This window comes from Cryptomeria japonica, chromosome 7 (assembly GCF_030272615.1).
Source record: "Cryptomeria japonica chromosome 7, Sugi_1.0, whole genome shotgun sequence".
In the NCBI taxonomy this organism is placed as follows: Eukaryota; Viridiplantae; Streptophyta; class Pinopsida; order Cupressales; family Cupressaceae; genus Cryptomeria; species Cryptomeria japonica.
The window spans coordinates 331,817,537-331,961,715 of record NC_081411.1 but is presented as its reverse complement, the minus strand read 5'-3'; the positions used below and the strand labels follow the sequence as shown (position 1 = coordinate 331,961,715).

Sequence of the window (144,179 nt, the reverse complement as noted above, 5' to 3'; positions counted from 1 at the left end):
ACGCCAACAAAATTTTAAACCAAAACGAACATACACTCCCTTAGGGGAACCCATCAAAATAGTGTTACATTAGTTGGTTTCTCAAAATTTGGTTACCTTACCCAAAACATCAAATTATGAACCTCAAGTCAAACCTTCATGGTGGAGGGATACTGAACATTGAGATTTCCATCAAGGGAAAGGGCATAAGACAAGCAACTGTCACAGATTGAAAGATCTTATTCAGGATCTTATTGATCAAGGCGAAATTGAAATCGAAGGACATGACCCAAAGACAACAAACAATGATCATCTCATGTTTAAAAATCCACTTCCATCACAAGATCAAAGGGGTCCTTCCACTTCAAGGAGAAACACAGATACCACTGATTATATGCAAGTCACGTATAATTACATTGTGAATCACCTATATGATGCCAGTGAATAGATTGCAACTATTACCATCAAAAATCCCAGCTCCACTTGCAATGTTGTTACACGTCATGGCAAGATCACTATAAAAGCAGCTCCACAAGGCACCCCATCCATCCCAAAGTAGTATAACCTTGTGGAACAATTAGAACAAAACACCCACACAGATATCTATCTTAGAGCTATTGTGCCTATCTCCATCCCATAAAACAATCTTGGATCAAGCTCTCCAAGAGGTGCCAGTCCCTCCAAACCTGAATACAGATCAATTCGAAGCTATGGTTGGAAATCTAAGGTCATCACTTTGTCTCACTTTCTCTGAAAGTGACAACTCATCCTTCCAGCAACCTCATAACGCCTCACTCCACATTGAAGGGTTTATCAACCAGCATAGGATCAAGCGAGTCTTGATCGATAATGGAGCAGGCCTGAATATTTGTATGCTGCAATTAGTCACAGCTTTGGGATATGCAATTGAATCAGTGGATCCCTACAAGAAGATCACAATCAAAGCCTATGATGATGCAGAGCATTCATCCAAAGGAGCTATTGTGCTACCAATCCGAGTGGGCCCTGTGGTGAAACACATCATCTGTCAAGTTCTGGACCTTCCTCTTCCATACAATTTGTTGTTAGGAAGACCGTGGACACATGCCATGCAAGTCGTTCCATCCACCTACCATCAGTGTATCAAGTTCCTGCATAATGGTGTAGCAATTACAATCCTGGGCGATGCCAATCCCTTTGCATACTGTCACAATATCAATCATAAACCAGATATTACCGTTCCCAACAATAGAGAATCCATCTCATCCACATCATATGTAAATCCAGCCTCTCTTTCTAGCTCAAACACCACTATACCCAAGCAAGAGAAGCTCAAAATGAAAATAGCAGAGGAAGGTCCTAGGGAGTACAATTTGAGCCAACTCTTTTGTGTTGGACAAATCCCTACTTCTCATAGAACTCATGGAAAATCTCAATGGTTACTTCAAATGCCACTGGTCAAACCAGCATGTACTTTGACACCATTCATCCTTGGACAGAGTCAAGATGAAGAGATAAGAGATGAAGACTTATCAGAATGGATCTATAGAGATCCCATCACCACTGACATTCTGCAAGCTAAGCTTCCCACAGATCAGTATGGAAAAGGCCTTCTCATTATGCAAAGAATGGGTTATGATGGTCAAAGTGCTTTGGGACCTTGCAAGCAAGGAAGACATGAACCGCTGCAGCCGGAATTAAAGTCCAAAGATAACATAGGCTTAGGATTTCAAAAGGATATTCTTCCTAAGCTTAGATTCAAAGGAAAACCCAGCAAAACTCTATATCAGCCTAAAACTCTAAAGAGGTCACCTTTGATTATATCAGGAGCACCGAGCACAATAGCAACTACCCCATTGAGGCTAAAAATCTTAGCAAAACCATCTACAACACCCATCATCCCACCAATCAAACTAGTAACCCCATCAATAGCAGCAATAACATCAATAGCACCATTAGCAGCAGCAACTGTATCATAACCCACAGCAGTATCTACAACACCGGCAATTCCAGCAGAAGCAGCAAAGTCAACACTACCGATACTCCCCATATCAAATTCAATGATCCCCATAATCCTTCCTGCAGCACTAGTCATTTCATCTATGATGGTACATCAAGCGATCACACCTGCAGTGTTTAACTCAAAGGATATCCTCGTATGGTACAGTAATCGGCTACTGGAAAGTGACTCAGAGACTGACTCACATGAATGGGAATTTGATTCCATGTAGCTTAATACTTCAGATGAGGAAGACACATCACCACCTCCACCCTGCAAAGACATCCCTGTTTACGAAGAAGCACAGATAAAGACCTCTTGGGTTCCTAAACTGGAAACTTCTTCCACAAACCCTACGTCACATCCTATGCTTGATTTTGATAGGGAGAGTACCATCAACGACCTTCACCATAACGTCTTAACCCTCACTGACACATCTAAAAAACTTAACCTAATCGATGAGGTAATGCCCATTATCCATCCTGAACTCATCGAATGGAACCAACCTAATCCCCCATGTCTTGACCATTTCTAAAATGATGAGGCGATCATTGACTTTTTGGAACTATAGGATAACATACCAAGTGAGGATCACAAAGTTGGATTTAGCATAGAACTTAATAGCGCAGCATACTTCGAGGTGGATGCCAAACCTTTCAGCTACAAAAATATAACAATAAAACATGGATCTTCTAGTGAAAACCACATTGTGGCACCGTTTGATCCCACAAAAGTAAAAAAAAAGAGCGTATCCAATGGTGAAAACCTCTCTGAGGCACCTGAGGATGAAAGGTTTGACATTCTCCCCTCTAGTACATAGTAGGAACGATCAACAATTCTCATTGAAGAGACAAAATAATACAATGTGGGGACTCCTGAAACTCTTCACCACATACATCCGGCATCTCTTTTAACTCCAGAGGAACAGCCTAAGTTTGTAGAATTCTTCCAAAAGCGCCAGATCAACTTTGCATGGTCATATGTCGACATGCCTGGTCTTGATCCAGATTTAGTCATGCATCACCTCACCATTGCAGAAGGAGCCAAACCTGTCAAGGAGAAGCTTCGCAAGATGCATCCTCAAATTGCAGTACTAGTCAAAGCAAAACTTAAGAAACTCCTAGATGTTGGTTTTATTAGACCAATTCATTATGCAGATTGGATATCCAATATTGTGTCTGTCAGCAAACCAAATGGGGGCATCAGTATCTGTACTGACGTCAGAGATTTGAACAAAGCATGTCCTAAAGATGACTTCCCCCTACCAAACATCGACATAATAGTGGACCTAACAGCTAGGCATGCCATGTTTTCACTCATGGATGGCTTTTTAGGGTACAATCAGATAAAGATCACACCAGAGGATCAACATAAGATGGCCTTCACATTTTCATGGGGAACATACTGCTGGAATGTAATGTCTTTTGGTCTAAATAATGCAGGAGCGACCTATCAATGAGAAATGACCACCATCATCCATGACATGATGCATACTATAATGTAAGATTATGTTGATGACTTACTGGAAAAATCACTCACAAGAGAAGGTCATTTAGACATATTAGAGAAAATCTTTGATAGACTAGAATAATATCATGTTTGACTCAACCCAAAGAAATGTGTCTTTGGAGTAACCTTTGGGAAGCTTCTAGGATACATTGTCTCAAACAAAGGCATTGAGGTCGATCCTGCAAAGGTCAAAGAAATCATGGACATGCCACCTCCAAAGAACATCAGTCAGCTAAGGACATTACAAGGGCGACTTCAATCCATCCTAAGATTCATTGCACAACTAGGAGATAAGTGTCACCCCTTTACACACCTTCTACACAAGAACATTAGCTTTCAATGGGATACCAAATGCCAGCAAGCATTCCAGATGCTTAAAGATTATCTCATGAATACACCATTGTTGATCCCACCAGATCCAAGTAAGCCTCTACTACTCTATATATCAGCAACAAGTACAACATTGGGTGTACTATTGGCACAACACAATGCAGACGGAAAAGAGTGTGTTGTTTACTACATCTCTCGCACACTGGTTGGCTATGAACTCAATTACACCCCTATTGAGCAAGCTTGCCTAGCAGTAATCTTGGCAGCCATTAAACTGAGGTACTATCTGTTAACACATAAAGTACAGCTAATTGCAAAAATTGATCCACTCAAATACTTACTCAGCAAAGCAGCATTGACAGGCCGCTTGGCCAAATGGGTGATGATTCTCAGTGAATTTGACATTGAGTATGTGGACCATAAGGCTATTAAGGGTCAATTTATTGCAGATCAATTGGTCGGTTCTCCCCACATAGGCGATCATCCTCTCATTTCCAATTTTCTAGATGAAGAGATATTCATGATCACAGCAGGACAACCATGGAAACTATACTTTGATGGTTCATACACTAGGCATGGCTCGGGGGCATGCATTCTATTTATCACACCTCAAAGTGACAACATCCCGAAGTCTTACAAGCTCACATTTCCATGTACAAACAACATAGCCGAATATGAGGCCTTGATCACAGGACTCAGGCTAGCCATACAATAGAAGTTACAAGAACTACAAGTATATGGTGACTCCCAACTGGTCATTCGATAAGCAACAGATCAATATCAGACCAAGGATGACAATTTCATGTCGTACAAACAAATGGTGGACAAATTAAAAACATCATTCACTACTATCACCTTTAAGCGGATAACCAAAGATCAAAATCGAGCTGCTGGCACTATGGCTACCATTGCATCTCTCCTAGATCTTCCACAAAATTCAACATGCTATGAGTTCTTGGTAGAACATATTTGGATTCCCACTTATGATATCCCCAAATCCGAGATGATATGTCACCTTGTCGGTTCTGAATCCCCATGGTATGGTGAGTTCTACACCTACCTCCACAATCACACGCTTCCTCCTAACCAATTGAATAACCAACGTAAAACCTTTATTCACCAAACCGCTCGATATACCATTATTGTCGAAACCCTATTTCGACGTAGTCTTGATGGTACTCTCCTTCGATGTCTGGAATGAGATGAGATAACAAAGGCCTTGGAAGAGGTACATGAAGGAATTTGTGGAACTCATGCAAGCACTCTGTCACTAGCCAAGAAACTCATGCGCACTAGATACTATTGGTCGTCCATGGAAAAAGACTTGTACTATTTTGTTAGAAAATGCAAGAAATGTCAAGTTTATGGAGACCTAATATATGCACCAGCACAAGAATTGCAACCAATCACAACACCATGGCCTTTTTTTTAGTGGGGCCTTGACCTTGTGGGTAAAATCCATCCATCTTCATCCAACAACCACAAATTCATTATTACCGCCACCAAATACTTCACAAAGTGGATTGAAGGTGTTCCACTTACCCAAGTCACCGGCAAGCAGATTGGCTCATTTATCCTTAATTACATCATCTATCGGTATGGTGTACCCATGTCCATCATCACAGATAGCGGTCTTCCCTTCAAGAATCAAGATGTCCGTGAGCTCTGTGAGAAATTTCACATCCAACACCGCTTTTTCACTCCCTATTACCCACAAGGCAATGGTCAGGTCGAAGCATCAAACAAAAACATATTAAGAATCCTCAAGAAGACATTCAATGATGTCGGTCGTGATTGGCATGTTCAATTGAATCCAACACTATGGGTGTATCGAACTAGCATTCAAACCCCTACAGGCGCAACTCCCTACTCACTAGTCTATGGCGCAAAAGCCATCCTTCCTATTGAGGTTGAGATACCATCTCTACGTGTTTCCTTGCATAATCTTATAGATGATGAAGCATATAGAGTATCACATCTTCAGGACTTAGAGCTACTTGATGAGAAACGACAAGCTGCATACAATCACCTCAAGGCCTATCAACAGCGTATGAGTAGAAGCTATAATCATCGAGTTAGACCTCGCACATTCGAGGTAGGTGATCTTGTTCTTTGAGAGAATCCTCATAACCAACCAAACCAAGAACATCAGCAAAAGTTTGAATCAAACTGGCTACGTCCATATGTTATCACTGTTGTATTTGGGTCCGGGGCATATCAGTTGGCTACTTCAGAAGGAGAACCGCTAGCAGATCCAATCAATAGCATGCACCTCAAAAGGTTTTATACATAAAGCTGCACAGAGCATTAGGCCCCCCTACATACCGGCAAGAACACCAAAAACATTCAGATAAATGTCCTGAAGAAAATACAAAAACATCAAAGTAGTAAAGAAAAATCATGCATCCAAATGTTGAACAACCACTCCGGTGGCACCTTGGGTAAGTGTGATGGTGAAAACCTGGCAAATAGGCGCCACTCATAAAGGCTATGGCTCCATTTTCTTTCAGACTTGTTGCGATCACATTCATTTCATCCATTCATCCATATGTCCAAACCATGGCTTGTTATTGATCTGCAATCAAGGATAGTCCTTTATGTGTCTCACATCCCATTTTTTCATAGTCATGTCTAAACTGGGGGCAATGCCCTTAATCTAGTTGATCGAAGTGGATTCTACATTATTTTGTGATTCATTGAGTTCTTCATTCAAAACTATCTCACAAAATCCAAAAACATTGAAAACTATCTCGCAAAATCCAAAAACATTGAAAACTATCTCACAAAATCCAAAAACATTGAAAAACTATCTCACAAAATCCAAAAAATATTTTGAAAACATCAAAATCAATCAAAAACATGGCAACACCTTGTGCATACATTTTTCAAAGCAGATACCAAGCAAACATTGTGAAATACTCAAACGATGACCACTTATCACATCAACCCAACAATCAGCATCGACACACCAACTGTCTTAACAAGGATGCATCCTTCCTTACCAAAACAAAGACAAGATGACTTTTTCTTTGACAAGAAAATTGTGTTTAAGCTATCAAATACTTGATTGATTTGTAGGTTATTCATTCACTTATATATATCAGGTTCCTATGCTACTCCGGGATATCCGCAGGTGATTAGAGTAGCCGGAATTGTTCCTACAACATTGTTTGTATGTCTTCTGCGAATTATTCCAATTAAGTACTAGGGCATGTCCTAATGGTGTCTACGTGGGAAGTTCACTAAGTTACATGATCATATGCAAAATACAGTCATAGATCACTACGGCTTCCTGACTACAGTGTATACCTTGACCATACGAGCATGAACCATTATCGAGGGTCCATATTCTTTATTCTTTATATATGTTGTTTGCTTACAGGTACAATGCTCCATCTTTGGTTCCTACTACCTCCTCCAAACTCGATAATGGTTTATCTCTTACTACGATATGAACTTGTCTCGGGATATGATCGGCAAAAGATCAAGGAGGACGTTCCAAGTTATGCATGAAAGGAGATAATCCTTGTCTGTTCTGCAAGCAATACTCAGGTCAACTTGATCCATTATATCAAGTTGCTTGTATTAACTTGCTATATCAAAATCCATGTAAGGAATACTCAGGTCATCTTGAATCATTATGTCAAGTTGCTTGTATTTTCTTACAACATTTTTAAAGCTCAATGATGAAAATAAAGCACTATGGATCGTCATTCCATCTCATCTGTTTATATTGCATTCCGTTGCATATCGCCCATCCATTTACTCACTCATTATGCATAGTTTTGTATGCAAGTGTGAATAAAGTTAATATGAGCAGTTATGTGAAAATTGAGTTGGTCTTGGATACAATCATGACAGAGTAATCTGATACATCATCAGTGCATCATGCAAAGTCTACACAACCTTGCATTCATCTATCATGGTCATATCTTCATCATTACATTTAGTTGCATTTGCATCGAGTGCATTTCATATCATTTAGTTGCATTTAACTACATATAGTTCACTATCATTTATTGGCATTAGTCTCATTATATCATTTCATCATTGCATAATCATGACATTTTAGGTTCATTTATATATTGCCCTTGTTTGCATTAATTACCATTATTAGCCATTACTATGCATTCATTTAGTGTCAGTTACCGATCATCATTTATCATCATTTAAACTTGTCTACCATACATTTGTTTAGATTTACATAGTTACATACATTTATTTATCCATCCATTAGTTAAGTGCATTCATTTATCCATTTAGTCTATTCTTATACTCTTTCATTTCCTTTCATTTAGGATTCATTACAATACATTAAGGTGCAGTTAATTGTTACCCATAAGTTGCATTATCATTTCACTTCATCATATTTTTCGCCATTTAGAATCATAATAAAACCATTTTGTTTCCACATAGGTTCATAGATTACCCATACTGCATTCATTTAGAAATCATCATTTAAACATTTGTACTTTACATTTGTTTATTCATATTCCACTCATCTAACAAACCTCTAGATGCATTTACATATATAAATCATTTATTTAGCACATTATATCATAACATCATTACATATCATTATCTCATTATCTTATCAAAACAAAATCCAAAGTACCATCATCATTTCATTATGCATACATAACCATCATGGCATTACATACATAAGACATTACATCATCCACATCATGAACACATATATCAACCTGCATCCACATTTTAGCATCCCATTCATAAACAAAAATGCATATAGACATCATGTAAGAATAAATCATCATACAACATGCATATAGGAATCATCTCATAAAAACACATACATATAGCAAGTACAAGTATCCATCTAAGCATAAATCATAAAATCATCATCCTGCATAAAATCCATACATATCAACATGCATATCATCACAAAATATGGGATCTCCTCATATATATTACATCATATCGCCAAAAATATACATGTATCAGAGTACAATGAAGTCCAAAAAAATTCGGCTACCAAGATCCATCCAAGATACAGTCCAAAATGACAATGTAAAAACATGCATACAAAATGCTCTCTCAGATGTCACACTGACCAGATGTTGCACCACCATCACCACCTGCTCCCCCACTAGTCCTTGCACCACCTGATCTATCTCTCCATGAAGGACCCACCACACCACCACTACTCTATATCCTCTGAGACCACTCTGATCTTGCCCACCGCATCTATGAATAGCTAAGTATGTTGACATTATAGTAAGAAAGATTGTTGATATTCAATAAGGATATTGAGAAGGTTGTTGAAGATTATTGATATAACTGAAGAAGGATGATAACTATCTTTATAACATTATTTTGTCATTGATGTAAATAAATTGATTATCTGATTCAGTATGATGTTGCCATATCTTGAGAAGATTGATTAGAAGAGAATTAAGATGTTGGTAAAAGACATAGACAGAATGTGATGAATAAAGGGAGGAATAAGCTATTAAATGGGCAACTATTACCGAGTTAGACAATGATGAGATCATGATGTTTAGATTGTTTTGATATCCTACATATGTTGTTGATTGTAATGTTAATACTATACTATGAAACCGAGCAAAGAACCTAGACGATAAACCCTAAGGAACCTAGTCGGTAAACCCTAAGGTTATCGATATCGGTTAATGAAGGCGAAATGTCTACCGAGTAAAGTTTAGTATTTACTGAGTTGCAACCGAGTTATGACAGTGCACATTGGATGGATAAAAGCATTATTTAATGAAGGACAATGATTAGCTTGAGATGTATAAATGATTGGTATGTCGTACATGAAGTTTGTTAAGGATCTATGGCAAAGGAAAATCGGCAGGAAGATCTACAATGCATATTGAACCGCAATAACCTTATGCAAGTTCCAAGATAGGAATGCAAGTCCCAAGGTAAGGTAAAATGTTTCAGATCGAAAGGATACATTGAACCTAGTCAAGTTTGAAGATCTGATGGCTAAGATTGATCATGGGAAATGTGATCAAGGAGATTTAGTGGTTAGCAATTGTTTATAAATAAGGAATTGTTAATAAACAATGGATGCGGGCAAGTGTATGCATAGGGATGCTACATAGTGATTACCAAGCACAGAAGCTTGAAGACCTGTTTGAATAACAAAGTAGAGAGCCCAGCAGAGGGACAAGATAAGTCCTATGACTAGATTGTTTTGAGCAAATAAGAATCTACTTTAGCATTTTAGATGTGAAGTTGCAGATAGATTTTTATTACGGTTATTTTGTAAGTGACAGAAAATCTCTTAACCGAGTGGACTTAACAGTCTTATATGTAAACCCTCTAGCAAGGTAACATTATAAATGAGTGTTTAAAATCCTTTGACAAGGTCACTTCTAACAAAGTGAAGATCCTAACAGATCTGATGGAAATCCCTTAACCGGGTCACATCTAGCAATGTGTTTGTAATCTTTAACAGGATTTGCTTTTAACCGAGCATACTCTAGAAGAGTATATTTCTTAGTGGGTCCGAAATCCCACAGTGGTTTTTCCCTATTTGGGTTTCCATGTTAAATATGGTGTTATGACTGTTAATATGATGATGTGTTCATAAGTTTGCATGTTTAGCAGTTTTTTGGTTAAGTTGTTGAAGTATAAGTTACTGAAGTTGAATCTGTTGATTTTATGGAAGTTTAAGTTTGTATGATTCACTCCCCCCCTCTCAGCTTGTTAGCTATTGGCATCTATACTTTACATTAAGTATCAGAACTAACAATTGGTATCAGAGCTTTGGACTCCGAAAGAAAAAGTTTAAAGGTACTTGAGGCAAAGATCCGAAGATGTATAAAAGGGATGCACCGAAGCTAAACAAGTCAAGTTTCTCCACATGGCAGAAAAGGATGAAGCTACATTTATCAGGAATTGGAGAATATGCAACATATTATCTGGAGAATGATTACATTGCACCGAGCACCAACCCTATGACCTTGGAAGAGATTACGGCAAAGCAAGAACATATTCAAGCTATGATTGAAATAACATCAGCATTGACCGACTCAGAGTTTAATGATCTAGAAGGTTGTAATGATGCAAAAGCAATGTGGAATAAACTCATATCTGTGTATGGAGGTGATGAACATGTTCAAAGAGCAAAAGTAGATAGTCTAAGAGGACAACTTGAATCCATGAGGATGAATGAAGGTGAGAACATAACCCAATACAGTACAAGACTAAAGGAGATTGTAAATCAAATTAAAGGAGCAAGTGGAACTATTGAAGAAAAGGATATAACAAGTAAGTTGTTGAGAACCCTTCTACCAGCTTATGTTATTCGAGTCTCTACAATCAATGAATTGAGGTTTGTACCTAACATGCCAGTTTCTTTGGATGCTACTATTGGTAAGCTACATGCATTTGAGTTAAGTAATTTTGATAATAGTGGGTCTCCGGTAAATAAAGTAGAATTTGCATTCAATTCTTTTCATTTTGGTGAATCTGATGATTACAATGATAGAATGAGTAAGTACTCTGAAGGGGATCACAGTGGAGCAAGTGAAAGATTTCGCACGAACATGGAAAAAGTGCACAAACTGTATGAGGAAATCAAGAAGCAAGAAGAATTTGAAGCATTATTAGCTAGAAGGTTACCGAGAGGAAAAGGTAAGTATAAAGGAAAGCTACCTTTAAAATGTTTCAATTGTGATAAAATAGGATATATGGCTTCTAACTGCCCTGACAAAGAATCTATTGAAAAGAAAGAATATCGAGATAACAGGCAGAAAGATAACCAATACAGAGGACACCGAGACTTCAGAAGGAGAGATAGAAAGACATGTCTAGTAGCTGATGAGGAATCCAACGATGACAAATATGATGAAACTGATACTAAGGAAGTTGTTTATGTGGCTATTAAAGATGGATCTGATGAAGAAAGGTATGAAGAAAAAGCCCTAATATCCCACATAAATAATAATGATTCTTGGATCATAGACAATGTATGCTCACATCATATGACAGGTGATAAACAAAAGTTTGTTAAATTAGAAGACTATGATGGAGGCTATGTAAGATTTGGTAATGATGCACCATGTCCGGTAAAAGGTAAAGGATCTATAACACTTCTTGACAATGCTAAATGTGATGATGTATATTGGGTTGAAGGTTTTAAATACAATTTGTTGAGTGTAGCACAACTAAACAATACAGGATACCGAATAGAATTTCAGAAAGGAATTGTCAAAGTTCATGACAAGCATGGAAAGTTAACTGCTACCGGGACACAAACAAAAGGTAATACATTTCATCTTGACTCAACTTGGAACAAGTGTCTTTATGCAAAGATAGATGATACATGGTTATGCCATAAAAGGTTTTGTCATGTAAATTTTGATAATCTAATCAAAATAAGTAAGAAGCACCGAGTAAGAGGTCTACCGAGTCTTGAAAAACCTGAGAATGCAATGTGTCGAGGATGTCAGATGGGTAAGATGACAAGATCAAGCTTTACAAGTAAGTCCTACACTTCTAAAGGAATTTTAGATCTAGTACACGATGATCTTTGTGGTCCTATGAAAGTTCAAAGTTATTATGGTGATAAATATTTCATATTATTTGTGGATGATTACTCAAGGATGATGTCAGTTGTGTTTTTAAAAGAAAAATCAGAAGCTTTTCAAATGTTCAAATGGTACAAGGCAAGAGTTGAAAATGAAACAAGAAGACAACTGAAATTTCTTAGATCTGATAAAGGAGGAGAATTCACTTCTGATGAATTTAACTTATACTGCAATGATCATGGTATAAAGAGGCAAATATCTGCACCGAGAAAACCTCAGCAAAATGGGATAGCCAAGAGAAGAAACAGATCAATTGTGGATTGTGCAAGAACCCTGATGATAAAAAAGAGGGTACCTCAAACATTTTGGAGAGAAGCAATCAGCACTGCAGTTTACACCCTGAACCGAGTTCAACTGAAGAAAGGAACTATGAAGACACCATATGAGATCTGGTATGACAAGGAACCTAATGTAAGTTACTTTAAAATCTTTGGAAGTAGATGCTATGTTCACAAAGATGACAAAAATGGAAAGTTTGATCAGAAAAGTGAAGAAGGAACACTTCTTGGTTATTCTTCTAGAAGTAAAGCATTTAAATGTCTGGTCAAATCATCTAACAAAATAGTGGAAAGTGCAAATGTGAAAATTGATGAATTTGCAGAAAGAAATGATGAAGGAAATTCCAAAGAACCAGAAGATTATGAAGAATTTGTTTATGTTCAACCGAGAAGTCCTACCGAGAAAGCTGCTGAAGAAAATGAAGATAATGTCCAAATACCGAGTGATGAAGAAGATCATAAAGAACCTACTAAGCCTATATTAGCCAAATATGTCAGAAGACATCATGCATCAAGTTAGATTATAGGAGATAAAGATGATCCAGCGATGACAAGAAACAAACTGAGACAGAACACATGTCCGATTTCTGAATTTGAACCGAGAATAGTAAAAGAGGCATTTAATAGTGAAGATTGGGTAAATGCTATGATAGAAGAAATTTATCAAATCAAGAAGAATGACACATGGACACTAATCCCAAGACCAAAGGACAAAAATGTAATCGGTACTAAGTGGATTTTCAGAAACAAGCTAACTGAAAAAGGTGAGGTAATTCCCAACAAAGAAAGACTAGTTTGCAAAGGTTATGCTCAAGAAGAAGGAATAGATTATGGTGAGACTTTTGCACCTGTGACTAGACTTGAGGGAGTAAGAACATTGTTGGCATATGTTGCTTTCAAAAATTTCAAGGTATATCAAATGGATGTTAAATCTACATTTTTTAATGGTATACTAGGAGAAGAAGTTTTCATTGAACAATCTGAATGATTTGTTGAAGACAGGAGTAAAGATCGGGTATGCAAACTAAAAAAAGCCTTATATGGTCTGAAACAAGCACCTAGAGCATGGTATGAAAGATTGCACTCTTATTTAATCAAGATTGGTTTTATAAGGACAAGTGAAAACAGCAATATGTACATGAAGAAAGATGAGGACAATGGAATATTGATCTCAGCCATATTTGTTGATGACATTATATTTTGTGGTAATGACTCCTTATGCAAGAACTTTGGAAATGAAATGTGTAAAGAATTTGAGATGTCACTAATCAGTGAGATAAAGTATTTTATAGGTTTACAGATATTGCAAATGAAAGATGAGATTTTCATTACTCAATCCAAGTACATAAAGGAAATCTTGAAGAAATTTGGAATGGAGGATTCTAAACTAGTAAGTACTCCTATGACTACTAACTGTAAATTATCAAAGAATGATAAATCTGCATCTGTTGATGAGACACTTTACCAATCTATGATTTGAAAATTGCAATATGTTGTGCATAGTAGACCGGATATAGCACATGCAGTAGGTATTGTAGCAAGATTCTCTGCAAATCCCAAGGAAACCCATATGACAGCAATCAAGAGAATTTTCAAATACCTGAGAGGCACTAAAGATTATGGCTTAGTATATGAAAAGAGGAATGATTTTGATTTAAAAGTTTATACTGATGCTGATTGGGTAGGCAACATAGATGACAGGAAAAGCACAAGTGGTGGAGCTTTCTTTTTGCGAGAAAGACTAGTAAGTTGGCTTAGCAAGAAACAAGGATGTATTTCTCAGTCTAAATCAGAAGCTGAATATGTTGTTGTAGCATTGAATTGTACCAATATAGCATGGATCAAACAACTGTTGGAAGGTATAAATAAGAAAGTTATTGAGCCAGTAACTATATTCTGTGATAATACTAGTGCCATTAACATTTCAAAGAATCCAGTGATGCACTCTAAGACAAAGCATATATCTATAAAGTATCACTATCTCAGAGAAGAAGTTCAAGAGAAGAAAGTTGTGTTGGAATATATCAGTTCAAAGGAGCAATTAGCAGGCATCTTCACAAAGCCACTGCCAAGGGACACTTTTGAGTATCTCAGAAGCAAGTTAGGGGTCCTACCCCTATCTTCTACTCACTGACCGAGTTCGGTGAAAGCATCAATTTGATGAATCTACAGAATATTATGTGTGGATTGATGTTGATTTACGCACTTTAGGAGGTCACCTAAAGTTGTGTAGGAAAAAGTGAATAGAGACAAGTTGATCTGACCGAGAATAAGATGTTACACAGCAAGGCAAATCACTTCACTGAGGAAGAAATCATGATTTAGTTCTTTTACTTTTTGGCATTGTTGTCAAAGGGGGAGAAGACAAAATGGTTGAAAGCCTAAATGGTTGACTGCATGGTAACGCCCTGAATGATGGAAATAACAGAAGACTAATGATAGGGGAGAAGATTGCAAAAATGGAGAAGATTAAATGCAAGTCAATAGCTCAGAAGCCTAATGAAAAATGGAGAAGACTTCACAAGACAACAGATCAAGGATAACAGGAGAAGTCTAATAGCAATCTGAATCCGAATCAATTTGAATATCTTGTTGTTATTACCATTTAATTGTTGGTTTTGCCATCAATGCCAAAGGGGGAGATTGTTGGCACTACAGTAAGAAAGATTGTTGATATTCAATAAGGATATTGAGAAGGTTGTTGAAGATTATTGATATAACTGAAAAAGGATGATAACTATCTTTATAACATTATTTTGTCATTGATGTCAAGAAATTGATTATCTAATTCAGTATAATGTTGCCATAGCTTGAGAAGATTGATTAGAAGAGAATTAAGATGTCGGTAAAAGACACAGAAAGAATGTGATGAATAAAGGGAGGAATAAGCTATTCATTGGGCAACTATTACCGAGTTAGACAATGATGAGATCATGATGTTTAGATTGTTTTGATATTCTACATATCTTGTTGATTGTAAGGTTAATACTATACTATGAAACTGAGCAAAGAACCTAGTTGGTAAACCCTAAGGAACCTAGTTGGTAAGCCCTACGGTTATCGATATCGATTAATGAAGGCGAAATGTCTACCAAGTAAAGTTTAGTATTTACCGAGTTGCAACCGAGTTATGACAGTGCGCATTGGATGGATAAAAGCATTATTTAATGAAGGACAATGATTAGCTGGAGATGTATAAATGATTGGTATGTCGTACATGAAGTTTGTTAAGGATCTATGGCAAAGGAAAATCGGCAGGAAGATCTACAGTGCAGATTGAACCACAATAACCTTATGCAAGTTCCAAGATAGGAATGCAAGTCCCGAGGTAAGGTAAAACATTTTCAGGTCGAAAGGATACATTGAACCTAGTCAATTTTGAAGATCTGATGGCTAAGATTGATCATGGGAAATGTGATCAAGGAGATTCAACGGTTAGCAATTGTTTATAAATAAGGAATTGTTAATAAACAATGGATGCGGGCAAGTGTATGCACAGGGATGCTACATAGTGATTACTGATCACGGAAGCTTGAAGACCTGTTTGAATAACAAAGTAGAGAGCCCAGCAGAGGGACAAGATAAGTCCTATGACTAGATTGTTTTGAGCAAATAAGAATCTGCTTTAGCATTTTAGATGTGAAGTTGCAGATAGATTTTTATTACTGTTATTTTGTAAGTGACAGAAAATCTCTTAACCAAGTGGACTTAACAGTCTTATATGTAAACCCTCTAGCAAGGTAACATTCTAAATGAGTGTTTGAAATCCTTTGACAAGGTCACTTCTAACAAAGTGAAGATCCTAATAGATCTGACGGAAATCCCTTAACCGGGTCACATCTAGCAATGTGTTTGTAATCTTTAACAGGATTTGCTTTTAACCGAGCATACTCTAGAAGAGTATATTTCTTAGTGGGTCTGAAATCTCATAGTGGTTTTACCCTATTTGGGTTTCCATGTTAAATCTGGTGTTATGAGTGTTATTATGATTATGTGTTCATAAGTTTGCATGTTTAGCAGTTTTTTGGTTAAATTGTTGAAGTATAAGTTACCAAGGTTGAATATATTGATATGGAAGTTTAAGTTTGTATGATTCACCCCCCCCTCTCATCTTGTTAACTATTGGCATTTGTACTTTACATTAAGTATCAGAACTAACTCTCCATGGAGGACCCATCACACCACCACTGCTCTGTATCCTCTGAGACCGCTCTGATCTCACCTACCACATCTGTGAATAGCTAAGTACTCACTAAGTAGTTGGCACTGCCTGCTCATATAACCCCTGCCAATAATCTATATCCTCATGTGCTTGTCACATCTCCCTCATAGCATCCCCAGTAGGACCTTGTGCTCCTACTCTTGCTCCCAACCATACTCTCTCCTGAAACACCGCAAATCTCTCCACAGCCTCATCCCTCTCCCACAGCACCACCGTCAGCTCTAACTCTCGTGCAAACAACTACACATCTCTAGCTACCATCTCTGCCTCCATATCCTCGAGTCGCATCTGCAAGAATAATATCATATGATCTCATAGATCTCTACCTGTAGCTCCCTCCCCCATATCCATAGGTGCCTCTCCAGTGGCTCCCTCTCCAGTCGCTCCCTCCCATGTATCCATAGGTGTCTGTCCCTCACCTGCATACCTGCCACCTAATCTCATGCCTCCCTGCATCAAAAGTCCCTGAGATAGCTACAATGGCTGACCACCTCTCCCTCTCCGTTGTAATCGCCCACCACCCCCACCTCCACCTCTGAATCCACCACCTCCTCCAAAAACCCCACCCCCTCCTCCTCCTCCATCCCCACCACCACCATCCCCTCTCCCTAGTCCACCTACTACTTCGTGACCTCCTCTCCTCCTCCATCTTCGTCCCCTATCCTCCTCAAAATCTGGAATCAACTTTATCAGATCTAATATCTGAGGAATCGGATGTGCTGCAATATACTATGTGTACTCATCTGACACTCCACCATCTACTACCCCTGGCCTCATCTGCCATGGTCTCGCCTATAAGGTGTGAAAATTTGCCAATGCCTGATCATAAGGTAGCACTGGCCCCCATAAGTACCTCTCTTGTACTACCCGTGCATACTCTCCCGAACCACTAGGCAATCCCTGCCTCGGCCCAAACTGTCTCAACACCCTGCCAGGAAACTGTCTCTCCACATTGTAGGTTATCCTACCAATGAGGTATTGTGTCATGAACACATATGAAAATGCCTCCACATCATCCTCCCATGGCTCACACTCAATATACGGCCTCCAGATCACTGTATCCAAGTCATCCAGTGCCCGACGTCACCACTCTAGTTTCCCCAGGTGGGGTTGACTCATCATACCACCATACATATATGCATATGGCTGGTCCACTACTTGAAATCTCAGACTAACTGGTCGGATAACCGGTAAGTGCTTCCAGGCCCAGCTATGTAGCAGTGTCATACCCACTCCCAGGGAACCCCTCCCTTGGTATGCTACCTCATGTAGATCCTGATATAAGTGTGATAGCATGCACGGTCCCCATGTAAACTAGGTCCCCTCTGTAATCATCTACTCGATCACCTAACCCCAACCAATGGCAAGTCCATGCGATCGTCGATCTGGACAAAGCAGTCCCCCAACAATCCCTGACAGCACTACTGGTAATGGCTCATACAAAGTGGCTATTTCCTCCCAGGCTATTGACCCATCATCAATGAAGACATCCTCCTCAAAAAAATATTTGCACTGCTAATGTCCCCCACACTCTATCATAGCTCACCAGCTCTCCTCGAATAGGAATGTGCAGGATGTGTCATACATCCTCCAGTGTCACTGTCATCTCCCCTTGCGCCAAGTGAAATGTACATGTCTCACTATGCCATTGCTCGGCCAATGTTGTGATCAACCCGTGATTTGTCTGAATCACAGGCATATGCATAACGTCATACAGGCCTATCGTTGCAATACAATCCACCTCGGCCTCTATCAAATGATCGCGCAGCACCTGTGTGGCGGGATGCCTCTCGTGCATCTGTAAGATGCGTAGATCCTCGTACACACATGCATCAACCATCATCATCAGTTTTTTTGTTTCAAACTTTCTTAAGTTTAAACCTAGACTATCAATAGATACTTTGATCAAGTATCTTTGGGTCTCAAAAGGTAAGCAATCATGGCACACCTAGACTTCAACAGGCATTTATCCTAATGACCTAAGTCTCATCAGGGCTGCTATGGTTCAAAAAAACTCTCACCTCACATCTTCATCCATCCATCATTGGCATCAGGAGATCCTTTTTAAACACACTTGGGCATCTATTTTCCTAATTAAAGCACTATTTTGCACACAACAGCGCTAATATGCTTGCAAAAGTGCTAAATCAACTATGCAATAGCGCTAAACCAACAATAGTGCTACATTGACTCTACAATAGTGCCACCTCACAACAACAGCGCTCAATCAACTACTCAATAGCGCTAAACAAACAAAAGTGCTAAAATAGCTATGCCATAGCACTAGACTGGACACAAGCGCTAAAACCACTATGCAATAGTGCTATAGCAACACAATAGCACTAATTTAGTTGACAACAGCCCCAAAACACAATTTTAGCATTGTTGTGTTAACTCAACTTGGACTAAGCAAAAAATATATTAAAAATGCATAAAATTCAAAAATTCAAATTCACATATTGTTGGTACATAGTCGTTTGGCCGTTGGAATCGTCGGACTCTCTCTAATCGGTGCTCTACTATGGGAACCGACATCCTGACTGCTCCTTGCTCTTCCCAAAGGTCACTCTCAGAGCTCCAATTTCACTATGGACGCGAATGCAAATGAGCTTGTTTTCACCCCTTCCTCCCCATATATACCCTTCGTCGTAACCCTATTTTTCCCCCGCTGACCGTCGTGGTCCCCGTGAATTTCTCGAGCCTCCCATTTCTTCATTTTATCTCTGATTTCTTCTATTTTTTGCCAGCATTTCTAAAATATTATCTTCTACCACCCTGCCAATTTCATGCTTTTTCGAGAGATGGGTCAAAAAAATTTTTGCCAGCATTGCTAAAATATTCTCTTCTACCACCCTGCCAATTTTCATTCTTTTTTGAGAGATCGCCCGATTTTTCAAAAAAAATTGACCCATCTCTCGAGGGGGCATACCACCCATTAAATTAATATTTCATGGGGCATTTCTTCACACCTATTTTTCTTTCTTTGAAACGATGCGATAAACCTCACCGTCTCAAAGAGGGGCAAATATAATCACATAATTCTGTCCATTTTATTTAAATGAATATTTGCTATTTAATTAATTAAAATCCGCTAGCCATCAATTAATTAAATTAACATTTAATTAATTCATCTTTAAACATTCTACTATTAATTAAATAAATTATTCAATTTATTTTAATTAATTCATTAAACCAAAATTCACAATCAATTCAATGAATAAATCCTATTTATTTCATTTAATCTTCTTTCCTCTTTTAAGTAAATTAAATAGAACATTTATTTAAATCATTAAATCCTCCCCCCCACCTCCCCCCTTGCATTTTCCTAAAAATGCAACTTGCACCTATTTGTTGAAATAAATGAAATTTATTTTAATAAAAATCATATTTTCCCTCACCCACCAAACCCACTTGCACTCCTAAACCCCCTTCTAGATTCTTCTAAACCTTTCCTAACTAGCCTAATCCATCTCTTAATTATTGTCACATTCCTAAGCAACTTGGAGTCACTTCTCAATGACTTCAAAGTCTTTGAAAAGCATTAAATGTTTTGTGTGTGTTCAACAAATTAACCTCTAAAAGTCTTCCAAACCACTTATGGCTCTTACATGACCATTTATGGTTAACCCCTAACTCAACCCTCATGTGACTTATGTGTCTCCTCAAACATTTATTGCTTTGACCATGGTTATCTCTTTTACCTTTGCACAAGAGTTTATACATTGGATAAAATCTTTATTCTTTGAATAAAGAATTGATTCACTCAACCCAACCTTGACCTTAACTCCTAAGTTAACTCTCAAGTCATGTCAAGCATTTAATGCTTATTCCCTCTCCTCTCAACCTATCTCATATTGACACTTGTCATCCTAGGATTGGGTTGAAAGCCCTCACATGGATTGAATACCATTCAATCTTGACCCTTCTTGAGATTATTCAATCTCAACCATCCATTGCTCCATTTTTCCTATAAATAGAACTCATTTCTTCATAATCCAGATCCTGAAAACTTGTATGCATCTAAGTTATAGAGAATTTTAGAGAGCATTTTAGCATAATCAATCATATTCACTCTTTTGGCTTAAAATCAACACTAGCTAATTAGATAATCTCTCATTTTTAGCTTTTGTTCACACTTGCATAACATTTTAGATTAATCATCTTTTTATCTTGAACCTCCATAAGGCATCCATAGTGCAAAAAGTTGTTGAGAGCTACACTAATTTGGAACTTGGAGAGGAGAGGAACAAGGGAGAAGGAGCTGAGAGCATGGTAGAAGGCATTTGGAAATGTCTTCTTGCATTTATCTTCATAGTTAAATGCTTTACTTTGTTTTTAGTGTCTCTCTTGGTATGCTTGCTTAGACTAGTTTTTAGTTGATTAACACTAACTCTTCTTTGTTTCTTGTGTTTTTGTGTGTTATACGACCACAGGTTTTAGTCTAACATTGTCCATTTAGCAAAGCATCACTTTTATTTCCATGGAATGAAGAATAAGATCCATAGGAATTATGTACATGTGCATCGGCTAGAGGATGTTTAGACAGATTGTAGAGATGATGAAGACATGAGGAAACTTGATTTCAGTCTCACACTTGAGCAGATTGAAAACTTGAATTTGGCCAAGATTCCAGACACATGGGAAGACACTACTGATGATCTTGTGGATCTCATTTACTACAATAGTAGTATTGCTAATACTCCTCTTCCTCCTATTCAGTGGTCATAGAAAGAAAGCAAATCCATTTCTGCGAGACTTGCCCCCATCATGGCAAATACCAATGCATGGCTGCTAAAGAAAGGCATAAGGATGAAGCAATTCCCTACAAGTTTTAGTGATAAGCAGGGAAAAGACCTACATACAAGTTTACTATCAAAGGGCCAAGGAAAGGAGAATCTTCGTCTCAAGCTGCACAAAACGATGTTTCTGGGGAGCCAGTGTCAAAGGAACCAAAAAAAGGACAGGAAGAGGGAGAAATACCATGGGAAGAAGAAATGCACGGTGCGGGGGAATCACTTCCACCGTTAGTTACTACCATTTCTACAAAAACACTGGTTCCTGCTTCAACTCAGGTAACCATTCATTCTATTGAGTTTGATTCAGATGAAGAAGATGAAGAACAGGATGATAAAGTCTTGGACGTTGTCGTGTCACAAGGAGAAGATGATGAAGAATTTGTGACTTTGTCAAGCCTTCCAAGTTTTGATGATGTACTTGCGTCTATGATTGAATCTTTAATCTTAGACTTCATAGAAGCAATGGCACAGATTTCTCAAGAGCAACAGGTAGTGACACTTCCTTCAGGCATTGTTATTGTAGAAGTTCCGCCACTTGTTTCAACCATTATTACTACAGAAGCTCCATCATTGGTTTCTACTACTGTGGAAAAAGAATCTTCTTCTCAAGTTCCTAATGTTGCCAATACAACTGCCCTTGTACCAGTATTCCAAGATGTTGAAACTACAAGCCAAGCCACAACACAAGTATCTGTGACTATTCAAATGGGTACCACAACTCCAACAAAAAAATCAAATCTTCCTCCATGGTTGGATATTGTGGCGCCTAAAAGAAAGAAACAGGTAATCTCACCAGGTCATTTTGATTTTGATCAATTAGGTCTTGTCAAGCAGAAAGTCACCAAGAAGCCCAAGACTATGTCTAAAATCTTGGTTGATCTAGTAAGAAAGAGGAAATATATTGAGGTCTTGGTGCCATCTTCAGACAAAGACAAGGACAACATTCAACCTACTGATTATGCTATGCAGACTGTAGAACTTGGTGTGGAAACACATGAGAGTGTTAAGCAAGACTCTCAAACTGCTTTCAATTCTCTCATGCATAGAGTAGATCAGGAAAGGGATGAGAAGATTGAATGGAAGCAGAAATGTGAACAGCTAACTAGCATTCTTCATAAAATTGTGCACTCATCACAGGAGGTTCAGCCAATAGTTTCTTTAGTTGACGCAGAAGCACTTAAAAAAGTAGAATGATTGGGTACAAGGGGCAATGTAATGGAGGAATTGATCGATCGCTTGAATTCAAAGGGGTCACATCTTATTGACTCTACAGTCAAGTTTTTGATAGACTTTGAGGATGCACAAGTAAGGTTCAGGATGTACAATCTTTATTATCCCAAGAAATAACAAAACTTGAGAAAGATTTAGGGCTCTGGGATAAAATGAGAGAATATAGAATAGACATCCTTGTTGATAACAATGTGATATTGTCTCGGGGTGAGTACATCCAAACCCAATCAATACTGGTACACAAGGATGAGCTAATCAAAATGTCGGTAAAAGATTTGAATCAGGATAAGAAAGCATGTGTTGATGTAATTACAAATATTTCATCAGGGATATTAGAATTACCTTGCTAGTTATTTGATACAGAACAAAAGGTTTTACTCAGCGAGACCATTAAACAGGAATTCCTCACCATGATCAACCAGTTGGTAGATGATCAATTTTCTTTGGCATCATTTGATAAGTTGATTGAAATTCAAGTCAACTTAGATGATCTTGCATCAGTTTTGAAGAAAGATAAAAGGGCTTATGTAGAAGTTGGGGTTTCCATCTCTCATGTTCATACCATTTCTAATGCAACTTCAAGGCTAGACAAATCTGAAATGCAAGCTACGCTGGTTAGATTCGAAGAATTCTAGAAAATCAATGAGGGGGGAAAATAAAGAATAAAGTGTCATTGACACTAAGTAGTTTTCATGTAGTTATATCTTTTCTCACTGTAAATTTTCTTGCAGTTGCATTTTTATTTTATGTGGTAGTTGTAGTCAAGCGGGACTCTACAATTGAATTAGTCAACTGTGCCCACATTTTTCTCCACTCCTTTCCTATAAAAGGAGGAACCTCATTTGTAAATATTTATCTTTTATATTCTTAGCAAAACTCTGTCGAATTATTGCCTCAAGTGAGACTTTGAGCTCTTTTGTTGTGAGAATTAATCAAGTAAATAAAGAAGACAAATCTCTTTGTTTCCAAACTTTGAGTTGGGCAAGAAATTGTGTATATGAGTGAATGTTCTTTCGTTTATTGCTTATATATGTTCTTTAATTCCTTGATGGGATTGGTGTTTGGTTTATCTTATTGAAGGAACACTCTAATTGTGATTGTAGCCTTTGAGCTATCCTTCACATTTGGAAAATCTTATTGCAATACGGTGAATAAACAAGAGGCTTTGTACTACAGTTGGTTACTTTAGTTAATGGAAGTTTCACTTATAGCTTGAAGACTTTGAGCTGTAAGTTATAATAGTTATTAGATTGGAAATTAGATTGTACTCACATAAGACTTTTTTCTTATGCTAACTTAGGGATATATTTTTAATCATTGTAAGCAAGTGTAGCTAGTTTGTTAGTTTGTAAGAAGTTTTATCAAGTGAAGGGATATATGTTAATTCTGAAAAAAGAGAATTATACACCTTGATCTTACCCCACTCCGCCCCCGCCCCCACCCCTGAATTTACTTTCAAGTTGTTGAAATACCAAAATTATTCTAGGGAACCTGCCCTTGATGAGAGGAGAGACTTTGTCTCAACGTAGCTATGTATGAAAAATATATTTTTTCATTGGCACGTTGGTGACAAAATATTCACCCAACATACCCTTGTATTTTCTTTTATAGAAACAAGCTCACACAAAACCACCAAGTGGTATTACATTAAAACATGTGACTAAAATTGTGACATTACAAAACCATTGACCCCACAATTAATATTGGGTACTAATTTTTCACTTTATTAATATTTCCCTGATATTAAATTAAATACATTTTCCCAATGTGAGACCCTACATTAAATACATTTCAAGAAATGTTACATGCAATACATAAATTGGCCCAAGACTATTAACTCCTAGTGATGCATGTATTTTAACATCCCCCTAGGTGCACCACACATATAATAATAAATTAAACATTATATACATTATGCAAGGTGTACAACACCTTATTTCTAACAAAAAATAAACCATTTTTTTCCTACACTAACTCATTTGACTGCAAAAATCCAATGAAAATTTCCGACGAAAGATGCATAATTAGATATTTCGTCAGATACCTGTGATATTTAATGTGAAATTTTTAATTTTTTAAAAATTTATGCCCGACATTCGTCGAAATTTCGTTGAATGTTCGTCGAAATTTGGATGAATGTTTTTTTAATGGATAAAAATGAGCTCGACGATTTATAAATGACTAATTTGATCATCAGATAAAATACACAACATAACTTTAGATTTATGCTTGGATAGCAGTTATATGTATGTATGTATGTATGTACACATATATATGTATATGTATATGTATACATATATATGTGTATATACATATATATACACATTATATATGTGTGTGTGTGTATTTATATATTTATTTATATTAATAAATATATATTTTTTATTTTTATATATATTTATATTTTTTAATATAAATAAATATATATTATATTTATATATATTTTTATATGTGTATATGTGTGTATATATAAATATATATATTTAATATAATATATATTTAAGTTACACCAAGTTATGGGTACCTAACATCATGGTCCCACACTATGATGCTAGTCATAATTAATTATTATAATTTCCATAAAAAACTTCTAACCACAATCCTAATGGGTTGTGCAAAGTATATCATCCATTAGATTATTTTAATCTCTACCATTAGATCTTAGGGCTTCAAAGAAAAACCCTAACATATATTAAGATGGAAAGTAACCCTATTCTCTCATTTGAACATTTTCTCAAGCTTTCTAACCCTATCCTCCTCCATTGAAGCTATTGTTGCAAGTTTCTCAAAAGTGCTTCATCAAACAAGCTATGGAATCAAAGCTCTAATTGTTTTCTTATATTGTTTGCAGATTTGGAGGTTGGGAAGGAGTCGCAGCCATATGCATTTGTGGGAGATCAAAATCTCCATTTTATTTGTTTTGGCTTTGCACCAATTTTATTTTGAGATTTTTTTCTTTCCCTCTTGTTTTCTCAAAACCCTAGATCTGATTTTTCTCTTATATTGTTTGCAGATATCTAGTTTGGGAAGGAGTGGCGGCCATATGCATTTTTTGGGAGATCAAAATCTTCATTTTATTTGTTTTTGGGTTCACACCAATTTTCTTTTGAGATTTTTTTTATTTCCATCTTGTTTTCTTAATAAAACCCTAGATCTATGTCATTTTTCTTTTATTTGCAGGTGCAGATTTGAAAAAAATGGTGATCATTTGATACATGGAAAATTAAAATCTCCATTTGATTATTTGCAGAGATTTTTATTTTGATATTTATCATTTTTTTTTAATTTTTTATTTGGTTTTGGGAGGGTGTGGGGAGGGCTCTACCCATGACCCCCCCTCCCCCCTCGTCCTCCCCCCATGGGCACAGTTGTGGGTTACCACGGTTGTGGAACCCATGACTGTGGGTCTCCATAGTCATGGAACCCATTGACTGTGGTTTCCCACAAAGCCGTGGGGTTTCCACGGTCGGTGGCATCCATAGCCACACACACACACACACACGTGTGTGTGTGTATATATATATATATATGTATATATATATATATATATGTATATATATATATATATATGTATATATATATATATACACATATGTATATGTATATACGTATATACATATATATGTGTGTGTGTGTAGTCACATAAATCTATCCACTTAATTAAATGAATATTTAGTATTTATTTGATTATTTAACCTTCAATAAATAATTAATTAAATTAATATTTAATTAATTCATCTTAACCCTCTTCGCCTATTAATTAAATAAATTATTCAATTTATTTGATTTAATTCACTTAACCAAATTCAGACCATTAATTAAATAAATAAATCATATTTGTTTAATTTAATCTTCTCTCACATTTAAATAAATTAATATTTATTTAAATCCCCCAAAATCCCATCTCTCACATTTAAATAAATTAACATTTGCATTTATTTAAATCACCTTTATCCTCCACCCACTTGCATTTTCCTACAAATGCAAGTTGCACAACTATTTTAAATAAATAAATTATTTATTTAAAATCCTATTTATCCTCACCCACTTGAAACCTTTAATGGTTTCCCTTAAAGTCTTCAAACTTAATGGCTTCCTTCTAGAGTCTTCTCAAGCCTTTAATGGTTTCCCTTAAAGTCTTCAAACTCAATGGCTTCCTTCTAGAGTCTTCTTAAACCTTTAATGGTTTCCCTTAAGAGTCTTCAAACTTAATGGCTTCCTTCTAGAGTCTTCTCAAGCCTTTAATGGTTTCCCTCAAAGTCTTCACGCATTTAATGCTTTATCTTCCTTTTTCTCATGTAAATAAATTAAGATTTATTTAAATAAAATCCAAAATTCACATTCACATTTAAATAAATTAATATTTATTTAAATATCTATCCAAATGTAAATTACACCATTTAATTGAAATAAATGATTTTATTTTAATTGAAAATCCCAAAAATCCTCCCACTTGCATTCTCCTACAAAATCCACTTGCATGCCTAAATCCCTTCTAGATTCTTCTAACTTCTAATTAGCCTAATCCTATCCTAATCATTGTCACGTTCCTAAATAAAAGGAAGTCGCTTCTCAAAAACCTCCAAAGTCTTCAATAACCATTAAAGGCTTTATGTCTTCAAATGGTTAACCTCTAAAGTCTTCCAAACCATTAAAGGCTCTTACATAACCAATTATGGTTAACTCACCTTTTACCTTTGGTTAGAGACTTTCCTCTAACTTAACCATCCTTTTGACTCATGGGTCTATTCAAAGCATTTATTTCTTTGACTAAGATAACCATTTAACCCTTGCACATTCATTTATCCCTTGGATAAAAGGAATATCCATTAACCTAACCCTACCCCAACCCCCTAGGGTAACCATCATGTCCCCTCAAGCATTCAATGCTCCTTATCTCTCCTCTCAAGCGTCCTCATGGTGACACTTGTCAACATGGGATTGGGTTGAAAGTCTCACATGGATTGAATATCTTTCAATCCTAACCCTTGTTAAGATTGTTCAATCTTAACCATTCATTTCCCCATTTCTTCTATAAATAGAACCCTTCTCCTCAAGCAAAGGAGGAAGCATTAGAGTATTGTTGTTATACTGGTATTAGCGCAGAGCTTTTTCATAGCATCACTATCTACACTTGCATAGCATTTGTTTATCACATCCAACCATCCTGAATCTCCATATGGCATCCATGGCTAGTGCTAAAAACTGAGAGCTACATTCATTTGGGACTTGGAAAGGGGAGAAACAAGGGAGAAGCATCAAAAGGCATCATGGAAGCATCTTAAGGAGGCTCTTCTCCTTTCTTTTATTTTGTTAAACTTCTTTCATGCTTTTTTTGAAATCTCTTTTGATATGTTTGGAATGGTTTTTAGTTCTTTGTTTTGGTTTTATGGTTGAAACTAACTTATTAGCATTGAACTTTGTTGTTGCCTTGTCCCCATTTCCATGACATCAATGTATATGTATGTATGTATGTACGTATGTATGTATGTATGTATAATAATGAAGGTTAATTTTGAAAAAGGTTTTATGGATGAATGGGATTTTTGTAAAGTTTTTTTTATAGTGTGTTTTGAACTCTAAATTTAATAATAGTGGACATTTTAGTAACAGTATTGCAATATTCAGAATTAAAACGAATTTAACCAACATTTCATATCTAGATGACATCCAAACTTATGAATAATAGTCACTATCTCTTAACTGTTTTGATACAAATGACTAAATATACTACTTATAGACATAAATCAATTGGTATTTAAATGACAATAAATGATTACAATGACTAAATAAATGACTACCATGACTAAGTAAATGACCAGTTAACAAGAATCAATGACTAAATTAACCACTAAATATATTAGTATACTACCAAATTGATGACTAAAATATATTAGTATACTAACAAATTGATGACTAAAATATATTAGTTTTCGTTGATTTTTTGACGAAAACCGGTTCGTCGCTTTTCCAATGAAATTTTTGCGACAAAATTTGTAAGGGTGTTTCATCGGTAATACGACAAAAGTTTGTTGATATTTCAACAAACATTCATTGGAAATTGGTGCCAAATACAGTTGTGCTAATTGACCTTTCACACCTCTTTAGCATACTCATTACACGCCAAGGTCATGGGGGCTTCATTGGCTAGGCAATATTATGTCACGTGCATTCATATTGGGGGGTTTAATATCTCAAAAATGAGGGTACAATATATTGCCTATCGATGAAAATAGGGGGTTTTTTAATTCAAGCTATGAAAAAAGGCAATATTTGGCGAAAATAAGGGAGCTTTTAATTCAACCTGTGTATTGGGAGAGGGTGACAAAAAAGGAGTTTAGGGCAATATTTTTTGAAAATAGGGCGATTCTTTAGTATGCCATGAACACGCATGCTATAACTAAGTGAAGACCCCGTGACCAAGGTGTGATTGCTAGTTATATGTATGACAAATAAAATTCAATCACTTTTTTTTACAGCAAACCCTAAATGGGATATGCTACACCCTCTAGTGTCCTAAACCTAGCACATTTGCATCTCTCACTTGTAATCCCTACATTAAATATTCTCCTACATTTTCTTAGGTATCCATTTTTACTATTATGTTGCTTGTTTGGCAGCCAACAAAAAAGGAAGTGCAATCAAGAAGAGGATGAACAAGATGCCTAGTGAATAAGGTACTCCATGATTAAGTTAAGAGCCTTGAGACTTTAATAAAATACCTAGGAAAAAATAATTCAGACATTGCAACTCCATCTCACTAGTATATAATATTTTATCTCTTATTATTACATATTTCTAATTTTTCTCCTCTTTTTGAATATTTGCTAAGTTTTTACATCTAGGGTGTTATCTAGGTCATGGGATTGGGTGAGGAGAGAGGTGGGGTGCACTACTTACCACACCAGGCACGACCTTAAGGGCAATGGACAATGTCAATCATGACCAACCACAACTACCCCAAGAAAGACTAAGGAGGTACGTTCCTACGTACACAAGATTATAGGTGAAATAGATTGCATGTCACTTCCAATGATATATTTATTTATTTATGGTTTTTTTATTTATTTAAAAAGAAGCAAAACAAGTGTGGTTTATTTATTTATGGTTTGTTACTACACCTACATATTGGTTCATTTTAGTGAATAGGTGATTTAAGGATTTTTTTAATAGAGGTTGTTATATCTAGTTGTCAAATGCTTTTCTCCTTATTTATATTGCTAGTCTTTTCAAATTATATGTCCTATGATAGTTCCATTGAATGGAATAGTAAATTACTCATATCTATGACTAGACTTAGGGGAAGCGTACCAATAGCCATTATAACTAACTTTGCACACCCATGGATCCTAAAATGGTACATTATATTTTGATGATATTTTTTGTTGTCTCCATATGCGACTTAGTTACTAATAGCTATTGATATGGGTTATGTGTAGCAATAATGCATATTGTGGGATCCATTATGTGTGCAAGGGTCAAAAAGTGGTCATTTCAAAGTGTCATTTGATACCTACTTAAAGATGCCCCAATAACCATGCACTACAACCACCTTAAAATGGCCAATACTCATACACAAATGACCTAGTAGTCATGCACTATGGCTGCCAATAAAGTTGCACAACTCCTTCAATTAAAGTCCAAAATTCTAAATACTAGGGGAAAGTGGACGGTTATTGGTACATGTGAAATTTATTAATGGGCTCATTTATCATTTTCTGGTTTCTTTAAAGTTAGTAATTGGGGGTTGGGTGAGCAAGGAGTGAAGGATAATTGGAACATGGGCGGTAATTAGTGTGGTTCCCCTGCCATTATTATAAATATTGATATTTTTTGTTATTTTGATTTTTTTTTTAATTTTCTTTAATGATACGCTAACTTGGGAATAAGATTTGCACATAAAAATAAATCATAAAATTTGAATGTTTATTTTTATATGTAATTCATGAACTATGGTGTACTTTATTACGAATATATCCTTTTATTATTTCTTCTTTTCTTTGTGTTACTATATTTCTAAAGAACGGTGTCACTAACCCATTGAAGTATATTTATCCTTTTAATATTTAATTAAGAAAATTTAACTATAAAACCCCTTTTCAAATAATAGCAGACACAAGCATGTACTTTGCTTATATGTACTTAAAGATGTTATAAAAGGAGGCAGAGAGTATTATACAAGAATTCATGATTCAATCGACTTACTAATTACAGCTAAGATTATATTATGTTTTCTATTAAAATAAGATTGTTTATTTATCCATTATCAAAACATTTCAATATTTACTAGTAACACAATATAACATTTGATAGCAATAGTAAGGTTAGTTTGTTGTGCTATGCATTTATATGTATAAATATTTTTAAGTTGTATACTCATAATAAAAAGAACATGCAGAGCTAGACATGTAGAAATGATAAATATTTTTTAATATATTTACAATTAATAGGAACACTATTAAAATTGTTTGTAGCTTTCAACATATTCTTTATTTTTATAAACTTGTCCATGGTATGCATATTTGTTTAACCGCAGGATGAGGAATTAATGCAACATCTACAACTGATTAAAAAAATATGTATACCATCATAGAGTCAAGAGTCTACCTCTTAAATCTTTCCATGGATTAGATTAGATTGATGAAGCTTTCTAAATATTTTCAAATCCTTTCACTAGTCCTTCTCCCAAGTTTCCCAAAGTAAACCAGCATACCTTTCAAAAAGAGATAGATCCCTCAAAGAGATGAAAACAAAAATAATTCCCCCAACAAGAAAAAAAACTCTAATGCCATAAGTTCAAAACTGCAAAGCATGAAGAATAACTAGCCAAGAATCCCCTCCATTTTCTCATGGGGGATCAATAGATACTCAAATTTTGAATCTCTTGAATGAAGGATTGACACATGTCACTTTCTCATTCAACCCACTAATCCATGTCCCCACAAGCTCTCACTACTTACCACTACAACTGTTAAATTAAATGCAGTAAATAATAATGTACATTACCATGCATACCAAACCTAGTAGTAAAATATATCTTTATTTGCACATGCAATTATTATAGGGAAGAAGACTAGAGATGGTTGGCCAAGGATTACAATTCACCTAACTATACCATACTACCTTGGTGGTACACAACATATTTAAAGGACCTGATAGTTATCAAGAGGTAAACAATCGTCAACCAACTGACACATCAACTACCCAAGAGTGACAACCCACTTAATACAAACAATTAATACATTGGCAGATAACAAATATTATCAAACAACGATAGGCATTTTATGTCAACTACAGATCATCCCCCCCCAAAGAAAAATTTGTCTTCCAGACAACAAGTAAACACCAAGTAATAGATCTAGAAAGACTGAGGACAAGAGTGTAGGCAATGACTTGTATTGGACAACCCCAACTTGAAATGTACCTACCAAATCGAATGGGGGTTTGGGGGCAACACCTCCAATGGGGTCAAGGGAAAGCGCCCCTCACGAGTTCTCAGGGTAGCGCTCAGGGTGCACTCCCTATCGTGATACAAGCCAGGGTTGAGGGACAATGCCCCCACCACCAACACCAAATTACAACCTTCAAAACCACACAAAACTCCATGGCACACATGATTTTCATGATTTTTTAAGACGCCAAAAACATTATTGATGAAGCCAAAAAATGGAGATTTCACTCCTACCACCTACTTTTTTTGTTCTTCCCGTATGACCTGGTACACATCACGTATAGAAGAGTGTTGTTGTTGTACCAAAAAGTCATGTTGTATCTTATTGTGTCATGCATGATGCAAGAGGATCTGTATGGAGATGAATGGCGTTCACATAATGTAGCAATGATGTTGTATAGGGTCTTTCAGCTAGCACAGAAAGTGTCGTAGGAAAAAATCAAAAGTTGACCCCATAGGAACAACCAAGGATAATCGTATGGACAAGTCATGAAATCTTCATATGATGGAAAGTCATCATATGATATAGACTGAAGCGCATAATCATTGTATGAGGTAATGCCCAAGCCGTACGAAGTGACATAAATGTTCCCCAAAGAGAACTTTTGATTGTCGTATGGGACACCAAGAAAGTCATATGGGATGAGTGGACATGTGATGTCGTACAGAATGAGAAATAAGATGTCATATGATGTGTACACTTGAATGTCGTACTCTACAAATAGAATGTCGTACATATGGGTAGATTGTTTACCATTCGATAAAAAGTCCCTGCAAGGTCTGTACGAGATGATGGTATCACGTACAGAAAATAGGGATGTCATACATGATGAATTTGATACGCAATAGTTATGTTGTAAGTGATAGATGCCAAGGGGATTCCAATGTGCCACAATGTTAGATTGTCGTACGGGTTCAGGAACAACTTGCCCAGCGTGAAAATGACCACCTTGCTGTATGGAATTCAATGGACGTAACCGTACGATTACATGCCACCACCGTACAAAGTGGCCAAAGATGTGTCGTATTGGAGGAACAGAATGTTGTTGTATGGTATGGAATGAAACAAGCTTCCATGGTGAAAAATAGTAGGGAGTTCGTACGGGTGCAAGTTGTCATACACAATGTCGTTGTACAGGGACAAAATGAGACTGTCGTGTGGGTGCAATCTAAAACTGTTGTACCAAGAAGTTGGGAGTATAAGCTTCTCCATAATTTCTTCTGACATTGATTTTCCTTCACAAGTACCTATACATTACACATTACATATTCTTCTCTTTGTACCATTAGATGTATCCCTCGTAACTTTATATGTTTTCATTCGTTGCTCTTCACCAAGAGTTGTAGCTTCAAGAAAATTACATGTTGGTGAAAATAGCTCGTAGTCCTCCATTTGCCAGTGGATTAGTCCGTTCAGGGAACTCATCTCATCTTCAGAGTAATCTTCCAGTTCGAGCACCCCTTCATCATTGGGTTTCATGCCTTTCCTCCCTTTGTCCATACCTAACTCTCCACCCTCATACTCTAAGTCATACGATGCATGTTCTTCACTCATTGACTAGTTCCTCAAGTTAATGGCGTGCTTCACTCTTGATCAAGAGTGTGTTTCACTTCCAATTATGATTTTCCTTGGAAATAATCAACCATCCCCTCCCAAGGAGTGCATCGTACGCCTTCTTCTACATCGAGATGACTACGAAGTCCATGAAAAATTGTTGTGTCCCAATCATTACTTTTTGTGCCATCAATGTTCACAACAGATCGATGTCGTGCTAGTTGGCACCTACTGGAAGGTCAATGACCAGAGTGTCCACTTCCCCAAACATTTCCAAGTGTCCTTTGGTAGCACATTAACTCCCAAACCCCGATCAACGATGGTTTTTTCCAACTTTTGTCACATTGTTTCCATCTTAACGATAGATGGCTTCCTCCCGATGCTCACCGTTAGCAACATCCAATCACTGGCCTCATTCCCTTCGCGTGGTGGTTTCCTTGTTAGTTCCTTCATTTTTGGCTTACATTGTTGCCGGATGACTATGTCGTCACTAACTGTGTTGGTAATTGCCATTCTCAATTGCGACATAGTTTAAAGAAAGTTTGCCACCTTGATGGGTATGGTTATCTGTAGCACCTGCCGAACTATGTTCTTCTCTACTCCCGCAATGACGTACTTCCAATTCCATTGGAATTTATTCGTTCCTTTGCCAACACTTGTTCTACTTTAGCTCTACCTTCTTGGAATTGTTCCTTCTTCGTACAAGAGTTTGAATACATCGCCTTCTTTGTCTGTACTCTCGTGATTGGCAAAATTGCATCCTCTTGTTCCTCCACATCCAACATATTAATACCCCTTTGCTTTGGGTAGTTGGTATCTTCATGGTCACTTGGTCCACACAATTTGCACAATAATTGTTTGTTGTCTTTCTTGTTCTGGCAGTCTCTCACAAAGTGTCCTCATTCGCTACATTATCAACACTGTATTATAGGATGTTCTCTAGAGTCGTGTTGTATTTGATTTCGCCCTCGTTGATTTCCATAACTATGTGGCGATACATTTTGTGGTTTCGATGGGCTAGACTCCTCCTGTGTGAAGAGTACATGTGTACTTCTAGTCTTCAAATTATATGGACACTCCTTGATTGAATGCCCCAACACTTGGCAAATCTCACAAAACATATTTCTAGGATAATTACCTTTTGTGTGCCCCTCGCTTTTGCATTTAGTACACCATAGTTCATTACTTTCTTTATTGGTTCCTTTCTCAACCTTCAATTCTTTCATCATTCTCAACATATCCCATCAAAGGGCTTGTACGGTTTTGGATTCTTCATCACTGCTACCTTCGATGCTCTCATCGTCGTCATTAATCTTCCTCTTCCCTCAGGGGGAGGTTTTATTTTCACTCTTGATGCCCATCACCTAATTGTAAGCATCAAAGTACGAGGATGGAGGCACTACTTTCATCTTCTTGTGCAATAAAGGGATCAATCCCTCAGTGAACCACCTCGTCTTCAACTCGTTGATTGGCTAGTTCTTCATCTTTTTTAACAACTCTTTGAGCCTACGGTTGTAAGCGTGTACACTCTCATTTTTACCCCACTTGGTATTATAGATGTTTGCGACAATCTCATTGTCATACCTCAGGAGTTTGAACTCTACTTTGAATGCCTTCTTTAGATCAATCCATCCCGCCTTGCACTTGGCATTGAGGTATTTGTACCAATCAATGAAAATTCCCTGAAGGGTTGCAGGAAATGCCTTCAGCTAGTAGTATTTGTCATTTAAGTCATTAGCCTCCCATATCATTATACATGTTTTGCAATGTCGTACGGTATACTCTAATCCACCCCCTGTAAATTTAGGGAGTTTTTGCTTCTCCGAGGTGTTCATCATTATTTTCACTCAGAAGGTACTAGAGGATTCTTCGGTTCAAGCTCCCTTATTCTCGGTTCCTCGGTGAGGGATAAGTTCCCACAAATTGGTTTCTCGCCTACTTACTCCCTTGTGTGTCGAACCTAGGGGACTATTTCGATCGCTATGTTCTGGTGCTTTCCTTGCACTCTCGATCATGCACGTGTCCTCTACACCTCCGCCTCTAGCATCCCCAACACTCTGGGTACTTAGAAGTGAGTCGGATCTGGGTGGACTATTATGACCACAAAGTTCTTGTGCTTTCCTTGCACTCTTGGCCATGCATGCATCCTCTACACTTCCACCTCTAGCATCCCAACACTCCAGGTACTTCTAGGTTCTAACTCATCCATGTGCTCCCTCTAGTCGACGGTTGATGGATCACCTAATCACTTGGTCTTGACCACCCTGTGGCCTCCTCTCCCTTTTATTGGGGTCTACAAGCATGAATCACTCAAGATTGACCTGAATTCCTTTTTAGGCAATGGTGCCAAAATGTTTACCGCTACGACTGATAAATTAAATGCAGGAAATAATAATGTACATGACAATGCATACCTGACACAATAGTAAAATATATCTTTATTTACACATGTAATAATTATAGGGAAGAAGACCAGAGATGGTCGACCAAGGATTACAATTCACCCGACTATACCATACTACCTTCCTTGGCGGTGTACACAACATATTTAAAGGACCCAACAGTTGCCAAGAGGTAAACAACCATCAACCAACCGACATGTCAACTACCCAAGAGTGACAACCCACTTAATACAAACAATTAATACATTGGTAGATAACAAATATTATCAAACATAATGATAGGCATTTTATGCCGACTACACTCACACGTGTGAGATTTTTGGGGTCCCCAAATTCTTTCAAGGGTGGCTCACACATGTGAGCCCCTTTTTTCTCTTCCCAAGTTCTTTAATGAACTTAGGAGAGTGGTGTTGGAGTGACAAGTCACTCTCCCAAGCCCTCAAACTTTGATTTTTTCCACTACCTAAAATGACTATTTTTTATGGTTATACATCCTAGGTCTCTAAAAAATAAGAAAATACATAAAATAAAGCTTTTCTAACCCCTCAAAAATATCCTAAAAGTGTTAATCTGAAAATTGTCAGGAACCGATAAATAAAACTTATTCAAACATTAAGACATCCACAAAATACTTTGACACACTAAGACTTCACATCAATAGTTCAATTAAACATTTAAAGACCTTAGTCACCATCATGGACTACGCTCATGACTTCAATAGGAATCACATGACTTGGGTTTTCATAGAGAATGCCCAATTTCCTTTGGTCATTAATTATACCTGCACACTTGATTCACCCATTATTGTGTTTAATGAAATAACCAAATTAACATAAATTAAAAATGATCACATCCATATAATTCTCACGACATTCATAATTATCTTTACTTCATATAACATTCAATCACATCTATATAATAAATGAAGATGATGGTTGATTATCAAGTTGCATAGATGATAATATTATCTTCAACTTAATCAAGTTATTAAGAGTAAATCAAGGTGCTCCTAAAATAATTACATCATATTCTAGTTGCTTTCTAAAACATGTATGTGTTTTGGAGCAGCTATGCATTTCATAAAATTTAAAATTTGAAACCCATGTCTTTGCCTTTATTTTAGGCTTGAAAACCTAACCCTTAGCTTTGAACCCACAAGTACAATGCTATGAAAGTAGCAAGAGAAAACTTGTCTTTGGCAATAAGGAGTGACACCATTTTGTTTTAGATTTTTTTAATAAAATTAAAACCCACTATAGAGGACATTTTCAAATGTATGATTTTTTATAATTGGATTTTTTTTTCTATTTTTTACTTAATTTCTAATGAAACTCATCCATAAACTTGAAATGTCAGATTTTCATATTTTTTAATAAATTTTAACTTTTTACATTGTTTGTGAAAAAAAATTATATGACATCAATCACACAATTCTTTACATAATAAAAAAAATTGAAAAAATGATTAGTTTAGGTCAAATTATGGTGTCCATACATGACGGGCTTTAAAATAGCAACTAAGGCCAATAAAAATTAATAAAAAAATATTTAGGAAAAAGTATTAAAAAATATCTTCATCAATCTCCAATACGTTATTGTCTTAGAATGTATAGTGTCACGGTTAAAACACTTCGTTGTTGAAGCGGCCACCAAGGTTCAAACCCTTGATAGGCCACTGAGCTTGCATGCCTTGTGCTTTCGTTGGACCCTTGAGCTCGCAGGTTTGATCAAGTGAAGCATGGGGATGAGGTACCCCGCATGTGGCCTCACCAGTTCATAGCTTTGGGTCAAAAGAATTTCATGTGGAGCCGGAGGGCATTTCGTGCAAGCATCACCAATCACGTTAAAAAGTTTACCAGGCATAGTTTGTTTTTGTTTTTTTTAAATCTCCAATATGTTACACATCTTTACCCAAAAGGATGTAGAAAAATGCCCTTATTTATGTCAAAATATGGTAATTGTACACATGCACGGTATGGTCCTAGAAAGTGATTTTTATACATGCCTATTAAAAAATAATTTATATCACCTATGTTTTTACCATTGCTACTCATAGAATCTTCCAATGTTTCTATGTTGAGTTCAACTTCAATTGAGTGAATATCTCATCATTCAGATCCATTCGTCCATGGGGACAATGGATCGGATAAAGATTCATTGTCCAAGTGTTTCAAATTTTTAGACCAATTGTGACAAAATCTAATCATTAGGAAAAAACACTTACATTTTTAATATGAATTTTTAATAAAGATTCATTGTCCAAGATCTCATCATTCATTTCTTGAGGCGCACTTTTGACTAATCTTTGATATAATTGAGTCGATTTCTTTTGTCACCCTCTCTCTATTGAGAAGTATACTCATAAAATCTTCCAATGTTTCTCGATTGAGTTCAACTTCAATTGAGTGAAGATCTCATCATTTTGATCCATTCATCCATGGGGACAGTGGATCAAATAAACATTCATTGTTTAAGTGTTTCAAATTTTTAGACCAATTGTACACTTACATTTTTTGCACTTTTTTGAGACCCGACTTCTTGCACCTACCCTTCTGATGGTGTATACTATGTTGAACGAATGTTGCATTGAGTTTTCTATGTTGGTTTATTGCATCCATGGTTTTGGGTATAAAAGGGTATTTCTAATAATCCCTTGGCTTTCTCCATTCCCTTATGGATGAACTCATTTCCTCATATTGGTGGTTACACCATGACTCTTGTTCTTAATATTTTAATTAAAATAAGAGAGATGGGAAATCATATTGGTATCCTATATGTTCTCAATATTGTTGGCCTTTTCTCTCCTCTTAATATCAGATACTCATTTCTCATAAGTCTCTAATTGGAGCAATATGTGTACCAATTTTTTATTCTCATTATTGATGATGATTCTTAGAGACTCTCTCCTTTGATAGGGATTTCTTGTTTGATCTTTAACTATTCAAACTCTGGCTTTAACCTTTCTATTTCCCAAAATTCTCCTTTATATTTTCCTCCAATATTGTGCCTCTATTCTATATTGTAACTAGACCACATTTAAGTAACTATAAAAAAATTCCCATCTAGAGAGGTTCTTACTTTTGGAGCATATAGACAAATCATTCTACCTTCTAATTCTCTATCAGCAGCTCCTCTAAATTTTACGTCGTTGCTTAAAATCTTTGATTTTTTCTCCCTTTTTCTGAAGTTTTTATGTCGTCTTACTTGCACTTTCTTGGGGTGCCTTGGGGACTCAAATTTACGAAGGAAATCATATTTGATATCTTACCGCTATTTATCATGTTGGGGAAATTTCTTTATATACAATCTTAGAGCTTCATCTCTGAGCGACCCTACAAAATCATAAATTTTAGTTTGATTGCTTTGAATTTCATCTCTCCACCATGTAGACTCGAAGACAAATATGTGTTTAAAAAAGTATTTGGTGTCTTTGCCACAAAGTGGCAATTTTGCTTCATTTTTGTCCATGTTGATAGTGATGGGTTCCTATCTTTGCCACAAAGTGGCAATTTTGCTTCATTTTTGTCCATGTTGATAGTGATGGGTTCCTCGACGCCTCGTATTTTTCACTTCCATTAGAGATTTCTCCTTTACTAATTGTTAGATTTTTTTTATTTTTTCCATTATATTCTTGAGTTTTTCTTCTTAGCTCTTGATAATTAAATCTCAAAAAAAATCCCTTTTTCAAAATCTCCTCACAATCACTCACAAACGCCCTTTACTTTTTCTTTGTTTTTCCATAATGACTAAATATATTTTATATAGTCACTCTCATTGTCTTAGTGGCACAGGAGATGACTTATGGTCTAGAGAAGTTCACCTCTTCAAGAGGAAGTTTTAGTTTAGGAGATAGTTTTCATTAGTTAACCTCTCAATAAAAAAATATCATTTTCTCCCATCTTTCTTGTTTTTTCAATTGTATATATGGCTAAACTATTGAACATGTTTTCTATTTTTACTTTCCCTTCAATTTTTTATCTCTTTTAATTCTAAATTTTTCATTTTTCTCTCTTTGTGTTTGCCCATACTTCTCACTAAATTTCTTACATACTTTGCACTAAGATTTCATTTTTTTCTTGAAAGGCATAATAAACCCTCAAACCCTTCAATATTGTCCACTCTAAACATTCAATAGATCAAATTCAAAATATGGTTAATGAGTCCAAAGTTTGAATAGTAGAGCACCTCTACTTCTACACATTGGCTAAGCACAACAATTCCCAAGCCTTCTTCCTAATGCCTTCTTAAATTAATTATAATCTTTTATCCAATCTAATAATCCAAATAAGTATTTTTCTACTCCATCAATATGAGTAGTTAGTTTCTCAAATATCACATTGTTAACTAACAACACAATATGGGTGGAATCTTAGTGCTTTTCATATTTATTTATTTTAATGTTTAGCCAAAACCCTATTACTGCACTCATTTATAATTAATGTCTTTGATGATTTGATGGGTTTTTACAATTCTTTTTAACCTTAATATTTTCAATAGTAGCCATCTTGGTGCACTCTAAATCCTCATCTTCTCTTGTACAAACACCATTGGTGCACTTTATTTCAGTTTTCCTAACCTTCTCCAGTTTTTGTGGTACTTGTACCTTTCTTGGACTTGTTTCATCTTCATTTTTCCAAATTTCATAGCCAATTCAATATCTTTCATAATCTCTATTAGTTTCATGTTATCTCCTTTTGCCTTGGGTTTCTTTAATTTCGTATTTGATTATCCCTTTATTCATTCTTAATGGCACATTCTTAGCCTACCTCTATTAGTCACATTTCTTTAGAGATCCCTTTAGAATTGTTAGTTAGAATAGTGATGATTCTTAACCGGTTTACCCCTTTGTAGTGTGAACAAGATACATTATTTAACTAGACATTAGTTAGGCCCTTTTCACACATGTTGACATGTTATGATTACTGAGAGGGCTAGGACTCTATCTATAAGTCTCTAGAAATCATGTGACCTTATACTATCTTATCACTTTATGTCTCATATCATAAGATTAAGACACTTGTCATTATCTTATGATATCCTATGTCTCCTTCTAGCTTATATACCCAAGGGGTTCCCTTTATAATCTAAATTAATTCATATTGTATATTTCCATTCATTTATAGGAATATAGTTTATTCTTGTCTTATTGATCTTCTGATTTTATTGTGCTTTCCATTAGGCCTCTAGATCTTGGGTGGTTATCTCCATAGCCAAATCTTACATAGTATCAAAGAACATTGGGTGCAATTGGTAAGTATTTTTTAGAGATCTTGAGTGTAGATCTTATTAGATCTTGAAAGGTTGAGTATCCTCTTCTCTTGCATCGAATAATGATCTAGAGAATTGAAAAAACTTGATAGAAATACCAAAATTTAGGGAGTCCTCTTTGTGGTTATATAGTACAAGTTTCAGAGCTTGTTGGTATACATCTTAGGAAAGATCTACAAAGGTTTGAAACTAAGAGGTGGTTGCCATATCCAAAAGGTAGTAGTAATTTTGGAACATTTTGGGTCAAATCCAAACCTACAAAAACCCTAAGATTAACTATCCATTCATCAAGATTGGACACTTCCACCAAGAGCCATAAAGAAAAATATTCCTCTCAATCATACAATTCACAAAGAATATTCATTGCCCATGCAATATATTTCACTAACGTTATGTTGCACAAGTACCAGGGAGAAGGTACAATTCAAAACAAAATTAATATTTTATTTTTTTTTCAGAATTAAATTATAGATAAACAATTTAATTACCGGTTGAGGATACAATGTTGCAGACCTACCCTTGCACCATATACATCAAGCAGTACCCATGTGTCCACAAGCTACCACATGGCAGTCCGAACGCGGCTAAACTAGGTCCAAAACGAGGTTATAAAACTTGTGTTATTGGCTTTTTTTGAAAATTTTCAAAAAATCAAAGCCGCAGCTATTTCTGCTGACCACAATCAACGAACTGTAATTTTTGACAAATTTTGTGTTATTGACTTTTCGTGTCATTTTGGAGCTAGTTTAGTCACGACTTGGCAATCCCAACAACATTGCAAACTTGCCACAAATTGGCAGTCAAATGTCACCGACAAAAGAATCTCGACATGAAATGTATATTATGTGATGCTGGAAACAGATCCCATATGAATATTTCAGACATCCACCAAACTTTTGTTAGCCAATTCCAGAATATTTGCTGCTAGGTCAATGCTGACGCCAAATGCCCTTTTAATTCCCCCCCTATTATGAAGTTTCATTTTTTAAAGGCAATTTTCAAACACTTATAGGTTGAGCCCACATTATTCATTTTTTGAGCATTTTTTTGTTATTTGAGGCAAAATTTTGTGTTCTCCGTAGTGGTGTAGATGGATTTTGATTTTGGTGTCTTGATTTTTTTGAAATTGTAGATTTTCATAGATTTTGTTAAGCAATTCTCATTTTGGGAATTTTGGGGGTTTTATTCTTGCTCCTAAGTTAACATTTTTTGGTGTCTTTTTTTTTAAAGTACATATTTTTCTTTTATTTTGTAATGGTGTGATTAAATTGATCTCATTCTATAAAAATTGTACTTTGAATTTGTGGCCAAATTTGGCAATCTGTATGTACCAAAATCAAAAACCATTTCATTGTTTTTTGCAAGTGACATTTGTAATCACGGTAATCATAAAGTATCAAGCTTCTATATTGTTGGGGGGAGCTTTGATTGAATAATTTGTGAGGATTTTTTTTGTGGTCATGGCTGCAATCCTCTTTATTTGTGTTTTTTCCTTCTTGTTTCATCATGGAGCAATCTTTGATTCCACTTCTAACACCTTACAACTACCCTAAATGGAAATCTGAACTGAACAAATTGCTAAGAGATAAATGGTTGAATAGGATAGTTCATGAGCTTGATGGTAAACCAAAATATGATGAAGCTAAAATGAACAAATGGTTGAATAGTTGTGAAGAAGCAATTTAGATATTTGTGGAGAAGCATTTATTGATAGAAATACAATTTATTCTTGTCATATTGATTTTCTCTTTTTATTGTGTTTTCCATTAGGCCTATAGATCTTGGGTGGCTATCTCCATAGTCAAATCTTACAAGAAATACCTCATTTCTAATCATCATCTCAAGTGCCTTAACTCCTTTCACAAGGCTATAATCTAGAATATTTTGATGCGAACTACAAAATCAAGTTCCCTCTTAACTCTAAAATTTTCTTGTTAGCTCTTGTACTATGACTAATTATTTATTTATTGATCTATCTTCCTTTACCACTTTACTAAGGTCCTTGCAACAAAACCATATATTGGCAAAAATGGGGTGTATCTACTAAAGATTTGAACCTGATTTTCTTGATAGTTGCATTTATACCACAAAATGAGCAATAAATTCAAGGCTTGTGCAGTGAATTACAAATTATTGCAACAAAATATAACATACCTCTTTCCTTGGGTTTATCATCCCATCTTTCTTGAAATGCATAATCTTCCTGTTTATGTTTTATTTGGTCGAATTCCCTCTACTTTTTAATGAGTTAGGCTTTGCAATTACTTTCAGCATTCAATTTAGTGTTAGTATTTACCATTTAAACTATTAGCAATAAACTATATTTCCATGTGCAACACCCCATAGGGACATTCTTGCATCGAAACTCTCTTATGTTTTGGCTTAGGTTTTCTTTATTTTGTCATTTCTTCCTCATTCTTCCATTGTCTTCTTGCTTTTTGTTGAGGTCGATGTCTTCTATGACCATAACTATCATACAAAGGGACGTTCTAACAATCCTAATTATGTATTTATTATTTTGACTCAAGAATGTGAAGAGACGGTCCATTAAAATGCAAACACTAGCCGAAAATACTAAAAGCTTTCCTATTGTTTATTATCCAACATCGTCAAATTCTCTATTAGAGTTTTCCACAACATTGTATAGATTAGGACATTAATAAAATTATTTTAACTGAGAGTTTCAAATAAATCTTCATTCACCCACATTTCACAACAACCCATCATATGTCCATGGGTGACCAACTTAACACTCATTGTACCCAAATGATTACTTGCGATGTCGTCAAATTCCCTATTAGAGTTTCCCACAGCCTTGTTTAAGTTAGGACATTAATAATATTATTTCAACTGATAATTTCGAATAAATCTTCATCCACCCATATTTCACAACAACCCATCTTATCTTTTATGTGGATGGACAACCAACTTAACGCTCATTGTACCCAAGTAATTACCAAAACTTATTAATTTTTATATTTTGAATTAAATCTATCATTCCCAACACCACCTGTCTTATCTGGACCTTCGTTTAAACTATCGTCCAACCACAAGCCACTGGTTCTAGTTCCAGTGACTAAATAGAGTACAAAGAAAATCCTTGAGGAATGAACTCATTTAATTTTGTGATATGATAACCCATCTCCCTTTCAGCCATTCCTTAAGAGTTACCATTCGTCCCAACAAATACCAAAACTTACAGATCGTTACATGTTTTTTAATAAAACCTGCCTTAAGTTCTAAATATTATTTCCATTTTCTGCAATTGATGCCGGTTGTTTGAAGGATTCCATCTATTATGAATGACGTATTTCTATCTTAAAATCTTTAGAACTTTTGGCGCGTCACATGATACCACTACAATGCATTTGTTTGTATTTCTGTATGCCACTATTACTTGTGCACTTCGATACAGGATTACTTCTTACAATAATATCGATTGTGACTTCAGAATCTCAGTGTGGCCATGTTTAAGTGTATGCGGCCAATATCAGCTAATCCCAACAGAAACCAGGATTACTTCTTACAATAATATTGATTGTGACTTCAGAATCTCAGTGTGGCTATATTTGAGTGTATTCGGCCAATATCAGCTAATCCCAACAGAAACCCGACTGAGTATCCAACAACTGCCAGTATTCATAATTATGAGTGAATCTAATGTGGCTTTAAGTGTCTAGTTCTACTAGATTTGTAAGAATTTGTGCTTGTACGATCTAACAAAGTAGAAATGGGTACATTACCAGAAATGGAATTTTCAGTTGCTTTATGTCCTCCTGTAATTTTGAAATCCTCTACAGTGGGGGCTGTGAATTTCTAATTTGAGATAAATTCTATTTCACAATTAAAACACACCACATATGACCATTTTACACAGGGCTCAGCATATGTTTTTAACAGCTACAACCAACTTTCAAGATCATGTTCTTGATCTTTTAACTCATGGAAAGAAAAGGAAAATAAATCAAGTTCTTCCAATGATAAGTTACAGCCTAAAGATACGCAATAACAGAGTTTATCCAAATTGTAGCTTTTTAATGTGGGTAATATCAATATCAGTTACTCATATATTTTCTTTAAAAACTACTTAATAGATCTCTTTTGCAATGAACCCCTCAAAATTTGGCACTAAACCAATTTCTCCTGAATATTTTGGTTGCAACAGGCTATAAATGTTTGATGAGTATCCACGTGAACAAAAACAACTGATGACTGACGAAAAAAAAAAGCCAAAGGTCATATAGAATTTATAACAGCGAAATTCATTACCTAATAATGATATTGTAATCAACAACTACAAAAGCAAGTGAGATGATAACATATAAATAAATTTTGATTTCACTCGAAGAACTTTTTGCGTGATAAATGCATTCCAAGTTGAATTTGGACCATTGTACAGTGGTAAATTAAACTCCGTGACGAAAGCATTTATTCAGAGCGAATATCTAATTGAAGAAAATATGCTTAACGTTTCTGTTAAATGTGTGAATTTCAAGTGCTTTCATGAGGAATAATTTATAGCTATTTTAGCAAGTGCGAAAAATTTTAATTAATAAATCTATATAAGAAAACCACTAACTTTCATCCAAAACATACCAACCCAGAAACTTACTTTCGTATTTTACGAAACCGAACCCACCCAGTGGCAAACGTTTCCAACAGATGCACAATATTCAGATGCTACAAGAGCCCAAATATCAATATAAGACATGAGAAAGGGAAAATAAAGACCAGCGAACTACACTTAAATCTTCAGGAGATATTGAAACAAAGATATTTCGTAGAAACTGAAATGGTTATAAAATACACATAGTTCAGAGTGAGTTCATTTTATACTGCAATTTCCCTTTATAACTTATCATTTTGAGATTTTATTGATTTGGCAAAGGAGGACACAAATAATCATGTTGACTCCGATGGTAACACTCCAAAACAAGCAGGAGACATACAAAAACAAGTTAATGCTTTTGAGTTTTTTCCAGCTACTCCGTAGCTAAAGGCCAGTTCCTCACCTGCAGAAATATCTCTTGACGCAAATAAGCACGGCCTGGGAAGAATTGACCCTGAAGACCGAACTAATGTAAGGAATAGATTACCACCATCACACGAGTGGTTAATAAACCGGGCTACATTACCAATTATTGTAGCATCAACATTTAGCCTCAGGCATGCTTGACCTGAAGGAAGGTGCTCTCTTATGACTAGCAAAGCACAAGAATATTTGTGCTTATTCATATTGGCTTCATCATAATGCCGTTGTCTTTTTTTAGCTTCTGTAGTTGTCAAAAACTCACCTGTGACAACAAAATTATTTTTAACTTAGCTTTCAAGTTTGTTTGAACGTGGCTCAGATAAAACTGAAAGTATGATGCATGAACATAATATTCAAAGGCACAAGTGGTAGTCCCATAAGGGAAAACAAAGATTCAGATCCTCGTAACAATTGTGTTATTATCCTCATTTATTCTTCTTTCCATGGTTACAGATTTCAAGTCTCCACAATAATTATTAATGCTGTTGGATGCCCCTCTATTGTACACTCACGACTTGAAGTCAACCAAGAGATGAGTTTATGAAACAAGCAAAAACAAAAATGAAGATTAGCATCAATCTCACAACTTGAAAGTACCCTGAGTTACAGCAAAGGGCAGCCAAGCATAAAGCCTTTAAAGTTCTTGATACTATGTCACATAAGCCTGTGTGTTACAGTATAACTCGTTGATAGGACAATGCCTCTGCACACTGACCTCGCCAAGGTCAGGAAACATAACTATAGCTTTAAAGTGCATTATGAAAATATAAAAAATTGAATAACGGCATTGTAATTAAAAACTTGTTAATGTACAGGGTAAATGCTAACCCTAATGATAAAAGTAGATCTGTGTAGAAAACATAGACACCGGTAACTCTTCAAAACAAGAAAAACCATTGTAAGTCATTTACATGTTCCTTATCTACCCTTCTCCAAAAAAGAGAATATACTAACTTTTTAAGTAGCAACTTATTTTAGGTAATCATATGAATGATAGTAATAAGTAACAACACAATGAAAAATCTACATCAACTGGTGAGCAAAGTACAAACAATGATCAAAGATGCACTCATCATTTCCACCCTGCATTGGAGGATAATATCATCCCACTTTCTGGAATGAGAGAGCTGCTACTTCAAAGAGAATTGCAAAACTCACTTGGCTTGTGAAGGTAAACCTCCTTCCTCAATAACATAGTAGTAGTAATACATGTCTATCTTCAGGTACAAGATTTGATCAAGAATATCTTCTAAAAATGGAGGCAAATCCTGTCAAACATGTTAAGACTCCCGTGTTTCAAATTATTGGCATTTCCAACTTCATGGAAACCAAGTGAAGCCAATTAACTGAGGCTAAGAGTATTTGGCACGACCACCTGCAGTATACTGTAAAAGCCCATGTGAAATTCTTTTGAGCTTGCGATACAGCTGACCTTGAACCTCTTTTGATTTAGATACAGCAAGACTTTTCTTAAAAGGTGACTGTATATTAACAATTAAAAATTATCAGATAAACATTCAAGTACAGTTGTACTGTTGAAAGTATGAAAATGTAATTTTTTTGCAGAGTCAAAAACAGCACAAGGGAGTTTATCTCAAGTGTTGTAACTTGTAACTTATTTTTTACATATTTGGGGTTTTTTTAACGAGTTATGTAATTTCAAAAAACACCACTTATCATCAGATTAACATTCAAACACAGTTGGACTGTTGAGAGCATGAAAAAGCAATTTTGTTGCAGACTCAAAAACAGCATGAGGGAGTTTATCTCAAGTGATATAACTTTAAATTATTTTCACATGTTTGGATTCTTATTAAAGAGTTGTGCAATTTCAAAGAACACCACCTCAATTCAAGTCCGTATACAAAACACATGACCTTAGCAAGTCACAGGACTAGGCATCAATGAAAAGTTCAGCCGCGACCAAATTCATCTTAGAAGTTTGACCACTGTCAAACTTGCCTCTGATGGAACAGCACAGAGGTGACAGGTTAAACTATTGTCAAACTTGTCATATACAAGACAAAGTGGCAGAGCTGAAGAATCCTCTGAAAAGAAATGGCCCTTCTTGCTGTCTCTTCACATGGATGACATTACTCTTCCTCTTGGTGATTTCATCTTCCCTTCATCTCCTATAAATACACACATTCGGGTATATTTTGGAGAGAAATGGAGAATAAGATATTTGAAAAGGTTGAGAGTGCTTAGACAAGCTCAAATTAGAGGTTTTCCTGATTGTAATTCTTTTGTGATCCTAGAGATTGTGATTGTAGTTCATCAATGATCAGAGATTTCCACAATCCATAATATAGAGAGAAAGTTATTTCTGGATTAAATTGTGTACAAGATTTTTGTATCAACGTTTCCAATCACACTCCGTGATCCATCATTAGGATGAAGAGAGCAGATCGTAGTTCATTGCAAAGGATTCTTGGGATAGCTGGATAATGTTTAGTTATATGCTAGGAAGGTGTTATACAGACACCCATGAAGGAGCATCCGAGCAAGCTTCTTCAACTAATTTTGATAGCAGATTCTTGCTTAAGTTTTCTTTCACATTGGATTTCACCAAAATAAATCATTTGTGCTGTAATATGTCTTCCTTGAGCATAATCAGTTTGAGAACAATTAGCCTATTTTCCAACTTTCCCATAGGCTGATTGGCGGGCAAGGGAGAACCCCAACTTTCTTGGTGTCCACAAGACTGATCGAGCAATGGTTTTGTTCATGGCAGTGAGTTCAAGTGGTCTTGGTAAGCCTCATGATGGTTTTAGAATGCAATTTAGTCCTTTTGGGAGCTCTCCAAACACCTCGGAGAAGTATGATATTTTTAGGCAAATGCCAAGCTGCTTCAGTTCATCATCCTAATTTCTCAAAAACATTATAGTATGGTAAGAATTTCATATTTATCTCACTTTGATTTTTTTACAACTTGGATGAATAATTATTTATGTTGTCTTAAGGAGAATAAAATAAAATTAAAAAACTAAGGTTATTTAATTAAAGTCTATATTACCGGGTTCGCCTATTTTGGTCCATGCACCTGAACCAGGTTCACCCGGCTTCGAGTTCACGTTCATGTGGGGTTTGCCTTGGGTACGCTCTGGGTATGTACCAAGGCACTTGGGTTTGCCAGGTACGAACCCAAGTACAAACCTAGGCGTACCCAAAGGTGCTGAGTGCCAAAACATAACAAAAACAGACATTTTTTACCCTTTTTTGCATCCAAATACCCTAAAAGCACCGCTTCTATCGTTGGCTTTTTGTCACACATTATCAAATGATGAAGTAGCATACTATTAGATGTATTTAGTTTTATAATTCTGAATATTTATTTAATCATTTACATATAATATGTATATATATATATATATATATATATATATATATATATATATATATATATACGGACGAACCTGTCCCTCGAACCCAAAGGCCAAAAAATTTTTTACCCAAACCCATGAACTGGGTTCGCGTACCTGAACCCAAGCCCATATATATATATATATATATACGGCCAAACCTGTCCCACAAACCCTAAGGACAAAAAAAAATTTACCCAAACCCATGAACCAGGTTTGCGTACCTGAAGCCAAGCCCGAACCCAAACCGGTAACTTAGATTAAAGTCTTTTAAGTTGAGCCTTCAAGGAGATGCCTAAACACAAAGGGGTCTTTGCTCAATATAAAAAATTATTATTTAATTTGAAAAAGAGCTTTTGGGGGCGAAAATGGAAATTATTATTTTATTTTCTCCAAAACATTATAAAAAGAGTTGTGAGCTCATTGTTGGGGTTAGACATATTAAGATACTACTTCTACATTTGAGAGAACCTATGTTCATCTCTGATTTTTTTGAGACTGAAAACCCTCTTAAAAATACTGGTTTCGGGGAGAAAAACTCTCCTATTTGGTATTGGTGGTTTCATACAGGAGCCACAGCTACATTTGCAAGTGAAGTTTTAGTTTGGTTGCTATACGAATGGAGATTTGATGTCAATTGAATAGTCATTTCGGTTTGCGAATGATGTTTGTTTGAGCATTCAGTTTAGAGGATTTTTGGGAGGTGGAGGAAGCCATACCAGCTCCTTTTCTATTGCTCATACCACCCACCACAAGCCGTACTACCTACAAGTATGAACTATAAATTATTTAGAGGTTTGATACTAATGTTTTCCCTATCCTTTAATGTTGTTTGAGGACTGTTGGCATTGTACCGCTACCACCTACAGGCAGGCTATACAAGGTATACTCCATAAATGAATCACTGCATATTTTCAGAGACCATCTAGTCGTTTGGAGGGGCCCTAGGGTTGAATGCAGATTCTAGGTTGTTGCAAGATGGACGTACAAATGTTTGGGTGAGTGATCTTGATTTTGCTAATTGCTGGTCTGGTCGTATAGAAGTAATTGATTGTATTTTTAGTCTTGTTTATGACTGGTAATAAAATCAAATTCATTTGTTATCATTCTTAGCGTGTGGGGTGTATTAGAAGGTGGTTGAAATGTGTTTAATTCATGATTTCACTAGTTGGGTGATATGGGTGTGTTGCTGGTTTGGGGTTTCAGTGCTGTATTTTAAATCAGAACAGAAAACTCAGTTTATTCAGTGTATTCAATGTGCATTACAGTGTACGTGAGGCATCTTCCATCGTTTGCAACATCAGAGCTTCAATGGGTATGGTCTCTATTATTGATTTGAGTGATTTCAGTGCTTCATTATCTTGATAATTTGTTGCAGTAGTATTGTTCAACTTGGACCAGATTACCATAAGATGTTATTTGCAGCCCTTACTAATTGTTTGATCCCATATTAGTAGCAAACTAATATTTTGTGATACCTTGGATGATAGTAATGCTGTTAATGCTATTATAGCTATGGTCGGATTCCTTCAGGCCGACATAGCCAATGTAAATGTCTAATTGGCCTATCAGCCTTAGACATTTATAGGTTCGATTTATATATATGATGCCGACTTTGCATTTGTAAATTAAGTAAAATGTTTTGAAATATAAACAATTGTTAAACCTGCCACCCTTGGTGAAAAGACATGTTAGTTATAATGAAATCGATCCTTGGTGAAGAGACGTGTTGATTAATGATACGCCGACTCTTGGAATAGACATGTTGCTTGGAGTCACCCACGTATGGGTACATATAGATCGACTCTCTCTCTCCTCAAGCATCGAATAAGATAACAAGCAGATCGATTAAGATATACAGCAGATCGAGTCATCTACAGCAGTTTGAAGTAGAAGATTTTCAGCTCTCCTTCACACTACATTCAGACTTGTGCGTATTCATCATCTTCATCAAGGAGATCAAAGTTAATATAATAATTGGCACAATTATAGTTGCAGATCGGCTTTGTTGGTGACCTCATATCTGGCTGCATGATAGCCATATTGTATTCATTTACTTCATTAATTATAAGAGATTTATAGCTGGGTTTTTCTCCCTCATGTTGGAGGGTTTTCCCAGGGTACATGCTGTGCATTTTTTATTGAATTATCTTCTATCTAATCTGATCATAAAACTTAACAACTGCCAGTGGTTTCATTTTCCATTTTGATGCAATTTGCACACTCCACTAAATAAGTGAGAAGTGACTGTGCTTGTGTAATTTCACTTTGTTAAATAAGCAAGAGGTGACTGTGCTTGTGTAATTGCACTCCATTGAATAAGCAAGAAGTGACTGTGCTTATTGTAATTGCATGTTCTGTTGAATAAGCATAGAAATGTTTCCTTTCAGTTCTTGCATCGAGCACGTTCCACTGAAAAAGTGTAGACCTGGCTGAATCTACGACCTTGTGTGCTTAGTTGATTACATCACTTCATGTTGCTACCTTTTAAATAATTAGGGGTGATTATTACGTGTTGATGCTCTTTCATGTGATTTTGTTTCTTTCACATGTTTATGCTGTTTACTTGCAGATTTGCTAAGAATCTTTTAGCAAGTAATTGAGATGCGACTATCCTTAAAAGTTTGTAAGCATAGTTTTTGTTCCTTAACACCTATTTGTTGGAATTAACCCCACATAAGCATACTCTTATTTGCACTATGATTTTGTGGATTGTATAAAGTTAAACATTCACACATGTAATAGCATGTTTTGGAGTATGAATTGAAGGATGCAATTGATGTAGGCATGGTAGTGGGCATGTTAACATTTAAATAAAGATTCTATGGTGTTAGAAACAAGCCAAAGTTGTTCATACATTCATCCTCATTTGAAACCTTTAAAGTTGTTCAAATAAGCATAGAATCTGTAAGCAGTAAGAATTTGTAAAGTAATCTGTGTTAGTGAGAGTTTTGATGGAATATCCATGAAGTTTACAGATAAAAGATGCTTGAGACATCTATTGTTTGAAATTTCATCTCAGCTCAGTTATAATAAAAAGAAACAGCATTGAAAGGTACATAGAAAAACATATAATTACTAGTACACTTACACGATGCAGAGGCATATTAGGCAGCTTGTCTTCTCTCTGCCATTTCAAATTTATAGTTTTTAACAAAAAGTAAAATAAACTTGAGCGATATTAGAACTGATCAAAAGGAGAAAAATCTTTAAAGTTAGACTTCAACATTAGACAAAGTGTGACAGAGGTTCATTGGAACCCACCAGTTTCCAGTTAACTATTCTTTCTTTGATCTGTAAGTCTATTCTCTGTCGTTCCATCTGGCCATCTTGATAGAGACCTGAGTTATGCCTTCTTGGTGGGAGCATGGTATATCCTCTCCCTTATATCATCTTGGCATACCTGCATGTGCAAGTGTCTCTATAGAGAACAACCTCAATGAAAGCTGTACAACAGTGTTAATATTGGTTACTGGCAACCAATAGCTCATTCTTAACAACCAAAAGGAGAATGCTAGTTAAGAATGAAAGGAGTATTAATTCCATTCTCCATTATTTCCCTAGCCATACCTTGTATGGTGGCCTCCAAATTTTGATAGGATTGAGAATGAGACTGGCATTATTCATTGGTTTTGTTTAGGCCTTATACGAAGTGGCATAATTTCTGGATGTAGTTTGATACTGGTTCTACTAGTGCTGGAAGGAACTCCTAGGAAGCCCATTGGATACGTGCTTCTGCATGACCAAATTAAGGATCCCAAACATGAATAGCATCTTGTGTAGCATTGAGATTCAGGATTGCAGAAGCATAGAGATGGCTTGGCAGGAAAGGAATAGTGGATTGAAATTAAGAAACCAAGACAAATTAAGCACTATTCAGACAGAGTTTTGAACCACTGAGACTAGGGTCAAGGGTACGAGGGAAGAAGGGAAGCTTAGAGTGAATTGAAGTTGCATGATGAACTTTCACTTTGAACAGAAGGACATCCCTGATTAGGGTTAAATCCTTGATGTTGTTGAGGTTGTCACTGGAGATCAAGTACCACAACAATGTGTTGATCATCTGTGGTAGGTCCTTGGTCCTAGTTACCTCTCACAATAACCTATCTAATCGTCTTTTCCCAAGGTAAATACTGGTGACTCTAATTTTTCTCTGATACACTTTAATGCCTCCATTTTGTTCAAGCTTCTTATGACAATTATAACACCTTAATATTTACAACCTTGGTCAAGAGCCAAAGCCTTTTCTTGTCCCATGGAGTGTCCCTCACTTCATTTGATTAGGATTCTGACATGGGCATTCTGTGATGAGATCACAATATCTGCATTGAGATATGGAATGGATTCCTTTAATTTAAAGTTGTTTTTCCTTATTCGATGCTTTGGTTTAAGGATACAGTTGATGAAGGGGTGAGGTCCAAGAGGTAGTTGGTGTTGACTGTGTACAATTAATTACCTCATTGCCACATAAAAAATCTTTTTCCAAACCTTAAGCCAGGGTTTTCCTTCATTGAAAATCTCCCCATTTGAATCCAAGCCAAATTCCATCAATGCTTCCAGTTACTGAAAGTCGATCCCTCATCCCACTACCATGCTGAGGCTGCTTATATCTAGTTCTAGCCATCTGCCATCTAATGCCATCGCAATTTAAGGGACAATAAACTGAGTGATATTAGCTAAATCATTGTTCAAATACTAAATACCAACAAAAACCATGAGTGTTCATGAGTTGAAATGCAAGCCAAGGAACTCGCCCACAGACTCACAGCCAAGTCAACACAAGTCACAGGCACGAAGTCACTATGAGTGTTTGCAAATACTTGGTGAGTCCATGCTTGGGACTCACTATCACCTCTACAATACAGTCTGTGAGGAAAATACACCAAAAATACAGAAAAAATGCTTAAGTTTTGCTTTTCTGTATCCTGCTTGCCCTTACTTCTTATACACCATAGTTTATCTAATTTAAGTTCTTCCTTTGGCAATTCATGGTGATTGTGGAAGTGATATTTCAGCAAATTTCAAAGTTTCTAGTATGTCTTTCCTATTTATTTTCAAGTTTTCTAGAATTCCTTCACATTTCTAAATTATTCCCTTACATTGCATTCATGTTCCACCAGCATTCAAATAAATCTAGTATTTATGTATTTAAATTTATTATTTTTAATTTTTTCAAAGCCAATGTTTTACGATTTATTTATTTTTTGAATGCCAAGTTTTGCATCAATTAATTTTATTTTTTCTTATTTTTTCACTGCTAGGATTTGTCCTTTGTATTATATGGCATCAACAAATGGAAGCATTGGCAACATGACTGACTTGTATGCATGGCATAGCAAAACTAATCATACAATCGATCATTTGCAACAATTAAGGGTTGAAGATAAGTAAATGCATCAATTGTAATGACAAAAATTATAAAAGAGAAAAACACAATAGGAAATATGCTGCAATTCCTTGAGAATAATAAACCATTTCAAGGGGGGAAACTTCCAAAAATCTCCACGAAGAACACAATTCACAATACGATGATCATAAGCTAATTACTAGCTCGTATATATACCCTACTTATGCCTTTTGATGTCACCTAAGCTGACTTAGATAACTAAATATAACACCTAGGGTGACCTACGTATCCAAATAAGAATATAATAAAAACCATATAACCTAACTAAAAGTTTAATGTAGCCACAAGCCAACTACTCATAAGCACACCAGGATTAAAGGCATAATACCAATTGCCTCAAATACTCCCTTGCACAGATTGGTAGTTGAAATATCAAATTGTGTCCAAATATTGAGCCGAAGGTTGTATAGGAGATAAATGTGGCCCTTACATTAACAAATTGTTGATGTGTCTTTTGTACACGACCAAACACAAAATAAAATACCCAGAGGTATCTTATCCTCTGGAGTAAAGTTCCCGAATGCTGAAGATATCGCAAAAGGATCAATCGGAGGAACTTCAAGGTTTTGTTATGTAGGATCTCTACTCGTGGATAAGCACCAGTGGTCGTTGTGTTTGCTGTTTTACAAGGGGCCTTACGTACTTTCAAAGAAAGCTTGTTCGTGCAACTACTTTTCGATGAGGAACTGGATTCTCTTAATACTAAATGATGTTTCAAAAAAAGGGCAAAAGATAATGGTTTTAAGGAGATGAGACTAAACTAATCCTAAGAATGACTCAATGAGGACTGGTCAAGGTAAAACTCTACCAATTTCAGTATTGCCAAAAGATTACAACTCCACTGGAATTGGTGCGATCTTCTAAGGGGATTCAACGATTTTCAAATCCTCAATGAGATAGATACTACCACTAAGATACATATCGATATCTCCAATAATGATTGAACTCTTAACAATCTTAATATTTCCAGTTGACCACACAGGGCGTACTTACAATCAGTAAGGAGCTAGTGGTTTGGATTCGTCCTTCAATCTTAAAACTTAAATGCTATCTCTACTAAGAGTGATTCAAGAAAATAAACAACCATGAAAATAGCCACAAGGATTGCAATAAAAAACCATAACTTCAATATTTCATTGATCTCATAGCCAAATAAAACAACAATTGTTCAACTTTCTCTCTTCACTACTTATTTCTCTATTGCTGACAATATTAAACTTATCTCTCTTTTCCGATTCTAACTCTCTAACTCCTTAAAATGAAATGAGTGAGGGCTTATATAGCACTCTCAAATACAATGAACAGCCTGAATCAAAAGAAGATCAATCGCTGAGATTTTGACACCTAAACCCTAATTAGGGTTTGTTACAAAAAAGACCCCATTTAGATAAACATTATCAATCCAAAGCCAATAGAAATTGGCACAAATAACGAGGAAATATAGCCCAATGGGAATAAAGTTGCCACCTCATCTCATAACAACTTTTCATCTAGAGTTTTGTTCCCTTTTCTATGTTCTTTTCTAGCATATTCAATGAATCTGGACGCAATCCCCTCAATTTCAGCAATGGGAATCTCATGAAAAATCTTCATTCGTTCTTCCAAGTGGAGGACTTGATCAAAAGCTATGAGAAGGGTCGTCTCCCATCCAGGCTCTAGCTCTTTTGTTTTCTCGATCAGGAACATAGTAGCATACATATGATCTCGCTGCTCCTCTGTGACCATGTTCTCCTCCTTGCAAAAAATGATCTTGATCTTGTCTTCCAACTCTTGTACATCCACATATGTCTCGATCTCAATCCTTCTGTCAAGGATCGTACACAATACATCAAACACCTTGTCTTGAATAGGGTGGATAGTGCCTTCAACTTGGCTGCATCTAGTATTGATGTCTTCGAAAAGAACTTCCTTCATCTGGAGTAATGCTGACCATTGCAGAAGGCTATGAGTTCCTCCATCCATTATCTTCTCTTGTGCTAAAATCTGTCTTGGTGTTCTTATCACTTGCAAGACCGGGATGACAACGTCTTTAGTGTGAGTGAATGCATCCACAGTTATCAATAGATTATGAATGATCTCAAGGACCTGGATAGCCCGATGGACTGTCTTCATCATTCTTTTTACAAATTCAATGGCTACCTTGTAAGATTCATCAATCCAAGAACTCATGAGTTGGGCTAAGTTCTTCATCTTTTCTACCTCATTTATTGATTTGGGAGGAAGTGCATGCAAAGGTGATATTGCTAGATCTTGTTGCCTCAATGGCTGACTAAGGTGACTAAAGTAATTCCTCCAAGCACTAACCTCCCTTTCTAGCTTCTTATTCTTTTCCATTTCCTCTTTGAGTTTGTCATTAAGTGCTCTTACTGAATCAGTTGCTTCTTCCATGGCTTGCTCGGAGGTAAGTGGACCAAGATCAAATGTCTCTAGATCATATTCCTCTGCTAGAATCTCATCCTGATACTTGTCCACCACTGGTGTGGCCACTTGTATCTTCCTAGATCTCGTATCATCTCTAACTACCTTTGACATCTTTGTAGCCTTCTTCTTTTCGATCTCTTCATGGGAACTTCCTATGAGACTTTCCAAGTCGAACACTTGTTCTTCCTCTTCAAGCACAACTACCCTTGCCAGTCTTTCCTTTAGCCAATCTGGAAAAGAAGACTTTCTTTCCCTCACTTGTATTTCCTTTGGCAGAGGTCTATCTTCTCTGAAAGGAGATGTTGCTTCATCATCATTCCTTTCTTCTTGTTGTTCATTAGCACCAACCTGGAGAGATTGACTCGATGAATGTTGTGGTGTTTGTCCTTTACCTTGTTTATCATTTTGCACCATGGATTCCATAGACTCATCAATTTCATACACTACCTATCCTTGATCTTCTCCTTGACTTGTTTCTTTTTCATGCCTAGAAGACGTACTCGGTGGACGATCAAGATTCACCTTTTGTTTCTTCTTGGAAGGTTCTCTCTTCTCAGGTCCTTCCTTTCTCTTTGATCCCTTGGAATGAGAAGCATTCTCACTCACACTTGCTTCTCCTTCTTCTGCTCTTGTTTCCAAGGTGAATGTCATAGCTACATTTTGTTCCTTCAACTTTTGATGTTGTACGTCCACCCATTTGCGAGTGCAATTTAAAACAAGATCCATCATGATCTTAGGTCTGCAACTTCTGGCTCATTCCAATCTATCTTCACCTCTTTATCCTCCTTCTCATAAAACGATTGGAGATATCTACCATTGTCCTAGGCTTGATCGACTACTCTATAAATTTTACATTTCCTGATAAGATCCAAGGGTAACCTAGAATGCATCTTTCTTTTCACCTTTATATCATCCTAAATATTCATCCAAAAGTCTTCTACTTGAAACTCATGCTTGTATTTCTTCCCAACTGTCTCTTCCATGTGACCATGAGGGTCGAAATTCTCCCTTGAGGCAAAGGATGTGAATGAATATAGAGATAACTCCTTCTCTGCATCCTCCGCAACTTGAAAATTAGGACACACCTCAATTGAATTCCCTAGTAGAATGGGTACGGGGATTCCATTTCCGTGCTTATGTCTTGATGCTTTAGCATAAGCTGCCAACTGTCTAGTCACCTCAAGTAATATTATTCTGTCCGTAGGATACCTTGGCAACATATAGGGAGGTGAAGGACACCCACGGACCCTGATATAGGTGAATTTTAGAAACTGAGTGAACCATGCACCATGCTTCTTCAAGAGTTCTTGTGCCTCGGTAGACAGTCGATGGTGAATCCCTCCTTGCAATGTCCTGGTGATATGCATCGTGAAGGTGTCATTGATTAGCTTGTAGTCATTCCTTGGCGGATGATGTAGATGAACATAAGAATCACATGCTCTTATCTCTCCAAGTCCTCTCCCAACAACTCCTCTGTATGGTAGCCCTACATACTCAAAACTTCTGACTAAGGAATATATAACATATGAACTCATGTGGAATGTCTTAGTAGGGGCTAGCCTCCTCAACTGCACGTCTAGGTTGTTGCTAATGATTCTAGCCCAATTAAGCATTCCTTTTCCTTGGACAATCACTTGTAAGAAGAAGAGAAGAAGAACATCCACTTGTCGAAGAAGGCTGGAGAGGCACCAGTAACCCGATTGAGCATGGTTATCAAGTCCTTGAATTCTTCTTGGAAATCAATTATGTGTGGCGTATTAGGTATTTTGTTCAAGCGAGGCCTACTCTTTAGTAACCAATTCTTGTTGATGAAGTTCAGACAAGTATCAGGATCATCCTCGTAGATAGACCTAGCCCCTTCCAGGCTCTTGTAGACCATATCTTTCAATTCCGGAAGATGAAAGGCTTCACTTATAGCTTCTTCTAAAAGATAGGCTAAGACAATTCCATCCTTGGCTACGATCGTCCTCGAATGTGAGTCATAGTGCCGAGCACATTCAATCATCAGCTTGTGACATTTGACGACAGGAGGAAATCCTACGGCCTTGATGATGCCACTCTCAATTATCCTCTTCGCAACAGGTGACGGCTTGCCGATGTAGGGCACTTCTCGAAACTTCTTCACATTGAAGTTTCCTAGATTGGTGTCTCCGATATTGCTCCATTTGGACACGATTCTGGTCTCCAAATCATCGTTCTTCTGATCCTCTTTGATGAGAGCCTGTAGGGTAGTGGATCCACTGGCCTTGGGGGTCGTCATTTGATACCTACAAAAAAAGGCTTAAGTTAGGTTTTAAGTATAATATCTCAAGATAGGAGATTTGAGACCTTTCAAGGAAATGATAGATTACAATTTGAAAATAGTGTGATAAACCCTTAGAATTATGAATTTTCAAATTGATATTACTTATGAATTAAATCAGATTATGAAAGACTTAACCTTACAAAGGATTGTAGAAAATTAAATCAAATTCTTTCAAAAATCTGATTGTACATACCTTCTCCTTGATTTAGGCTATCAACCAAAAAAAAAATGGATAAAGAAAAAATGGAGATCTGCTGGATGGAAGGTCTTTGATTTGAATTTCAGGTCCTCCCTTGGTGATTTTAACCTTCAATCAGCCTTCAAGCATCCTTCAAAATCTGGAAATTCGCCTAAATCTGCTTAATTTCGTACCTCTAATTCTGCTCTTCCAATTTGTATAGGAGGGAATGAATGAATGATTAATGATTTCACAAAACACACCTCTCCTTTATAGGGCGCTCACATCATTTGTCTAATAGGCCGACTTGATAAATGTGTAAAAAAAGTAAAATAAAATAAAATCACTTTAAAGCAAGGCTGACTTAGTAATAAGACTAAAAAAAAGGTTTTGGGTGCCAAAGTGTGGATTTTTTTATCTTAAGTTAATTTCAAAGGCTAAAGGTCGATTTTGCCAATTTTAACAATTGTTTAATCAAGGCATATTTGCATTATTTATCAAGGATAAGGCTTAGTGAGTGATTTTAAATAGGAAAAAATGTGCCTTGAATAAATTCGCTTGTGGATTATTTAAAGAGACAAGGTAAATCTAGAAGATGCTTTCATAGTCACTAGAATGTTCATGGTATGAGAAAGGTTTGAATCACACCAAGGAGCTTTGCTTGAATTTCTCACCTAGTTACATTTACTCCATCTATCAACACCCCCTCAACCTTGATTTATCACCACTTCATGCTCTTGCCATCACATCTTTGCAATTTGCCTTTGTCTTAGTCCAAACAAAGTGAAGAATAGGCATTTGAAAAGGATTTCGCCCTGGACCCTTTGGAAGGGTCAGGAGCGATTTCCTATATTAGGTCTCAATTGCCTCATTCTTTCACTCCAAATTTCTCTTGAAGGCGAGCATATGCTAGTTTTAGCTCAACAAAGCCTAGGGATTCGATTTTTTAACTTCCACCAAGGGTAAATTAGGTGATCATGAGAATTTCACTCTGGACCCTTTGGAAGGGTCAAGAGCGAAATTCATCCTTTGGGTCAAAATTCACCCTTCTTTCATTTACAATCTCTTCTAAGGCAATCTCTAAGCTCAATCCACCTTGATCACTGACTTGGCTCAACACAATCTTGGAGGAAACATGATATTTTGTGAATTTCGCTCTGGACCCTTTGGAAAGGTCAGGAGCGAAATTCATGTCGTAGGCTTGATTCTTCATCTCTTTCACTTCAATTCATCTTGCAAGGCTAGATAATATCATTCCAACCTTAATCATACCCTAGGAATTAAAACCCTGACTTCACACAAGGAGGAAATAGGTAGTTTGAAGAATTTCGCTCTGGACCCTTTGGAAGGGTCAGAAGCGAAATTCAATTTTTACTTGTTTATCTTCATTCAACTCCACTTCCTTTACTTTGTTTCCTCTAGACTTCCTCTTTTGAATCCATTTCTCAACTTGGCAACATTTTCTTGATCCTCAAAAGCCTTGAAAAGGAAAATTCGCTCAAAATCCTAGCCAGGGACAGGACCTATCTAGAATTTTGCTTTGGACCCTTTGGAAGGGTCAAGAGCGAAATTCTTGATTTAGCTCAAAATTCTCATTTTTGGTGATCAAAAATCATTCAAAGGCAATCCAAAGAGCTTTTCTCACCTTGGTCTAGGCCTGACTTCACACAAAATTTGGAGAAAAAGATGGTTTTAGGGTTTTTCGCTCTGGACCCTTTGGAAGGGTCAGGAGCAAAAATCTTGTTTCAAACTTGATTTCTCCATTCTTTCATCCTTAATCAACTTCAAAAGGCAAGGACACACTTCTTCATACCCATCCAAGCTATAAAAACCCAAAGCTTGACTTGACCTGCAAGGAAAAAGGCTGATTGTAGAAATTTCGCTCTGGACCCTTTGGAAGGGTCAAGAGCGAAAATCTTAGTTTAGCTCAATTCCCTCAAATTCAATGATTTCTTAGCAACTTAAAGTCATTCCTAGGGACCTCTCCCATCTCAATTCATCTTGATCCATACTTGCCCTGGCATAAAATTGGGAAAAATGGTGGTTTTAGTGAAATTTCGCCCTGGACCCTTTGGAAGGGTCAGGAGCGAATTTCCTTTTTTAGGACAAAATCTCCACCTTTTATTGGTTTTAAACATTTCCTAAGGCAAGTACATGCCCATATTCCTTCCAACATGTCTTGGATACTAAAATTTTGATCAAACAAGGAAGGAAATGAGGTCTAGGTAGATTTTCGCTTTGGACCCTTTGGAAGGGTCAGGAGTGAAAATCATGTTCTGGGCTTGATTGTTCATCTTTCAAACTCCTATCTTCTTTGGGAGGCAAACATACATCACTCTCCTTGCCTCTACACCAAGATCCTGACCTTATCTAAGGAGAAAATGAGTGTTTTCAAGAATTTCACTCTGGACCCTTTGGAAGGGTGAGGAGCGAAATTCATGATTAAGCTAAGATTCTTCATCTCCTCCATCTTTAATCACTCCCTTAAGGTACAAAACATGTCTAACACTTCCATACTTGCCTTAGAAACTAAGAATTTGGTCTTAACAAGGGAGAAATTGAGGTTTAAGGGGATTTTCGCTCTGGACCCTTTGGAAGGGTCAGGAGCGAAATCCCTATTCTTGGCTAGTTTCTCACCTTCTTTCATCTCATTCTCCTTCAAACTTGATCAATTCAACTTCCTCCTATCGCAATCAAGACAATCCACCATCCAACTGGCACCAGGCAAGGTTAAACTAGGTCTTAAGGCCAAAAAGAAGGCTAAATGGAGGATTTCGCTCTGGACCCACCCTTTGGAAGGGTCAGGAGCGAAATTCTCCTCCCAGGTTGATTTTCATCATTTCAAAGTCTTAAACCTCCTCTCCAAGGCAAACATGCATGAAAACCTTCTCAACTATGCCTCAAAAGTCAACAATTTTGGTCATATCAAAGAGCAAAGTGGAGGAAAAGTGGATTTCGCTCTGGACCCTTTGGAAGGGTCAAGAGCAAAATCCATGTCTTGGGTCATAATCTTCATCCTTTAATGCTTTCAATCACTTCTTAGGAAAGAACATATCAAAACCTTCACCACATGTCTAAGGAACAAGACTTTTAGTGCAACCCAGGAGAAAAAAAAGGTGTCTTCTTGGAATTTCGCTCTGGACCCTTTGGAAGGGTCAGGAGCGAAATTCGTGTTTTGGGTTGATTTCACACCTCTTTCCTACTCAGCTCACTTCAAACTTGGTCAATTCAATTTCTCCTTACCATCCTTATGTCTACTTGTCATTTACTTAGCTTGAAACAAGGTCTTTTCAATGCCTTCGGCAAAAACAGAGGGCTAGATGAGGATTTCGCCCTGGACCCTTTGGAAGGGTCAAGAGCGAATTTCCTCCTCCAGGCATAATTTCCATCATCTTGTCGCTTCAAACTTTCTTCCTAAGGCAAATATGCATCCTAGTCCTCCACATCATGCAATAGAAGTTTCAAACTTGGTCCAGACAAGGGGCAGAGCAGAGGAATATGAATTTCGCCCTGGACCCTTTGGAAGGGTCAGGAGCGAATTTCATGGTTTTGGCTCATTTTATACCTCAAACCTCCTTTTCTTGTCTAGGATATAACTTTCCAATACTTCTTCAATCATCATCAAGTGAATTGGCTCATCAATTCCTGAAATCGCCTCCTGAATCTCCCCCAGGCCACTGACTCTACTTAATCGACTCTGACCTGGAGGAAAACAAGACTCTGACCTACCCTAACCTGAGACCTTTCATCTCTTTCGCCTAATCTATCCATCTTTATTTTCTCGAAAGGTAAAACCCTTCTAAGGCAACCCTAGGGCTCAAGGCAAACAACAAACAACTTCCTAAAACCACGCTTCACTCATCTTTGAAGGAAACCCTATTCTACCCAGCCCAGGCGACCACTCACTCACTCAAAACACATAGCAAGCAAAGAAAAAACCTAGCTAAGGGAAAGCAAAACCCAAGAAAAAGAGGGGGTCCCCATCCTAATGGAGCGATGTGTGAAATGGTCACAACACAAACCAAAAGATATTGGAGAGGATCAGGACATCCACAACCATTACTATAAAGACCAACCCTATTTTTATTTTGAAGTATGTGTATGCAAGTTTATGAACTAATGAAGTATGCTTGCTGATTGAAACTTTTGGATTGCATTCAAGATAGGAAACCAAACAATAGCATGATACTTGCAACATATCATAGAAAATTAAGTGCTGATAACACAGACTTTATTCAAAATTAAGTGCATTACAAATCAGATATCAATGAACAGAATTCTGAAAATCAGACATAACAATTTGTTAGCAGACCTGAAATAGTCTCCCAAACATGAATAACACTAAACAATCAGTCCAGCACCAACTAGGCATCCAAGGATGTCAAGTGCAAAGTCTAGAAATTCTATTTATGTCTCCAAACAGCTCCAAATCTGCTCCAACAATCTCTGATTGCAATCAGACATTAGAACTCCAACACCAACCTTATTTTCAACACCCAGAAATGCAAATTTAGTACTTCCTTCAAAACCCACACACTAGCAAGGAAGAATGGTGTAAGGTAAAGGGACGATTTGACTAGATAATTCAGTTCTTCACCAAATCTGCCAAATGAATACTCAGATTGGGGTGCCTAGCTATGAGGAACACTGAGAAATGACACCCAGAATGATTGCTATCAATCTCATAGAGATTTGAGTCAAAAGGTAATATCCAGTATAACTGAAAAAACACTCCCAGCACTCAGAAATTTCACACCAGCACATCGAAAAGACTTAAACTAATCAAAACTCAGACCACACTCCAAATAAGCACAAACCATTCCAAAATCATAAAACCCATATCAGAAAACTGAGAATATCTTTGTCTTATTTAAACCCAAAATCACCCACAAAGCCAAAATCACTGTCAGTTTTAAACCAAGTACACCAGCCAGCTAGGGTGGGTCTCTCACTACCAAAATCAATAAACAAGAAGAAAGTTTTCATCCTCAACCAGCAAAAGAACTCCTTGAGCTCATTCCAGTAGCATTTCATTAAATTGTCAAATAATCTATATCCAAATGAGAGCTCAAACTCATATGTATAAAGTGAAAGAAAAGTTAGGGCAACTCACATTTGAATTTGAATTTTAGTTAGTTACCCTCACATTTCACTTTATGAAATAAAATGAAATTACCCCAAATGGGTCAACCACCGTTTTTGAGCTCACATTGAAACTTAAAGAAAAAAACAATTTATATCTCCTTTAAACTCGGCATCACTTTTGGAGGCAATAAATAGTCTTTAAAAATATTAAAATAGCTCCATAATTTGGCATTCCCTTTGTGAAGTCTATTCTAATTTCTTGCCTTGAAAAACAACTTAAAGTCACTACTTTACTAGGCGATGATCAAGGGGGTCTCTTATGAACCCATTAACTTTATAATAGAATTAAGAATCAATATTCAACTTGTCAACCTTAGAAATCACCAAGGCATAAAACTGGAAAGCATTGCACTCTAAAGTCTAAACTAAGAGGAGATAGAAGCCAAGACCTAGTGTTAAAAATATAACTTAATAAAAACAGCCATAACTATCCAAAGCCTAAAACTGAAGATACTGCATGTTAAAGCTGGGAGGAGACCAAAGCTAAGACCAGCTACCAAAAATAGTGGCTACTATAAATAATAACTGCTAAAAATAATAATTTAGCCAAAACTGCCAACTAACCAATCAATGTCCAAACTGATACTTACTAAAAATAGTAAGTCCCGGACAAATTGTCTGAAATCACTCCAGAATGTGTCGTTCATCTCCATTAATTCGTCTAAACACACTGGTGACATTGAAATACCCCTTTGATCCTGTTTACACCGACGTAGAAAGCCAACACCAATTGCACTACAAGAGAACTATAAAGTGAAGGGACTTATCTGCAACCAAACAAAAAGCATCAAACTAAAAAATCTACTATTTGCCAAGGAATACTTTCAAGAGTGGCCATACTATCAATTCTCCAATATCTGCTTAAAATATCTCTCTGGTCCATTTGTAAAAAAACAAATGGAATCACAAGATGGCTGGTAAGGAATAGATTAGCATTATCAATTCTGAAATTTACACCCTTACCCCTCCAAAAATCAGTCCAACCATCCCCAATAAACTCCATCAACTTTTGTTGAGAATCCTAAGCATGGATACCCAACCAAGAATAGTTTCCAATGGATCATAGAAAAGTAAACAACATAACTCCCAAGTGCCATCCAAATCAAAATACACATCATGGAATTTTGTGACTTATTTGTTAATCCCTTGTAGCATATCCATGAAAGCATCTACAACTAAAGTGCAAGGAGCAAATGTTGTCTTCAAAACCAATCCCAAAGAAAGATTAGTATGATATATAACATCACTCAATCCAAAGGATGGATTGTCAAGTATGTAGATGTCATATTTATGTCCTTTCTCCAAAGCTACATAAGAAACAAGCTGGAAACTATATTTCCTTGCTGCTGTTCTAAAATTTTCAGCAAGCTCAAGAACAAGGTTTGGAAACCTTTCAAAATATGAAATGTAGAAGTCCCCAAGAATCAATATATCCCATGAAGAAACTGCATCTCCAATTACATATGTAAGGCATGCATTCTTATTCATTAACTCAAACAATGTATGAAATGTCCCACTTGTTGACCAACTCCAAAACTCAAGACAAAACCTCATGCAAGAATGAAGCAACTCAAAGTGAATACAACAGGGAAATAACTCTCAGCTGAAATCATTCAAGAAACTGCATCTCCAACTACATATGAATGTATTCCTATCCATCAACTCGAACAATGTATGAAATGTCCCACTTGTTGACCAACTTCAAAACTCAAGACCAAACCTCATGCAAGAATGAAGCAACTCAAAGTGAATACAACAAGGAAATAACTCTCAACTGAAATCATTATTTTGCATACCCAGGTTACCTTCCCGTTCCTCGTATAGTAAGCAATGATGATGCCTCCTAGTTTCATATCACTCCAAATGCAATCTTCATCTATCTCCCTTTTTGCACATTACATACTTGGTGGTCTCCCAAAGGGGTAACCAATCACCTCATACTGTGAACTAAGATCAACATCAAGCTACAGATCACATTCACACTCATGTCCTAAATCATATCCTAGATCCCATACCTTGCTATTTTCACCAATTGCAATGCTAAAACTAGGAGTAGTTCCATCATCTAGCTCAAAAAGTGGTTGTCATATGTCATCTCAATACCCATCTCAAACAATGGGTTATCATCATATTAATGAAGACCAAGAATTGACTCTTTCAATTATGATATGATAAATACCAAAATCAGACCCTATGTCATACCTGTCAGCAGTAACAAGAGGCTGTCCCAAGTCTTTCGTGCCTCTCTATTATCAGCTTAATGAAGATGCTCAATAATAGGATGTGGACCAACAATCTCATAAAGAAACAGCTCTGAGCAATGATAAACCAAATTTGTCATCAAGAATAAAATCAATACCATCAATGCCATCCCCCATGCAAGCATTGTGCTCTAAACTCAGAGCATCATCACGACAAAAGGAAATTCATCCCATGTAGGATCCTCATCATACTTAGGTGCCAACACACCTGGATCCCATGTGTTGAAGAGCTGATTGCTTAGTTTAGAAAATATATGTTCATTGTGCCCCTCATGAGTGGTTGATTTTCTAAATAAGTCATTTTCCAACTCATTAGTACTGAAATTATATCGAGCATCACTCTCCCTAGATTTGGTTTGGATGTTAAACCCAAAATCATCTGAATGTTCTTTGATGGAATGTGAAAAGAACCCATCACCAATAGCTGATTTAAAGTCACCAATGTTGGTGTTGGAAATAAGCCACACCCGGACCGACGATGGACTGGTCCAAGAGGGGCCAGTAGCTCAGTGGTAGAGCACTCCAGCAGCGTATGGAAGGTCCTAGGTTCGAGTCCTAGCTGGTCCATGTCTCAACATGGTATCAAAGCCAGGTCCAGGCTAGGAGCCCCAAGCACATGAGAGGTGTGGCTTAAGGGGGGGTGTTGGTGTTGGAAATAAGCCACACCTGGACCGACGATGGACTGGTCCAAGAGGGGCCAGTAGCTCAGTGGTAGAGCACTCCAGTAGCGTATGGAAGGTCCTCGGTTCGAGTCCTAGCTGGTCCATGTCTCAACAACCAAGCCCTTCATCTAAAAGAACATTACTGAACTAATCAAAAGAAACAGCATGGAAGTCATTAGTCATATTAGCATCACCAAATAATTGGATCCAATGCTGCTGTTATATCCTTTTCTTTTTGTGCAACCTCAACCACAGTAGTTGTATGCATGTCCAAAGAGTCATCATGAAGCTCTGTCACAAAGTCATGTGTCAAGGCACCTTCTCCATCCAAATGATTTGCTATGAACTTCCCATGTTTGGGTTTTGTCACTGTCTTAAGATTCCCTTTAATGTTTGGGTCCTTAATTAGCTTATACAATTCTTGCATTAACTCAAATATAGAATTCTTAGCTGTAGACACCTTTCCAGCTCTAAATCACAACACAGGCTGACAGGTTTCGCTAACTCTGATACCACTGCAAAAAACCACCCCTAATTTTTTTTTAAAGTATGTGTATGCAAGTTTATGAGCCAATGAAGTATGTTTGCTGATTGAAACTTTCAGATTGCATTCAAGATAGGAAATGTAATGTCCCCTTTTTAGCAGACATGGAATTTTGGATGATTAGCCTATCATTCCTGACCCTCGTAGGCTAATGAGGATGGTTAGAGGGTCTTATGAAGATTGTTTCATCTCCAACATTCAAAGATTTATGGATTTGGCCTTTGTTCGATATCATTTGGACTCTGTTTGCCATACTTACTATTTATAGTAAGTCAGAAGTAATAGAGATGGACCCTGTCTGTTTTTAGGAAGTGTATCTGGTCACATGGGGAATTATGAGGAGAGACTCCTATTTCAGACGGCATAATAAAATGTTGTGTATTTAGGGAGATACTAATATTTTTGTGGCCAGAATAATATTAAATCATTAAATGATTAATAATAAAGTTATAAATTAACTTTATAATAAATCACTTAAGTGAGGGTCTTGGCATCATGAAGATTGGGACCAAATATTAATTAATGTGAGAGCTCATTTTCCAAAGTTTGGAGGCCATTATTATTTATTGAAAAGTTATATCAATTTTAATGTTATTAAATGCTTTTATGGGCAAATTCGAACTTGATGAAGATATAAAAGGGCTTCATGGAGAGAAAACAAGGAATTCTTTGGCATTTTTAAAAATAACTTCTTTCTAAGAGCATTGAGACCAGGGTTTTTGCATTTCAGCTTGATTAGCCATTGGAGAACGGACAATCTTCAGTGTGCGACCATTTGAGAGAGTGAAATATCTTCTGAATTTGGTCTACAAGAGGGCTTCACATCAGGAGTCCATTTGGAGCTTACAGGTGAAAAATCAACATAGGGTTTTGAAGCAATTTGAAGGTATATCTATTGCAGACCTATGTTTTTATCATTGGCAGCCATTATCAATCAGATACCAAGCTTTATTTGCTGATACAGTGCACGTGAACAGTGCGCTACAGTAGTTCGAATTCTATAGAAGGGAATTTAGAAAGGTGAACAGCTATATATATTTGACAAGGGCTTTGCATATGAGGAGAATCAAACCAATATATCAAGGCAGCCATTGAAATTCCAGGTTTTCTATCTATGGTCATTGTATTAGATAATCATTACTTCATTGCATCATTTGCTATTATGATTATATCATGAAATACTTGGAGGTTGCATATGTTTAATGGAGATATAAGTTGCATATTCCACATTCATGGTAACATTCAACATTGATCAGCCACTTAGCTTTCATGCCAACTGTTTGCTTAAATGCCTAATGGCTGTAGGTATACATTGGGATGCATGACAAGTGTTTGTCTTAATGTCAACTAGCTGTACTAGTTAATTTCAGTCATTACATGTGTGTGTAAAGGTCTAAAACAGCTAGCATATCATTTCTCTAACAACCTTGCATTGTTAGAAGCTTTCTATAACTTCATTTGCAGCCTACAAACCCAAAGAAGACAACTAAAAAAATTCATAACAGCGGCTTCAAACATTGTATGCCAAGTGTTTGACAATATTCCTTGGAGTTCAAATAAGCGAAACAGGGTCAGATTAGCCAAGGGATACTACAGGAAACCAAGCATAAAGCATGATACTTGCAACATATCATAGAAAATTAAGTGTTGATAACACAGACTTTATTCAACTTCATAGAACTTGTTCAAGCATTACAAATCAGATATTAATGAACAGTATTATGAAAAACAGACTTCACAATTTATTAACAGACCTGAAATAGTCTCCCAAACATGAAGAATAACACTCAAAAATCAGTCCAGCACCAACCAGGCATCCAAGGATGTCAAGTGCAAATTCTGGAAATGATATTCATGTCTCCAAACAGCTCCAAATCTGCTCCAATAATCTCTGATTGCAATCAGCAATAAAAACTCAAACACCAACCTTCTTCTCAACGCCCAGAAATGCAGATTTAGTACTTCCTTCAATACCCACATGCTAGCAAGGAAGAATGGCACCTAGTAAAGGGGCGATTTGACTAGATAATTCAGTTCTTCACCAAATCTGCCAAATGAATATTCAGATTGGGCCGACCCAGCTATGAGGAACACTCAGAAATGATACCTAGAATGATTGCTATCAACCTCATAGAGATCTGAGTCAAAAGGTGATATCTAGTATCATTGAAAAAGGACTCTAGCACTCAGAAATTTCAAACCAGCACACTGAAAAGACTTCTAAACTCATCAAAACTTAGACCACACTCCAAATAAGCATAAACCACCCCAAGATCATAAAACCCATATCAGAAAATAGAGAATATTTTCATCTTATTCAAACCCAAAATCACCCACAAAGCCAAAATCACTGTCAATTCAAACCAAGTACACCAACCAGCTAGGGTGGGTCTCTCATCACCAAAACTAGTAAACAAGAAGAGGGTTTTTGTCCTCAACCAGCAAATGAAATCCTTGAGCTCATTCCAGTAGCATTTCATCAAATTGTCAAATCATCAATATCCAAATCAGAGCTCAAACTCATTTATAAAGTGAGGGAGAAATTCAGGTAACTCACATTTGAATTTGAATTAGTTTCCCTCCCATTTCACTTTATGAAATAAAATGAAATTACCCCAAATGGGTCAACCACCTTTTTTGAGCTCACAATAAAACTTTAAAAAAAAACACTTTATCTCTCCTTTAACCTTGGCGTCACTTTTGGAGGCAATAAATAGTCTTTTAAAAATTTAAAATAGCTCCATAGCTTGGCGTCCCCTTTATGAAGTCTATTATTGCCTTTAAAATTCACTTGAAGTCACCACTTTACTCGGCAATGATCGAGGGGGTCTCTTATGAACCCATTACCCTCACTTAAGTCATAAAATCAAATATCAACTTGCCATCTTAGAAATCACCAAGGCACAGAACTAGAAAGCATTGCACTCTGAACTGAGACAAGATAGAACCCAAAACCCACTGCTAAAAATAGTCATAACTATCCAAACCCCAAAACTGAAGATACTGCATGTTGAAGCTAGGAGGAGACCAAAGCTAAGACCAGTTGCCAAAAATAGTGGTTCCTATAAATAGTAACTGCAAAAATAGTAAGTTAGTCGGAACTCCCAACTAACGGAATGGTACCCAAACTAACACTTACTAAAAATGGTAAGTCCTACACGAGTTGTTTGAAATCACTCAAGAAAGTATCGTTCATCCCCATTAATCCATCTGAACACACTGGCGACATCGAAATACCTCTCTAATCCTACTGACACCAACCTAGAAAGCCAACACTAGTTGCACTACAAGAGAACCAGAAAATGGAGACATTACAATTACAACAATGATGAATCCCAGCATGGTACAAGAATTAGAGGCACAAACAATAGAGATAGTGGGCTCCACTCATGATGCAAGAATTCACAACAAATCAACTTCATCAAGCTCCAACCAAATGTAGTCATATAAATTTTCCATTCCATTCAACATGGGGAGATGTAGATATTCACAAAATTTTGGTCACAATCTTGATTGTTGCAATTTTAGGGTCCAAAGCACATACTCCACATGACTTAGTGGATTGTTGCTCGAAGATGTAATGTCCCCTTCCCAGCTCAAGATTGTTAAATGGATCTTTAGCCTATTCTGAAAACCCATAGGCTAATCAGAGACTAAATTAGGGTTTCCATCTTCCGAGTGGATTTCAAAAGGGTGTTTGCAGGAGTTTGGAAGTTTGCCTCCAGGGTTTTTCTTGGTTTCTCGAGAGCTTCAAAGTGGTATGACATGCATTTCCATCAAAGGAGATTTCTTACCGGGTGGATTTTGGAGGGGTGTTTGCAGAAGTTTGGAAGTTTGCCTTCTAGGTTTTTCTGGGTATCTCAAGAGCTTCAAAGTGGTATGACATGCATTCCCATCAGAGGAGATTTCTAAACTTACTATTTTTAGTAAATTTTGATGGCTACCCAGATTGTGCTTAAAAGGTGTTTGGAGTCACTTACTATTTTTAGCAAGTACTAGTTTTAGCAGTACAATACAACACCTGGTTTCTATTTCTAGCAGTCCAGGTTTAAGGGGTGGTTCATTCGAATCTCTTGGAGTCCATTTTTGGAAGATAATATCTAAAAAGATTTTATAATTCCAAGTTGCTTTTTGACCCCCACACCTAGGCTCAATGACTTTAAGTTGTTTTTAAAAGATGTTCTCATGTAGTCCTCCAAGATGGGAATTATTAATAACTTTTATTAAGTTATTGGTGCACATGAAAAGGGAGATAAAATAAAGTTAATACTTTTAATCCCACATGGCCTGGAAAAGAGAGTCAATTCCTTGAGAAAAGCTATAAAAGCAAGTTTGAAAGGCTCATTTGGGTATGCTATTATTTTGATAACGAAGTGCTACTAAAATATTTTCAGAGACTCTTGCTTCGAGGTTGTGTGCCTCCTAGCTGTTAATGATAATATAGCTATGGTCGGATTCCTCCAGGCCAACATAGACTACATAAATGTCTAATTGGCCTATTGGCCTTGGACATTTATATATACCGATTTATTAAATATAAAAGATACAATTAAAATGCCGACTAAGCAAATTCAATTTGCTTATGTTAATAATCATTTAATTATTGAGGCCGACTTGGAAGTCCGCCACCCCTTGCTTTAGATCGCATTGTTTTGGGAATGTGTCATCCCTTGGTGAAGGGGCACCTCCAATAGATATAAAGGAAGAACAAACCTTCCTCTCTTGGCATCGAACCAATATACATACAGCAGACCGATTCATTCCTTCAATAGATAATATTCCTCCTTCAGAAGATCGTATTCACATATCAACAAATCGAACATATATATAAGTCAAACTGAAGATTATATACCATACTTTGGCAGTTCAGATAACCTACAGCAGTTCGGACTGCATACACTGCAATCTAGGGTGAATCGATTTAATCATATAGCTTCAAAGTGTGAAGCAATTTTGTAAAGACATCTTGCTATCTTGTCTAATATAACAAAAGACATTTGTTGCTGGGTTTTTTACCTTCAAGTTGGAAGGTTTTCCCAGGGTATATGCTGAACAATTGTGTTTGAATTATCTTACATCTGAATTTTATAATTTGATCATTAAATTTAACACTAGCTTCTTCCAGTTTCGAGTTTGAAAGATAACTCTAGCTGATTGTGATGCAGCTTCATCTAGAGGTTGCCAAGGTATTCCAATGGAGATTTCAGTTTTAAGTGGATTTGATGTTTCTAGTTGGTGTGTGAGTGGTGTTTGTTTTTGAAGTGTAAATACCCTAGTTGCTGATTCAAGTTTGTATTCATGCTGTCTGGAGGTTTGGTCCAATTTTTGTGGGTACTGGCTCATTCTTTTCCAAAGATTTGGCACTCCTATGACCAAGGTTTCATGATTTTTGATGAGGACATTGATTTTTTTAGCTGGTCGTACCTTTTAGCTGGTCGTGCCATCTTGCCTGGGCTGCATTGGGATTCGTGCCATCTCCATAGTTGCTGGTTGGAACTTGGGATTGGATGGAGGTTGGACACCTAGCCTTTATGGTGTTTTTGCTTTCAGTTTGAGCTATTTCGAAGAAGAATCGAGGGAGATATAATCATTTGAAGTTTTCTTGGATTGCTCGTTGAAAAAATCAGTTTGCAGTGCAGCTGTTGCATATCAGATTGGGTATCGTTGTTCTAAACTCCTGTTTATCAGCATTGAGTTTGGATTTGTTTCTCTAACTTCTTTAATCATAGTAGCAGCGTTTTCTCATGATGCTTCAATGTTAGCCTTATTGTAATTCGCTGATTTAGTAGTACTAAACAGCATTCTTTAATTTTCAGATTTTGAAGTTAATATTTTTACCCATTGAACAAGTGGAAGTGGTTGGTTCATCACCAATTTCTTATTTCATTACTTTCCAGCATTTATTATTAGCACTCCCGCTGAATAAGTGGTTGAGTTTAGTTTTTGTTTTGCCCACTCAGAAGCAGAAGTGGCTGGTTACACCGCCAAGTCTTGCTTTCAATAAGCCTTCAGTTAATCTTTGTAATCCCCACTGAATAAGTGGAAGTGGCTGGTCATACCGCCAAATGTAGTGCTCTTTCCATGGGAGGATAATGTTATATCTTATCCTCCCACTGCACAAGTGGTCGATATGGTTTACTTTGCTTATTGCTAATGTTAATGGGTGCTAGTGATGTGTTCAAAAACAAAAAAAAATAAGGGGACTATTTCAAAAAAAGAGGTGGCAAATGTGAAGGCGGTTGTGGAAAACCGAAAGAAATATTGACGCAACTATGGATGCACCATACTATCAAATGGGTAGACAAATGGAAGAAACTACATGCTCATCAACTTTCCAACAACTTCAGACAATGAGATGGTGTTTTTAACGTCCACCATCACCTCAAACAAAGTCAAAAATGTCAAGAATCTAAGTCTGCTAGAGGAGAATGTATTATAAGTTGGTATAGAAAAGATAACCCAAGTTGTGACATATAATGCATATTGCATATATTAATTGGATACTTGATGAGAGGTAACAAACACCTTTTGGATACCTTGAACTACACAGTGCCTTCATCTTTTGTTGGAGGGTATAGACAAATTGATTGGATGAATTCCATGATAAAAGATGCCAAGAAAATAACCATATATATCTAGATTCTACAATCACACCTAGGGTTCATAAAAAATCACACCAAGGAGAAGGAGCTTGTGTGAGTGACTGCCACACAGTTTGCAACTAATATCCTCACCCAGCAAAGTATTTATAGTTTATTGGCACTTTGAAGCAAATGATTGTAAGCCTATAGGTGGATTCTTCTTATTTGAAGAAGGTGGATGGAGAAAGGGTCATAAATAGAGACTTTAGTGATGATTTTGCGAAGAGCAATAATGAAATTGTTGAGATAGCTTCAACTTTCCATTTAGATTTTAAATTGTATGCTTTAATTTAACTTTTTCTCAATTCTAATCAATAGATATTGTGCATTTTTTTTATTTTTTTTTAAATTGGCTTGGTTGGAGAATGACAAAAAATAATGAACAATATTTTAAATTTTTAATAATATTTAGTACATACTGAGGCATTCTACAATGATAGCACAGCATGAGGCATTATGTCATGATTGTGTACATAAAAACTAAAACACAAGGGACGTTTTTTTTAAAAGCAAAAACTACAGAATAACTAAAAAAAAAAAAAAATTTAAAATCACAAATGAGTCTTAAGTAAAATAAAATAACATAAATCAAGACTACTATCTCTTAGCATTTTTTAGATGATGTATTTAATAAGAACATTTGTGAGAGGACCAGTTATAATGATGGGTGGTGTAATGTCAAAAATTGCATACCTTGCAATTATTGCATTAAGTTTTGAGCTCACTTTAGTCTCCATCCCCCATAGCATGTTCTCAGATTATTTTAGCCCAGCACTAGCCTTTTCCTTCACCAATTTGCTGATTTATACATCACATTCTAATATTTCCTAGCAATCAAAAGAAGAAGAGACTTTGAGATGGAGCTTCATGGAGGAACTGATACCGTAGTATCTCATATTCAAAAAGAAAGGAAAGGAAGATACTGCTATCACAAAAGTTCGCACCCTTGCTAAGCTATCAACTCAGCAACCTTGTGAAACATGGAAACAACCCCGAAGTGTGGGACCTTGCGCAAGGGGGTTGAATCTCCGGAGAAGATCGGCTTCCGTCTCAATCCAGGTGCAGGTGCTGAACCAACTCAACACTTCAAAACTAACTCCTAGGCCTATCCTAAAAAATTGCAGAGGTAAAGGGAAGAGAGAAATGCTTAAAACAAAAGGAGGTGATGCATCAAGAAGAGATTGTTTCTCTCCCTACCTGAAATGACACAAAGAATCAATTGAAACACCCACGAGATGCACAAACTTCAGTTGTATGAGTGACCCCGATGCATGTATGGAGATTAGAATTTGTTGAATGTCAAGAGGGGAGAAGGCTTCCCACAAGTCACACTCAGAAATAAATTTAACACAGCATATATGAGAGAAGAACCACAAAACATACACCTATGATGAAGGTAAGAAACATACACAGCATACATAAGTTGAAAGAAGGCAAGAATGGTGGTTTTAATTAATTATAAGGCCAATGGCCAACTTACAATTGCAAAATACAGAATAATACAAGAGAAGTGGGAGAGCATAGAATAGCTCAAGCCAGCAGCGAGAAAACCCTTTACAATGAGGCTTAACAGCCTTTATATAGAAAAAAGGTTACAAGAGTGATCATGACCCCTACATGTCATTCTGGGAGTGCAGGGAAGTGCATGCACTTGACTTCTGTGCATGCAAGCAACCTAGCCATACCCACAAAAGGCAACCCTGAGAAGGGTGGATTGACTGACCTTCCCACGTCAGAGTATGCAGACATGACATAAGTCACTACAACAAGCATGGCCCCGTACGTCTCCTAATGGAAATCCTGCTAAAAACATTAAATGCACCCTTGTGGCTCCACAAAAGAAGGTGCATAAGTCACCAAAGTTGTCGGAGCATTTAAAGCTTTGAGTGTTGATCACACCATCCGGAAGTGTTGTCAACCGAAAGAAGTTTGGAAGACTTCGGAGACCTGGGTCACCGAAGTTGGAGGAACTTCGGAGATCTGGGTCACCGAAGTTGGGAAGACTTAGGAACTTGGGAACTTGGGGGTTTCGGAGTTCCGGGGTTGAAGACTTAGAAACTTGGGAACCTAGGGGTTCCGGAGTTCCGGGGTTGATGTGATGTCCCCTTCTAGCTAGAGACATCACTCTAGCTTGTGATTAGCCTATCAGAGACCCTCGTAGGCTAGTAGGATTGGATAGAGGGTCACCTTGGCGTGGAGATCTTCCGAGGATAGAGCAGAGTACACTTCTGGGTTGCCAGAGTTTGTTTATGATGAGTTTTGCTTTGAGTTTGGCTTGGCTAGGCTACTTTTAGCAGTTGGAGATGGACCCCTGCTATTTTTAGCAGACATCACGGTCATATGGGTGGTCAACTAGTGAGCTCCAGTTTCAGACGGCATAGCTAAATTCAAAATATTCGTGGAGTTAGACAAGTTTGAATGACTTAGCATTTATTATTAAGTGATTTAATAATAAAGTTATAAAGTGACTTTATATTATAATCACTTAACTTGAGGGTCAACTCATCATTAGACGGGGACATGTTTTTAATTAAATTATCTGAGCCAGACTATTGAAATATTAAAATTAAATGCCCATTTAATGATTAAAATCGTTTTGACACCCAAAGTGAAATTAAATGAAATTACAAGCAAAATTGTAATTAAGAGGATTAGGGTACGACTTGCAAAAAGGATATATAGCGTTGAGTTTGGAAAGAAGAGGATGGGTATTATATTTTGACATTGTGAAATTGAAAGGGTTTTGCTTTGGAGACTACGGTTTTCAGCCACCATTGGAGGACGTAGTTGCTTCAATGTTCACCATCTGAGCTAATGAAATATTCAGTGATATTTGGTTTCAGGAAGACTTCATTCAGAGGTCTTGTTTGCATCTAATTGCACAAAATTGAAGAATAAATTCACGAGAAATTATTGCAGATTTATTGAAGAAATTTTGGTGATTAACAAGTACGGTACGGATTGCTACAGTGCCACCATACGGACTGCTACAGTGCCGCGTGAACAGTAATTTTTTTCAAAAAAATTAAAATTTGCAATTTGCAGATTTTTTTCAACTATTGGGACAGCAAAAATCAGGTTTTTTATCTTACATTGTAATGAATTTGTTTTCCAGGCATATTGGCCATAAAACAGAACAAACATTCCCTTGATAGTCTCGTAAATTAATTCCAGCAGTAATATTATTGTTTCAGTATTATTTTAAGCATAGGAGTTTATTTCAGTATTGTATCATTGCTCATTATTACCAAAAAAACACAAAAAAATCCATAAACATTCAAAAACCAAAACAAATTCAAATCTACTGCATTCAAAAGAAACAGTCAGCAGAGGAGAGCCAAGTTGGGTTCTTACATTGGTATCAGAGCTAAATCCTGCCATCCTGAGGGTTTAGCAATCACATGCAGCCGCCTGAGGTTGGCTCTCACAGATATTACACTCGCAGGCGAGCTTTGTTTGACAGGGAACAAGAATTTGACAAGCAGCCGGCACCATGGGTGACAGGCAAGGGGGTAGCCCACCCAAAGGCGATAGGAATGAGGAGCAAGAAACAAGGGAATTTTTCAGAGCAATGGCTACAAGATAGCAGCAAATGGCTCAGGCCTTGTAGGCACTCACCACCATGATTGAGCGCATGAACCCACAAGACAGACAGAATCAGGAGCAAGGGGATAACAGGAGTGCAGTGGGATCACCTAGAGCTCATAGGACTAATTCCAGGATAGCAGACAGGCCTACACGTTCTACCTTCATTAGAGATGAGCCTGAGGTAGCACCTACAGGAGAACCAGGAGAGGAGATGTTCGCAAATATCCTCATGGCTGCGAATGACGAATGGGATTTATTAACTCCACAGGGGCGAGAGAGGATGACATTCGAGAGGTTTGTTAATCAGAGGAGAGAGCATTACAGGTCACTCAAACAGGATAGGAGGCCTAGAGGTCAAAATAGTGAGCTGAATAGGGTTACAGGCAAGCTTACTATGCCTACATTTGATGGGAGTGGTAAGATGACAGCTCAAGCTTGGATTCATAAGCTTGACACATTTTTGGCACTGAGGCCAATGACAGAGATTGAAGCTATCAAATACGCCACTTTGCATTTGGAGGGAGTAGCACATGATTGGTGGTACCATGGTATGGTAACACTTCAGCATAATCAGGTGACAGAGTACCAAGGCTTCGTGGATAGGTTGGTTGAAAGATTTGACAAGAAAGATCCAGAGGTTTACTTCCGAGACTTAGCACAGCTGAAACAAATAGGCAACTTGGAGTATTTCATTGGTGAATTTCAGCGGTTGGCAGTCATGGTGCCAAACATTTCAGAGCGTAGATTGATAGTTCTTTTCATTGAGGGCCTATCCAAACCACTGAGAGGTTGGATAAAGGCATTTGATCCTATTTCTTTACAGGAAGCTATGAAAAAGGCAAGAAGTATGGAACATGCAGTCCCAACAAACAAATTTCAGTCCAAAGGAGCATCTTCTAGTAAGGATAACAAACCATTTTATAAAAAACCAGAGAGGACTGATTTTAAAAATGATTCTAAAGATAAAACTCCAGCACCTTTTGACAGGGAAACATTAAATGAATTGAGGAAGAAAAAATTATGTTTCTACTATAAGGGACCCTATGATGCAAACCATGATTGTCCTCTTAGACCAAAGAGCAAAGCTAACAGAGTTATGTGGGCATACTATGAGGAATCAAAATCAGATAACTCAGACCAGCAGTCTGATATAGAGGAAATAGATGGTGAAAAAGAGGAAGACAAGGCTGAAAACTTGTCTAAAATGGAGTCCAAGGATGGGGAAGGAGATGAGCAACTTAGGGAAGCTCGTCTCACAAGTATTAGGCAGGAAGGGTCATCCCGGATGAGAGGAGTGCTTGCTGGACAGCGAGTCATAACTTTGGTTGATACACGTGCCACTCATAATTTCATTGATGCTAGGATGGTGGAGAAGCGTGGCATACAAACAGAGGAGTTTGGGAGAATTAGAGTGAGGGTAGCTGATGGCTATGTCCTCAAATGTGATCGTAAGATCACTGGACTCCCATTGAAAGTTAATAATTATGACTTTAAGGCAGATTTCTATGTTGTGCCTATGGGAGATACAGATATAGTCCTTGGGATGAGTTGGTTGCATGATATTGGGGAGTTCACTCTTAACCTCAAGGAGATGGAGATGAGGTTTAAAGTGAATGGGAAGACACATATTCTTAAGGCAATCAGGGACAGTGATCTCAGGATGGTTTCTTTCCAGAGGATGGCTAGATTGATTCGACATGATCAGGTAGAGTGGGCAGCAGAGTGCATGTTGATGCCATCACAGGAGGGACAGCAGAAGATTGAATATCCTCCTGATATTCAGGAGCTTAGAGTTAAACACTCTAAGGTGTTCAGTGACATTCCACCAGGTAGACCACCAGACAAGGGTATTGAGCACATCATTGAGTTAGAGGAGGGGGCTAAACCCATCATGATTACACCTTACAGGCATCCGAAGAGGTTGACGGATGAAATTGAGAAAACCGTAAAGGAGTTACTTGCTATGGGCCACATTAGACCAAGTAAGTCTCCTTTCGCTTCTTCAGTGGTCTTAGTGAAGAAGAAGGATGGGACATTGAGGATGTGCATTGATTACAAGGTGCTTAATAGGAAGACAATTAAAAACAGGTACCCCATTCCTAGGATCGATGAGTTGATAGATGAGCTTCATGGAGCTTGCTTCTTCTCGAAGATAGATTTGAGATCAGGTTATCACCAGATCAGAGTTAGAGAGCAGGACATTGAGAAGACAGCCTTTAGATGTCATTGTGGCCATTTTGAGTTTGTAGTTATGCCATTTGGGCTAACTAACGCACCTGCTACTTTTCAGGCAACAATGAATCGGGTTTTCCATCCTCAGTTGAGGAAATTTGTACTTGTCTTCTTTGATGATATCTTGGTGTACAGTAGATCTTGGGAGGAGCACTTGGTTCACCTTGACACGGTGTTGGATATATTGGGCAGAGAGTCCTTGTATGCAAAGGAGTCGAAGTGTGATTTGGGCATGACAGAGTTGTTGTACTTGGGTCACATCATCAGTGCAGAGGGCGTACGCATGGATCCTGAAAAGATTTGTGCCATTGTGGAGTGGCCTTCACCGATGAACCTTACACAGTTGAGGGGCTTTCTGGGATTATGTGGTTTCTACAGGAGGTTTGTGGATGGATATTCTAGGCATGCAGCACCCTTGACAGATTTGATGAGAAAGGGAGCTTTCTTGTGGACTCCTAAGGCACAGGAGTGTTTTGAGAAGTTTAAGGAGTTGATGACTTCTTGTCCAGTGTTAGCATTACCAGATTTCAGCAAACCTTTTGAGCTACACTGTGATGCTTCCGGAGAGGGCATTGGAGCGGTGCTTATGCAGGAGAAGCACCCTATTGCTTATGAGAGCAGGAAATTGAGAGGGCCAGAGCGGAGCTTCAGCATATATGATAAGGAGATGTTAGCCATTATGCATGCTTTGACTAAATTCAAGCAATATTTGGTAGGTAGCAAATTTTGTATCAAAACCGACCATAATAGCCTAAAATACTTTTTGGGGCAGCGAGATCTCAATGATAGGCAGCAGAAGTGGGTGAGCAAGTTACAGTCCTATGACTTTGACATTACATATTTTAAGGGGACACAGAATGTAGTTGCTGATGCCTTATCACGTAGGCCCCATTTGAGCTTATTGACAGACATATCGGAGGATTGGAGACACTTGATCCTTGCAGAGTATGCAAAGGATACTTGGGCAGCTGGATTCATAGATGGGACTATTCAGGACAGCAGATACACCCTTGTGAATGAGCTCATCATTTACAAAGGGCGAATATTTTTGGTTCCAGGATCAACAGTGAGGAGTATGGTTCTGAAATCTTTTCATGATTCACCTATGGCAGGACATCCTGGTTTCTACAAGACATATCGGCAGATTAGAGAGCGCTTCACATGGAAAGGGCTCAAAGAAGAGGTACTTCAGTATGTTAGGGAGTGTCCCACCTGCCAGCAGAATAAGCAAGAACACTCCTATCCAGCCGGTTTACTTCAGCCACTTCCAATTCCTGATAGGAAGTGGGAGTGTTTGTCTATGGACTTCATCACAGGACTGCCTAGAGCCCAAGGCAGGGACTGCATATATGTGGTTGTGGATCGCCTTACGAAGTTTCCACACTTCTTTCCAATCACTGCTACATACACTGCTACACAGGTGGCAGAGTTGTTCTTCAAGGAGATATTCAGATTACATAGATTACCTCGGAGCATTGTGAGTGACAGGGACAGCAGGTTTATGAGTCACTTTTGGCAGGAGCTATTCAAGTTGTGTGCGACAGAGCTCACTCCGAGTACTAGCTACCACCCTCAGACAGATGGTCAGACGGAGATAGTGAACAAATGGGTGGAGGGATATCTCAAAAATTATATAGCAGGGCAACAGAAGGCATGGGTAAAGTGGATTTATCTCTGTGAGTATTGCTACAATACCACTTATCACATGTCTATTCAGATGTCACCCTTTATGGCCCTGTATGGGTATGAGGCACCCAATTTTATGGATCTGCTTTTGAGTGACAGTAGAGTGCCTAGTGCAGGTGATTTGTTACAGGAGAGTCAAGACATTGTTAAGACTCTCAAGGATAATATAACTAAGGCACAGAATCAGCAGAAGCAGTATGCAAATCAGAAGAGGACTGAGCGGACTTTTGAGGTTGGAGATATGGTGTATCTTATGTTGCAGCCTTACCGTCAATCCACTCTCAAGAAGAGTGGTGTCGAGAAACTTAAGCCACGATACTATGGTCCGTTTAGGATTATCAGGAAAGTGGGAGAGGTGGCTTATGAGTTAGATTTGCCGGCGGAGAGCAAGGTGCACAACGTTTTTCATGTGTCACGCCTCAAGAAGGCGCTAGGACATCATATTGTGCCTTCTACAGTACTACCACCCCTGGATGATGAGGGAAAACTTGTTTTGATACGGGAGGCTATCATTGATTTCAGAGAAAGGAACTTGAGGAGACGTACCATCCGGGAATATTTGGTGAAGTGGAAGGATTTGCCAGTAGAGGATGCTACTTGGGAGAGCGAAGAGATTTTACAGCATCCAAAGTTGAGATTGCTTGAGGACAAGCAATTTCAAGGAGGGCGGACTGTGATGTCCCCTTCTAGCTAGAGACATCACTCTAGCTTGTGATTAGCCTATCAAAGACCCTCGTAGGCTAGTAGGATTGGATAGAGGGTCACCTTGGCGTGGAGATCTTCCGAGGACAGAGCAGAGTACACTTCTGGGTTGCCAGAGTTTGTTTATGATGAGTTTTGCTTTGAGTTTGGCTTGGCCAGGCTATTTTTAGCCGTTGGAGATGGACCCCTGCTATTTTTAGCAGACATCACGGTCATATGGGTGGTCAACTAGTGAGCTCCAGTTTCAGACATGTTGTGACGTTTTCACACATCGCCCCATTGCAAATGGGAACCCTTGCTTTTTTGCTTTTTAGGGTTTGTCTTTTTAGGTTTTTTAGGGTTTTGTCAGTTAGCCTTTGCATTTTGAGTGTCACCAAGGGGATCACATGGATAGCAAGTCCGGCTTGAGTGATGTCTTGATCCTGAAATTTGACTAAGTCTGGAATGTCCTGAAATTTGGCTAAGTCTGAAGTCCTGATCCTGAAATTTGGCTAAGTCTGAAAGTCCTGATCCTGAAATTTGGCTAAGTCTGGAATGTCCTAATCCTGAATTTGACTTAAGTCTGGAAACTGAAAAACCTCAAAAAACTAGATTTTGCAATATAACTCCTGGAGGTCTGAAACCACTCTCAAACATCCTGAAAGTATATATGGAATATAACTTAAAGTATAAGATCTCTTATACTTAAATGTTATATTCCATAAAAATTATCCTGATAGAGAGTTCAAAAAGTCAAATTTCGCTCTTGTCCTTCACTGAGGATCCAGAGCGAATTTCGCTCCTGTCCCTCTCCAAGGGACCAAGGCGAATCGCTCCTGTCCCTCACCAAGGGTCCAGAGCGAAAAGGCTTAGTGGAGTCATTCTTGACCTTGTTTGGACAAATTGAGACATCAAAGGCATGGTGAAGGACAAAATGAGCATGATAGAGCATCAAGACTTGATCAAAGACAATGAAATGATGGAGTTTTTGTCTAGAAAGGTAAAAGCGCTCCTGTCCCTCTCTGAAGGACCAGAGCGATTTTATTCATATACACATTTTTAGACCTTGTTTGGACTCGAACTCTTATTCATGGCGTGTAACAAGATGATATCTTCCTTAGCCAAGAAAATTTGAGATGAAAATTGTAGGGATTTGGCCTTGAGGACAAAAATCGCTCCTGTCCCTCACTGAAGGACCGGAGCTTGAATTTCAAATTTGCACTGTTCTTGCAGGATCAAGACAATTTTATGATTTGAAGAGGGCAAGGGAAGTATGTTTTATCCGTTGAATATAACTTAAGTACACTTCAATGAAGAAAATCGGCCTAAGTAACAAGTTCGCTTCTGTCCCTCTCCAAGGGACCAAGGTGATTGGCTAGGGCGCTCCTGTCCCTCTCCAAGGGACCAGAGCGATTTTCCCTCAAGACAAGTTTTGGGCAAGAGAAAAACAAGTTTCGCGTTTGAGGTGGGTGAAGGAAGACGCAATCGATCCGTTGAAGATAATTTTCAAAGCTAGCAAAACACAAGTGAGCTTATAAATGCAAAATCGCTCCTGTCCCTCTCCCAGGGACCAGGGCGAAAAACACATTAGCTAACCTTCCTCTCCAAATTCGGACGAATCCAAGTCAAGACGCAAGGTCAAAATGATGTTTAAAAGGTTTCACGGAGGAATGAAGTAACAAAGGCCATCAAGTTGATGAAAAATGGCTAGGGCGCTCCTGTCCCTCACCAAGGGACCTGAGCGAAATTTTCAAAATACTTAATTACCTAGCATTGTGAAATACTATTTCTTGCTTCCAGGATTCAAGATGAAAGGGGGAATGATATTCTACGTCTAGAAAGTGATTCAAGGTTGATACGATTAAGAATTTGTGCAATAAACTAAAAGGCGCTCCTGTCCTTCAGTCAAGGACCAAGGCGATATTCATTAAAACAATCACTTCTTTCCAAAAACCACGTCAAGGCAAAGTTAAAGCAAAGCCAAAAGGCCTTTCAAAGGACGATGAACAAGGAATTGCCCCAAAAGTCAACAATTTCAAGCTCAAATGCAAAATTCGCTCCTGTCCTTCACTGGAGGACCAGGGCGAAAAACCTTGGGAGAGCTCATTTAGCCTCGAGAAAGCGAATTGGACATGCATGAAGCAAACAATAAAGATCATTGCCTACCTCACAACTCGATTTGGCAATTAAAGAGACAAAGACCAAAGGCAAAAGGTAAGATTCGCTCCTGTCCCTCACCAAGGGACCAGGGCAAAAATCTCCAGAATATCAAGTTTGCCTTGCCAAGGACAAGTTAAGCATGTATGGGATGGATGGATGAAATCATCACTTCCCTTGCAACATGAATTGGCGATTAAAGAGACAAGGATCAAGGATAAAAGACAAGTTCGCTCCTGTCCCTCACCAAGGGACCAGGGCGAAAGTACTTTAAGGCACACTCCTTCCACAAAAGGAACGAATTAAGCTCAAGGTTCCCAATTAAAATGCTATTTTGGACGTCCAAGATGGGACTTTGAACGTGAAAAACAAGAAATACAAGGTTAAAATGCATGGGCGCTCCTGTCCCTCTCCAAGGGACCAAAGCGATGAGGTTGATATTCATTATTCTTCCCATGCTTGGACGCCAATATCCTTCAAATTGCATTAAATTGCCAAATTCGCTAAAAAACTTGAAATATTTTGATTAAATTGACATTTAATAAGTGCGCTGGGCATTAAATAATTAATTTAAGCCTTTAAAAAATCGAAATTATTAATTACAAAGGCATTTAAATCTAATTATTATTAAATTAAATTTAAAAATGGAGCGCTTGGGGATACTATTTTAATGTTTTACAAAAGTCGGCCTCTCCTTTTATTTAAATTTTGTTTATTATTGGCCTTATTTCCAAAAGTCGGCCTATGGGAGATTACAATGGTGAGCGCCTATATAAGAGAGGTATTTTGAAGCATTTTAAACCATCATTTAATCATTCATTCATATGCGATTTGGAGAGGCAATAAAGGAGTGCGAAATCTGGTCCAAGAAGGAGTTAGAGAGTTGAAAAATAGTTGGAAGCAGTTAGTAGATAGAGGGTAGTTAGAAGGTGATAGAATAGCAATTAGAGTAGAGTAGAGAGAGAAGGCAAAGATTGTTGCCAAGGTGTTGTTGTAAAAGACTTGTAACTTCATTGAAGAAATGGTGAAATTTATGGGTCGATTCGACAATTTGCATGGTCTTTATACTTCTCATATTTGATTTCATGGTATTAGGAGTGGAAGAAATATGCTTGATTGATGGTGAAATTCCCATATCCATACTACTAGCAGTTTGTTGATTGCAGACTTGCCTTGTGTAGTCAACTGGAATCGTTCAGCTTAAGCTTAACTTCAATTGTCGCTTCTTCATTGATATGCATCAACCTGATGGTGTCTATGCCTGCAGTGATGATTTGAACATCATAAAGCTTCCCTTCGAAGATCGCACTAGCCTTGTGGAGATGGTCCTGCGATGTCAAAACAAGACCTAGTTAGAGTTTCATCAAAGATCATTCATTGCTCTTACATTCTTAGTATTAGGATTAGATTCTTTCCTCACCTTCATCTTTTTTCCATTTTTTCAAATCAAAGCTAGTGAGAGTCTATGTTCCAGCAATATTCAAAGCAGATCAGAAGTTCAATCATCAAATGTAAGTCCCCTTGTGATTCCAGCAAATCACATCATACCACAGAGAGCTTATCCACACGTAGAGACCCTACATACAAGAACCTTGAAGTCATCCTGATTGATCTTTTTTCGCGATATCTTCAGCAATCAGAGGCTTTACTCAAGAGAGGATAAGGTACCTTTAGGTATTTTATTCTGTGTTTGATAGTGTACAAAATACACGTCAACAAGACGGCATAGCTAAATTCAAAATATTCGTGGAGTTAGACAAGTTTGAATGACTTAGCATTTATTATTAAGTGATTTAATAATAAAGTTATAAAGTGACTTTATATTATAATCACTTAACTTGAGGGTCAACTCATCATTAGACGGGGCCATGTTTTTAATTAAATTATCTGAGCCAGACTATTGAAATATTAAAATTAAATGCCCATTTAATGATTAAAATCGTTTTGACACCCAAAGTGAAATTAAATGAAATTACAAGCAAAATTGTAATTAAGAGGATTAGGGTACGACTTGCAAAAAGGATATATAGCGTTGAGTTTGGAAAGAAGAGAACGGGTATTATATTTTGACATTGTGAAATTGAAAGGGTTTTGCTCTGGAGACTAGGGTTTTCAGCCACCATTGGAGGGCGTAGTTGCTTCAATGTTCACCATCTGAGCTGATGAAATATTCAGTGATATTTGGTTTCAGGAAGACTTCATTCAGAGGTCTTGTTTGCATCTAATTGTGCAAAATTGAAGAATAAATTCACGAGAAATTATTGCAGATTTATTGAAGAAATTTTAGTGATTAACAAGTACGGTACGGATTGCTACAGTACCGCCATACGGACTGCTACAGTGCTGCATGAACAGTACCGCGTGAATAGTGCCGCCATATGGACTGCTACAGTACCGCGTGAACAGTAATTTTTTTCAAAAAAATTAAAATTTGCAGTTTGCAGATTTTTTTCAACTATTGGGACAACAAAAATCAGGTTTTTTATCTTACATTGTAATGAATTTGTTTTCCAGGCATATTGGCCATAAAACAGAACAAACATTCCCTTGATAGTCTCGTAAATTAATTCCAGTAGTAATATTATTGTTTCAGTATTATTTTAAGCATAGGAGTTTATTTCAGTATTGTATCATTGCTCATTATTACCAAAAAAACACAAAAAAATCCATAAACATTCAAAAACCAAAACAAATTCAAATCTACTACATTCAAAAGAAATAGTCAGCAAAGGAGAGCCAAGTTGGGTTCTTACATTTCCGGAGTTCCGGGGTTGAAGACTTAGAAACTTAGGAACCTAGGGGTTCCGGAGTTCCGAGGTTGAAGACTTAGGAACTTGGGAACCTGGGGGCTTCCGAAGTTCCGGGTTAGAAAAACTAGGAAATTGGGAACCTAGGGGTTCCGGAGTTCCGGGGTTGAAGACTTAGGAACTTGGGAACCTGGGGGTTCTGGAGTTCTGGGGTTGAAGAACTAGGAACTTGGGAAGCCAGGGGTTCTGGAGTTCAGGGGTAGAAGAACTAGGAACTTGGGAACTTGGGGGTTCCGGAGTTCCGGGGTTGAAGAATAAAGAACTTGGGAACTTGGGGGTTCCGGAGTTCTGGGGTTGAGGACTTAGGAACTTGGGAACCTGGGGGTTCCGGAGTTCCAGGGTTGAAGACTTAGGAACTTGGGAACCTGAGGGTTTCGGAGTTCCAAGGTAGAAGAATAAGGAACTTTGGAACTTGGAGGTTCCGAAGTTCCGGGGTTGAAAACTTAGGAACTTGGGAACCTGAGGGTTCCGGAGTTCCGAGGTAGAAGAATAAGAAACTTGGGAACCTGGGGGTTCCGGAGTAGAAGAACTAGGAACTTGGGAACTTGGGGGTTCCGGAATTCCAGGGTTGAGGAAGAGAAGACTTAGGAACTTCCTTCTGACAAGACAACACTTCACACTTCATAATTCCATTGCTTTTCTCCTTGATCAACTGGGGCAGCATTGGTCCATGGAACATATCTTTGATCAGTTCTCACCGATGGACCAAGGGTGTCATAAAATGACAACATTTTTGACAACTTCTACGGGATGCTTGCCTACTAAGCATGAAGTCCAGAAGCCTTAAGCATCCATTGGGCACTGAGTCATTGAAAAGACCCAAAACATGTGTGTGCCATCACTTGGAGGAAAACTGAAAACTAGAGCGCACACCCTCTTAAGGAGAATGCGGCATGTGCATAAGCACTTATGAAAGCAAAACAACTTCTAGTCTAACATTTACATAGTTATTAACACCCTCTTCAGAAGCAGGGCTTGAGATGTATCCCATTCACTGGGATTGGAAGAACTTCGCCATCAAGCCTGGAGAGATGAAACGCATTGGCCTCCTTGCAACTAGTGATGACATATGGACCACTCCAAATAGCATCAAATTTGGAGTGTCGCCCAGCTTTGGCTCTGTCTGCATCCCACTTGAGAACTAGATCTCCCTCTTTGAAGACCCTATTAGTAGCCTTTTTGTCAAAAACCTTCTTGACCTACTCTTGATGAGACTTAAGTGTATGCATAGCCTGACTTCTAACCTCCTCTAGCTCCATCAGCTCAACTAGCCTTACTGTCATGGCATCATTCTCTATTAATTCCAGTTGATGTGCTAGTTCAAGAGAGGGTAACTCTAGGGAAGTTAGGAGCCTTGCTTCTTTCCCATATACCAGCATGAAAGGGGAGTTACCGATCGCCCTCTTGGGTGTGATCATGTCAGCCCATAAGGTTGTCCTCAACTTAGTATGCCATGCCCTCTGATTGTCTTCAATCGTCCTTTTAATTATCCTGATGAGGTTCTTGCTTGAAGATTCAACTAAGCCATTACCCTGAGGGTAATAGTTGGATGACATCTTCAAGTATACTCCATGCTTAACTGCCCAAGAACTGATTTGGGTTTTGTTGTGACATATTCACACATCGCCCCATTGCAAATGGGGACCCCTACTTTTTTTTTGCTTTCTGGGGTTTGTTTCTAGGTCTTTTAGGGTTTTGTCTGTTAGCCTTTGCATTCTGAGTGTTGCCAGAGGGAACACTAAGATAGCAGGCTCTACTTGAGCTAGGGGGAGTCAGCAAGTGCTCCAGGTTAGGGTTTCTTTGAAAGTCTTCCTTACGACAAAGTTTTGCTCTTGTTGCTAATTGTGTCTTGTTTGAGTTTCAGGAGGTCAATGAAGCTTGGTGAGTGAATATCATCTTTGAAGATCTGAGTTAGGTCAAATTGGTGAGTGATGAAGTCTGGAATGTCATCCTAATCTTCAAATGACCTAAAATTTGGCTAAGTCTGGAATGTCATCTTGATCCTGAAATTTGACTAAGTCTGGAAAATTGAAGAATCCTCCATAAACTAGATTTTGCATTATAGCTCCTGGAGGTCTGAAACCACTCTCAAACATCCTGACAGTATATATGGAATATAATTGTCACTTATACTTAAATATTTATTCCATATATGAATCCTGACGAAGAGACCAAAATGTCAAATTTCGCTCCTGACCCTTCCAAAGGGTCCAGAGCGAAATTCTTAGAAGGCACCTTTTTCTTCCTAATTTGCACTGAAAGTCTTGTTCCTTGGACATGGTGGAGGTAGATTGATATGCTCTTGCCTTAGGAAGTGATTGAAAGCATTGAAAAGTGAGGATTTTCTCCAAGATTGTGAATTTCGCTCCTGACCCTTCCAAAGGGTCCAAAGCAAAATTCTTCATAAGCCTCATTTGCTTCCTTGTTTAGACTACCAACCTTGTTCCTTGGGCAAATTTGGAAGGAAAATGATGGGTCTTTGCATTTTGTAGTAATGGAATGTGAGAGAATGGAGGATATTTGACCAAGACAAGAATTTCTCTCCTGACCCTTCCAAAGGGTCCAGAGCGAAATTCATATAAGACCCTTTTTTCTTCACAAAACCTTGAAGTGAATGCTAACTTGGATTGGAGGATGATCAGGAGAGGCCTAATAAGTTATATCCAAGCCAAAGAAGGAAGGAAAAAGGTGAAAATGAGCCTAAAATGAGAATTTCGCTCCTAACCCTTCCAAAGGGTCTAGAGCGAAATTCACTTTTCCTCTATTTTACTCTTTGATATGGCCAAGTTTTGGATTTTTGAGGCATGGTTGGGGAGGCTTTGATGCATATTTGCCTTTGAGAAGAGGTTTGAGGCGATGAAGTTGTAGAAATCAACCCAAAAGGAGAATTTCACTCCTGACCCTTCCAAAGGGTCCAAAGCGAATTTCAATTTCGCTCCTGACCCTTCCAAAGGGTCCAAAGCGAAATTCCCTATAGGTCCTGTCCTTGGCCTAGGTCCAGAGTGAAATCCTCAGTTTGACCCCTATCTTGCCTAAAATGATGAAAACGACCTTGTTTTGAGCTAAAAGGATGGCAGATGGATTTGATTATTGTGAGGAGAAGTGAGTTTGATCAAGCTTGAAGGCAAAGAGAAGCAATGGAGTGTGAAATCAACCTTAGTCAAGAAGTTCGCTCTTGACCCTTCCAAAGGGTCCAGAGTGAAATTCCAAGAAGACACCCATTTCTTCCTTGTTTGGACCAAGATCTTAGTCCCTTGGGCGTATTTGGAAGTAAATCAACATGTTTTTGCCTTAGGAAGTGAATGAGGGCAAAGGGAATGAAGAATCAAGCCTAAATCTTGAATTTCGCTCCTGACCCTTCCAAAGGGTCTAGAGCGAAATTCTTGCAAACACCTATTTTTCCCTTGGAGAAGGTCAAATCCTTGGTTTTTATGGCGTGGATGGAAGTGAGATGATGTGTCCTTGCCTTGTGAGGTGGTTTGGAGTTGAAGGAATGAAGAGTCAAGCCTAGAACATGAATTTCGCTCCTGACCCTTAAATTCCCCAAATCTCTCTTTTCCTTCCATTTTGTGTCAAGCCAAGTGTGGATCAGAGTGGATTGAACTTGGAGAGACCCTTAGACATACTTTTGAATGGCTTGTGGCCACCAATGATCAAGATTTTGAGCTAGACCAAAGATTTCGCTCCTGACCCTTCCAAAGGGTCCAGAGCGAAAACCTAAATAGGTCCTGTCCCTGGCCATGATTTTTAGCGAATTTCTCCTAGCAAGCCATGTTGAGGTCAAACAAAGTGTTGCAAGCATGACAGAAGGATCCAAAGGGAGAGTCAAGGTAGAACAAAGTGAGAAGAATGGAGCTAAGTAAGAGAAAACAAGCAAAGGAAGAATTTCGCTCCTGACCCTTCCAAAGGGTCTAGAGCGAAATTCCTCAAACCACCTATTTTCTCCTTGTGTGAAGCCAAAACATTGATTCCTATTGCGTGGTTGAAGGTGGAGAAATGTATTTTTGCCTTGTAAGATGAATTGAAGTGAAGGAAATGAAGGATCAAGTCTAAAACTTGAATTTCGCTCCTGACCCTTCCAAAGGGTCCAGAGCGAAATTCTCAATTCCACCTAATTCGCTCATGATGAAGGTCAAGTTGTGAATTCCTAAGCTTTGGTGTAGAGAAGGCTAGCATGTGCTTGTCTTAGGGGGCATTTTGGAGTAGAAAAATGATAGAATTTGAGCCTAATCAAGAATTTCGCTCCGGGCCCTTCCAAAGGGTCCAGAGCGAAATCCTTAAAAACTCTATTTTGCTCCAATTTTGCATCAAACCTAGTGTTGATTGAGATTAAGGGCATCCTTAGGCATGCATCTAGGCAAGCATGGTCACAAAGTGCGAAGAATTTAGGCCATGAATGCAAATTTCGCTCCTGACCCTTCCAAAGGGTCCAGAGCGAAATTCTTATAGGGCTTTGTTGTGACGTTTTCACACATCGCCCCATTGCAAATGGGGACCCCTGTTTTTTTGCTTTCTAGGGTTTGTTTTTAGGTTTTTCAAGGTTTTGTCAGTTAGCCTTTGCATTTTGAGTGTCGCCAAGGGGATCAATAGGATAGCAGGTCCTGCTGGAGTGAAGTCCTGATCCTGAAATTTGGCTAAGTCTGAAAGTCCTGATCTTGAAATTTGGCTAAGTTTGAAAGTCCTGATCCTGAAATTTGACTAAGTCTGAAAACTGAAAATCCTCCAAAAACTAGATTTTGCAATATAACTCCTGGAGGTCTGAAACCACTCTCAAACATCCTGAAAGTATATATGGAATATAACTTAAAGTATAAGATAGAATCTTATACTTAAATGTTATATTCCATAAAATTATCCTGACGGAGAGTTCAAAAAGTCAAATTTCGCTCCTGACCCTTGCTGAGGATCCAGAGCGAATTTCGCTCCTGACCCTCTCAGGAGGTCCAAAGCGAATCTCGCTCCTGACCCTTCTTGAGGGTCCAGGGCGAAAATCAATCTAGGACTCATTTCTTGCCTTATTTGACCAAGTGTTGACTTGCAAGGCATTTTGAAAGGAAAATTGGAAATATTTGTAAACTTTGAAATGATGAATTTTTTCCAAGATTAGAAATTTCGCTCCTGACCCTTGCTGAGGGTCCAAAGCGAAATTCATTATAGACATCATATGCCAACTCGCTTGAATTTGAAACCTTGTTCCTGGCCTTGGAAATGATCTTACCTTGCCCTGTGAAGTGGTTTGAAACTAAAAGATTGAGCAATTTAGCCTAGATTGTAAATTTCGCTCCTGACCCTTGCTAAGGGTCCAGGGCGAAAATGTTGTTCAAGTTTATTTCTCGCTAATTTTGGCTAACTTGTTTTGTGCAGGGTTTCCCGGAGAGAAGATTGGACGTTACTGGATGCATTTGAAAGTTTGAAAGTTTGAAAAATGGTGAATTTTGGGCAACAAATAGAAAATCGCTCCTAACCCTCTCTGAAGGCCCAGAGCGAAAATTTCAAAGGCACAATTTTCTTGCAAGGACAAAGTGATTTTATGATTGAAATGAATGAGGAAGGGTGTGTTTTGCCCGTTGAAGATAATTTGGAGGGCTAACAAAAGATGGATAAGCTTGAATTTGCAAAATCGCTCCTAAACCTCATTGAAGGCCCAGGGCGAAATTTGCAAAACCAACAACTTCCCTTCAAGATTGCGCTAAGGCAAGGTTGTGCTAAGGTGGAAAGGTCCTCCAAAACGTGATGAACAAGGATTTACCTCCAAAACTTGAGGATCCTAGCCTAAATTGCAAAAGTCGCTCCTGACCCTCACTGGAGGCCCAGAGCGAAAATCTTTGAAGCCCCTATTTTGCATTGCAAAAGCAAATCAAGCATGCATAGAACGAGTGAAGGAGATCATTTCTTACCCCACAAGGAGAATTGACAATTAAAAGTGCTAAACTTGAGCAAAAAATGAAAAATCACTCCTGACCCTGAGTGAAGGTCCAGGGCGAAATTGACAATTCCACCTATTTTCCTCATGAAAAAATGTCAAATTTGAAGTGCAATGCATCAACTAGATATCGATTTACCCTCCAAGAGATTTTCACGTCAAAATGTGAAATATTCAAGGCTAAAAATCAAAAGTCGCTCCTGACCCTCAAAGAGGGTCCAGGGCGAAATCCTCATGAAATCTCATTAAGCCTTGTTTTAAAAAATTAATATTCTCCAAATTGCATTAGGCCGCTAAAATTGCTAATTTGAAGGCATGTGGAAAATTAAGATTAAATTGACCTTAAATTTTGGCATTTAATAAATTAATTTTAAGCCTTAAAAAATCGAACTTCTATCTCGGAGGCATTTAAAATTAATTTTTATTAAATTAAAATTAAATATAGAGTGCACAAGGCCTTATTTTCACTTATTTCGCCAAGTCGGCCCCCCTTTTTGGGAAATTTATTTATTTTTAACCTTTTTTTGCCAAGTCGGCCTAGAGGGAGCAAATAGGTGAGCGCTCTATATATTGGAGGGGTTTGTTTCATACTTCAAATCATTCATTCATCCTTTTTCAATGGCAAAGTTGAAGTGCGAATTGGAGGAGCGAAATACTGGCTCGAGTGGAGCGAATTCCTACTAAGTGTTGAAGATCAAAGAGGGTGGAGTTTATTCTTTTCAAGCTAGAGGAGGCGCAATTTGTTCAAGAGAAGGCTATGATTTAAACTGTGCCTAGCGAAATTCATTTTTCTTGCATCATTTCTTAGAGTTTAATACTCAAGAGGAGGTATGGCGAAATCATCTTAACATCCTTGTTCAAGGTTTGATTTTTAGACATTTTTTTAGAGAAGTCTAAGTATTGCATAGTTAATTAGGAAATGATAACTCTAGATTTATCATGAAGTTTCCTAATTAAAATCTTAAATCTTCCTTTTAAGTCTAGATTTCTACACTTCAAGATATAATGCTTGAGAACTAATTTTGAAATGTTGTGTAGGTATCAAGATGGCTACTCCTAAGCCCGAAGGATCTACAAGTCGGCAGGTTCTCATCAAAGACGATCAAGCAAGGATAAGGGCGACCTCCTCCAGTCTAGCATTGACAAAGACGGCCTTCTCCGGCCAAGCATCATCAAGAATAACTTCTTCCAATCCAGCATTCGAAGGCGAGGTACATCAATCATCCTGCACATCAAAGACAAGTTCGTTGAAGAAGCAGATAGTTTCAGAAGAGTTAATTAAAGCTAGCTTCTCAGCAACATCAAATCGACATCAACCAAGTGTCAAACAAGGTGGCATCCTAGTCATCGCTCCTCCAGTCAGGTTGATCCACCTCAGCATGTCCAGATTCAATGTACCTAACTTATGGGAGGTGGCACAAACTTCGATGTACCTACCCCAACTATCCATTGGTTGAATTTCCCAAAGAAGACATGTGTCCAATTAATACAATTATTTCATTGGTCGAGCATTAAATGTTATGTAATGGTTGTAACAAACCCTAATTATGGTTTTCATTATTGAATCTTGGCCATTGATCTCAAATTGATCTTAGCCATTGAATTGTATTAAGGGCACTATATAAGCCCCGACTCTTCATTTTGTAAAGGCATATAGAGCAGTTAGAAAGCAGCTAGAAAGAGTTAGAAGGTAGGGAGTGAGTAGTTAGAATAGCGAATTAGTCTAGTAATTAGAGTAGAGTAGAGAGAGAAGGCAAAGATTGTTGCCAAGGTGTTGTTGTAAAAGACTTGTAAAACTTCATTGAAGAAATGGTGAAATTTATGGGTCGATTCGACAATTTGCATGGTCTGTATACTTCTCATATTTGATTTCATGTTATTAGATGAGTGGAAGAAATGTGCTTGATTGATGGTGAAATTCGTATATCCATACTACTAGCAGTTTGTTGATTGCAGACTTGCCTTGTGTAGTCAACTGGAATCATTCAGCTTAAGCTTAACTTCAATTGTTGCTTCTTCATTGATATGCATCAGCCTGATGGTGTCTATGCCTATAGTGATGATTTGAACATCATAAAGCTTTCCTTCGAAGATCGCACTAACCTTGTGGAGATGGTCCTGGGATGTCAAAACAAAACTTAGTTAGAATTTCATCAAAGATCATTCATTGCTCCTACATTCTTAGTGTTAGGATTAGATCCTTTCCTCGCCCTCATCTTTTTTCCTTTTTTTCAAATCAAAGTTAGTAAGACTTGTGATTCCAGCAAATCAGACGTTCAGTCATCAAGTGTAAGTCCCCTTGTGATTCAAGCAAATCACATCATACCACAGAGAGCTTATCCACACGTAGAGATCCTATAGCGAAGAACCTTGAAGTCACCCTGATTGATCCTTTTTTGCAATATCTTCAGCATTCAGAGGCTTTACTCAAGAGAGGATAAGGTACCTTTAGGTATTTTATTCTATGTTTGATAGTGTACAAAAAACACGTCAACAGGCTTGTCCCTAGGGAGAATCTTGAGCAAACTTATTTTAATGTCTTCTTGTTGATGATTTAAGGTAGGAAATGTTGTGTTAGAATGAATTCATTATGTGTCCTTAATCAACTTTTGGTTGGTTTTGCAAATGGAAGAAGACTAGGCCAAGGCAAGGACGACCTCTTCCAGTCCATCATCATCAAGGACGTTCCACATGCAAAAAGGGAGGACTCAAGGTGCTTTGAAGCGTTGGAAGACTAGGGGTGTTCAAGGAGTTCAAGTTAGCCTCAAGACCTCATTCTACCACAAGATGACAAAGAAAGGCTTTGCCAGCACTTCAAGGCGAGACATGCTACTAGAGAAAGAACACTTGATAGTGACGAAGCCTCATCAAGCACATGGAAGTCAAGGAGGTACATCATTCATCGCATCAAAAGACAAAAAAGAGATCAACCAAGACACAGACGTCAGACAAGGTGGCATCCCAATCATTTTTCCTCCAGTTGGATTGGTCCACCTCTGCAGGACTAGATTCAATGTACCTGACTCATCGAAGGCGGCACAAACTTCGGTGTACCTACCCCTGTTTCCTATTGGTTCTCATATATTGAATGTAATTTTCTCATTGGTTAAGAAAGTTTGTTATGACAAACCCTAATTAGGGTTTCTATCTTGTAATCCTAACCATTGATTCTAAGACAATCAGAGCCGTCTGTTTGTAAAGGGTTCTCTATATAAAGCCCTGGCTCCTCATTTAAGCGTTAATAGTTAATAGTCAGAGAATAGGAAATAGTTAGAGAGAATAGTCAATAATTAGTAGCATTTTAGAGTAGAGTAGAAAGAGAAGGCAAAGATTGTTGCCAAGAGATTGTTGCAAAAACATGTAAACTTCATTGAAGGAATGGTGAATTCTATGTGTCGATTCGACAATTTGCATGGTCTCTATACTTCTCAAATTTGATTTCATGTTATTAGGTGAATGGAAGAAATTTGTATGACCAATGGTGAAATTCGTATATCCATACTACTAGCAGTTTGTTGATTGCAGACTTGCCTTGCGTAGTCAACTGGAATCATTCAGCTTAAGCTTAACTTCAATTATCACTTCTTCATTGATATGCATCAACCTGACGGTGTCCATGCTTGTAGCGGTGATCTAAACATCATAAAGCTTTCCTCAGAAGATCGCACTAACCTTGTGGAGATGATCCTAGGATGTCAAAGCAAGACTTAGTTAGAATTTCATCAAAGATCATCCATTGCTCCTACATTCTTAGTGTTAGAATTAGATCCTTCTCCAACCCTTATCCTTTTTTCCTTTTTCAAAATCAAGGGCCAGTGAAATTCCACATTCCAATAATATCCAAAGCAAATCAGACGCTCAGGTCATCAAGTGTAAGTCCTCTTGTGATTCCAGCAAAATCACATCATACCGCGAGAAGCTTATCCACACGTAGAGAACCTATATATCAGAACCTTGGAGTTACTTCGACTGATCCTTCGGCGAGATCTTCAGTGGTCGGGAAACTTTGTTCAAGAGAGGATAAGGTACCTTTAGGTATTTTATTTTGTGTTTGGTCATGTACAAAAGACACATCAACAGGTTCCAACAAATGCCCTAGCATTGTCTGCTATGATGGTGGAGGGGACACTGAATCTTGTCATAATTCCATGAAGGAATTCCAACACTGAGGCCTCAGTGGCATCCCTCAATGCAACTGCCTCTGTCCACCTAGTGAAGTAATCTGTTGTGGCCAAGATCCACTTATGGCCAGCACTAGAAAGTGGATTCATCATGCCAATGAAGTCTAAACCCCATTGGACAAATGGTTGATTTGCTTGGATGGGATGAAGAGGTAGGGCAGCTAGTCTTTGCTTCCCAAAGAAGAGAGAACATTTCTTACAATTCTTCACCGATCCATGTGAGTCACTGAATAAGGATGGCCACTAATAACGAGCCCTCATTATTTTGATAGTCGTAGTCCTTGCAAAGAAGTGACCCCCTGAAGAGCCATCATGAAATTCCTCTAACAATCTGCTGACTTGGTTTTGCTTGATACATCTTAGTGAGACTCCATTAGAGTCTTTTCAAAAAAGAGTGCCATTCACTAAGACATAGGGAATGGACTGCAACCTGAAATGTCTTTTTTTGGTCTTGTCCAGACCTTGGGGGTATCTACCTTCCATTAAGAAGGTGGTCATGTCATTTACCCAACTGAATTGAGTGTTGTTGTCAGTTGGTTGATCCTCTTGTAACACAAGGGCGACCTTTGAAGTAGTCTCAGAAGATGAGACAAGTTGTTCACATAGGCCCCTGCCTCTTACAAGCTTGGTGATCTTGATGTTGATGTCATACTCCATGACCTTGGTTATCCACCCAACCCTCTTCTCACTGATGTCCTTGTTTAGAAGAAAATCTTTGACACTTGCATGCAGAACTAAGAGTTGGATCCTGTTGTTGGACAACATGTGTCTAAACTTTTTCAATGCCCTTACAACAGTGAGGACTTGCTTTTCTACATAACTATACTTAAGCTCATAGTCCTTTAGCCCCTCACTAAAGAAAGCAATAGGTTGCTCCAAATTATCATCGTTCGGCTGTGTTAGGATAGCTGAGATGTTGGATTCTTCTCCGAAGGTATAGAGGATAAAATCCCTTTCATAATTAGGATTGATAAGGGTAGGGGTCTGAGCAATTGCTTGTTTGATCTCTTCGAAACCGGCCCTTCCCTCCTTGGTCCAACTGAAAGCCAGGTTTTTCTTCAACATGGAAGTGGGGGGTTTTACCATGGTGGCAAGGTTGGGAATGAACCTCCTCACAAAGTTGATCCTACCAAGGAAACTTTGCAATCCTTTCTTGTGACTGGGGAGTGGAAGAGAAAAAATAGCCTCCACTCGCTCTGGATCAATAGTCAAACCCTCCTTGGATACAATGTGTCCTAGCAATCTTCCTTGATCAATAGCAAATACACAGTTGCTAGGGTTCAAGGACACGCCATACTCCCTACATTTTATGAACACCTGCTCAAGATGACCAAGATGGTTGGCTGCATGCTTCGAATAAACAGTTATGTCATCAAGGTATACAAGACAAACTTTGCTAATACACCCTTGAAAGCCATGTCCATTACTCTTTGGAAAGTGGCGCCTACATTGGTTAGCCCAAAGGGCATTTTACAATAAGCATAGGTACCCCACTTAGTAGTAAATGCAGTCTTGTATTGGTCTGATTCTTGGACCAAGATCTGATTGTAGCTTGAACACCCATCCAAGAATGAAAATCTTTCCGAGCCACTGACCTTTTGGAGAATCTGCTCCATAGAGCTAAGGGGGTAGTGATCCTTGAGGGAGGCTCTATTGAGATTCCTGAAGTCAACACATAGTCTGATTTCCCCATTCTTCTTCCTTACAGGGACGAGGTTGGCCACCCAGGAGGAGTGCTTGATAGGGAAGATGATATTGGCTTCTATGAGCTTGGTCAACTCCTTCCTCATTAGTGGCTCAATTGGGGTTTATTGGCCTTTGCTTTTGTCTAACTGGCTTTGCATCCGGGTTTAGCTCTATGGTATGCTGGGCTAAGCTAGGGTCAAAACCCTTCAAGTCTTCATAGGTCCAAGCAACTATGTCATCATACTTTTGGCAAAGCTCAACAAAGGCCTCTTGTTCGGTTGAGGAACACACCTTGCCCAAGTTCAAGGACCTACCCTCAGCAACAACAACTGGCTTGTAATCACCCCTCTTTGCAGCCAAGTTCATCCTCTTCTTCAACTGATCATCCGAGTTGAAAATGCCTTCCAAGGTAACTAGACCTTTAGGCAGCTTGTTGGAGTTGAGCTGCATGATTTGATCTCCATACTGGTCTTGCAGCTTAGACTGATTTTAGCAGAAAATTCTACTTCATTTTGCAAGAAGTTGACGATCTGTTGATCGCTTTCGAACACTTGCCGATTTACCTAATTGTCTGGGACAGCAGGCCTCACAACAAGCCTTATGTGTTGCTCCTTCTCATTTGCAACATGCACTGGTATGTCGAATTGAGCACCAACCGCTACAAGCCTATCTGCATGCTTGTTCTGACTTCTAGGAATGCTCTGGATATTGAAGGCCTCGAATCCTTCAATCAAATCCCAAACTCTGTGTTTGTATGATTTGAGTAGGTTGTTTTTTGCTACACTTTGGGCTCGGATGTAGTTAACAACCAATTCACTATCTCCAAATACTTGCAAAGATCTGATCTTTCTGCTTTGTGCAAGTTGGAGACCTTGGATCAAGGCTTCATACTCAGTGACATTGTTGGTGCAACCAAATTGAAGCCTAGAAGAGAAGAAATATTTCTCCTGCTTAGGAGAAACAAGCATCACACCAGCACCTGCACCATTCTTATTTTTTGAACCATCAAAAAACATGTTCCATAACCCCTCTGAGTCTCCTTGTGTCTTGATGAGGTTAGGGATAGGAGTATCCTCTTCATGGATACAATAGGTGCCAAGCCCAATCTCTTCGGTCTCAGCTAATGGATCAAACTAAAAAGCATTGGCACATTCGTCCAGCAAGCAATCAGGAAACTCTTGCAAAAGAGTGGCAGCTTCACGGACAGTACACTCCTCCCCCTCTTCATGCAAAGTGCAATTCATGTTCATAGGGTTGGGGGTGTAGGCCTCAATGTGGTTTTGGGCAATGGGTTCTGCCCTTATGGTGACCTTGGTACCATACCTTGTTCAAAATAGCATGTGGGACCAATCAGTAGACAGGTACCCACCTATCTTGGCGGTGAAGTCTCTAGATAGGCAGATGGCAAAGAAGGCAAGGAGGTCAATGACTGATACGTCTTGCAAGACAATGCAACCAGGGCATGCATGCAAGGTTAACTTCAATTTTTTTACCACCCCTATTGTCTTAATAGAAGTACCATCTAATTGGACCACCCCTTTGGTCACAAGTTCGTATTCTATGCCAAGAAGAATAGCTACCTTCTTAGGCATGACTGACCTACTAGCTCCTAAATCTATCATGCAGTTGTGAACCAAGTTATCTCCTATGATTAAGGAGAGATAGAAGGGGGGAGGCTTGCTGACCTTGCTTGAATCCTCTTCCTCCTTGGGTTGCACCAAACTGGTGGAGACTGCCTTTCCGTTGACTGTTGCCTCATCACCTGACTGATCAACGTCCTTCAATGCCTCTTTAAGCAAATCCCTTTGAGATGGGATTGAAAGGGCCTCCCACATAGTGACGTTGAGGTTGGCCCTCTTCATCTGATCAACTATGTTGAAAGGAACACCAGCTGACTTTAGAGGCCCCTTTGAGGCTACAAGGTCTACCTTTGCTCTTTGGACGACTTGGGCCTCCTCCTGCCTCCTGCCTCTTGCTCCCTTGCATGGTACTCTGGCTTGTATCATGGGCGGCTACATTGGGTGTTGGAGCTTGGGCTGATGTTGAAGGTGAGGCAGCATCCATGGCTCTCTTCTTTGACCTTGTATATTGCAGCATAGACTCACTAGAGCTATATCGTTGTTTAGAGCTCTAAGATAATACAAGAAGGCATGATTTGGAGATGGCTTCACTAGAGCAGGAATTCTATTCCATGTCTTATGGAATCTGAAATTGAATTCTCCCATGAACTCATGGGGTGCCCTCTTGATCGTAGTCAACTGCTCCACAAGTGATAGGTGGTCACTTTTGTCTTCGAAGTGGTTGCACAACCTCTCCCCCAATTCATCCCAATTGTGAATGGAGCTAGACGACAACCCTCTATACCACTGTAAAGCTTTGCCTTTCAAAGATGTGCCCTAAGAGTCTGACAGCAACATCATCCTGAGTGATATTATGGACGGAGCAGATGTTTGCAATGTCTTGAATGTGCTCAATTGGGGTAGTAGTTGTTTCACCAGTGAAGTATGGTATACTCTTCAATGCAGCCACTGGTATATCATTCCATTGAGTCAAAATAAGGGGACTCCCCCCATTGAAGGTAACAAAAACCTGATTTCTTGCCATGCGAAACAATGGTCTATTCATATGAGTGGTGAGAGACCTTGACAGTAATGGTCTTGTAAATGGAGGGGTAGAATGAGACCTGGGAGATGGAGTGTTTACAACCCTGACCTCCCTAACTGGTGATAATGAAGGTCTACCTCTCCGCCTTCTAGAGACTGAAGATGAGAGTCCTTTGAACTGGAAACTACCTCTAGAAGACGCCCTTGTATGAATTTTGGGCATAAAATCCAGAGCTGCAACAAGTCATGAGCAAGCAGACTGAACTGGTGAGCAGAGACTTTAGAACCAGGGGGTTCCGGGGTTGAGATGGCTTAGTGTCTTCGGAACCTGGAGACCTCGGGGTTCCGGAGTTAGCAACAAGTCATTTACAAGAGACTGGTCTTGTGAGCGGAGTCGCCAAGTGCTTGAAGATGACTGCCTCTAAAGGCTGAGATGCCAAGAACAGCACTGAATCCTTAGCATGTAAATAGAATGAAGTCCCACCGGGCATGCCAAAAACTATTATCACAAAAGCTTGTACCCTTGTTGAACATGGAAACAACCCCGAAGTATGGGACCTTGCTCAAGGGGGTTGAATCTCCGAAAAAGGCCGGCTTCCTTCTCAATCCAGGTGCAGGCGTTGAACCAACTCAACACTTCAAAACTAACTCCTAGGCCTATCCTAAAAAATTGCAGAGGTAAAGGGAAGAGAGAAATGCTTAAAACAAAAGGAGGTGATGCACCAAGAAGAGATTGTTTCTCTCCCTACCTGAAATGACACAAAGAATCAATTGAAACACCCAAGAGATGCACAAACTTCAGTTGTATGAGTGACCCCGATGCATGTATGGAGGTTAGAATTCGTTGAATGTCAAGAAGGGAGAAGGTTTCCCACAAGTCACACTCAAAAATAAATTTAACACAACATATATGAGAGAAGAACCACAAAACATACACCTATGATGAAGGTAAGAAACATACACAGCATACATAAGTTGAAAGAAGGCAAGAATGGTGGTTTCAATTAATTATAAGGCCAATGGCCAACTTACAGTTGCAAAATACAAAATAATACAAGAGAAGTGGGAGAGCATAGAATAGCTCAAGCTAGCAGGGAGAGAACCTTTTACAATGGGGCTTAACAGCCTTTATATAGAAAAAAAGTTACAAGAGTGATCATGACCCCTGCATGTCAGTCTAGGAGTGCAGGGAAGTGCATACACTTGACTTATGTGCATGCAAGCAACCTAGCCATACCCACAAAAGGCAACCTTGAGAAGGGTGGATTGACTGACCTTCCAAAGTCAGAGTATGCAGACATGACATAAGTCACTACAACAAGCATGGCCCCATACCTCTCCTGATGGAAATCCTGCCAAAAACATTAAATGCACCCTTGTGGCTCCACAAAAGAAGGTGCATAAGTCACCAAAGTTGTCGAAGCATTTAAAGCTTTGACTGTTGATCACGCCATCCAGAAGTGTTGTCAACCGGAAAGAAGTTTGGAAGACTTCGGAGACCTGGGTCACCGAAGTTGGGAAGACTTAGAAACTTGGGAACCTGGGGGTTACAGAGTTTCGGGGTTGAAGACTGAGGAACTTGGGAACCTGGGGGTTCCGGAGTTCTGAGGTTGAAGACTTAGGAACTTGGGAACCTAGGGGGTTCCGGGGTTGAAGACTTAGGAAGTTGGGAACCTGGGAGTTCCGGAGTTCCGGGGTTGAAGACTTGGGAACTTGGGAACCTGGGGGTTCCGGAGTTCCGGGGTAGAAGAACTAGGAACTTGGGAACCTGGGGGTTCCGAAGTTCCGGGGTAGAAGAACTAGGAACTTGGGAACCTGGGGGTTTCGGAGTTTCGGGGTTGAGGACTTAGGGACTTGGAAACCTAGGGGTTCCGTAGTTCCGGGGTTGAAGACTTAGGAACTTGGAAACCTGGGGGTTCCGAGGTTGAGGACTTAGGAACTTGGGAACTTGGGGGTTCCGGAGTTTCAAGGTTGAAGACTTGGGAACTTGGGAACATGGGGGTTCCGAAGTTCCGGGGTAGAAGAATAAGAGACTTCGGAACCTGAGGGTTTCAGAGTTCCGGGGTTGAAGACTTAGGAACTTGGGAACCTGGGGGTTCTGGAGTTCCGGGGTAGAAGAATAAGGAACTTGGGACCCTGGGGGTTCCGGAGTAGAAGAACTAGGAACTTGGGAACTTGGGGGTTCTAGAGTAAAAGAGGTTGAGGAAGAGAATACTTAGGAACTTCCTTCTAACAAGAGAACACTTCACACTTCATAATTCCATTGCTTTTCTCCTTGATCAACTAGGGCAGCGCTGGTCCATGGAACATATCTCCAATCGGTTCTCACTGATGGACCAACGGTGTCATAAAATGACGACAAATACTTACTCAAGAATTCTATGTAGACTTATGGTATGATTTTGATATTAACATATTAAAGATAATATGCATTAATCCTAATCTAACAATATAGTTCTCAAAATGTATGCTCCGTGTTTGTACAAGTGCATACTTTGTGTATGCTCAGTGTCTTCATGCATTCATATGTATACTTCGTGTTTTCACATGCATGCTAAATACTACAATTGAGGGAGAGGGCTTGAAGAGTGAGAGATGGGTCAAGAGGGGCTCGTAAGTAACCTAAAAGCGGGTACTTACAATTGAGGAGTCAAGTAACCCCTTACGTCTTCCCCCCAATCCTGCAAGAGGGAATGCATAAAGATTGATATTATAAAACCCATATTGTGTTGTGGGCTTGACATGTAGCAGAGAGGTTGCAAGGGGCTCGTAAGTGACCTTGAAGTGAGTCCTTACAATTGAAGAGTCAAGTAACCTAGTTACATTCTCCCCCCAACTTCACAAGATGGCAAGTGTTTTTAGGCAGATGAGGCCTTGATGGGATAGTGAATAGGAGCCTCCAAGTTGAGCGAGGGGGTTAGAAGCAACCTCCCTTGGGCGTAGTGTAGAAACGGCTCCAAGCAATCCCATCCCGTCTCTTCCTCCCAAAACTCTAACATGCTTGTATTATGTATGATGTAGTTGCTTAATCCTTACAATGGGACATGTATATATGTATATTTGCATGTGTGGTTCATAATGTAATTACAAGCTATCCTTACAAATCTTCACTCATCTAAGTATAAGGTTTCAAAGTCAAGAACCCTCATGACAAAATTTAAGAATGCTTGTGGGCAAGCATCTTCAAGGAGGGGAGATTGTAATGTCCCCAAAATTGAACCTTACATCATAAGTTCTTTTTCAATTTTGTGAGATCTCTAAAAGAGACAAAATTGCAAAGTGAATCAAAAAGGGTCATTAAAGGAAGTAGGCAGAGAGGAATGATCTATCACGATCATATCTTTCTCGTCCAGGCTTAAATCTATAAACAAACAAATTATCATACCCACTGATCGATAAGAATGATGAAGTCATTGAGAGAAGTTATCATATTAATCGATCTGACTAATGGATGGTTAGTAACCACACAAGGATAATCGATACTCTTGGCAGCGAATGAGAATCAGTTGGACAGCGATCATAATATATGTACAGACCCGATTTGGTTATGGAATCAATTACTACCGCCAACAAATAAAGAAGTCAGAGATCAAAGGAATTATATTCATAGCCAATGATAATAAGCGATTATCATAGAGGAACAAACAGTAGCGAATTGGAGGAAACTAACAATAAGTTATGAAAAGGTGCGATTTAAGTAAACAAATCGATCTACTATGAAAAGGTGTGTTTAAGAAAGATATGCACCTTTAAAAGTTAAAGGATGCAACTTTCCATATCCATGTCCTCTCATAGCATATAAAAGAGACTTCAAAAGGATAGGAGTTGATATTCTTCATATCCAGTTTAGATCGCATTTAGTGAGGAAATGCCATGGGCACAATATATAAAGAAATTGATCACCAATCTCAGACAACCCTTCAAGTTGCAAGCATATAAGTCACCATCAGAAAAGGTTACATATCACCAGCGAGTGATATAAAGATTACAATCTGCTTATCATATCAGCATATCAGACATAGCCGCCAACAAGGAGCAATACACATCGTGATTGCATGTATTAATAGGAACATTCAGACACAGGATCCATATCTGAAGTTGCAAGCTTAGAGGTCAAGATCAGCAACAACAGCATATCGCTCAAAGGGATATTCCATAATTGCATAATCACATTGTCCTATCAGACATAGCAAACGCACTGCTGCCAGTAATCCATACCGATTGCATACATATATTGTTTATAACAGACATAGTATCAGTGACTATCACTATAAGTGATAGAAATATTATATTCATAACATACTTCATATTCGGGTAATAGACATTGCTATTAATCATATTAGTACCTATATCATATCGCATATACACATTGTTGAATTGAATCTGAAACAATAGTAGATATTTGGCATCTCTTCCCTTACTGGATCTAAGCATAAGTACAGGTTAAAGTAAGGAGGAGAATTCAAGGTAATTGTCCCAACATTCTATTAACGGGACATTACACTATCTCATGGATTGTGGAAACTTAATGTCTATCATTGACACCCTTCACGGGAGGGAATTATGTTTCAAACCTAAACAGTTAGAGATGCTCAAGATCAAACTCTCAAAGAAATCTCTGCTTGCTCTCTAACTATTATCATCCTGATAATGGATCACGGAGTGTGATCCGAAACATCGATGCAAAAATTTACACACAATCTAACCCGAAAGCAGCTGATTGCTATCTCATGCATTGTGGAAACTTAATGTCTATTATTGACACCCTTCACGTGAGGGAATCATGTTTCAAAGCTAAACAGTTAGAGATGCTCGGGATCAAACTCTCAAAGAAATCTCTGCTTGCTCTCTAACTATTATCATCCTGATGATGGACCACGGAGTGTGATCCGAAACCTTGATGCAAAAATTTACACACAATCTAATCCGAAAGCAGCTGATTGCTATCTCATGGATTGTGGAAACTTAATGTCTATTATTGACACCCTTCACAAGAGAGAATTATGTTTCAAAGCTAAAGAGTTAGAGATGCTCAAGATCAAACTCTCAAAGAAATCTCTGCTTGCTCTCTAACTATTATCATCGTGATGATGGATCATGGAGTGTGATCCAAAATGTTGATTCAAAAATTTACACACAATCTAATCTAGAAGTAGTTAATTACTATCTCATGGATTGTGGAAACTTAATGTCTATTATTGACACCCTTCACAGGAGGCAATTATGTTTCAAAGCTAAACAGTTAGAGATGCTCAGGATCAAACTCTCAAAGAAATCTCCGCTTGCTCTCTAACTATTATCATCCTGATGATGGATCACTGAGTGTGATCCGAAACATTGATGCAAAAATTTACACACAATCTAATCCGGAAGTAGCTGATTGCTATCTCATGGATTGTGGAAACTTAATGTCTATTATTGACACCCTTCACGGGATGGAATTATGTCTCAAAGCTAAACAATTAGAAATGCTCAAGATCAAACTCTCAAAGAAATATCTGCTTGCTCTCTAGCTATTATCATCCTGATGATGGATCACGGAGTGCGATCCAAAACGATGATGCAAAAATTTACACACAATCTAATCCGGAAGCAACTGATTACTATCTCATGGATTGTGGAAACTTAATGTCTATTATTGAAACCCTGCACGGGAGGGAATTATGTTTCAAAGCTAAACAGTTAGAGATGCTCAGGATCAAACTCTCAAAGAAATCTCTGCTTGCTCTCTAACTATTATCATCCTGATGATGGATCACGGAGTGTGATCCGAAACGTTGATGCAAAAATTTACACACAATCTAATCCGGAAGCAGCTGATTACTAGGAACTAAACTCTCATCAATTTCCTTGTCCCTTATGATATTAACACAATCTTTTTGAAATACATGGATGCATCAAATAGAATCAAATCTACAGCGGCACTATTTGATTTGTTTGACGAGGTGGTCATAGAGGTAGAGCGACCAAACATGATTTATTTATTATAGACAATGTCGTTGCTTGTGTTGTTGGCAAAAAACTCCTAATAGACAAGTATTCCTTCATTTTTAACTCATGTAGCACACTGCACCTTGATCTAACCTTAGTGCGCATTGGAAAACTTGAATGGTTAAGGAGGTATTGTAAAAGGATCACATTGTTACTAAGTTAAACTACAATCACGTGAGGCTATTGTGTATGATGCATTCCTTCACAAGAGCCAAAGAGCTAGTTCAACCATAGGTGACAAAATTTGCAATGCATTTCCTTGCATTGCAAACTCTTTGCTAACAAAAAAACGAATTTGAAGCAAATATTTGTTTCAAATGAATGGATGGTTGCTAGATTCATAAATCAAATGGACAACAAAATAATAGCTAAGTATATTTTTCCTACACGTTTTTGGAAGCAATTAAACAAGTTGTCAAATTTTAACAGCCTAGTAAAAATTTTGAGACTAGTGGATGGGGAGAAATCTCCCATGGGCTATTTATATGAGGCCATAAGACCAACAACATGATGAGGGATATGATGGAAAATAGATAGTACAAATACGTGCCAGTGCGAGATAGAATCAATTAAAGATGTGATCAACAAATACACTCTCCTCACCATGCCACTAAATACTAATTGAATCTAATGTTATTCTATAGCCCCTCATTCAAAGATGATATTGAGGTGACACATGGCCTACTCATGTGTATGGAGAAAATGTTCCCTACCCCATTAAAGTTGCAAGTAGTTAAGAGTAGAGTTGCTAATATACAAATAGGCTAGGGGTTTTTTCCTCAAGTATGGGCAAGGTTAAAAGACCTTCAAAATAGGTAGACTCCATAACTTTTAACAATCTTTCTCTATTGTGAACATCTAGTTTAAGATATTAAACTTTTAGTAGATCTTACATGATATCATTTAAAAATAATTTATATTTTTCAATACAATGGTGAGAGAGTTGTGGCCAAGACGCCAAAAACATCCATGGATTGTGATAAGCATTTTGCGCCAACATATAGTTCAATTGCTTGCAAGCATACTTGGAATGTTTTTTAACACATAGATTCCAAGAAATGTAACTGTTTAACACAAGAACACATGAATGACTGGTCTTAATTCATCACAACCGAAAGATCAAGGTTAGAGTTTCGAAATACTTGCAATCATAATTATAAATTGTAATCATTATTTATTTTTTTCAATTTTAATTGCCAAAATTGATATTTGTTTAGACAAAATTAGATATTGTTAAGGAAGACCAATGAATTGACCTTGATTAGATTGATTTAGTGTTGTGTGGATTGCAAATGCTGATGTCCTTGATGGAGATAATTATGATCTCCTTAAGGAGTACAAGTATGACTCTGAGTTTTTTTGTTGGAGGACTCAAGAGAACCTTTAATCCAAGAGCTTCATCATCAACACCGACAGCCCTCTAGTGTAACTGACTTCGTAGCAATAAAAGTCATTTGCTATGTCTATTTTTTGGAACTTTGTATTTAGTTTGTAGGTTGACTTTGTAAATAATAGATTGTAATTGAAATTTTCAAAACTATTAGCATCTATTTAATAATTATGCACAGTGAAGCATGCGTTGTGCAACACAATGTAATCAATGGTATGAACATAAATGACACAGATCTATATTCCAAAATTTGTGGGCTAACTCTCAATTTTGTTTCCTCTCTATATCTCTACTTTACTGAAATGCCTTTAAATTAAAATGTTGGCAGGTTTTTCTCCTATTCTTGTGATTTCTTTTGCTTTTTCTAGATCTGATTTTTCCCCTTGAAACCCAGTTTTTTTTAAATCCTTATTTTTCCCCCAAACAATTTTGATGCTATAAGATCAAGTATGATCCCTCTGTTCCACAGGAATTGTTAGTTGAGAAAATGAAAGATCTAAGGCGGAATATACTGGTGGCTCTAAATCATAAGAAGTCAAGATAACTGAACTTACTGTACCATTGATACTGCCCAACAGGCTCTGTCTATAGCTAGGATTAACCTTTTAACCCCTCTGTTTGTGCTTTCATTAGATTGTTCAGCTCCTAAGGCTCGTGTATGTACCCCCCCCACTGGATAAATGAATTGACCCGCTATTGCCACTAGTGAAAAACTCGTATAATTTTTCTCTCTTTTTTACAATGTAATTCAAGAATGCGGTATGATGGGGAACAAGGAAAATGTTTGCTTCTTTGGTATTCAAAGTGACTCACCTGCATACTCGCAAACAAAGGCTCCTTGTTTAACTGGCTCCACGACGTGTAAGCACCACCCTTTCTTAAGATGCCTCACAATTTCAACCCTCACAGATAAACCTTGCTGTGAAACACGATTTATGCAGCTCTGATCACAAGAGCACGCCGGACCGCACTCCATGACCACCAGTGGACCTCCACTCAAACCCTGAAGATTGTTTTTATCCTCTATATCAGAGCTTAAAACTCCAATTTCAAATTTACCCTCGAAGTTAGATTTTAAACCTCCCATTTCAACAGTATCCTCGGAATTAGGGTTTAAACCTCCCACTTCAACATTGCTCTCAAAATTAGGATTTAAGCCTCCCACTTCAACATTATCCTCGAAATTAAGATTTAAACGTGCATTAAACAAAAATATTCTCCCATCATCTGTGTAAACACTAACTTCGTTGCATTGACAATATTGCTCCTCTTTGCAGCAATTGATACAATTGCATCCAGCTCCGTCCAGTAATTCTGAATCTGAAATTAAGGGCTTTGTTTGCGTAGAGGTTGCTGGGGCTTCGTGGCCCCATTGTTGTATGGGAGAAGAAATGCTCGGAATCGACGTGTTTGTATAAATAAAATAAGGATACAAAATATTGTCTACGGAATTTGAAACTAGCACAGGATACTTTTCTAACCCTCGCGCTGCATCTGCTACTCTGCGAGCTGTGATTGTTTTTGAGAGTGATCTGAAAGTTCTACAAGTCAATGAGAAAGATGCGATAGACTGAGGTGGAAGCCATGGAATTACAAGAGGTGCCCATTTGAAGTCCCTGCTTTCTTTGAGTTGTTTATCCATTCGCTCAGTTCCTCGATAAAATTTGTAACCGTAAAAATCACAAAAACCGCTCTGGAGCTTGCTTTTGTCGCAATATGTTTGAAAATGGAAGTTAGTTTTATATTAAAAAAAGAGAAGTTGTTGCAATATGTTTGAAAATGGATATTAGGGCAGGTCCCCATGCCGCTGCTTAGCTTGTTTTGGCTAGCAACCACTCTCAATTTTTTTAACATTAATTTGTGGCGCTGGTGGCCCCATGAATGTAAAATTTTGGTGCTTATAAAATAAGCAGTCATCTTAAATTGCATTATTAAAAGAAATATTTAATTCTAATTGGTCACATAAATTGTGGAGAAAAATTTGAAAATAAATAAAAAAAGGGAAATTGTTTTGGCTGCTTAATTTTAAGCAGAAATTGCACTTAAGCACTCGCATGGGTACATGGGGTTATTTTTTTTTTTTTTTAAAAAGAGAAGTTGTCCCAATATGTTTGAAAATGGATATTAGTTTTATTTTTTTTTAAATAAAGTTAAATCTTGTTGTATAGGTAATTTATTAGAAGGATAATTTCCAAGAATAAATATTAATGGCAAGTACTTGCCCTGTTGTACTGTTAAAAAAACAAGAACTTCAACATAAATATAAAGTTTGTTTTTATTTCTTTGAGGTTGTGAAAAGGTGAAATTTCAAAGTAAATGTTGATCTTTAAAGTTCATTAGCCTTATGGGGAAGTTCAGTGAATGGGAGATTAAGTGCACTGCACTAAACAATCTTTAGGGTTTTAAAAATTGACTCTTCATTTATCTATGAGGAATGAAAAGAGAGAGGAAAAACACATAAACAAACTAAATCTAAGGCAAGATGCCAAAGCTATTACAACACTTTAAATTCCTCTTCAAGAATAATCGAAAACATCTCAAAAGAACACAGAGTAGTGCAAACTCTTCATTGTTGGAAAGAGAACAAAATACTTAAGGTGAGATGACATAGAGCATAGCTTTCAAATCTCTCCATTAAAAAAGCTCATACTAAGGGTCAATAGAACATGTTTCGATTATCATATTGAAACCTTTAACTCTTCTAAATATTGCTCACTAGTAAGCATAGTATAGCGACTAAATGTAAACACTTGCAAAAATTGAAAGAGTACAAAACATGGTCCAAAATCTACAATGTTATGTCAATAAATTTAAAAGAGCAATGCAACATATAGTAATCACATCCATATTATTAAGACAAGGCATTTAAATGAAATATAACACAAAAACCAAAATCACGAAAGGCAAACCAAGCATAGTATGTTATATTTAATTTCTATTTTTGCAAAATACAATGCTGAGGGTTGAAAATGATTTACCAATTACTGAGTACTCTAAGTATATTTTCAAAAATGGTGAAACCCTCTTACATTAAATCTATTGGCTTATATAGAAATATCTTCTCTAACTAAGCTCATATGTACAGCAACTAAAAAAATACATGCATATATGTCATGTGTCCATAGTTATCATGGTGGTTGTTATAACCACTCGATGATAATGATTTTTCTCCCTCCTACATGTGATGGCATCCTTCAAATTATGTCGAACCAACTTGGATGTTCAGGGTTTTTGTTTTATTTGCTTTTGCATCACTTGCATTATGATCTTCCTTTATTTTTCCTTTACTGTGTCTGCATCCTAAACACATGTAGCATTGGTGAAACTTACAAAAACCTTCTAGCTTTTCCTTTCCCAAAATCCCACGATGCCAACATGTGGCGCTTCCTAACATGAGTGCTCTCCAAAACATATAGCCTTGTAGTGTCCTAAAATTGCAACCCTTTTCAATTTTGACCGCATTGGGTCCCTACCTTAGCGTTTGTGCCCCTTGGCCTGATTAGGACCTAATTATGCTCATGCCCCTCAAGTATTGCTCCATTTTTTACTTTTTCCATGCATTTGGTACCTTATCCTAGCCCCAAAATAGGGTAGGACTAGGGCATGGCGCCTTGGTCCTCCTCATTTTGGGCCCCTCAAAAACCCAATTTAGCATTTTAAATATGAGCAGGATTCTTATCTTTGTGTCGGCTCATGTTAGAAAATTAATTAGTTTTTCCGACAAGCAAATATAAAAGGAGATTTTTCCCTTTCATTTGATTATTACATCATCTGGCAATCATAACACACATATGACATCAGGCAATCAAGCATTCAAGAGCAATTAAGTAGCAATCAGTCTTCCTTCAAGCCTCAGAGCAGCAATAAAGTTAAGATTCAAGCATTGAAGTAGACATTTTCATCCTATTTTGTTGAAGACTTCATGAAACCCTAATCTCGTGTGGAGACAAACAAATCTTCACAAGGAGGAAATAGGTATGGAGTTGCAATCTTCAAAATTGACATTATTTGCAGAGACGAATAAATCCCCCTTTGGTGTGTGAAAAGTTTAGAGGACCATGGCGATGGGCACCACGGTCCCAACATTTTAGGTGTTGTTTCAAGGACCATATCCAAGTCTTTAAATATTTTTCAAATCCAGGTGCACAGCTCAATCCTGCATCTGTAGCTCGTTGTTTCCATGTTTTTACTATCATTTCTAGCACTTTATCTTAATTCAGCAATTCAATTTACAAAATAGGAAACCCTCGATCAATCCAATTAGTATTCAGACTTAATCCTTGTTGGTTTTTTACTAAATCTATTGGATTCCCCCTCTTTTGAATGTAATGGTCTCCCAAGTTTAAAATTAGTGGTTTTCATCTCTCTTAGGGTGGAAACCCTAATTTTTCACCATTACAAGCATTTATAGCTAGCTCGCATGGGGTCGCCACGTGGCGCACCTATGCATATTCGTGAAAATAAAAGGTCACAGTCTCGCTAGAAACTATGTTGTGCCACCACGTGGCTCACTCTGGAATAATTTTGAACACAAAGAATTAAAGCCCACATATTACAAAAAGGGTACTAAATTAAAAAGATGATTTTCTTAGCATTTTAAGAATACAAAATGAACAAAAATGAGCTTGCCTCTCAGTCACTATGATGGAATCTAAAGCTTTAAAAACTTGAAGAGGGTCTATATCTGTGGTTACACATCAAACAAAAATGATAAACAAAAGCAAGAACTAAGAGACACTATAGTTTTGAAAGAAGAGATTGCAAAGGCACCCAATCTGCTTTAGATGGTTGGTTTTGTAGTTGCAAGACCTCAAAGGCTTGATCCAAATCAATCATCTCCTTAAAAGAGATATTATTTAACATGGTCAAAGTAGCTTCCATGTGAAAACTAAGTTAACCAGGGGGTGTTGAATTTACTCGACCTCTGCAACACTAGGGGTAGGACTCAAAGCTTGCAAGGAAAAGTGATTTTGCTACTTACTCTCTAGAAACTATTTCATTTGGTCTTCAGTAAGAATGGTCCCATCGAGAAGGAAAGGTGATGGGAGCCGGTAGTCAAATGAATTGTTCGATATAGTCCCTCATACAGTTCACAGTCAACTCGGGGGGATTTGAGGCATTCCTTGCTCTTAAGAGCAACTGCCTTGCATTCAATGAATTCATTGGCTCTTTTAGCGGCCTACCTAATCCTTGCATCTATTAAAGCATTGTTCGCTACAACATAGAACTTCTCAATTAGTAATTTTGACTCGGCCACTTTTCGAGTGATGCTCTACAAAATTTGCTCAAAAACCGAGCTTACATTAACACTTAACTTTTGAGCATCCACAATGAATTGAAGGATCGACCTTAAAGAGGTGACAATAACTCTGATCTTGTCCTAATAGGAGATGTATAATTGTTGGAGCATAGGGAGAATATTAGATTGTTGGGCAAAATTGGCCAATATAGCTTGCAACTACTGAATCTGCAAATCTTTATCATTAGCTTCCTCCTATAATTTATTTATTCTCTCCAAAGAACTTGAAATCTCTTAGTGTGATTGCACTAGTTCTTGATCATGTAGTTGTAGGGTGGATTTTGTAGTTTGTTTAGCCCATTTTTTTGCTTTCACCAAAACCTGGACTTCTTTGATCTCTTTTTGGATTTGAGCCTCTTTGAATTGTAGCTCTTGCTCTTTCAAGACCTGCATACATGTGGCATCCAAAAGCTCTTGTTGGAGCTTGGTTATTTTTTGTATTTTGGCATCCAATTGGGCCTCAGCCAATTCTCAATCCATCTTCTCTACACTTGTTTGAGCTCGTGCCTCAGTTATTTCTTTAAACTGTATACCCTTCTTTGTTTGTGCATCCGGTTGGAATTGTTGATGTGCATTGCAAGCATCTAAGATGGTCTTTTGGGCTTGTAGGTCATTTCTTGTTCCATGGTTGTAGCTTCATGTCCAGGTCTTCTTTTCTTTCTTCTCGATGTCAATCTTCATTAAGGCAGCACTAAGCTCATTCTGAAGCTTAATTTTCTTTGTTTGCTCTACCTATAGGGCTACAGAATTGTTCTCCTAAAGTTCCTTCTTGAGGCACACTTTATATGTGTAATTTCTTTAGCTTGCACCCAAAACCTCTCTATTGTAGATGTGATGCCTTGCAATTATTTCTCTCACTTTTATAATCATTGGCTCAACTTCAATAAATTAGTGGTTACCACCCTTTATACCTCTTTCATAAATTCCACTTTATATTGAGGGTGTACTAGGCTCGTGTCAATCCCAACAATGTGTTTCACGTAAACTTTAGGTTGCATTTGGCCTTGGGGCTTGATGACCTTGGGAACCATTGATGCGATTGTTACCCCCGATGCTTTTCATCAAAGAGTGTTTCCATTCTTGAAGCAGTCAGTTTTGCATCATCCTTTATTTTTCATCTTTTGATACTACATCATTTGAGCTTTCCTTGTTGCATCTACTTAACTTGCTAACTTGATTGGGGATGATATAAATTGTCTCACAAAGGGGATACCAACAGGAAGACCAAAAGGAATTGGGATCATAGAGGTTCTAGTTTGTGATCCCGCTAGAGTGATCCTTGGAAAACTTAAAGTTATTAGGGAGAATGATGGAATATTCTATAGGGCTCACATTGCATGTGGAGTCACTAAGGAGACTAATGAGCCAAAGATAGCTATAGAAACTATTATCATTGTGAAAAGAGATGGTGTCAAGAATAGCACAAACGAGGGACTCATCATTGATGATGATGAAGTTATAGGAGAAGATGATGATGAAGCTATCAGAGTCTGCATAACTAATGGAGCACTCATGAAGATCGATGCAGGTGAATAAATAGTCACTTGTGAAGGTACTAAACATTGTGTAAAGATTAAAGTTGTCAAAGTAGAGGATTGAGGTATCACTGATCTGTAACAATAGTTGTGTATTGCACTATCATAGATGATAGGTTGGAGATCTGAGGAGGGGCATGCATTACCAACAAAGAAAATGTACAAATGGGCACCGATCTAGAAATAACTATAGGGTTGGGAAATGAAGGCCACAACATGAGGTTAAGAGAGGAAGGTGGTGTAGAAATGAAAGTGGTAGTGGCTACCACAGTGGATGATATAACAAGAATGGATTGTGAAACCATGGCCATGGAAGCGACTATAGATTGTGAATGAAGAGGAAACAAAGAAAGAGTAGGACAAACACGAGATTGATATGAGAGGAGAGGAGGAGAAAAACTTACCTAATATATTATTGCTAGGGCCATCGAGGCTTGAGAAATGATTGTCACTTGTTCCTTTTCATTGACACCGGTGAGTTGAAACCTTCATCTTCACTGTCTCTTCTCAGGTAGTGATACAAATGAAATGGACTAATCTTCACTCAAACTTGAGGAACCTTGAGGTTGATGTGATGTTGGGGGCTTCATCTTAAGTTGTCAAGTATGAGGCTTTTGAATGGCCGTATAAACTGTCACTACCAAGTGGGAAGGAGGTCTTGTGAATGGTCTTTCTTCAATCACCTTCTCCTTTTTCTTTTGTTTAGGTTCAAGGACTTCCTCATCATTTGATGACCCTGGATTTTTCACCTCCCACCTTGTATCAACTCATCATCCAATAGGTTGGAGTTGTAGCCAAAATTTAAATCCAGGGACTCCTATTGGTAGACCTAGAAATCAACCATTTTCTATTCATTCCAACCCAAACTTAGTAGCTCTTTCCTCATAGTTGCAAGCATCTTTGAAGATGAATTCACATCTATCATCACTATGTAAACATAAAGCCATGATGGCCTGCTAGAAATAGGTACAAATGATAGATTGATACATGAATATGAGGTTATTGCCTCTAGATTACATCTTAAGTGTTAGGGTTTAGGCAGATCGAGAGCAAATACAATTAACAGAGCAAACACAAAATAACACAAAGATTTTACATGGTTCACCCAAGATGGGCTACATCCATCAAAAAAAGTCATCCAATCTTTTCTTATTATCCAATAAATCAGTACAACACCATTACAATGCCTTATACACTCCAACCGCTTATAACATGTAATTTTAGGGCAACATACAAAGTCGGCTAACAAAGAATAACCCTAACCCTAAAGGAATATTCTCATACTCATATGCACGTATTCTTGTCAAAATTCACTACACAAGCATCCACCAATTCAAGATAGCGATGCACCTATAATGGTGAAAATTAGGGTTTCACCAATTAAGGTAACAAAACCACTAATTTTACTTAATTAACCATTACATTGAAAAAGGGATGAACCTAATAGATCTAGGCTTAATCATAATGGGAAAATTTCAAAAATTATGATTAGGTTCACCTGGTTAGGGTTTAGTTCCTCTTTCTAAGTTGAATTGTGAAAATGTTGAAATTAGGGTAAAATAGGCTATTGAAGAGATCGAGCAAAAATAGTGAGCTATAGTCATCGTACGGAGACACCAACCTAGATCTAGGAAAAATAAGATGTTACGAATCTATTCCCAAAAGTTTGGCCTGATTTTTTAAGACCAGGGCTCATCAATTTGCCAAGGTACTCTAAATTTATTGTCGTCAAAAGGTGAACTTATTCGTATCTACGAATCTTGTTGATCCTCGCGATCTAGATTTGTACCTATTTCTTTCACATAAAAAGAAAAGGGAAATTATTGGGAATAGGGATTTGCCTAAGTCAAACCCTAGTTTAGGAATTGACCTTCAATGGAATAATGCAAATACTAAAATAATTACTAGAATGATATACCTTAGATCTACAGTTATTGATGATGATGTTTTGCTCTTTAAATGTAATCATAAATGTTGCATGAAACGACATGACAAAATCAAAACCCTAATCACACACACATGCTTGCATAAGAATGATGTGATTTTTCTCCATGATGGTTGATGATGAATATGCAACCTTGAAGATCTTTGAAAATGATTGATGATGAATATGATGCATGAATGCTAGACTGCTTGATTTCTTAGGTTGGAGACTTAGATCTAAAATGAATTGATATAATGTCTTTATTTAGGTGGGTCTAGGTAAATTACCGATTAAGCCAACCTCAAATGGTCGTGTGGAGCCATGAGGATCAAATCTTAATGATGAGATATAGTCCTGATCCCATTTCAAATTGGGGCTTGATTAAGCGGGACCATGGCATTTTGGGGTGCCATGGTCTAGACTAGGGCATGAAGCGCCCTGGTCCCACCACAATTAGGACCAAAATAGAGCTAAAATAGGGTGGGTATCCCATGGCAGGACTCACAAAAGGTTGTTCATGGCCTCAAAGCTAGAAAATAGGCACAAACCTAGAAAGGTGATGAGGACATGACATGCTAAAGTAGGGACACAAATATGAGGTGTAAATTGGCCTAGTTGCAGGAATGTGTTTGTGTGACACAAAACTGCATTCATATCTCAAAAGGCCAAAATTGACAGTTATGTGATGAACATATGTTGTCAATTGGATAAGTTGCTGAGAGGATTCACTTAACAGGTGCCCTAGAAAATACAAACTGAAAACTAGGCTAGAATCAACAACCATGTGATAGACATGCACCGCCAATTGGATAAGATGTTAAGAGGTTTCACTCAACAAGTTCCCTAAAGCAGATAGATTTGCTAAGATGAATATAGGATAAGTCATCAAATTTATAAAATTTGGTGAGTGTTCTAGCATGATAAAATCAAGTGTAATGTGATAAACATGTACACTAGGATACAACGCCATGTGATAAACATAAGCACTAGGATAGAGCCTGATGAGCAGCACCATGTGATAGACATAGGTACCACTAGGATAGGATAGGATAAGCACCAATATGAAAGACATGAGTACTACTGGGATTGACATGATTGATTTTATTGGATGCAAGATTATCTACCCCAGATCGAGTCACAAGAGAGATTCTCGATGACTTAGAGATTATAGATAGACCTTATTATCGATGATCATGTAACGATCGAGGCTATGGGATTATGACACATCATGTATATGCTTGAGATTCAAGCAAACACATGACTATTGATTGCTCTTGCAGAGAGATGGTATTGCGAGACATGCACATTTCATTTGCCAACTAGGGAGACATTAGTCACCTTGGAGGATGTTTACAGGATTTTGTGGGTACCGATACATGAAAAGATAGTCGTGTATGATAGGGAGGGGGATGCAGATACACTATGATGACTCTTTGGAGACTTGAAGCTAGAGATGAGGGGAGAACACTTGAGATTGGAGGTTATGTACACCAATGGAAAAAATTTGGCAGTATTGGTGGGAAGGTGATCAGCAAATTCCTATGTCCTGACAGGGCTACACGTGGATTGGTTATAGGGTGGGGTAAAGCATTAGAGATCCTATTAATAGAGAGGAACATATTTTCATGGGGACCATGCATTTTGGCACACTTGTACCATGAGATCCATCAATTTGTGTACCTTGGTGGTTGTGGTTTAGGATGCGGGGTTACATTGCTACGGGTCTGGGCCTATGAGCATATTGCATTGATGAGGCCTATTCACTTCAGATTTAGAGGTCACGGGAAGACCTATGTATATATGTATAGCATTATCACTTCCCAACCACAAATTGGGAAGCTAGAGTACTGGCGGTGCCTATTTGATGACATAGGTGGTGTTACATGGAGGCCATATCTAGATTGTGAGGCCTGGAAGGAGGATGACATAGAGTTACCATTTTTTTTCATAGCATCTCATTAGGTGGAATCCTTACATTTTGGATATAAATCTAATTGATAGGGTGACTAGACAGTTTGACAGAGTGTAGTAGATGCCACGGGGGCCAAGCGAGTATGGACGCACAGTGGGAGAGCAGGTCCATTGGGGGCCAATTTTGTCTTATGATGTGGCTCTCACATAATTTTAGGAGATGTTTTTGATGCCATAGGATATGTTACTTGATGTGGTTGATGTAGGTGTGTTAGATGAGTATGCAACCTATTTCATAGGATATCCATTCCCATGACTGACAAGTCTAGGAGAGCCAACTCTGGGATTAGATGATGATGAGGATGGGGTGGAAAATGGAGGAGACAAAGGAGAGGAGGGATCAAGAGGGTTGTTAGGGGTTGAGGAGGACAAGGGATGGAGTATGGGGAGAGAGAGCACAAGGTTGAGATGGAGAAGGAGGGAGACCACTGAGGCCATTGAGAGGTAGAGAAGGATAGCTGCTATAGGTTTCTCAGATACAGGTACAAGATAGATGGGTATAGACTGGATAGGGACATGATAGACCTACACAGGATGCCCCAAAGAAGGTTAGGTAGGAGGAGGGGGAGCTGGAGGAGATGAGGAGGAGTATGAGATACTCATGCTATGAGAGCTCATGTAGGGACAGGTTAATGAGATTGACGATCTCAAGAGAGAGGTGACATGATTGAGGCAACAAATCTGGGAGATGCAAGATGAGAGATATCAGGCCATCCAATAGTATACATCCACGGAGGATGCTCTCAGGATAGCTCGGGATAGACTAGTAGGCGACACATCTTCTGGTTTCGCATATTGCATTAGAGGAGGTGAGGAGATAGAGTATTGGAGGAACCTGTACATGGCAGCGGTTCCTCCTCATCTTAGAGTAGGTAGCTATAGATGAACCTCCTGATCCATTGGTACAGGATATGTGAGACAAAGAACATCTAGCAGTGGGGTTATGGGTCCTCCACCACCACCACCATCAGGGTCCATAGGCAGGGGCAGGCGAGATGATCCAAGGGCTGGGCCTTCGAGTGGTTAGATTTTGTCAAGGCCTACCAGCTCTGAGGGAGGGTCTTCATCATAGCTCTCTTGGATCCTATTTTTTGAATTAGTTTTGTGTATGATGATGTAGACACCTTCGAGTGATTTTGTAGCCATATGATTTTGTCATCACTGTATCATGACACATTATATTTTTTATATATCTATATGAGATGACCTATTCCTTGTGACAGTTATATACATGTGTTTCCATATGATACTTTGACTATGATGTTTCTATATGCTTTATGATGTGATGATGCAATGTATGTATGATTTTTATATGATTTGTGAGATTCTCTATCATGTATGATGCTTATCAAATGTGTACATGTGGTGTAATATTCATATGTGATGATTTATACTATAGATGCATATATGTGATTTTATGATGCTTATGTATACTGTTTATGAGATGCAATCTATATAGATGGTGTGATACGTTATATTTTTGTACTTTTTTATATTTATGATATGCATGATGTAAATGTATATGTACCAATGCAAATGGGTGTATAAAAATGATGCTTATATGATGTGCTAATGGGTGGTGTGTGCAAGATGTGATACTATTATGATTTCTATATGCATGTAATTAGCAGTAATGAGATGTGCTAACATGTAGTGATGCATGTAAATACTTCATGAGATGCATATATTTTTGGCGTGTCATTATACTCAACCATATTATACTAGACTACATGAGACTTGAGATAGAAGATGGAGGACAAAGTGGAAAAGGAGGATGGAAGGTAGAAGATATGGAGATGAAAGAGCTTCTTGTGCTATTATCATCATTAAGCTTTATTATGGCAAATAGGTTATGACCATCCATCCAGGTATAGGTTCAACCTAGAAAATCATTGTACCCTTTGCATGGAGATCAGACATACACAAACAAGCAATGCTCCAATTCACACTAGACTCATAGTGTCCTCATATCCTTGGACGAAACATAGTATTACTAAGAGACAATCCACAAACAAAAAATAGATGATCATACCCCATCCTCACCTTTCTAGTCAAAGACATCCTTGAGATAGAATCTCTAGTCAAAGAAATCCTAGAAAAGATAAAAGACATGTCAACCGAAAAGATAAAATCAAAAGAAAACCAAGACTTTGACACCAACATGCAATGAAATCCTCAAGTTATTAATGTTTCTTGCCACATGTGTTAACATATTTGATCTGGTCACAATAATATTATCCTAATAAAGGATAGGTAATACTGAAAAACCATGTTGTATCCAAAGTCTACCAGAAGTTTTGATTTGTTGAAAACTCATTGCTACTTGTGTCTCATATAAAACTAACTGAATCCATGAAACTGATACTTTACTGCAGAGGAAAACAAAATTTTATTGCAAATCGATGATGCGATTGATCTTTTATTGCGGATTGTGTGTGAGAAGAAGGAGGGATGAAAAGATGACGCTCCTCAAAACATGCAATACTTAGGGTTCCACTTCCATCACTAGGTTAAGGATATGTTCCTAGTTACAGATCAAACCTAATTTATTATGAAATGAAAGGGTGAAAAAGGTTTATTATTGATGTAAAACTAATCTTAGGTATATCAATAACAAGCCATGATGGGAATGGGTAAATATATTATGGAATGATAGGTCATGAGTGTGTGCAAAGTGAAAGAGTGAGATTGAATCCTAAAGGAGGGAGGAGCAAAGTCTCTACACATGGTGCCAATAACCCGGTTTTCACCATGGTACTTGCCTAGGGCACCACTGAAGTAGTTTTCACCATTAGACGAATTTATTTCTCTTTACCTTTTTTTTTCGGTTTTTCAAAAAAAAATTGTGTCACAAGGTTCCTATTTGCCAGGTTTTCAAGTAACCAATTTTTTATTTTTTTTGTAGTTTTTATTTTTTTTAATTTTTAATTAGGAAACTCTGAAAAATTGTGTAAAACCTGCGAAGGTGTATGTTATTGATAGGATCTTCAAAAGGTTCTTTGTTTGGTGTTGAGAACTGATATGCACCTTATCCATATACTATTGTGATGACACGAGGGCCAAGCAAATTTGGTTCAAACTTACCCTTTTTATCTTTGTCTTGTTGATTCTTAGGGTTTTCTCTGAGCACTAAGTCCTCCACCTCAAATGTGTGAGGCTTTACCTTGTGATTATAGCTATGAATCATACGTTGTTGATATGCCTTGAGGTGATTAAAAGCAGTTTGCCTATGCTCATCCAATAATTCCAAATCTTGTAAGCGAGAGACCCTGTAGTCTTCATCACTGATGATACCACACAAAGAGACTCGTAGAGATGGTATCTCTACCTTGATAGGAAAGATAACTTCTTCACCATAGACAAGTAAATAAGGAGTAGCTCTAGTGGGTGTGTGAACACTTGTATGATAGGCCCAGAGTGCAGGATTGAGTTGGATATGCTAGTTACGACCATCGTCATCGACTGCCTTTTTGAGAATTTCGAGGATAGTTTTATTGGACGCCTTAGCTTGACCATTACCTTGAGGATAATATGGAGTGGAGAAATGATGATGGATATGGAATCGATCACAAAGCTCATGAACATCATAATTTTTGAAAGGATGCCCATTGTCTGTGATGATGAAAGAGGAACATCGTATCAGAAAATGATATAATTGAGGATAATAGTTGCAATCTATTTTTTTTTGACTTGGGTGAGAGGAACGACATCAATCCACTTTGTAAAATACTATGTGGTTGTGATGATGAACTCGTGGCCATTGCAAGAGGGAGGGTGAATCTTGCCCATGAGATTGAGCCCCCATTGGCAAAAGTGCCATGGAGTGGCAATCGACTGAAGTTTTTTTGTTGGTCATGAGGTCTCCATGAATCTGACACTACTTACACTTTTTGATAAACTGATATGATTTTTTTTCCATAGTACGCCAGTAGTATCTAGTCCTCATGAGTTTCTTAGCTAAGGTTGGACCACTAGAGTGAGCACCACATATACCTTCGTGAACCTCACGTAACACAATCTAAGCCTCGTCACTTTCTAAACATCTAAGGAGAGTACCATCTAGACCCTGCCAATAAAGGGTTTTGGCTAAAATGACATGGCAGTAGGATTGGTGAATGAAGGTATGGTGTTGATTGCTGGAAAGTTCATATGGAAGGATATTGTCATAGAGGTAAGTGAAAATGCTTCCTTACCAAGGGGAATCGGGTCCAACAACACATATCATTTCTATAGGAGTGATCTCATACGAGGGAACCAAAATATTATCCACCAAGACCTCGTAGCAAGTCTTGTTCTGAGGCATGTCAATCAAAGAAGAGATAGTAGTCATGGCATTGGCAGCTCAATTATTATCCCTTGGAATTTGTTAAAAGATTGTCTGTGTGAAATATTCCTTGAAATCATCCACCATTTTCTTGTATGGCATTAATTTTTCATCTTTAGTTTGGTAGTCATTATTTGCTTGGCCAATCACGAGTTGAGAGTCCCCAAAAACGTGAAGTTCCTAGATCTTCCACTAAATTGTGATTTGTAATCCTGTTGTTAATGCTTCGTACTCGGGTATGTTATTTGTACAAGGGAATGATAATCAATATGACTTAGGAATGGAATCCTCTTGAGGTGTGATGAAGAGGATACCAACTCCTGTGCCATTTTGTGTATATGAACCATCAAAATATAACTATCAAGGCTTTGAGTTTGTTACTGTAAAGATGGATTTATTTGGGAATTTTGACATAATAGGAGTGTCATCAATCATAGGTGCATCTGCTAGCTGATCTGCAATGGCTTGTCCCTTAATGGCTTTTTTGTCAACATATTCAATATCAAACTCGCTCAACATCATGACCCATTTAGTCAATCTGCCTATAAGTGTTTCCTTGTTAAGAAGGTATTTGAGTGGATCAATTCTTGCAATGAGCTTCGTCTTGTGAGTTAGCATGTAATGACACAATTTATACAAAGCAAAAACCACGGCAAGACATGTGTGTTCAATTGAAGTGTAATTAAGCTTGTAACCAACCAACGTGTGATTGATATAGTATATAGCTCGCTCTTTACCATCATGGTCTTGTTGCACCAATAGTGCCCCCAATGCTGTCTGTGTAGCTGATATGTAAAGTAATGCGGATTTTCCTTAGATAGGTGACATCAATATTGGTGGATTTAAAAGATAGTCTTTGAGAATTTGAAAGGCCTATTCACACTTATCATCCCATTTGAACTTGATATTTTTGTGAAGTAGATGTTGAAAAGGATGACATTTATCTACAAGTTGTGCAATGAATCTATGTATTGATTGAAGTCTTCCTTGTAGAGATCAGAGTTGGCCGATGTTCTTTGGAGTTAGCATTTCCAATATGGATCTGACTTTCGCTAGTCTGCTTTAATTCCTTGTTGTGAGACAATGTATCCAAGGAGTTTTCTAGAGGTTACCCCAAATCCACACTTCTTGGGATTTAATATGACTTTGTACTTTTCTAAGCATTCAAAGACTATTGATAAAATGTCCAAATGTGTTTCCCTTGTGTGTAATTTGTCCAAGATATCATCAGCATAGTCTTCCATAGTGACATGCATGAGATCATGAAAGATGGTTGTCATTTCTCTTTGATATGTTGCACCTACATTCTTTAATCCGAAGGGCATAACGTTCCAACAAAAGGTACCCCAAGGACATGCAAATTCTATTTTATGTTGATCTTTAGGTGCTATTTTGATCTAATTATACCCAAAGAATCCATCCATGAGTGATAGCATTGCATGACCAGCTATGAGATCAACTATTATATCAATGTTTGGCAACAAAAAATCATCTTTGGGACAAGCTTTATCGATATCTTTGAAGTTTGTATATATTCCGATGCAGTGGTCTGGTTTGCCAACAGGTACAATATTAGAAATCCACTCCAGGTAGTCAATCGGTCTAATGAATCCAATGCCCAATAAATTCTCAAGATCCACTTTTACTAATAGTGCCACCTACAGATGCATCTTTCGAAGTTTCTATTTTACCGGTTTGGCGCCTAGAGTAACTGTCAAGTGATGCACAACTAAATCAAGATCCAATCCAGGCATATGGATGTATGACCATGCAAAATTGATTTGTCGGTATGTGAAGAATGTTATGAACTTTGGTCTTTCAATTTCTGTTAGAGACCGTGCAAAGAAGATGTTGTGTAGTACCTCCTCTATGCCAATGTTTGTCTTGATAGTTTCTTCGATCAACATTGATGATTTTTCTTCATATGATATCATGGGTAGAGTATCAAACCTTCCATCCTCAGGCACCTCAGAGAGGTTTTCACCATCAGATGTGTCCTTTCTTTTTACTTTTTTAGGGTTAGACATCGCCACAATGTGGTTTTCAACATAACACCCATGATTTGTTTTTATTTTTATACTTTTGCAACTGAAAGGTTTAGCACCCTCTCCAAAATATGCCACACTATCAAGTTCTACGATGTACCCTGCTTTGTGGTCCCCAAGTGGAAGATCATCTCATATACCAAGGTAATCAATAAAAGCCTTGTCATTTTCAAATGTGTCAAGTCATGGAGGTCCTTATTGGTCCTATTCAATGAGTTGTGGGTGAACGAGGGGAAGGCCATTAGTGTGTTCAAAGTCAATAGGGTGAGGGAAAAAATGCAAGAGTCTTTAGGTATTTCAATGGAATCATTAGGGTTATCATTAGTACTCTCCTTATCAGTCTTGATTGTAAATGAATCTAAATTGACATCACTAGAAGGACATTCAACAAGGGGAGTCTTCACTCTTCGTGGTTTTAACCTAGAGCTTTGAGACGTAGAGGCCTCAAGATCCCATTTGAAATATTTTTATCCATGGTTCTCCACTACCTTTTTGTTCTTGAGATGTAGAATTAGATGATGTTGTTTGACCAACTCTAAATTGTTTTCTAAACTTCCCTTCTTCTATAAGTTCACCTGGTTCTTTGAATGTTTATGTAAGCTCATAGTCACTGGATGACTTATTTGAACCCCATTCCCATTCATTAGAGTTTGTGGAATAGCATTTCTCTTGTTGCTGGTCATTAGTGGAGGTAGAACCTATGATTTGTAATGTTGTTGGGGAATTAAGACCACACAATCTCAATGGTGCAAATCCAAGTCCTTTGGTGTGCTTCTTCTTTGGTACTAGCTCTAGTTGCAATGACTCAACAATATTTTTCTTTTGTAACCCATGAGGGTATTTTCCATCATATCTAAAATTTTGTAATAACTTAAAACCTTTTCCATAATTCTTGCATGGTATTGTAATGTGGTCTTTTTTAGATTCCTCGGGTTCCTTATAAAGCATTTTGTAGAGGTCTTCTTCTTCCATCTCACCCCATTTCTTAAATGTAGTGGAACCAAATTTTATGGTAACTGTGGATACTTTGTTTGAAGGATGTGGTCGTCCATAGTCCTTAAGAGAATCCATTAGTTGTCTTAAGTACATGGTTTGATTCAAGCTATACTCTCCCTTACCTTTGTCCTCATATGGAGATTCCATTAGTTGTCTTAAGTACATGGTTTTATTCAAGCTATACTCTCTCATGCCTTTGTCATTATATTTTCCTTTGAGCTCACCTTGTTTTGATGTAGAAGATTTCAAGGATTTTGGATCAACATATATTGAAGATGGAGTTGCTTCTTTATTAATTGGGACTATTACATTAGGTCTAGGTCGTAGGTTGTTGCAATATATAAATGGGTTTGGATCACCTTTAACTATTGCTTCAACTCTATTGTGTGGAAATTTGATATATTGGTGATATGTTGATGGTACTGCCCTCATTTCATGTATCCATGTATGTCCAAAAAGTATGTTGTATGTCAGATCAAGATCAAGGACTTGGCAAACCACATCCTTTGTCACTAGCCCAACACTTAAAGGTAAGGTGACTGTTCCTTTGGATGAGCGCTCTTCATCATCATATGATTTGATGGTGATCTTATTTCTTGAATCTACAGCTTATTTAAAGTATCCCAATTATAAGATTGTTTTTAATGTTCAAATGTTTAGAACTTCTCCTCCATCTATCAAGACTCATTTGATGCACCTTCTTATGGAGAAAGGATTCGATATGGAGGGGTGCATTGTGTGGTTGACATGGAGATGTGTCATCATCTTTTGTGAATGTAAGGCAATGTAGAGTTGAAAGGTATCCCACCATGACTTGAAACTAGTCAACATTCAGATCAGTGGGAATGAAGGTTTCTCTCAATGTTTTGTCAAGAATAGCCTTATGTAAAGGAGATATGTGCAAAAGCTCAAGGATGGAGATAAGGGCGGGTGTCTTCCCTAATTGGTCTACAAGGTCATACTCATTTTATCTGGATGATGAAGTTGTAGTCTTAGATAGAACACCTTGTAAGGTGACTTTACCCCGTTGAGTTGTAACATTGCATTTAGGGGTCTCCTCTTTAGATGATAATGAAGATGGTCAAATGCCTTTTAAAACAACTCTACTCCTTTGGGTAGTACCTTTGAGAGTTTTGTCTTTAATAATAATGGTAGAAACATGATTGTAAGGTGACGTTGCTTAAAGATACCCTTCAAAATTTGCCTATCTATGCCCTTAGTCTGTTCAAAATCCCCAGGAAGTTTGTTAAGGCCATTGAAAGAATTCAAAAAAAATTCTTATGGTCAGGAGTGGAAGATAAAAATAGAATCCCCCTTATTGTATGGAATAATATTTGTACTCCTAAGGCTTTTGGGGGTTTGGGATTAAGGAACATTACAACTATGAATAATGCCTTGTTAGCTAAACAAATTTGGAGAATGAAAGGGGAGGAAAGGGAATGGAATTCAATATGGAAAAAGAAATACTTGTACATGCAAGCATTTGAGTAAGAATTTATGGAAAATTATTTTATTATGGAAGGCTTTGCAATTTGGAATGCATTTCAAACGGCCAAAGTTTGGGCTGCAACTGGAAGAAAGTGGAAATTGGGGAATGGGAGAATTATTATATTCTGGGAGGACAGATGGCTCATGGATAAACCTCTAGAGGAAATCCCCATTCTTAAGGAATGGAAAGACTGGTTCAAAAGCAGGTATGGAGTCTTTGTTAGAGACTACTAGAGAAATAGGAAGTGGATTGAGTTCAACCAGCTTTGTCCGGGAATAAATTTTTTGGAGATCTTTCTTTCTTCCAAAATCTTTATGGACCATTCTGAGGATTGTTTGATTTGGAGGGAAACTTCTGATGGGAAATATTCTATGTCTTCAGCAGTGTCTATCCATTACAAATTTCTAGAAGAGATCCCTTTGTGGGCTAAAGTGTGGATAAAGAAGTTGATGCCCAAAATTAATATCTTCTTTTGGGTTTTTATCCAAAATAAGGTGCTAACTCTTGATAATCTCCACAAGCGTGGATTTTTTTCCCTAACAGGTGTTCTATTTGCTGCAGGGAGGAGGATTTTGCTTGTTATATCCTCTACCAATGCAATTTTAGTCAAGAAATTTGGAATATTATTTTTAGTAGGTGGAAGTTGAGCTGGGTTTTCCCGAACTCTCTGGAAGAGTTTTGGTAGCAATGGTATTGCCCTAGTTCCAATTCTAAAAAATGTTGAGCTTTGGAAATTAAATCTCCCTATTGTCATATGGAACATTTGGAAGGAGCGTAACAATAGGATTTTTAGGGAAAAAAGTGTGAACCCTAAAGTGGTGGTGGATAAAATCTATGGAGGGATCTATGAATGTTTATATGGAATTGATAATGGTTTGGCTGCTAAAGAAGACTTTAATGAAAGTTGGAACCTCTCCAATAACAAAAATAGTAAGGATAAGGGTAGGGATGGTCTTTTCTGGTGCTTTCCTTCCCAGGGATGGATTAAGGCCAACTTTGATGAGGCTTCTAAGGGAAATCCTGGAAAAGTTGGTTATGTGGGCATTGTCAGGAATTTTGCTGGAAGTTGCCTTGTGGCTATTGCTGGACCTTTGGGTAACCAAACTAGTCATTATGTTGAAGCCTCGACGACACTGAATACTTTGATTATAGCTAAAAATCTCAATCATGATAATCTATGGTTGGAGGGAGACTCTCTTAACATTATTAAATGCCTTAAGAGAAAAGTTGAGCCTTCGTGGACTATAAAAAATATTATTTTTAAAGCGTGCACACTTTGTGGGTGTGCATTTTCAAAAAGTCGAGTGTCATTTGGAAGAAAGCTCTGAAGTTGCAGAAGTAGAGAAATTGTAAAACGAATTCTAAAATGGGGGGGGGGGGATCTAAGAAGAGAGGAACCTGATAATATTTCTAGATGGCGAGAGATGGCTAAGGTATGGACAAAGCTAGAGAAGGGATTCATGATGCATTTCATGAAAAATTTGGGAGACTACAATAAAAGCAAAGTAAACCTAGCGGTTACCAAAGTTACTAAAAATTGGAAAAATGGTTCCTTCAAAATTAATGGTGTTAGATTCAAGCTCGATGCAGACCTCATTTCGACAGTCACAGGTATGCCCCATTCAGGTCTTAATTTCTTTAAGGACCTAAAAGTGTCTAATAATGCAGTAAAGATTTTTTCACATAAAGAGAAGGAGAGAGCGAAATTAGGAAAAGCTTCGGGGGGTATTATGATGCTTCTAATATTAAAAAAATATGGGGTTGTGTGCTTAATGAAATTATGGAATATATTACCGTGGAGGGTCATTTCACCAGGGTCCACACCTACCATTTTGTGCTTCTTAATCACTTTAGACATGAGAAGAGGATTTCTCTACCCTATTACCTTTTCAGGTCTCTATCGCGGTCTTTGAACAAGCATAGCAAGAACCCTTCTTCTCCTGTGCTTCATTACAACCTTATTTTGTTCATTTATGAGCATTCCAAGATTTTGGCTATTCAGGAAAACAAAAGGTTGTCAGTGTCACCGGGGAAAGGAAAGAGGAAAATTGAGGAATGTGGACCCAGTAAGGATGAGTTGATACAGAGCAAAAAGGTTAAAAAAGCCATTGTGGAGAAAATTCAAGAGGACATGGGTAAACAAAAGGATACAAAGGTTGTTTCTGAGGACATGGGAAAAGATGGAAGTGAGATGGAGACTGATGATTCTGAAGGAGAGGAGAGCTATAAAGAAGAGGAAGTGGAGGAAGAGGAAGGAGGAGCAGAGGATGTCTCTGATCAGAACAACCCTACCCACAACGTGAGTATTGGTAATGTTAACAACCAACCTATGGAGGAGCAAGACAATCAGATTAATAAGGAGGAAAGGGAAATGGAAATTGAGCAGGAGAAGGATAAGGAGGAAATGAGTAGGGAACATGATAAAGCTAGAGATGGGATTATTCTGGATAAACTTAGAAACTAGTTTGAGGCTCGAATGGGTTTTGATAGGTGGGTATACGAAAGAATCAAGAAACTGGAAAAAATTGATAAGCAGCAGAAAAAGCAGGGAAAGAAAGATGAAAGTAACCAGGAGCAGTGGAAAAAGGTTATGGAGGAAGGAAAGACAATCATGAAGAACTTTTTGGTTATGATTTTGTATATCCTTACCTCTGTGACCAGGAATATGGAGGAAATTGCCAAGTTCCTTGATGGCTCCAGCACTTCCAAACCTATTGTGGACCTAGATGTTGATGAGGATGCTATTGAGGTAGGTAACATGGAAAGTGCTCCTGGTAGTGTGGCAAAAAGGGCTAGGGTGAGTATGAAAAAAGTTGCTTTGGACTCTTCCAAGGAAATCCCTATGCTCAGGGATAATATTAAAGATTTGCAAGGGATTAGCGGAAATTTGGCTAATGCCCTTAAGAACACTAAGTAATTTGTCTTTTGTCTTTTTTCTATTATGGTTGGATATTGCTGGTTTTGTTGGGCTTTTATGCTAGTTTTTACCCAAAACTATGCTAGTTTTTTTGCAGAATGTCTATTCTTGCTTCTTAATGCTCTTATCTTTTAAGGATCTACTATAAAGGGTTTCAGGATCCCTTCAAAACCTGTTTTTCCAGTAATAAAAAAACATAATTGTCCATTGAAATGTGGTTAGCTTTGTAATCATAGGACACGATAGTATAATTGGCACTGTTATATGATTTAGAAGCTTTTCTTTTATCATACTTTGGGAATGGTTCCTTAAACATCACATGTTCCTCATTGGAAGTGTGACCATCAACTTCTGTCGCCCTTGTCAATAAGATCTTGTATGATGTTCTTCAATCTATAACAATTGCTAGTCTTATGCCCTTTGCTCGTGCGATACTCAAAAAACTCATCATCATTCCACCATGCTGGTTTCACTTTTGGTTCATATGGTGGATTGTTTGGTATTGTTATATGATTGTTTGCAACCAATTTCTTAAATGTTGTCTCAATTGGCTCTCCCAATGGAGTGTATTTTCTTGGAGGCTTTGATGGCCTTTGAGCATTCACTTGATTATTTGAATTGGGTGAACTTGCTCTGAGAAAAGTCATCTTTGGTTTTACCACATTTGCATCTACTACCCCATCATTAACGATGTTCCAGTTTTTGTTCCAAAAGTGAGGTTTGTTAGACACAATGTGCCACTGTGAGGGGGGGGGGGTGGTAAATCAATGATTTACAAACATTTCCCTTTTCTATCCTATGTGTGTATATCGATTAATATATCTAACATAAAGAAGACTTACCAGTTAGATGGGAGACTAACACAAATGCATTCACACATGAAAGGGACATCACATAACACTGAATGTACGAGGAAAACCCAAGACGGGAAAAACTTCAGTGAGAAATGTCCAGTTAGATGGGAGACTAACACAAATGCAATCACACATGAAAGGGACATCACATAACATCGCATGTACGAGGAAAACCCAAGACGGGAAAAACTTCGGTGAGAAATGTTGTTGGAGTCTACTGCTCCAATCTAGCCTCACAATGGAAATCTAATTATAATGTTTAGGGCACCAACCCAAGGAGCACCAACCCCTACACTGAGCTCCAACTTAGTGATCTTCAATAAACATAATCAATTACCAAAGTGATAGCCTTGTTACAAATGAACTTTGTAACTCTTCTACAAATCTCTTCACTGAATATTCTATCCAGTTCACTGTCGGTTGTCTGCTTAGTCTCTCACTATTACAGCCTTATCTCTTGTTGCAACCTTACTGGTTCAGCCTCTTGTTCTTTTTTGTCGATTATGTTCTCTATCAGTTCTTCTCTCTATCAGTTCTCTCTTCTCTCTACTACACAGCTTCTCTCTGCCAGTCTACTTCACTTAGTTGAATATTCACTATCTGATTATTGTCAGTTCTCAACTTACCTTCTCAGCAATCTTCTGCAACCCTTCTCTACCAGTTTAATCACCGCCAGTTTACTTCTTTGTCAGACTCAATGGCAGACTATCGGTCGCCTCACTGATGTCAGGTGAACTCTTCAACCAAACTCTCTCTTTCTCACACTCAGTCTCTTCTCAGATTGTCTTTTTTGATTGATTTCTCCTCTCCCGCAGCAACACTCTCTCATTCAACAACAACCTTCATCGATTTTGGCTTGCATATTTATAAACTGGTTTTCCCGCCAAAAAAAACAATTCAAACTTCAATCGGTTAGGGTTTCTTCATTGACCTCGAGGTGAACCAAATCCAATCAGATCTCAACAGATCTAATCACCTTGATTGATGAATTACAACTCATCTATGAATCCCACCATTGTCATGGCTTCTAGAACATGCCTTCCTCATTAAGCAATTTGCTTTTAACCTGTCGGTTGATCTCTTAGTCGATCACCAAGAATGGTTTGGTGTTATCCTTCACCTACTTTGATCTAGTCAATCAATCTATCCTGGATCTCTATTGTCCATTTGACCTCGAGTCATAAACCTTGGCTACACATCCAATGAATCACGCAGTCAACATAAATGTGAACCTGCCACCATCGACCTCGCAGACAAACACTTCACCGACCTGTGCATGCATGCCACCTCAACTCCACGTGGCATCTTTGTCAATATCCATCTCAACAAAGACCTTTGTGTCGCCTAGACTTGGTCATCGACAATCAACACACAACCAATCCTTCTTTTCTGTTAGTTATCTAACCTTGTTAGTATCTCTCACTTTATCGGTTATCACTCATATCTATACTTTGTTGCTTTGCTAGTGGAACACCTTCACCGGTCATCACTCTTGCCAAAACACCTCATGTAACTTGTTAGCTTTACCAGTGGACATACATATCAGTAACCACCTTGATAACACCATGTCATCAACCTTCAACAATCTTCATCTTCAATCCAACAATGTCCTATGTCTGCAGCTACACCAACTTTGCCTTCTTCATCATTTGATCAGTCCTCCTCTTAACCGGTTTGCCAAGATGGAAATCATATCCTCCCTTCTCTGTATCGACAACTCAACATGTCTATTTGACAGATCCGGTGCATATCTCTGATCTCATGCATCTAAGGAAACTTAGTGTTTCACCAGTTCATCTGGTGTGAGCCTTCAATCACCTACCTTCTACTCTTCTCTCTTATCTCAGAGGACTATGATGCATTCCATGCATAATAAGAGATAAGCTCCACTTACCGGTGGGAGTGGATCCTTGTCAACTACATCCTGCAATGCACAAATGTGGCTTCCCTATTTAAGAATAATATCTTCAAATAGATACATGTGATCTGGTTTGGGCACACTCACTGTCAGTCTTCTCTTCAAATAGTGACTGCATCTTTATCCGGTGGGAGTCTCATTGTTTGACATCCACATAGTATACCAGTGACTTGTACATACTTCACCTTCGGTGTTGATGTGACGTAGATAACATTCCCCCTCTTCATCACAATCAACCAACCCACATCTTGCTCTCTTCCAAATGTCATCATTTACTAATTGTTATATCATACCAGGCTCTTGTCTATATCTTCAACACAATTCAAACACTAACTTGTGTACTAGTGACTCCAATGGCCATTATGCTGGGTGACATTCTCTCCTTTACCGGTGACTTGCTAAGCTAGGTGACATCAAAGACATCACATATGGTATGCATCAATGACAATTCTGCACATACATCTCTTATACCGATAGCCATCCTATACTAGTTGACATCAATGACAACACAATGCCAATAGGGTTTATCCTTCCCATTTGAGTCATCTTTGTTGTCTTTGAATACCTTAACGGTGCCTTACTCAATAAGAACTTTCTCAACTACCAATCCCTTTTCAATGAATTCTTTAAAAGTAGACAAACAAGCTTTTCTTAGTTCATATCCAATGTCCTTATTGATGTTTTGAGTGAACATTTCCACCATTTTTTTTGTGGAATATCACAAGAGCATCAACTAGCTAAAGTTATCCACCATTGTAAAAATGATGCGAATGACTCTCCATTTTTCTGCTTGGTATTACATAAAGTAGTTATTGACACATCTATTTCAATATTGTATGAGAAGTGTTGTATAAAAGCTTCTGCCAAATCACTCCATGACTTGATTCCAGGCAAAAGATGGGAGAACCATTTCATAGCTTATCCACCTAAACTTTGTGGAAATAGTCGCATCAAATATATTTCTTCTCTTGATACCTCAGTGCATGTTGTGAAAAACTCCCTTATATGCACCTTAGGGTCTCCCTTGCCTCTATACTTGTCAAAGTTTGGTGTCAACAAAATATGGAGGAAGTAGAGGCATTCATATGCTTCTGTCGAATGGATAAGGACATATGTCTTTCATTGTGTACTCTTGCTTTGGTGCATGCATATCTGCCATCTAGTTTTGCAAATCCTTGATTTGTTGTTGCAAGTCATTTCTAGGTGGTGTCTTCTCTCTTTGAGTTAGTCCCATGCCCAAGCCACTAGACAAAGGAAGAGGGATATAGTGCATGTATGGATGGTATTGGTCATAGATGTGCTCATATGGAGGAGGAACATAATTGTAACTAGCATAGGGGCCACTTGGTATGGTGTTTTAATGAGGAGCATTAAGCCTAGGTCGATTGTACATGTCATGACCATGGGGATAAGAGGTATCATAAGAATGATCTTGAGTATTGCCCCCAAATCTGACACAAGGTCTCCTTGTGTCATGATTTTGAATGTTCCCATGGGTATAATAGTATGGCATTGGTATGAACTTGGTTGCTATCTTGTTGTTGAGCATGCATATTAGCATTTCTCCTCCATGAAAGAGGGTGACCATGGGGTTGTTCATGAGAGTTTCTAGCAAAATTGGCATGGGCATTAGTGTTTGTGACTTCTAGTTTTTGAAATAAGGATGAGGGTGACTTAGAAATAAAAATTTATCTCCTATTACCATCATTATGTCCTCTAGGATTTGTATTTGCTTGATTCACTTGATTTGGATTCTCCTCTAAAATTTGTGACACATCAAAATCATAAGGTGATCTTGTTCCACTTTATGCTATTATTTGAAAGAAATACTGATGGTCTCTTCTCATGATTTCTTCAACCATTCTATTGAACCTTGGATCGATTATAGTCTCTTCAACATCTGCGGAAGTGATGGATTCATTGTCATTGTCATTGTTGTTCTCATTTTTTGCCGGATTACTACGATTGTCAAAATTTTGTGGGTTATAAAATTCATCTACATCAAACTCATAGGTACTCATGTTGAGAGACCTTAGAGTTTCCTTGGCTTCTCTTTTAGACTTTTGTGAACAAGTTTCAACCATGAACAAAACCTTGGCTAAAATGGAATATGGAAGAAAATGTGGAGACTATGGAATATGAAGAAGGAATATGAAATAGAATGAGAATCTAGGGTTGTCATGCAATGTCCAAAAGTGTAAGTCCAAGATAAGCGGTCTAAAGTAAGGTGTGGATTCCAAAGAGATGATATATCTCTTGATGAGGTAAGTTGACCTTGCCTAAAGAGAACCAAATGGGACCCTAAGATGATAGATCTGATATGAGAACCACTTAGTGATATGTTGTAGTATGTTTGCAAGATAAGATGAGGACTGCTAAACAACCTTTTGGCTCTAGTTTGAAAAATGTGTATGAAGGACTACAAATGATGACTAAAAGTTATCGAAAATGTGTGACAAAGTTGTGATAAAGACTGGTTGACTAAAAATGAAGCCCTAGGAAACGTTGCCTTAGAAGCTCTTTTGATTTCAAAACACAGACACGTCGTGAGTTCACAGATATGGTTTAAACCCATGCAGATGTAGTTTCTTAATGCACAGACAAGTTTTTACTGGTAATAATGCAATTCTTAGTTGTAAAGACATACACAATTATGCCCTGCACAGACGCATTTTGCCACTATCAATGATTGTTTAGTTTATTTTCTTTATTCAAAGATGCAGTTTTAAACAACTTAGATGCGGTAGTATACTATGTAGGCATCATTTTAAGAAACAGACACCTTTTAACCAATTAATGTAATATTCTCTAAGTTTTCAAAAAATAAAATACATGATTATGCCCTGCATAGACGCAACTTTTGGATACATACGTAGTTTAATCTGACACATATGCATTTTCTGATATTTTGACAATTTTTGCATTTTTCTTTGTTCAAATATGCACCAGGAAAGTGTCCAGACAGATCACAGACATGTTGATATCTAACATAGATGCGTTTCTGGAAAATTTTGTAATCTGTCCCAAATTTTGCAAATGTTGAGTGCGACCAGATCTATAATGTTGAATATCTTGCGGCAAGAAAACACAACAAACAATGAAGACACAATGTCTGAAGGTGCTTTATCAAATTTTGATTGTAATGTGTATGTTCAAAAGATTTCCACTTGTATAACACAAATTGAAGACAGTTGAAAGCATGCACAACCTAGGCTAGAAAGAGAAACCATTCAATGGGGCCCTTGCAACATAGAAATACCTCAAACAAGAGGAAAAATAGAGATTCTGGTAGAATTGTCTCCCCCACCATGACACTCACTTCTCGGACAAACCAGATTCTCTTATCTTGAAGATCTAAAGATCTTTTAATCAAGGGATTCTTGTCTCATCTTGAGTGGGTACATGAAGGGTATCTGGTGCAGGGGCACCTCATGACTAAGATAATCAGGACCAAGACAATGAAGGCCTAAAGTTCACACATGCATAAGAATGTGATCTTTCTATCTATGTAATAGGATAGTTTAGTTTGTTTGATCTTTGTAATAAACCCCACTTTGTTACCCAATGACATGGATTTGGCAAGTTAATAAGCCACCATGGGCATATGGACCTAGGGGTATTTAGTTGAGTATTTTATAAGTGTTTTATGTATTGGAGGTGTTTTAGGAGGTTTAAGAAATGTTTGAACAACTCTAAGTCTGCGGGCTCAACATGAGTCAAAGTTGCTAATGCAACCATGACAACTTTTCATGACAACTTTTGGTTACAAAGAGCAACTTCTTCCCAATGATCACCTCATTTCAGAAAGTGGTTGATAACCATTGGGGAAGGAATAAAATGTCAATTCTAATCATCATTGAGGGGGTTGAAGAGTTTTGTAAATATTTGGCATCATTGAAGTAATAAAATTTTGAGAAATTCCTACAATTTTGTTGTTTTGAATGATGTACCATACTGTATGAACATATTGGAATTAGGAAACTGGTGGGATGTGATAGAGTGACCAATCACCTTTCATATGCATCAATTTTGAGGTCTTAACTCGTTAGGACAAGGGAGAAACCTGAAATTTTTTGGAAAGTGTCTGGATTTGACAGTCATACCTAGGGTTTCACAAATAAATGGCCTAATCTTGTTGATCATTTTTTGGTTGTCCATGGACCTGGAGGAGATGTAAGTATGGATAATTTATTTTAATATTTTGGAAGACTTTTGCAGGTTTGGATTGGTTGGAGGCAAGGGTTTGATGCATTAACGTGGGCAACTCCATGTGGCCACCGTGTAAATTCAATCCAATAGGTTCCACATCAAGTGTTAGGGGTTTGATCATTATCTGAAACTTAGGGATTGATGGTTTTACCATGTCCTAAGAGTATCTCTTATGTTGGTTTGGCTAGATAGGCTTTTACTTGCCCTTCCCTTTGTAAAATAGGCCTAATTGGGGCTATTAGGTCTCCTAACCAAGATAGGGTTTGGATCCTTGTATTCCTGAATAGTTGGAACCCCTTGGATATTTTTTGTAACTCATTAAAGGGAATCCAAATCTGGGATTATTTTTTTGAGTCCTTTGGATAAATAAGGAGTTAACTAAGTGAAACCGGTCTGGCAGGGCTACTAGGATTAGTAGGCCTTCCTGCAACAACTGTCACAAACCATTGTAGGGGATCTAAATTGGTGATTGGATGGAGTCTTTATGACCTAGGGGACTTCAAACCATACCCAAGATAGGAACTAGTGACTTGGTAAGAGGACCAACCTAGTTGGGCTATAGGGTCCTTAAGAATCACTAGAAATCCTTATGAAGCATTCAAGGGAAATGGCCTTGTGAGGAAGCATATAGGGCGGAAATGATGTGGGACCTATCAAAAAAAATCTTTCTTAACCCCATAAAGTCTTTTGTGATTTCTAGAGTCCTTGGTTTGTTCTTTGTCTAAAGGAACCTACCCTATACCTATACTAGGGCTCTGCATCAAATTGGCATCAGAGCATAGGAGGAATCCTTTCGGGAAGGAGAATAGTACATGTCAGTAGAAGAATCAGAGGGTGAGGCTAGGAACATGCTTCCAAAGGTGACAAATGTGGAACTTGCAAGGATGGTGCAAGAAAACAGAGAAGAGAATGACCGACTTAGAAATTTGATAGAAAACTTGGAAGGAAGACTAGAAAGAGGAGGACCTGATGGCTCAAAGGAATTGGGAGAAGAAGAGGAGAACCCACAAGGGCAGGAAGAAGAGGAAGTTCTTACAGAGCATATGTATCTAGTCAATGCCTTGAAGTATTTGGAGAGGAGAACCATGGACCAGAAGTCAAATCTTCCTATTTTCAGTGAGAAGATGGATGTTGATGGAGTGATGGACTGGATAGAGTCCTTAAACAACTTCTTTGAATGTGAAGACATTGTTGACAATCAGAAAGTGAAGATTTCCAAGTCAAAAATGTAGGGAGCAACCTTGACATGGTGGATTTTTATGCAAGGGGAAAGAGTAAAAGAGGCAAGAGGAATGATCACCTCTTGGAAGAAGATGATTGCAAAGATCAAGGGAGTATATGTACCTGAGGACTATGAGGTCCAACTACATAAGAGAAGGCAAAATCTTAGACAGAAAGAGATGGATGTGTGTGCCTACACTGAAGACTTTCAGAAATTGAGTATAAAGTCCAAGAAGATTGAAGATGAAAGTGAAAGAGTTGCAAGGTATCTAAATGGCCTAAGGTGGAACATACAAGAGGAATTGAATCTCTTGTGCCCTGACACTGTTCATAAATTCTATCAATTAGCATTAAAGGTGGAGGAGAACCTTAAAAGAAGACAAGAGCAAAGCAGTATAGGAAGGGGTAAGCAATCAAGAGGAAGAGGCAACTTCAAAGGAAGAGGGTCAAAATTTGAGTTCCAAGGAGAGAGCAGTCAAGACTCCTCAAGGAATGAGAGTAACAATAAAGGCAACTTCAGAGGGAGAAGGCCTAATTTCAGAGGTAGATCATCAGGAAGAGGAGCAAGACCAATAAAATGTTTCAACTGCAACCAAGAGGGACACATTGCCAATAAATGCTCAGAAAAGATGGGGTCTAGTTCCCAAGGAGAAAGGAGAACCAACCTAACCCAATAATCAGATTGCCAAGGTGTGAGTAAACCTGATTCATATGGTTATCCAGAGATAGGAGAGAATTAATGTTGATAAGAACCCTCTTGAAGGTACCAACCCCTATGGATCCACCTCAGAGGAAGTCTATCTTCCACACCACTTGCCAATCAAGAGGAAAGGTATGTAAAGTTTTGATTGACTCAGGGTCTACTGAGAATTTTGTGTCAATATAAATGGTAGAGAAGTTGAAATTGAGAAGGATACCCCATCCATACCCCTATAAGGTGTCTTGGCTCACAAAGGGGCAACAAACACTTGTAGAGGAGCAGTCATGGGTGGAATTCCAAATAGGTGCATATAAGGATAAGGTTTTGTTTGATGTTGTTAACATGGATGCTTGTCACCTCTTGTTTGGAAGGCCATGGCAATATGACCTCAAAGCACACCATGATGGTTTTAGGAATACCTACTCAATCACAAAGAATGGCAAGGTCACAGAGCTACTGCCCCCGATTGAAAATAGTGAAGAAAAAAAAGAGAATGAGTCCAAAGAGATGGTGATGGAAGGGAAACAATTTCTCAAGGAGATAAAGATGGAAGAAGGGATATGTTTTTCTTTGCTTCCAATACCAATCTCAAAGGAGAAGCCTACTGTAGATGACAAGACAGAAGGGAAGGAAAAGGATCTTAGTCTGGAAGTAAAGTAGATCATTGATAGATACAAAGGAATAGTTGCAGATGGAGTACCAAGGAGTTTGCCACCAATGAGAGAAACCAGTCACTATATTGACTTAATCCCATGGGCTGCATTGCCTAACAAGCCTTCATACAAACTCACACCACAACAAAATGAGGAGATGACAAGGAAAATTCAAGAGTTGCTAGATTCTGATTTGATTGGAAAAACCCTTAGCCCATGTGCAGACCCTGCTGTTTTGGCACCCAAGAAAGATGGAAAATGGAGGCTTTGTGCTGATTCAAGAGCTCTCAACAAGATCACCATAAGGTAGAGATTTCCAATGCCTAGGATAGAAGATTTGCTTGATTTTTTGGGGGGTGCAAAATATTTCTCTAAAATTGATTTAAAGAGTGGATACCACCAAATCAGAATTAAGCCTGGTCATGAGTGTAAAACAACCTTCAAAACAAATGAAGGGTTGTATGAGTGGAAGGTTATGCCATTTGGGTTGTTTAATTCCCCAAGTACATTCATGAGACTCATGAATGAAGTTTTGAAAGATTTCACAGGGAAGTTTGTAATAGTGTATTTGGATGACATACTAATATTTAGCAGGACAAAGGAAGAGTACTTGAGGCATCTAGACATGGTTTTGAGAAAATTGAGTGAATAGGAATTGATGATCAATATGGAGAAGTGTTTGTTCATGTAGGAAGAACTCACCTACCTTGGATTTGTGATCTCTAAAGGTCACTTGAAGATGGACTAGGATAAGGTAAATGCAATTCTCTCTTGGCCTACTCCTAGGACTATTGGCGAAGTTAGAAGTTTCCATGGACTAGCCACATTTTATAGAAAGTTCATAAGAGGTTTTAGTCAGATATGTGCTCCAATGATAGACACCATAAAATGTGGTCAAAAGTGCAGGTTCTCTTGGACAAAGGAAGCAAATGAGGCATTTGAAACTCTCAAGCAAAAGGTAGCTCAGAAACCAGTACTTGCCTTACCTGATTTTAATAAAGTGTTTCAGATTGAATGTGATGCTAGTAATGTGGCCATAGGAGTATCCATAAGCCAAGAAGGTAGACCTATAGCATTCTTTAGTGAAAAGCTCAATAAGGCAAAGAGAAAATATTCTTCATATGACCTAGAAATGTATGCATTGGTCCAGTCTTTGAAAAAATGGAGGCACTATCTGCTACCAAAATAATTTATGGTCTATACTGATAACCAGGCCTTGAGTTTCATTAATAGTCAAGAAAAGTTGAGCCATAGTAATATGAAATGGGTAGAATCCCTCCAAGCCTACACATTCTCCATCAAACACAAGAAAGGAGTAGCCAACAAAGTGGCTAATGCACTAAGTAGAAGGGTGTTAACTATATTTGAAATCCAATTAGAAAGCATTGGGATGAATGCATTGAAAGATATGTACATTGCAGATGAGGACTTCAAGGAGATTTACAAGGTATGTACCAAATTTGATGAAATATATTATGTGGAATTTTTTGATTTCCTAATCCAAGATGGACTTCTCTTCAAAGGTGGGCAATTGTGCATACCAAGGTGCTCAATGAGGACTAATATCATCAAGGAAAATCATAGTGGGGCTATGGAAGGTCATATTGGCTTGGACAAGACACTTGAATTGGTGAGGAGGCACTACTTTTGGCCCAAATTGCA

The 144,179-nt window shown here is 37.9% G+C and overlaps 1 protein-coding gene across 1 annotated transcript; it reads right to left on the bottom strand.

Moving 5' to 3' along the window:
• Positions 1–46,257: 46,257 nt before the first annotated feature.
• Positions 46,258–112,182, bottom strand: LOC131046714 (histone-lysine N-methyltransferase SUVR3). The gene is made up of 2 exons (XM_057980497.1): positions 111,276–112,182; positions 46,258–46,873 (listed from the first exon to the last, which is right to left on the bottom strand). The coding sequence occupies exons 1-2, from the start codon at positions 112,102–112,104 to the stop codon at positions 46,482–46,484; spliced, it is 1,221 nt and encodes a 406-aa protein (XP_057836480.1). The 5' UTR covers positions 112,105–112,182; the 3' UTR covers positions 46,258–46,481.
• Positions 112,183–144,179: the final 31,997 nt, after the last annotated feature.

Excerpts from the sequence above, each read along its gene's own strand:
- LOC131046714 (XM_057980497.1), bottom strand. The coding sequence starts at position 112,104 with ATGGATAAACAACTCAAAGAAAGCAGGGACTTCAAATGGGCACCTCTT. Across the intron at positions 46,874-111,275 it reads CTTTGTTTGCGAGTATGCAG|GTGAGTTTTTGACAACTACA; the intron begins GTGAGTCACTTT and ends TTGTTGTCACAG.